The 144,179-nt window shown below is 29.1% G+C and overlaps 1 protein-coding gene, 1 long non-coding RNA gene and 1 pseudogene across 3 annotated transcripts; 2 read left to right on the forward strand and 1 right to left on the reverse strand.

Moving 5' to 3' along the window:
• Positions 1-17,571: 17,571 nt before the first annotated feature.
• Positions 17,572-18,546, reverse strand: LOC149515018 (uncharacterized). The gene is made up of 2 exons (XR_016327486.1): positions 18,411-18,546; positions 17,572-18,265 (listed from the first exon to the last, which is right to left on the reverse strand). It is a non-coding gene; the product is annotated as an uncharacterized LOC149515018 (long non-coding RNA).
• Positions 17,627-21,666, forward strand: LOC111293817 (protein HEADING DATE 3A-like). Its single transcript, XM_022886782.2, has 4 exons — positions 17,627-17,888; positions 18,005-18,066; positions 20,283-20,323; positions 21,229-21,666. Exons 1-4 carry the CDS (start codon positions 17,691-17,693, stop codon positions 21,453-21,455), a joined length of 528 nt encoding a protein of 175 aa, XP_022742517.2. The 5' UTR covers positions 17,627-17,690; the 3' UTR covers positions 21,456-21,666.
• Positions 21,667-22,786: 1,120 nt separating this feature from the next.
• LOC111294755 (chromatin assembly factor 1 subunit FAS1-like) lies at positions 22,787-116,979 on the forward strand (annotated as a pseudogene). The gene is made up of 13 exons (XR_016327281.1): positions 22,787-22,983; positions 105,468-105,971; positions 106,058-106,157; positions 107,635-107,656; positions 112,702-112,712; positions 113,437-113,551; positions 113,630-113,759; positions 113,967-114,320; positions 114,429-114,711; positions 114,761-114,890; positions 114,997-115,423; positions 115,625-116,426; positions 116,496-116,979. The product of XR_016327281.1 is annotated as a chromatin assembly factor 1 subunit FAS1-like (transcript).
• The last annotated feature ends 27,200 nt before the right edge of the window (positions 116,980-144,179 follow it).

The raw sequence follows: 144,179 nt of genomic DNA on the forward strand, positions 1-144,179 counted from the left end.
TACAATAAATGTCAAGTCTTTTTTACATAAATTCTAAGCATATATCTCTTAATTTTGTTATATAAAATCCAAGAGAGTTTTGGTAACCTAATATTTATATTGATAGATGACTTTTGATTTTTTCCCGTTCATATTCTTTAAAATTGTTATTTGTTAAAATTTTATTAAAATATTTTATTTTTTAACATGTTTTGACTTTAGATTTTCTTATAACTAATGATTTTTTTTATTTTTTATGAGATGATTATATAAGTGTAATTTATGTTTCTATTGTATTTTTTTTCAATCATAAGATTTATTTTTTATTGTGTTTGCATTTTCATAAATTTTTTAAATTTTATAATCATAATATATGATTTTTTATTTGGTATTTCAAGTTTCTTTTTTAGTCAATTGGTGTACTTTTTAATATTTTCATTTTTATTACTTTTTTCAAATATTTTGCAATAAATGCTAAGTCTTTTTTTTTTTTTTTTACACAATTCTAACGTATATCTCTTAATTTTATTATATAAAATCCAATAGACTATTGGTTGCCTAACATTTATATGGATTCATGATTTTTTTTTATTTTCTCCTATTCATGTTCTTTAAAATCGTTATTTGTTAAAATTTATTGAAACTTTTGATTTTTTTAACATTTATGTTTTTATTTTTACTTTTCTTATGACTTATGGGTTTTTTTTTTTTAGGCAAGATTATATAAGTGTATTTCATGTTTCTATTTTTTCCAATTATGAGATTTGTATTTTTATTGTGTTTGCATTTTTATAATTTTTAAAATGTGATTTTTTATTTGGTATTTCAAGTTTTTTTAGTCAATTGGTAGTTTTTTTTAGTTTTTGAATTTTTATTTTTTTTGTCATGATTATATTTTTTTCATTTCAAATTTGACTTTTAACCAGTTGAAATTGATATTGATAAATTAACTTTTGAAATAGATAATTAGAAGATAAAAATTTGTATTTGTTAATTGCAAGATATTTATAATTATAAAACTAGATAATGTGTGAACACAGAGATGTGTTAATTGATGAAATGTATGTAAATAAATTTATTTTTTTGTAATATTTTTTGGTTTTATTTTCATTTCTTTAATTTATTTTATCATTTTTGGTATTTCTAGAGACATAATATTCATATTGATCTTTGGAATCATAATGCTTATCGACTGAAGAATTACATTTATGAATGGTGTTGCTGCAAATAAACATGATTATAAATGTTGTGAATGATAGTATGATTCATTTTGTGATAATCAAAGAGATGCTTGATGAAAGAGAAAATATTTGATGACATGTTTTTTTGCTTCATAGCTTATGATTGTTTCGATGAGCATTCAACTAAATACTTATAGATTTTAAGTTTTTGTACTTTTCTTTAAAATAAATTTCTTATTTGATATTTTGCATTAGATATTATTTGTGTTGTTCTTCAAATGGATTTGTCTAATTGTTAAGCTCTTGGTGACAAGTTTGTAAATTAATTATTGTTACGCATATTTAAAATATTAGTTTTTGTTTTAATATTTTGTATATTGGCAATATTATAAGAATAATGATTTGTTTAAAATTTTTTAACTTTTTTATTATTATTTGAATTAAATATCATTTTATTTTTTTGAGTGGAAGGTCTATAAGAGTTAGTTCGTGGACAAGTTTCTTTTTGAATTTGAAGACAAGCAATTAGTTTTGGAAATCGGACCTTAAATTATTGTATTTACCTCTTTGATTGCTAAGAGTTTTCAAGATTAGTCAAAAAAATTATAAAATAAATTTTAAGTTGTTATAGTTATTTCTTTGACTGCTAATAGTTATTATATTTATGACATTTTAACTAAATATTGGCTCCCAATTTTTTTTCAATGTAGTTATGATTTGATTTATTTAAAATTATTATGATTTTGAATTAATAGTTTCTTTTGTTGATTTCATTTTAATTTTTCCTAAGCTCGTGGTAGATGTTTAAGTTAAATTTTGTTTTTCCTACGACAAATCTATTTACAAACTAAGTACTTATTCTTTAAAGATTTTTAATCTAAAAGTTAAAAGTATAATTTTTTTTGTTCTTCTAACATCAATATCTTAAATTATTAATCTTATTTATTTTAATCTTTTTAAAATTTTTCAATCTTTGATTTAAATTTTTTTATTGTTTTAATCTATTTTTTATTGTTTTAATCTCTTACGAAAATTAGCTATAAAGAATTCATTGATTTCTATAGAAAAAGTTTTAAAGAAATCTTAAAAGTGGATCCTTTATAAAAACCCCTATAGGTGAGAAAGTTTAAAAATCTTCAATTTATTTTTTAGTTAGTTTTAATAAAATTCATGTTTTAATTTTTTGTTTTAAAGATTTTTTAAAGTGATTTTAGGGTATCACCTTTTTATAGATGAAAAGGGGAGAAAGATTAAATATTTTAATTTATTTTTTGGTTCCTTATAAGATTCATGTTTTATTATTATTTTGATTTTAAAAATTTTTAGAGTGATTTTTGGGATTTTAATTTTAACAATTATGTTTATAAGTTTTGTGTAATGAAATTGAAAACGGTCTATTCATTTCAATAGATAAAAAAAGTGAAAAAAAATTAAATGTTTTATTTTTTTTTTGTTTCTTATAAAATTTAGTTGTAATCTCTCTAACTTTTTAGTCTTATTTATTTTCATCTTTTTAGCATTTTTAATCTTAAAGTTAAAAGTGTAATTTTTATGTAATCTCTTATTACTATTTGTTTTCTACTTAAAAACCTATTAATTACACATTCCTTTGTATGGATGAATAGGTAAAAAACGTTAAAGATCTTATATTATTTATTGGTTTCTTACAAATCCATGTGTTGTTATTTTGTATTAGTTTTTAAGTTTTTATATTTAATAAATTTTGATATAAATTACATTAGGTAAGCAAATTTATACATTAATTTAATTAGAAAAAAAAGTACACTTTAGCTCATATTTTATAGTTTACAATAATGTCTTATTTGACCCTTGAATTATTATATTTTTTTAATATGATACCTAAGCAAAAAAGTTTTTTAATTTGATACTTAAACTATAGTTTCATGTGTTAAATTACCTTAACCTTTAACATTATTAATAAAAAATGCTAATGTGACATAAACATTCAATAAGATGTTGATACATGTCAAAAAAATCAATCAACGTCACATCATCAATATCACATCAACGTAAAAAGAAATTTCAAAAAAATTTTCAAAAAAAAACTTATAAAAAATTCGAAATTTTTTTTTTTAAATTCCAAAAAAAGTCAAACAAATTTTGAAATTTTCTAAAAAATTTAAAAATTTTTGAAAAATAAAAATAAAAATAAAAATAAAAATTTTAAATAATTCTAAAAATCTAAAAAATTCATAAAATTTTTGAAAAATTCTAAAAAATTTTAAAAACAGTTAGGCACAACAATTTAACCTTAATTAAACAGTGATCAGCAAATTGAGAAACATAAGGAGGCTGGACAACAGCAAATCAATATCAAACAGAGGCCATTGAAAGGAAAAAAATTTTGGTAAAGTCTTGAAAGCACACAAAAAAAGGTTGAACATGGAAGCAATTGAAGCCGCAACACCAACCTCAAGTGATCCCAAACAAAAACTGAGTTTGGCATGCAAATTGAATCTCTAGTTAAAGTCAAAGTCGAAAGTTAGACCACTTTCATAAACCAATAATCGAGGATCAATTCAAAAAGAAGGCAGTGAGCAATCGACATTAATACAGAGTAAAAGTTAAATTAAAAAAACAGTAAAAGCAATCAAGATCAATAGGGGTGAAAACAGAACAAGCCCAGAATTAGAGTTAAGGCAACCAATAGAAGTAATTCCCAGTAAGAATACAAGATAAAGATTTTGGCAACAAAGATTTTTAAAAGGGTTTCGGTAAATTAGCAGGAAACAGGAATTCAACATAGTTATAATCCACAATTATTCCAAGAGGTCGGCAATTAAGGAACATAACAATTCTATGATCCAAGCATCATAAAGCAGCCAACCAGAAGTCAATTCAAACCTGAAATTGGAAACCAAAAAAATGGACCAAAACAACCCATATCGGACCTAACAACCATACACTACAAAATACAGAACTAAGTAGAAAACCTACCAAACCCATACCCAAAATTGAAACACATAATCGAAAGAACAAGTAATTCATCAGCAAACGAAAAAATCGAGAACTCATCAGCAAGGAACAAAAAGCAAAAATTGGCACACAAGCAGATAAATAGAAAAATTGAAGAAGAAAATAATATTGCAAGAAGTCTTCATAAGGTTTTTTTGTGTGGAATTTCTTGGGTTCAATTTGAACGGAAAAAGACCAGTGGTGGTAGTGCTGGTAGTAAACTACTAAGGATCTAGGTTTGTTCTGTCGATATTCTTGGCTAGGTTGGAAGAAGAGATGAACTAACAAAAGTTTAAGGGTTCAACTTCAAACAAGCGGTGGCATTTTAGAATTTTAAAAATTTTTTAGAAATTTTTTAGAAATTTTATAAATTTTAAATGTTTTTAGAAACTTTTAAATTTTTTTAAATTTATATTTTAAAACAATTTTAGAATTTTTTTTGAAATCTTTTAAATTTTTTTGGTTTTTTTTAGAATTTTAAAATTTTTTTTAGAATTTTAATTTTTTTTAGAATTTTTAGATTTTTTTTTTTTGCATTTTTCAAAATTTTTAAGAATTTTTTTGAAATTTTTAGAAATTTTTATAATTTTGAATTTTTTAAAATAATTTTTAGAATTTTTTAAAATTGTGTAGAATTTTTTTAGAAAATTTCAAAAAAAATTTAGAATTTTTTATTATTTTTAAAATTTTTATAGAATTTTTCAAAAATTTTTGGAATTTTTTAAAAAATCTTAGAATGTTTTTTAGATATTTTATAATTTTTTAAAATTTTTTAGAAAATTTTGAATATATTAAGATTTTTTAGAGAATTTTTAAAAATAATTTAAAATTTAAAATTTTTTTTATGCTGACGTGGTATTAATGATGTTGTTCTGATTGAATTTTTTGACACATGTCAACATTTTATTAGATGTTCATGCCACACCTGTATTTTTAATTAACGATATTAAGGATTGGTGCAATTTCATATATAAAAATGTAATTTAAGTACCAAATTAAAAAAATTTTTTTGTTTAGATATCATGTTAGAAAAAATACAACAATTCAGGGGTAAAATGGGACATCATCCCTTCTAAGTTTCATGTTGAAGCTATTGTTTGATATTATGTTATTCATCTTTCTTATTTTTTATAATGTAGTTGTGAATTTATTTTTGATTACTTTTTTATGTGTTTTTTGCTACTTTGTAAATTTATAGTAGTTTTAATTAATTCATGAAAAGAAAACAAAATTCTATCAAAATTGAAATTTTTAGTTTTTACACTTCTTGATAATAAATTTTATTTATTTGTAGTAATAATAAAATATAAAATTCATTCTTATTTTGGTAATTGTATCATTATTATTATCAATTTATTAAATTGTAATTATTGTTTTTTACCTTATTGAAGTTATTTGTTTATTGAATATATTAATTTTTTATTGATGGTTTGAGTAGTGTTATATGTCAAAGCTGCAAACGATTTGGCTTCTAACCATGTTATTTACAAGTCAATTTAGTTTTATATAGCAATTAGATATTAGTTTAATATGTTTTCTTACTTATTATTTAATAATTTCATTAAAAAAAAAAGTAGCGTGTACTTTTCTGAGCCATTTCTAAAATAAATATAAAGAGTATGTTATAAGTAACATTATATTAGAATATATATCATCTAAGATAATAGTTTTTTAATGTATTTTGTTAAATTTCATGTAACTATGAAAATGAGAAAAAGGATCCACTTATTATAATTTTTATTAAAGGTTTTAATTTAATCATTTATTTGATATAAAAAATGATTTAATTTTAAAAAGATGCAATGATCTTTCAATTTCATTGTGCAAACTTTTATAATGCCAAAAGAAAAGGTTTCATTATCATAATAATTTATGTTTAAAACTATTTATATTTAAAAAAATTAAATGAAATAGTTGACGTTGATTCAAATAAAAATATTCAAAAATGATAGCTTAAATAATAGGTATTACTCATGTAAATAACTCATATTTTTTATAGTCGATTTTTGTATTTTTCTAATTACAAAAAAAGTTGAGCACGAGTAATTTTGAATTAGTAATAAATAATATAACACTCAAAAATATTATTTCTTTTTTATTTTCTTTAAAGATTCTACAAAATAAATAGATTACATTTAAATAATGAGTTATAATTAAAATACATTTTGTTTTTATATATTTATGTAGCCTATTATTAAAAAATAAATATTTTATGAAAATTGAAGAAATAATAATATTTTATGATTCCCTAATAATTGCTCGTCATTTTTATTGAGTTTCACTAAACTTCTAATTTTTTTCATATAATAGCATTAAAATATTAATGAAAATAAATAAATATTATAATTGAAAAATCATTTTAGTAAATACTTCTAAAACGTTTCATTTCAAACTCTTTCATACATATTTACATCATTATTTGGTAACAATTAGGTAATTTTGAATAATGATTTTTTTATTTATCATTTTTAATTCAAATTTGATTAGTTTTTTAAAGTCTCTTTTCTTTATATTTTATTTTATCAAATAAAATAATACATATATTTTGATATTTAGTGTATTAATAACGATAAAAATTTTTTCATTGTTGATTGCAACTAAAATTAGTTTATTCAAATTCGAGAAAGAATGAGATTTAGTTGAAATCCTCATAATACTTTTCAAGTTTTTATTCATCAAATGGAAATAGAATATAATAAACTTTATACACAATAAATCTTATCACTATAGATTTTTTCAAATAGCATATTAAATTTTGACAAAATTGTGTAACATTTAATATTATTACTTATGGAATTTCAAGGAGTTTCAGCTCTTATATGTTGATAAAACATATAGTTCATTTATCATTATTTGCAATATCAAGAGATGCAATTTAATTAAGGCTTTATAAGATTTTATTTTTTCTCTAAGGTCTAAATAGTAAAATTAACTTTATTTTTATTAATTTTAAATTTATGATTTTTTTAATAATAACTTTTTCATTACATTAATTAGTAAAAATTTTTAATAAAATCCTTTTTTTTGTAATTTTTCTTAAAATTTCATTCTTTTCCTTTACAAAAATTAATTTTCGGAAAGTTTTATAACTGTCCAAAATACATTTTCGGTAAGTTATATAATTTTTTGGGAATCCATTTTTGATAAGTTATAAAATTTACTAGATATGGATATCTAAAAACTTGTAAAAAATGATAATTAAATAATTTCACTTACAAAAAATTTTGAAAGAAAAAAAAAAGAGAAGATAAAGAGAAAAAACAGGGGTATAATTAGAACCCATTAAAATTTTAAGTTAATAGAACCCCTTAAAATTTTAAGTTAATTCAATTTTCTATTATTTCATTGAGAATAATATTTTTTTAATATATATTAACTATTAAATTTTATTATTATCAAATGAATTATACATTTTAAATTTACTTAAAATTTGATATGCATGACCTACATGTATAGAGTATAAATTTTAACAACTGAATTACCAAAATATAAATAAAATAAAAATATGTGAAAACATGTGAAATTAATTTAATTTTAAACATGTCTAAGTGGATCTATTCTCATTTTAGGTTTGCATATTTCGTTATTTAATAATTTAAAAATAAAATTTTGAAAAAGAATATAAATCAACCTTCTTTGAAAAATTTCAGCCTTGTTTTCTCATATGCTTTATGCTTTGTTCTCGCTTTCGCTGGAAAGGACCAAAAAGAGAACGTTGCCTAATTCTCTTGTTTATATGTATATGTATATGTATATATATATGTATATGTATATGTGTATATACGTATTGTATATATATACACATATATACATACATATATACATATATATATATATGTTTATATAATTCATGGTTAACTTTTGCAGTGGAGAATTAAGAAATGAAAATGTTAAAAAATACTAAAAATGACCAATACTTTCTTCAAAAATTTGAAACATATTTTTATTTTATCCATTAAAACCGTTAAAATATTATTTTTATTTAATGAAACATTTATTTTGAATGAAAGACCCTTTAAAAATCTTTTATCTCTATCATGTCATCGTCTATATGTGGTAGTTGTCTTAGTCACACGGCAATGCATGAAAATTAATGTTGAATTGATGCTCACATGACATGCTAAATTAGTATTTAACTATTTATAAAGCTTTAATTTTATTTAGGGAGTATTTCACTTATAATTTTTTTATAATGCTACAATTAGTTAATCATAATAAAATATTATATAAGAGTTCACCACTTAAAAATGTGAGCTTCACATATTTCTTATAAACCCTACACAATACCAAATTATAATTGGTTAATTGTATTGTAATAATTATAAATGATATGCTCTTTTTATTTTGTGGCATATTGTCTTATAGATATGATGTGATTGAGATAATTGTCACCCAAATTTTAATAGTTTTATTCAAATAAGGATTTCATAATACTCTAAGGACTTAATTTAAGTATAATAAAATAATAAAGGTTTATCTAAAATATTTAAGAAAGTTTAGTATTTTAATAAAATTAAAAGCATCAATAGTCACGGGCGACAGGCATGCCATGTCAAATGGTGTCCAGTGTTAAGAATACAATATATGGTGCAATGAAGGTCTAAATCAGAATACAAATGAAATGAGGTTTGACTGGGCTAAAGTTTCCGACCAAAATGCTGCGTAAAGATGATTGGTAATGGAGCTTACAACAATCGAAATGTGATGGTAAGTTTACTCACAAAAACAAAGACGTTTGGAAAACGATGTATAAAGTAGGTTATTCTTCCACTACCAACCCAAAGAGCAAACCCTAAAAAGCATGGGCTGATGGGCATGGGCGTATCTATCAATGAAAACATCACTTAGCAGCCAGGTGAGGCTTACCGAATCACAAATGGAAAAGAAAGGCTGGCATTCAGCTTCAGGTAAAGTAAAAGCAAGCTTGGAAAACATTTTGTGGTGAAAATAGGGGCTGTAATTCCATGGAATCACAGCACTCGGCTGTGGCTTTGCCCTTTCCAAACTTATGACGAATCTGTCTTTGGAATCACCAATAGTACATCCAACAAAGCAATACCGGATATATCTCCGGTTTCCTTCGGCCAAAATTTCCGAATTTATGACGAATCTGTCCTTGGAGTCACCAATAGTACATCCAACAAAGCAATACCGGATAGATCTCCGGTTTCCTTCTGCCAGATTTTCATTTTCAAATTGTATGATTGTGGTCTACTTCACAACTCTTATTCATCATGAGTCATTATGTAAAAGCTCTTAATATTAATTAAATCTAGCATTCTTGAATATTGTCAATAACATCTTACATATATATAATAAGTTTTTGGCAATTAAACTAAACTTTACATTCACATTTACTTTTACAGTTGTTATTTACTTTATTTATTAATTAATATTTTATTAAAAGTTATCGTATCAATAGGGTTTTAATTACTTTTACAGATTTAGAATAAATTAATATTGTTGTTACATGTGTTATACAAGAACACTTGTTTTTTTGTATATATTTTTAAATAATAATATATATAAACAATTTTTAAATATAGTTTATAGTATATATAATTAATTGAAATTTTGTTATATTAATCTATAAATTATTAAGAAGTATTAGAATTAAGAATGCTACATTCTCAAATTTCTATGTGTAATATTTATTTTAATTGAGTTAATATTTAATTAATATATAGGAATAGTTGCAAAAAAAATTAATTTATAGGAATAAATGTGTGTATATTTTTTATTGGTGGATTATAGTAATTAGAAGCAAATCATTCTGTTATGAAAGTAATTCAATATAATTATAATTAAATCTGAAGATAAGTCTTACTGTTGATTAATAATTTTAATTAAAATTAATTAAAAGTGGAAATTTAGAAATAGTAGCAAAAAAAGTCTTTTGCCCGTCAAAGAAAAGTTTCACATAATCCATACATCCCTAGGTCATGTGCAATGCGTATCCATAGTGTTTTATTATTTTCTTGGTATAATCCATAGTGTTTTATTTATAAAAGGAAAACAATATCTTACATTACATAACAAAATAATCAATTTTTATTCATAAAGGATGGAGTTCAAACGAATACTAATCATCAATAATTTCTATGGCAAATTCCAGTTTCTGCATACCATCGGACAAAATTAAAAGAAAAATTCACATATTGAAAGCCAAAACCAAAGATTTTTATGCCTGATATTTCATTAACGGTAAAAATAAAGTTTCGTCCAATTTTTTTTTTTGTTTTGAAGGTAATAATGACTCTTCTACCATAATTACTTATATTTACGTATTTTTGTTCTTGTTGAATTTTAAGTAGATTAAGTTTTACTTAATTAAGTAGTGTTTATTCCAAACTAAAACTAAGAAAATAAAATTAATATAAATTACAACTCTATTAATTAATTAAAATTAAAATTTTAATGGAAATTAGAAATATAATTAACGGCAATGTCCTTTTTTGACCCTAAATCTAAAGTTTTACATATACATGTATATTATAGGTCATAGATCACATACTATTTGTTGTATATGACTTAGGTGAGGTTGAGTGAGACTTTGTGTTAATTCAAAGAATGCTTGTGAAATAATAAAAAAAAGCCATTGTGTGAGAGTCTTCGTTAAAATTATCAATTGAGATTGTCAATTAAAATTCAATTTGATAGATAAAATTAATTTTGTACTGTTATGAAATTTTCAATATTTTTACTTTTGTCGCGTCTCGTGATTAGAAAAAAAATGTTTTTTTAAATGTTATGATTCCAACAATTAGGGGCATTTCTTGCATGTCATTTTCTTTCAGCCTATTGCTAGGCTCATAATATATACAAAAGAGTACAACTGTACAAGCGCATTCATTCACTTGTGTTCGTACTGAGGTTTAATAAAAAATTATTTTATAATAATATATTTTTACTACTAAGCTTTTAAAGAGAATGAAAGAAGAGAGAGAAATTTCGACCAACTCTCAACTTATAATAAGATGTAAATATAACGCCCGAATAATTAAGATAGAGGACAAAAAAAAAAAAAGATAGAGGGCCCTGTAGAAGAAATGTACATCTAGCTAAAAAAAAAAAAGAGAAAATGTACATCTTATACAACATGTCAACTATTTTTTTAAGCGTCAAGAGATTCTTGGTAAATTAAATAAGTTTTTTTCTCTAAATAAAAAATTATTTGCTCCTTTAATGTAGTTTTTTCCACAAACTTGAGACCTATCACCAAAAAAAATTAATTAAAATTATTTTTTTAGTGCAAATGAGGCCGTAATTTAAGGAAAAAAATTGTAAATATTAAAATGTAAAATTTAAATCTACTAAATACAACTTAAAAATAGTTACATGAATCTACTAATTTAAATTTCAGATTTAATAAAAATCATATCTATAACTATTATATATGTCAAGAACATTGGAACCACAATTTAATATGAGCCATAATATAATTAAAGTGTTAGCACAAAAAAAAAGTACTAAATACAATGAGGTTGGTAATATAGTAGGAAATATATTTCAAAAGAAAATTATATATGTTAGATAATAGTTATAAGGTATGTATTCAAGGATTAATATTGAGCTCTAGATATAATTCATCAAGGTTAATTGATAACTTTATAAAATAGAGTTATTTAGACTTGTATTCAGTGTTTAAATGAAGGAATTTTGTTTAATTTTTTTTATGAAATAATGCTATTTTTACTCCTATTATGCTTAATTTGCTGTATATTAGGAAATTTTAAAAGCAAGATTAAATCTTGAAGAATCTTGAAATTTTTTGATCAATATGAGATGATTCTTATTACATTGGAATGAAACTTAGACTATTCTTGATGTATTCTTGTTAATCTTGGAAATTTTGGAAATCTTGTAATGAAAATGTGAAAATTATGTAAAATTTGTTTAATTGAACCTATGGGAGATAGAATTGTTCAATCTTGTTTAAAATTTCGAAAAAATCATGCAGAAATAAAAAAGAAAGCATGTTCGACTATGATTAATGTTAGATTTGCAATTTCAAGTTGAATGCAAATCCATGATAACTTATGTAGGGGTGTATATATGAGATTACTAATAAATGACATAGTAACAAGTCTTTTCTCATTGGCCAAGAAAGATGACTTAGATGTTTATGTGACATGATGATTTGACAATTTTGTTCAAATTGAAAAAGTCCAAAGTAGCCCTTAATTTTCTTACATTGACTTGAAAATCTTATCTCTAATGGGATTGCACTTATTCCTAGTTAGGATATGATTTGTATGGATATATAAAAACTTTTAAAGAATGGGTGGCATACACAATTTTTAAATTCAGAATTGATTTTCTTCTCTTCAAAAGGAATCTTACTTGAAGGCAAACTCCAAAAAATCTCCAATAAGGAACAAGATCTATTCCAAAGTGAAGAATACTTCTTAGAAAACTTTCAACTTTTTTATTTTCTAGAGACTTAGCCAAACCTACATCTTTCATTTCATTTCAGAGATTTAACTATTTAAGAACTCATCAAGAAAGAGTTTAAAAAAGAACATGCTGCTGAAAATTCAAAACTATTAAAACTGCTCAAAGTCAAGAAAAGAGGAGATTTACCATTTAAGAAAATAGCTCAAAGTTAAGATTTTAAAAGCTACTTGAAAGAGTTTAAAAGAGAACATGTTAGCAACTATCTTACAAAATACACCCAATATTTGGTCTGCATTCATTTATTTGAAGAGGAGTCAAACTTATCACATTAAAGATTTAGTTCAAGAATATTTCTTCATTCAAGAATTTAAGTAAGGCCAAACCACACTTCTTCAAGAGATAAAGTTAAAGACTGTTACACCTCTTTATAATACTCTTTAGGGTTTCTTATAATCTTTTTCTTATAAATAGCTAGCTTAGGTTGGAGGAAAAAGTATAGTTGGGATGATAGCCATCTTATAGCTTTATAAGGTTTTCTTTTATTATTTTTTTTTCTTTTAAGTTTTTTTTTAGTTTAAGGCTTGCGGTGACAGATTAACCATTGTTCTTTTAAGCTTTCTTATATTGTTTTTCTTAGTTTTATAATTCAATTAATTTTCTTTCAAGTTAATTTGATTTTCTGCAAATTTAATTTAAGTTTTTTAAGCAATTTAAATTTTGTTTTGATTTAATTTAAGGTTAAACTTTTTAATTTTTTGTTTTTTTTAATTTGTTATTTTAATTTAATCCAAGTTCAGTTCATATAATTTAAGTTTAATTCTGCTTTAGTTTGATTTAATATTTCTCAAATTAAATTTAGTTGCACAAGTAATAATTTCAAGTTATTAGATTAGATTTAATGTTTATACATGATTTAAAGTTTAATTTGCATAGGTTTTTTGTTAGTTGTGATTTAAATTTATTTACATTGTTTATTATTAGAACATGTTATATTAAGTTTAATTTGATGTTCCTAAAGTTTCATGAGTTAAATTAAGTTTGTTATGTTTAATTTTAGTTTTAGTTTTAATTGATTCAGTATCTTTACATGATAATTCGATTTCCTAGTTGTTGCACTAGATTTATTATTTAATTTAAAGAAATAGAGTTAATTCTTGTATTTTAGGTTGCAACTTAAATTCTATTTTATCTAAATTCTCTTTGCATATTGAAGCTTCAACTTTATTTATAATTTTGATTTACTTAAGTTACTGTTTAAGTTTAATTATTTTTTTTTGCATATTTCAATTTTAGCTTTAGGTTGTTAGCTTGTTTAATTAGATTTTTGCATAAATTAATTTTCTGTTTTAATTAGTTAAGTAGTTTAATTTAGTTCTTTCATATTAATTTCAATTTATCTAAATATAATTAGGATGTTATAATTTCAATATTTAGTATTAACTCTATTTATAACTCTCATAAAAATCATCTTTATTTACTATTTATATGATCTGTACGTAATTGTAGAATCTCAATTATTAATACATTTTAATATAAATGACTTAGGTGCCATTTTGCTAGTACCGCATAATATCTTGATGCGCCATTAAGTTTAAATTTGGACTTAGGTTTTTGTAATTATATTTCAAAGTAGGAGTTTCCCTATATTTTACGCCAAAAAAAGGAAAAGAAAAAGGGAAAGAGAATAAAAGGAGTACGAGTATATATAAGCCATGGAATCACAGAAAGGGAAGCTAAAAACCTAAAGAAGTAATGGATAACTTCTGAGTTTGTGGCTACAATAGAATCTGTCATTCTTGCTAGGGTGACAGACAGCTTCCTTTAATTATGAAGTCGATGCGTTTTCTCTTTATCTTTAAACGGAAAGAACGGATGGAGACATGTCATTCGGCATTTGGCCTTAAGAAGAGGCGGGTGTGACGTGAAGATCAGCATTGCTATCTTGCGTTGGGGCGTCGAATAAATTTATCGAAGAAAACAAAACAAAAAAGAGCAGATGCGGAGCACATTGTGCAAGGATGGAATACTGTGGACCGACTTCTGAATAAATTGCTCAATCAGAATTGTTATTATTGGACAGGTCCTAATTCACTTTACCGTTTGGGGGATCTATGTCACCTGTAATTTTTTTTTACTATAATTAATTAATCAAAATCAAGAATTATATTAGGATTTATCATTTAAAAATATGAATGCTACATAATTATTTTATAACCTTTATACAAAACTAAATTATGATTTATTAATTATTTTCCAATACATTACAAAAAAAAGTTCTATATTGATGCTAAAAAAATTGACAGTAAAACTTAAAAATCCATCGGTATAGCATAATAAATCTTATATTGATGGTCAAAATATCTATTCCGATGAATTTATAATCGTCAGTATATCTCTTTTCAGTATAAATCTATATTGATAGTTTTTAAGCTATCGAAATATATAATAGAGATATACTGATGGTTTTAGTCCGTCACTATATGGATAGCTATTGGTATAGCAACTATAGTGTTTTTTGTATTATACCTTTTGCCAATGGTTATTCTCATCAATATAGATTCATATGTTTTAATTTTTTCAATTTATACCGACAATGTCTCCATCAATATATCTTTTATCAACAGTCAATGCTTATCAGTATAGCTTTATGTGTTTTAACTTTCACCGATGGTCCATAATGACTATCAATATAGCCTGAAATATTTCAATAGCAAAACGCGTTAGTATAAATTTGAGATATCGGTAAAAACTTTTTTTTGAAATATATTTTCAATTATTAATATTAATTTATTTATAATCATAATATGATATGGTTTTATATAAAGTAAAAATACACAAAAAAGTAAAAATATTTAATAATATTTGAAATAAAACAATAACTAAATTGTTTTATAATCCACAAATTTAAAATAAGTCAAGAACTATCATCATTGTATCAAAAAAAAAATTAATATCTATGGTTGCATGCCTATAAACATGGTACTCAAAGTAAATAAATAACTCCCCAAAGTAAGATGATGCCATCCCAAGTTGGTCCAAATACTGTTTAATTAGTAAAACCCAATAAAAAATTCCATGTCAAATTAAGCTTTTACCAATCAATTATCATAGGAAATGTTTCTAAGGTCAAGTCAAGCATACTAGAAACTATAAACAAATGAATTGTTGACAAGATTTTGTCAACTACTATAAGCTCCCTCCACTTCACGAACCCAAGCAACTATTGAAGTTGTTGAATTCTTTAGAATTGTTTAAAGGTCTCTAACGAGCTGCTACCCACCATCTAGATAAAATGGATCTAAGATTTTGTTTATAAGCTGATTATCATTACCTACATACAGGAAAAATATATAATTTAATAACTGAATTCTAGGAAATATCTTTTAAACAATGCAATTTGCTATTTTGTTGTACCTGCACCAAGGTTATAAATATGTTGAGTCACTACTTGCAGAGATTTGGGTATTTTTTGTACAAATTATGTGAACCTCAAATATTCAATCGTTCTAAGCTATTATTTCTTCACAAAACATTTAATCATCAAAGCTAGCGCCAATAGAAGGACAAAAAAAATAGGCATACTCGATGACACAAAATTGAAATGCAAAAAATAAAAAATACCTTTGAGAAATGACGAAAGTCTTGATGCTTCAACTTTGATTCAGTTCTAAAACAAAATGGGTGCTGATAGGTTTAAGTTTGTAGAGTAGGTGAGAGATGGAGATAGTTGGTGGGAGATGTAAATTAGGCTATGAGTATTGATGGGTAGAAAGAGTTAGTGGGAGATGGAGATTAAGTATGTAAAGTCAACGGAAGGTGGAGGAAAAAAATAATTTAAATAGTTTAGGAATTATTTAAGGCGTTTTTGGCTAAAAATGTATTGAATAATCCTTTACAAAAAATTGAATGGGGTTGTTCAAGGCATTTATAGCCAAAAATGTCTTGAATAATCCTTTTCAATTTTTATAAAGAGACTATTCAATGTATTTTTTGCTAGAAAATACTTTGAATAATTTCTTATAAAAAATTGAATAGGATTATTAAAAGCATTTTCTGGCCAAAAATGCTTTGAATAATCCTAAAAAAAATGGGAGAAGATTATTAAAGACTTTTTTGACAGAAAATACCTTGAATAATCCCCTCTAGGAAGAGATTATTTTTAGTTTAAATAATACCTTTTAATTAGAAAAATATTATAGTAGCTTAATTGGTTAGAGCATATAGCTATTAACTATAAGGTTTAAGTTCAATTCATTTTTCTAGCGTTTTTTGGGTGAAAGCATTTTTTACCAAAAAAATACCTTAAATAATCTCCTCTAGGAAAGGATTATTCTTAGTTTGAATACCTCTTAATTATAAAAATACTAAAATAGCTTAATTGGTTAAAGCATACAACTATTAACCATAAAGTCGTAGGTTTGATATCTTATTTTAGCATTTTTTGAGTTTTTTAAAGATTATTAAAAGTGTTTTCTACAAAAAAACACCTTGAATAACTGAAAACGCTTTGAATAATCACATATTATTCTTAGTTTAAATAATAGCTTTTAATTATAAAAACATTGGAGTAGCTCCATCGGTTAGAGCATATAGCTATTAACCATAAAGTCATAGGTTTATTCCTCCCTCAAACATTTTTCAAGGTGTTTTCTAGCAAAAAATGTCTTAAATAATCTCCTTCAATTTTTTTCTCAAATAAAAGCCAATTTTTACATTAATAATCATCAGTATATAACATATTTATACTAATGGATAATCATATACCATCAGAAAAAATTTATTTATACTGACAGTTAAATAAAGTGTTAATATAAGTATAATATATTCTAACGGTATTAAAAAATATCAGTAAAAATCTTTTTTACTGATACAATTTAACCGTCAATATAATCAAGTGTCAGTATATAAAAAATTTTTTGTAGTGATAATTATAAGTGATATACTTCATTGTTTTTTTCCTTTAAAAATTAAGAGAAAAAAGAATATAACTAACATGTCTGTGGGTAAAATGTAGATTCTATTGATGTTACACAATATAAAAGTAGATATCACCCGTTCATATATAAATAACTCATGTGCCACTTGTTTTCAGCAAGCACAAGGTCACAACTCTTGTTGTGTTTATTATTATTGTTTATTGTTATTGTGAGTTTAAGCATGACTAGAGACAGAGATCCCCTTGTTGTTGGTAGAGTTATAGGGGATGTTTTGGACTCTTTTACAACGTCTGTTCCTCTCAGGGTGACCTTCGCTACTAAGGAAGTTAGCAATGGATGTGAGCTCAAACCATCTCAAGTTGTCAATCAGCCAAGGGTTGATGTTGGTGGGACTGATCTTAGGACCTTCTACACTGTGGTGAGTATCTTGTTACTCACCTTCCAATTCTTCTTCCTCCCTGCATCTTCTTGTTTATTTATATTATCGAGTAGGATTTTTGGTTTGCTGATCAGCCTCGTTCACATTCGCTGCAGGTTATGGTGGATCCTGATGCACCCAGCCCAAGTGACCCAAACCTGAGGGAATACTTGCATTGGTGAGTTGCATGTCACTCTCTCTTTCTCTCTCCGGCTTCTTCATCTCTATTCCTCTGCATGCTGTGTGTGTCTCTATCTGTCGCATACTCAAACAGGTACGCGAAGAGAAGCAGACAGTGAGGCGAACAGCCTAGCAAGCACTCCAAATGCTGAGTTTTGGTACTTGCGGTTGTTTGCTTTGTTTCCTCATCTTTCTCCCTGCACACACACAAAAACTCTTGACTTACATAGTTTTTGCGTAAGGAAATCTCTCTCTCTCTCTCTCTCTATATATATATATATATACATATATAGAGTATATTTACGCGACAAGTTTAGCATTATTAGAAGTAGAGTCACATACGCTTGTTCAATCACTTTAAAAAACAAATACTACTGAAACAAACTAGTTGAGAGGGAGGGATTTTCGCTCATAATTAACCAAATAAATCAGTGAAATCAGAAATATCTTATTCCACTCGTAGCACTACCCGAAACCGAAAGCTATTCTAGTTTAATACTGCCTCTCTCTTATTTGATATCATTTTTTTCTGTTCAGATTAATGATTGCGTTTACGATACTTTCCTGGCACAAAAAATATGCAGGACCATCAAAAGTATCTTGGCTATACTACTAGGTTATTGTTACACGAGTGAGTTCCTATACAATGACATATGGCACAATCAAACTTTTCCATGACCCTTTCTTTTCTTGTCTTTGTTTTTATTTCTCGGTCTTGGGATGGTTAACTCGTCATAGAATAATGATTAGATGAATACTTTTGAAATTTTTATAATGTTTTATTTTCATTTATGGTTTAAAATTTTATTTTTTATTCTTTTAAAATTGTTTTAAATCTATATAGCCGTTAATACTTCAGTAAACCTTTGATGACGTATGAACAAAATTTATCTTGTACTGATTAGGTGAACATACACATGATAAATTTCGTCTAAATTTTAATCATATATTATCATAAATAAATTTATTTTAAACTAAAAAACTGAATAAATAGATTTTTTTAAATCACGAAAGAAAATAAATTGTACGAAAAGATTGCAATGCAAAGGTAAAATTTACTCTAAATAATTACAAGGTAGTTGTGCACTCCATGTACGTTCCACAATAGGCCTAGATGGTGCCCCATCCTACTTTCGTTGAGGTGAAAGGGCAGAATTTGCCACATGCACCTAGTGGTCCTAGAAGAATGGTCTCTATCGCTTTCTCTTCTTGGCTAATTTTCATCTATAATTGCTTTGGAGTGCATATCTATCTTATTTCCTGAAGCAGTAACTTTTGTCTTTATTATATTTGAAGTAGCACGACTTAATCAAGTGAAAGAAGGGAGCGAGACAGAAGGATTTGGGGTGGCTATATTGCTCATAACGTATTAATCTAATATTGAACATAATTACATTCGCAATATTGGTGTTCGAAAGAGAAAAAAAAAATGTATGCAGCACACTAACTTTAAAAAAAAATAAAATAAATTAAAATTCATCGTGCACAAGAAATAATTTTAGAATTTATTTGGGTGATGGATTAATTCTAATAAAATTGAAAACATTAATAAAGGTGAATTTAATTATTATAGTAAAATTAAAATAAGAAGTAGAATATGTATTTGGGTTAAAAGCAGCGATGATAATGAAGTAAATTGTAATAAAAAATGATTATTAAAAATATTAAATTAAAAATTATAAAAAATAAAATATTTAAATATTTAATATTTATAAAGTTAATAAAAAATTAAAAATTATTATTTGTATGCATATCAAATAATAGTTTTATTAAGAAATAATTAAAAATTAGTAATTTTATCTTGTAAAAGAATAAATCATTTGAAAAATTTTAAATAGAAAGTTAAAAATAAAACTAATAAAAATGAATAAAACAAAACAAAATTTTAAAAATGAAACAGTAACCCAAACTAAAGAATGGTGCGATTTGCTGCTATTACCGCGCCTCACATGAGCTGCTTTTTAAATCCAAATAAATCAAGGAAATGATTCTTCTCGTATCATAAAGTTGGTTGTTTGTACTATGAGCGACCAGGTCACATGATTCAGCTCACATTTTCCAGTTTGACGCGACGTGATTGGTCATCCAATAGTATTTCTTTCTTAAAGATGTTGTAAAGAAAAAAAAGTGTTTTATTCCGTCATCAAAATTTTTTATTAATGCTCATCTGTAACGCATTACTACTAACCTTATCATCGAAATCAAACTTTTCAGGTTGGTAACTGATATTCCAGCAACTACGGAGGCAAGCTTTGGTGAGTATTTTCTTTGCAGACTTTATACTGCTATGCTATGCAATATATTTTGTTTTACTTTAAGATTCATCTGACCATGGCATGTCAGGGCTCTGGACCTTTTCTGATCCACGAATATTCAATTTCTCCTTAACTAAATTTACTGTCTAATTTTTTTTTTTATTTCTATCTGAAAGGTCTGAGCTTTTAAATTTTAAAATCAAAAGTAAACATGTTATCCTATCAAGCCATCCGATGTCTCTCTTCCCTTGCCTTCTTGCCTTCGCTATCTTCTCTCTTCTCTTCTTAAGCGTAGTACCAAAGCTCCGTCAAGTGAACATCGATGGAGAAAATGATGCAAAATCAGTTGCTGCCAACAAGGAGAATACCCTTTTCGTTGAGGCGGACAAAAGCTCCCTTCACCCGAGGCTTTCTTTGTTCCTTGTCCTCTTTCTTTCTCGAGCCCCAAATTGGCCCACTGAAACACTGTGGGAGTACCCATATTGTTTGCTAATTTTTGGTAAACATTACTCGGTCAAAAGCAAGGATGGGATAGCAAAAGCTACACGAATTTCCCAACTACGTAGTAAATGATTTGAAGTGACGTCCCATTAATTATTGTACCCAACTAGAGAAATTCACTTCGTGAAGCTTGTGGTGTTATCTATTTCATCCCTTTCATTTTTTAGTAATTATGATAAGATTGACATTTGAGAATTTAGAATCTCACCGAATTGAAGTTTTAAACCAAAAGAGATTGATTAGATGGTTGAAGACGCTAAGAAATTGATAGAGGGATCCTAATTCCTAAATACATTCCCTAAAAGTTATAATTTTACATCATTAAGAAATTAAAGAATACAAATTATGTTGTTCATACGTTGAGAATAGCTGAAATTAATGTGTAATAATATTGGGCTACGTAGGGCATGAAGTTGTGTGCTATGAGAGCCCTCGACCGACGGTTGGAATTCACCGCTTCGTTTTGGTTCTGTTTCGGCAACTGGGTAGGCAGACTGTGTACGCACCCGGGTGGCGCCAGAATTTCAACACCAGAGACTTTGCTGAGCTCTACAATCTTGGATCGCCGGTGGCTGCTGCTTATTTTAACTGCCAGAGGGAGAGTGGTTCCGGTGGCCGAAGGCGATATTGACTTCAACCGTTGCTAATATTGCACGGTTAAATGGATGAAGGATGAAATTAAAATGAATGAATGAATGAAGATCTAGCAAACCTACAAATATTTCCATTTCTCCTCCACTTTAGTTAGATATAGTGTGTGTATGGAGGAGCCTATTGTACTTTGGTACATTGAGTTATTAATAAAATACTTAAATGGAGCTATATATATTGATAAAGTATAACCTTTTTGAGTTAGACTTATGATTTTGCTAATAAAATACGTCAGTTATTAGTTCTTTCATCTTATGGGAGTGTGGTACAAAGGCTAAGAGGTGAATAAAGGTTTACTTTCTTTGGATTTCTTAAGTGACCCACTTCTTAGAGTGTCCATTTGGCTACAGAATGCCTTTTATCTTCAGATGAAAAAGATTTTGTTTTGGGCCAAAGATGAAAAAAGTTTGTTCGAATCAAAGTTGATTCTTGAAATCGTACGGTTAAACTCAAACCTGAGTTGTTGTCAACATTCAATAATTTCAGGTGTGAGTCATATAATCATCTGTCCAAAGAGTCATTTTCTAGTAATGTTTTTCCTCATTTGAGAAAAAAAATTTAAAAAAATAAAAATTGATTTAAAATTATAATATTCAATTTAATTTAAATTATTTTTTTATTTGATTTAGATTAAATTTATATATTAAATGTATATATTAAATTTAGATTAAAAAAATCGAATATAACTGAATTATATATTTTTATTAATTTTTATATGTAGTTTAAATATTTGTAAAGTAAAAATAATTATTTTATATCTAAATTTATTTAAATATATTAAAAATTATATTAAAATAATATATAAAAAAATTAAATTTCTAAAATTGATGAATCAAATTAAACTAATAAAATTTTATTAGATCAAATCAATATAAAAAAAATTAATTTAAATTCAAATTAAATTTGAATATTTTATAATACTATGCACTATAACAATCGAACTTAATTCTGAACTGAATTTTATTTAAACAGTTACTACCCTTAATTTTAACAGTGTTTGTTAACAAGATGCCACTGATTGTTAACAAGAGATGGTTACGGCGTATTTTCCAAAATCATGGTAATGTGATTGATGTGTTTATAACTCATAAGACAAGCTGGAGTGCCAAAAAACTAGTTTTTTTTTTGGTTCGTTGATGAAGTTGGGCCTAGGAAAGCGGCTGCCAGATTAAATTGTTCAGGTTGATTGATTTTCTTATTGCGGTAAATTTTGCAATGTTTAATGGCAAACAGAGTATTGGAGGAAAGTCAGAATGCAGGGAAAGCAATAGACGGTGAGGATAATAGGATCTTCAAGAATTGAAGTGAGAAATGGGAACCAAACTTGCCAACAAACAGGATGCGGGGAGAAAGAATGTTGCCAAGGAAAGTGGTGGTTTGCTTGATGTTAAAAAAACAATTCTTCAGACTTTGACGAGTAATAAAACGTTACCCAATGATTTAAAAGAGGGTAAACTTTCTGATATGGCACAACCTGACATGGATGATGAAGGCTTTAACAATGTCAGGTGGTGCTCTGGACTAATCTAGAGGTTCAGGCAGTCCACAGGTTAGAGAACTGTTGGTTAGGGCAGTGAGATGATACTGTTATAACGTTTAGATATGAGAATTTATTGCTAGACATTGACTTAAGAAATTACTATTAATTTTTTTTATCTAGGTACGATTGGCTACCTAAAGAATCTATCATTTTAAAGAACACCTAAGCTTAAGAGTCTCTAAAAGAATAGGTTCAGGTCTACTAACTAAAATAGGATTCGGGAGTTCGGTTAGTGTGAGTCAGGTTATAGCACTCTCACAACGCCCATCGAAAGATGGTACCAGCTTAACTTTTTGTTATCCAATAAACCTTAAAAATTTATCAAGTAATTAACTATTGAAAATTATTCTCAATTGACTCTAATACTTTTAGCAGAAATTTGAAAAAATTCTCTCACCTTAAGAGTATGCAAGGAGACTATTGTTTCACTTACAGATATTTTATTGTTGGATTATTTAACATTAAAGAAAATTCAAGAAAACAAAAAGGAAAAGAAATAAAACGAAAAAAAAGAAAAAAAAAGATTTAGCTTTAGGTATAAATATTTTTCTCTTAAAAAAAAACTCATTGCTTTCGTACAAAGAAAATTGATACTTTCAATTTTTCTCCAAAAAAAATTTTTTTAAAAAAAAATTATTTCAAAGAAAATTAATACTTTCAATTTTTTCTCAAAAATATTTTTTAGAAAAAACTTATTTTCAAGGAAAATTGATACTTTCAACTTTTTCTTAAAAATATTTTTTTTGGAATTTTATTTAAAGAAAATAAAAAATAAAAATAAAAACAGAATAAAATAAAATAAAATAAAAATACTAAATAATTCTAATCTAATAAATAAATAATAATAATAATAATAAAATAATAAAAAAATATGAAAAAAAAACCTTGGAACGGCTCGGCTTAGCGGCTCAACTTCGCTTGACTTGAGGAAGAAAACGGCTCGAAGACGCGGCTCGACTTTGCTTTGGAAACGGCTCGCACTCGGGTCACACGCGAGTCAAATGCGGGTTGACGCTTGGGTCAGGTCGCCCGATTTCAAAACACCTGGATCCTCAGTAGTAACACCAAAGCAACGTCATTTTCAACAGGTACAAAAGGCTATAACCTCTGTTTTTTATCAGATCTCTCATTCCCTCTCTCTCTCTCTTCCTTTCCTTTCCTCCTTCCTCTCTCTACTCGAATGAAGAATTTCTGTTGAATCTCGTCGGATTCTGGAGAATGTCATCAGAGTCTGAGTTTTTCGTCGAAAGTTTATCGAAAAGTTGATCGGTTTCTGGAAATAGTTGCCGAAAACTAGGTAGCTGGCCGAAAAATTAACCGAAATTTAAAAATTTTTAAAAAATTTTTAGAAAAAATTCACCTAAAATTCTCTAAAATTTCTAAAAAAATCCTGAAATTGCTTTTAACCCTTCTGAACGCCTTTTTTCTTTCTCTTTTAGCTCTCTTTCTATCAGTGTTTATTTTCTTTGTTAGTCTATTTTTTGTGTGTTTGTTCCAGCACCTATTTATAGGGATTGATCAAAAGAGTTTTTGATCAACCCTAATTTCTTTTGGGATTTGGATTCAATCTTTGAATCCAATCCCAACTCTGCTAGCCCTAAATTCACGTCAGAATTTCAGTTGCTCCTAATCCTAATTCCAATCGGGTAAGTAGAAAAAGAAAGAAAGAAAAGAAAAAAAATAAAATAAAGATAATAAATTAATTAATAGATAATAATAATAATAGATAAATAATAATAAAGTATATATATTAACAGATAAATAATAATATATTTTAATAAATAGTAATAATAAATAAATAAAATATAAAATATAAAATAAAATAAAATAAAATGAAATGGGCTTACCCATTTGGATCAGACCCAATTGATCCGGGCCTGGACCAAATTGGGTGTCTACAGCTGTCCCTCTTTGTACATTTTCTGTGAAATAATAATTGTGTAAAGACGTAGACACCCATTCAAGACTCAACTTGATATTTTTTTTTTTTGCTTTTTTTTCTTTTTTTTTTTTAAATTTTGATCAAAGCTCATCTAAGTAGAGGTTCAATGAAAGATACTCAACAACTTTGGAAGAATAAACGAAGGCTCCTCTAAGCAGAGGCTCAATGACTTTGGAAAAATAAATAACTCCTCTAAATAGAGGCTCGACAATTTCAAAAAAATAAACAAAGCTCCTCTAAACAGAGGGTCAACGACTTTTGAAAAGATAAACAAAGTTTCTCTAAACAGAGGCTTAACAACTTTTAAAAATAAAAGGCTCCTCTAATCAGAGGTTCAACGACTTTTGGAAAGTAAATTGCTCCTCTGAATAGAGGCTCAACAACTTTTGAAAAGTAAATTGCTCCTCTAATCAAAGGCATCACAACTTTGAAAAATATATTGCTCCTCTAAACAGAGGCATCACAACTTCGAAAAATAAATTGCTCATTGACAATCATGTCCAAAGGAGTTGAAAATCGTGTTTGAAGGAATTTCAAGAGATTATACCTAAAAGTCTTACAAATCAACCCTGATACCGAGAGATATCCTATTTCAAGGATTATAAACTTACCTGACAAGTTTTTTCTCAAATTTGAAAACGTCTTCACATCTGTCTTTTCTATGTGGGATGTTGGAATACCCCTGCTTCTTGAATTTATGCACTATATTTTCTTGAATGTAGTATAGACTATGCAATGCATGTGAAATTCAATGCATGCTATGCAAATGTTGGCTAATTGATTCCTATTCAATTATGGTACTTAAGTTTCTCAAGCTCTTTTCTTGGGCCCCAAACCCTTGATTCTTCAAAGACCAAATTATGCTGCTCTTCTAAGATCGAGTCAGTGTAGCTCTCAATCATCTCTTCCACTCAATTCTAACATTCTTCCTGTAAGAAATCTCTTTCCAAATTCAATGTCCTTATCAAGAACTAAACATCTCGATTCTACCTTTATCACTCTTTGACTTCTTCAATGTAATGTAAAAATCTTTCATGCCATTATTCATTTATCAATCATTATTTCAAACTCAAAAAGTAAGAATGCATTTGCACATTTATTCCATTATAGAGTATTAAAAAGAAAAAAATAAGAATGGTTAAGAAACAGTCAACAGAAAAGGTATACAAAGAGTGAAATAGAATATCTTTTATTAGCAAAATATTGGCAAACTTTGGCCAAGAAAGTATTACAAGGATAAGTATAGGGAGTCAAAGCCCAAAAATGAACAATCGGACAATCATGATAACACATCTCAAGGTTTTTCTAAAAACCTAACCATCTGATGCATTCAACAACTTAGAGCTCCTCTGAATTTGCTAGTTTTCATGCCAATAGATTTTTAAATTTGATGCTATATTCTCCTTATCTAAGCTACCTTTTTAGGTTTTCAACTTAGATAAACCCCCTATGACTCAAACCGTCCTTTTAGGATTTTCGCCTTAAGTCCTCCTTTTTCATTCATTTTTTTTTCTTTTTTTTATTTTTTTATTTTTTTATTTTTTTATTTTTTTATTTTTTCATTTCATTTTTCTCTTTTTTTTTCAAGCATAGTATTTCTTCACAGCATCAAAATTTATAGGGTGGGGTAAATCCTTTCCATCCATCTCAGTCAGTATCAGTGTTTCACCCGAGAAAGCTCGTTCACCACATACGACCCTTTCCCAATTCGGAGTCCATTTTCCTCTATTATCGTGTTGGGTTGGGATGATTCTCTTCAAGACCAACTTTTCTTCTTGAAAGCAACATGATCGAATCTTTTTGTCATGAGCCCTCATCATTCTTTTTTGATATAGCTGACCATGGTACAATACAGTCAATCTCTTTTCTTCTATGAAATTAAACTGTTCATAGCATTCTCGAATCCATTTAGCTTTTTTCAATCCAACTTCTTTTAGAACCTTCAAGGATAGGATCTCCACTTCCACTAGTAGTACAACTTCCATCCCATAAACCAAAAAAAATGGGGTTGCCCCAGTAGAGGTGAGCAATGATGTTCGATATGCATGCAGTGCAAATGGTAACTTATCGTACCAATCTTTATAAGTCTCAGTCATCTTCTCAAGAATTTTTTTTATGTTTTTATTGGCTACCTCATCTGCCCCATCCATTTTCGGATGGTATGGTGCTGAGTTATGATGCTTGATCTTGTATTGAGCACATATTTCTTGCATCATCTTACTATTTAAATTCTTGACATTGTCTGAAATAATTCTCTTCAAAAGTTTATATCTACAAATAATCTCTCTTTTTATGAACTTACAAATCATAGATCGTGTGACATTTACATATGATGCTGCCTTCACCTATTTTGTGAAGTAATCTATCATCATAAAAATAAATCTATGCCCATTAGAAGCCTTTGGGGTGATAGGACTAATGACATCCATGTCTCATATTGAGAATGGCCAAGGTGGTGCTATAACATGTAAAGTAAATGACGAAGCATGGATCTTATTAGCATATATATGACATTTATGACATTTACAAGCATAGTCAATACAATCACTCTCCATTTTCAACCAGTAGTATCTTACTCTCATGATCTGTCTCACCATCATATGTCTACTGACATGTGCCTCACATATTCCATCATGCATCTTTTCAATGATTTTCCTTGCTTCAGTCTTACTTACGCATCTTAGTAATACTTGATCATGACTTCTTTTGTACAGAACATTCCCATCCAGGAAAAAACTCATAGCTAATCTTCGGATGACCCTTTTATCATTTTCTGTCGCTTAAACTGGGTATTGCTAATCCTTAATATACTATAAGATATTATAATACCAAGGCTTTCCATCTTTTTCTTCTTCTACATTGAAGCAATGAGCTGGCATATTCTTAACATCTAGCCTAATGGACTGAATGTCAGTATTATCATTAATTCGAATCATTACGACCAGAGTAGCCAAGGCATCGATAATCAGATTCTCTTCTCGAGGTAAATGATCAAACTAGATATCTTCAAATTACTTTATCAACTCTAAAATATACTTATGATATGGAATGAGTTTTGAATCTCTCGTCTCCCATTCTCCTTTCAACTGATATATAACTAAAGTTAAGTCCCCAAATATTTTTAATGCTTTCACTCTTTTATCTATAGCAGCTTGTAAACCCATGACACATGCCTCATATTCAGCAATGTTATTTGTGCAATTAAAATTTAACCTTGCTATTATAAAACAATATTGTTCTTCTGGAGAGATCAGAATCGCCCCAATTCCATGTCTCAAGACAATGGTAGCTCCATCAAAATACATTATCCAACACTTTTCTTCATGCTTCCCTTTTTTCAGTTGGGGAATGGGCATTAAATCTTCATCAGGGAATTTCAACCTCATTGGTTCATATTCTTCAGTAGCACGATCTGCAAAGAATCCGCTATAGCACCTTTTTTTATTATCTTTTGGCTTACATATATAATATCATATTTCGATAGCATTATTTGCCATATAGCAATTCTTTCAGACAAAGAGGGCTTCTCGAAGATGTATTTAATTAGATCTAATTTTACTATGAGCCATGTGGTATGATAGAGCATATACTATCTAAGTTTTTTGGCAGTCCATGCTAATGCACAACATATTTTCTCTAATAAAGAATACTTGGATTCATATTCTGTGAACTTTTTACTCAGATAGTAAATAGCTTTCTCCTTTCAGCTAGACTTATCTTGTTGACCCAGCATACATCCCATTGAATTTTCACACACTATCAAGTATAGAATTAAAGATTTCCCTGGAACAGATGGCACTAACACTGGAGGGTTTGACAAGTATTGCTTAATTTTATCAAAAGCCACTTGACATTCTTTATTCTATTTTTTAGGATTATTCTTACGAAAAAGCTTAAATATGAGATCACATTTGTAGGTAAGCTGAGAGATAAATCGAGAAATGTAGTTCAATCTTTCCAGAAAACCTTAAACTTCCTTTGGTGTACTTGAAGGTGACAAATGTTGAATGACTCATATCTTATCTGGATCGACTTCAATTCCTCTTTTACTGACCACAAAGCCTAGTAACTTCTTTGACTTTACCCTAAAGGTGCACTTGACTGGGTTTAACTTGAGCTGGAACCTTCTCAATCTCTCAAATAACTTTTTAAGGCTAATTCCATGATCTTCATTCTCACAAGATTTTGCAATCATATCGTCTACATACACCTCAATCTCTTTATGCATCATGTTATGGAAGAGTGTTACCATGGCCCTTTGATATGTTACCCCAGTATTTTTTAACCCAAAAGGCATGACTTTGTAACAAAAAGTTCCTCACATGGTCATGAAAATGGTTTTTTCTATATCATCTATAGCCATTTTTATCTGATTATACCTTGAGAACCCATCCATAAAGGAGAAAATTGAATGTCTAATCGTGTTATCTACCAGTGTGTCGATATGAGGTAAAGAAAAGTTATCTTTTGGACAAGCCTTATTCAAATCACGATAGTATACACACATTCGTACCTTTCTATCTTTCTTAAAAATTGGTACTATATTGGCTACCCACTATGGATACTTAGCCATTTGTAGAAAACCTATATCAAACTATTTTTTCACCTCTTTTTTTATCTTTAATAGCAGTTCAGGCTTCATTCGCCTTAGTTTTTGTTGGACTGGCTTACATTCTAGTTTTAGGAGCAATTTGTGCTCTACTATCTCCGTGCTCAATCCAGGCATATTCTGGTAAGACCAAGCAAACACATCTATGAATTTCTGAAGTAGATCTACCAAACATTATCTATCTCTAAATGAAAGAAGTGCTAATTTTGACATCTTTCTTATTCTCTTCATCTCTCAGATTCACTAAGTCAACTATCTCCTGATGAGGTTTAATTAGCTTATTTTCTTATTCAATCAATCTCATTAGGTTCGGAGGCATAACATATTCTTCAGAATTCTCTTCATTGTCAAGTTCATCAGTGTTAATTGAATTCTCAAAACTAACCTCTTGAATGTTATCATAATTATCTTCATGTTCATTTAAAGACCTGAAATTGGATGAAATGGAATATGTTGACAAGATGTGTTTGGAAAAATGCCAATAATGAAGACACGAGAAAAAATGAATGAACATGCATTCTTCCTAATCTTTATTAGAATAATAAAAGATAAATGGCCCAAACAAGAAAGATCACCCCAATGCCTTGGGCAATAGCTATTGGGATGTTACAATTATATTGAATTAGTTTCAAAAGTCAAAGGCACTTCAATGGCACTCCAATTGTTCAGCTCATAATCTGACAAATAAAGACAGACCCACCCTTCTTATTTAAGCCCCACTTCATCTTCGATAGCATGAATGGTTAACTGGACAAAAGCTCTTTCCATACTTTTTCTTGTATTTGGGTACATAAATCCTTTAGGTTTGAAAGTCTCGTACAAGTGTGAAATAACCATTAGTTTTACTATTTTTCCTGCTAGCCTTCTCTTGATCTCCCATTCTGCTACTTCATAGCCTAGGCCTAGCCTTTCACTATTGTTTACCACTGTCAAAGGTTCCCTTATTCTTTGTAAGTTCTTACCCAGCCCTAATCCTAGATACCAGCCCTTATTGATGACTTGACTCATCACTATTCTTAAAAAATACTAATTTTTAAGTTCTTCACCTACAGAATTAACTAATTCAAAAGATTGATAGGAGTATTCTACTGCTTCTTCGACAGCCTCTACATACGAAGCATTCAATTGTTGGGTCACTAGCATGCTTTTCTCCCTAACTACCACTACCAATTGACCCTCTACATTGAACTTGATCTTCTGATGCAAGGTAGAGGGCACAACACTTGCCATGTGAATTTATAGCCTTCCCAATAGACAGCTGTAGGATGGAGAGATATCTATCACTTGAAACTTCACATTAAAAGTGTATGGCTTAATTTACAAAAGCATCTTGATATCCCTTAAAATTTTTTTTTTGGTCTCATTAAAAGCTCTCAGGATCATTTGACTGCCTTTCATGTGAGAGTAGTCAATGGGTAGCCTCGCCAAAGTTGACATAGGCATGACATTGATAGCGGAGCCATTATCAATAAGGACTTTGGCTATGATATGGCTTTTACACTTGACCGTGATATGCAAAGCCTTGGCATTTCCTTTTCTTTTTGAGGAAATTTCATCATCGTTGAATGAAATGTAATTTGGCATAACTAGATTTCCAATCAGGTACTTCACATATTTAATAGATACATTATATGACACGTATACTTGATTCAATACTTTCAGCAGGGTATTTCAATGTGGCTCCGAATTTAATAGCAGTGATAGTAATGAGATTCATGCTAGCATTTTGTTCAATTGTTCAACAACTGAATACTCATTATGTTTTATCAACTTCAAAAATTCACAAGCCTCTTTTTCTAACACCGTCTTCGAGCGATCTTTTTCAGGTTCTACTTCTATTTCATCTTTCTCTTTTCTTAGCTTTCTCTCTTCTAGTCTTCTCTAATATTTTTAGAGTGTAACACTTTTCACTTGGGGTAATGACTCTTACACCAGTTATATTAGAGGCATCGACTTTAGAGACATCCTTTTCTTACCTCTGAACTACTGTATCGTAAGCATATTTTTAGGGTACAGTTTTATCATTTTTATATAGGAAGAGAGTCAGAACTTTAAAAGTTATCAGCTTGGAAATGAGTTTGTCTATGATTGACTTTGGCTTGTTCTCACAATGAATTGTGATCGGTTTTGGAAACAGCTTTGTAGGCTTATCTGTCATGGACACTTCAACACTTTTAAGTCTTCTTTTTTTTTGTAGACCTCCTTTTGGTATGAATCCAAGAGTTTTTGTACCTCTTAGTGAAACTGCTCATAAGTTTCGATAAAGTGACCCATTACCTCATTATGATATTTACAACTAGTGCCGACTAGATATACTCCATGATAGCTATGTGGATTTACTGATTGTATCATGTTAGCTTTTCATAGAATATCAAATAGTTGATTAAGAGGTGTCTTAATGTCTGCCACTTCTTTCTTTAAATAGCACTCTTATTCTTCACTCAAAGCATTCATATTATGATTAGGTAATGGATTACCACTACCATTTGGTGTAGTCACCCCTCATGTATCAAAGCTAATCATTTCATCATTGATCAACCATTGCACTTTGTGTTTCAAAGTGATGTAATTTTCAGTGGAGTGACCAGCAATCCCATAGTGATAGTCACAATAGGCTGTGAGATCATACCACTTAGGGTAAGGTGGCTTGAGGGGCTCTAATTTACTAGGAGTAATTAGATGACTGTTGTAAAGCTCATGATATAATTCTGTATGGGTCATTGAGATTGAGTCAAATACAAGTTTTTCGTGAGTAGTTTGTTGCTCCCGTGAACCACCCATTGGGCTAGTTGGACGAGTTTGAGGTCTTGGGGTAGGCTGAATATTAGGACTGTATGTCGTATTCTGAGGTTGAAAGGAAGGTTGATATGTTTGGGGGTAAGATAACTGTACGAATGATTGGCATGGGTAAGGGGAAGTGTTATTTATAGCAAGATAATATGAAGGGTATCCTTGTGATGGGTAGGGTTGATAACCCCTAAATTACTGTCTATCAAAGCTCACAGCCTGAACTTCAGTCTCTTTCTTCTTTGAGACTCTTTTGTTGGATGCTTCACCTCCTTCCAACTTGTCATTCTTGATGGCACTTTCGATAATTTCTCTCGAAATTATCATATCAGTAAAATTTTTTATTACATTCCCTATCATCTTCTCATAATAGAGAGGTTTCAAAGTACTGACAAACAGCACTGTAATATCTTTTTCAGTCAGAAGAGGTTATACCTGAGAAGCTACATCTCTCTATTTTTGGGTATATTTTTTAAAAGACTCATTAGCCTTTTTTTTTAGGTTCTGTAAAGACAAATGATCAGGAGCCAGATCGATAATATATCGATATTGACTGATGAAGTCATGAGTCATATCGCTCAAAGAATGAATACAGGTTTTATCTAGCTAGACATACCACCTGGCAGCAGAGTTTGTAAGGCTATCTTGAAAAACATGCATTAATAATTTTTCATTATGGGCATAGGCTGTCATCTTCCGGTAATACATGGTGATATGAGTTTTGGGGCACTTCGTACCATCATATTTCTTAAATTCTGGTACTTTAAACTTTGGTGGAATGACTACATCCAGGACTAAGCACAGTCCAGCAACATCAATAGAATTGTAAAATCCAATCCTTTTTACAGCCCATAACCTTTGTTCAAGCATACTAATCTTTGGATCTTCTTGAGATTTCACCATTTTTGCTTTTTTTTCTCCTTATTTTTTAAGTCATCTAGATCAAGAATCGATTCTACTGCCTTTTTAGTAAAGAGAAGATTTACATAGCTATCGTAATATCCTGAATAGAGGCTGATGGTATCTCGAGATATGTAAGATATACGAAGTGTTATGGTGAAACCTTTTGTGTAGATTGAGCTTGAAGTGGACCAAAACCTAAATGATACAAAGGGTCAGCCACTTCTTGTGATGGGGGGCCTTGTTGGCTTGTATTTTCTTCTATTCTTTTTCCCTTGTTCAACTTATTGAAAGCATCTAGAATCTTACTCAACTCATTCTCAATCTTCTCCTATGCTTTCTCTAATTTTTCAAATCTATGAGAATTTTCTTGCTCTATTTGTCTGGTTCTGGCTCTTGTGTTATATTGATGGACAGGGTTCTCGTTAGATGAAGCTATCATTAAACCTTGAATATCATATCTTAGAATTAGCAAATTTATATAACTATCTCATGGTTACTTTGTTAAGTGTAATGAGTGAGAATGCAATGAATGAAAATGCATGTATTCAAAGAACATTTACTTTAAGACGATATTTAACTAAAAGATTTCATTTATTCTAAAAAAATTTTATTTACATTGAGTTTATCATCTTAGAATTATAATCATAAAATTGTTTGATATGTTCATACTGGGCCTTAGCTTCTTCGATGAAGTTTAATAAACGCTGCCCATGCTCTTTTACTGGGGTCACCACTTGTTTCAATACATCTATCTCTTCCACCATCTCTCTTACCTTACATACCCCTTTACAAATTTGGATCATTAGGTGCTCAATGTATTTCTGTCTTTCTAAGCTTTCTCTTTTACCACACCGACTTGGTATGATAACTCTCTATGCTCTCTAACCAATACAACAATATAGTCTTCTCGTTCATTCAATTTTTGTCTCAACCTGTTTAGATAACTATTTAACATGTTATTCTCTGTCTGTACGTGGGTACTTTCTTATTCCAATTCAGCATATTCTTGCTTCAATCTTACACTCTTTTCAGTCAGCTCAACAATGGTTAGCTCTTTGGCCTTTTCTCTCACACATAACGTTTTATGTTCTTGGTGTAGCTCTGCTAAGTCTTCAACAGCTGTATCACATTCTCTAGCAATCTTGCAAACTCTGGCTTCATGACTTTCAGCGTTATTTTTCTACTGATCTTTTTCTTTTTAAAGCTTTTGGATTTCTTGCTTTAACTTATCCTTTTCAGACTCAAACTCTTTTTTCATAAGGTTTAATTCTGATGGGGTCTCTTCAAACTTTTCTCTTGTTGGCGGTTGAAAGCTTTCATAAGTGAATACCATTTTTTGTCTTCATTTTGCTCTCCAAAACAAATACCCTAGAGTGACTTTATCAGTAAACGGTCTAGGACTCATTCTTTGGAATTTTTTTATGCTTTGATCATTTCAATCATCATCTGAAATGCTTTTGGCTCACTGTAAGAGAAATCTAACTGATGAAGCCATGCGTCATAGGAATGAATTGTTCTGCCCTAAACTATCTTCTCACTAGGAGTGGTGCATAATTTGTTACTCCCCATAACCCTAAAAGTGGGACCACTGTATTATCCCCACAATGATACAACATAGGTTCACGATTCATCCACGGGATCAACCATCTTACTTCGGCACTGGTCAATTTTTGTAGGAAAGTTATTCATTCCTTTTTGGACTTTTGTTTTGACCACCCACTTTCACAAAATTCTTTGATCGGAGCTCGATTATGGACATAAAGCTTCGAGAAAGCACATTTTCTCCATTCGAAATGACTTTTCATCTATAAGTATAATAACTACATGCAGCCTATAAAGTGCCCTCTATTCTGACGATAGTAACTCAAAGATCTGATAGTCTTTGCTAATATTGCCATTGAAGGGTTATAGCCATTGATCGCACTCTCGAAGAAATCAACCACCGCTATCTCAATATAACCCAAAACCTTTGGAAATATCACCATTCTATATATAGCTAAGGCAAATACATCTAACCCAAGTTCTTCGTTGACATGTTGCACTAGAAACTCATGAAAGAACTTTCAAAGTAGGCAAACCTATTCTTGTTTCTTCTTTGTATGAGAATCCACAACTTTTTTGTTTATCCCCATGAGTCGAGCCAAACCCTTATGAAATCTTGACTTGTATTTTTTGACATATATCTTATCAGAGACCTTGGGGTGCAAACCCAATATTTTTCGATGGTCAATGTCATATCAGCTTCATTAAAGATGAAACACTTGTATGCAAGATCCTAGAATTGGGCTGCAGTTTTGATTAGTTGATCGTTGATAACTACTACGAAAAGGTATGCTATATGCTCGTGTCTCTGGCAAAACTGCTCTTGTCTTGACAGACTCATCTTCTTCCATATATCAACCAAATCCTTCAGATTATTTTGTTTGAAGAGGATAGATATTTTTTGAGACAAGGTAGAATCATGTCTGATTGGTAAGTAATCCCCCATCTTCAGTTGAATCTTTTCTGACTGGACCCTTACTTCATTGGTGACTCACAAGGTGCTAATATAGATAAAGAACAAACTAGTTGTTCTATGGAGTACATGAAAAATTTTTTGTTGAAGACCATCTTTCAAGCAAATGTTCTTTATGCAACTTTATGATATGAGCATGAACCAATGTAAAAGAATGAGAGAAAACATTAGTATGCCTAGAAGAAAAGAATAAATAAATAACTAAGTAAATTAAAACATCACACAGAATAAGAGGAATAAACCCTATACTTTTGGTTAATTCTAAAAGGAAAGAATGATGGCTCTATCTATAGGTTAGGCACTCTTAAGGTTCACTATATGTGATTTGAGGTTAAAGTCTAAAGGTTCCCAAATTGCTCCTTACATCATTGTCCGTCACAGACTAGTAAGGCACCCCAATCCTCACCCATTTATAAATTACAAGCAAAAAATGTTCAATTTGAGTGGGAGTATTTCGCTAGCCACTGCGGAGGCATTAAACCTCATGAAAGCAATAGGTACTTTACTTTCTACTAGAGGGACGGAGCTCGGGTATAGAGCTTATATTATGTATATGCATATGAAAGACATAATTAATAAAGTAAATAAACATGAATGAATTAAAAAAATCTATACAAAAGGTTTAATTTTATTAGGCTTTTGGATAACACAAATTTATTTGCTGGCCTGACTCTCAAACATCTCCAGTGGAGTCGCCAAGCTGTCATAACATCTAGATCCGGGGATCTATCGCTAGACATTGACTTAAGGAGTCGCCACCAATCTTTTTTATTTAGGTGCGATTGGCCACATAAGGAATATATCATTTTAAAGAACACCTAAGCTTAAGAGTCCCTAAAAGAATAGCTTCAAGTCTACTAACCAAAACAGGATTCGAAAGTTCGATTACGTGTGAGGAAGGTTATAACACCCTCACAACGCCCATTGAAAGATGGTACCAACTTAATTTTTGTGTTATCCAATATGCCTTAAAAATTTACCAAGTAATTAACTATTGAAAATTATTTTCAATTGACTCTAATACTTTTAGCAGAAAATTAAGAAAATTCCCTCACCTCAAGAGAATGCAAGGAGACTATTGTTTCACTTGCAGAGGCTCTATCGTCGAATTATTTAACATTAAAGAAAAATCAAGAAAACAAAAAGGAAAAGAAATTATTCAGCTTTAGGTATAAATCTTTTTCTTTTCAGAAAAACTCATTGCTTTCGTATAAGAAAAATTGATACTTTCAATTTTTCCCAAAAAAAACCTTTTTTAAAAAAAATTATTTTCAAAGAAAATTGATACTTTCAACTTTTCCTCAAAAATATTTTTTAGAAAACTTATTTTCAAGGAAAATTGATACTTTCAACTTTTCTTCAAAAATATTTTTTAGAAAAAACATATTTTCAAGGAAAATTGATATTTTTCAACTTTTCCTTAAAAATATATTTTTTTGGAATTTTATTTAAAGAAAATAAAAAATAAAATGAAAATAAAAATAAAAATAAAGATAAAATTAAAATTAAAAAAATACTAAATATTTCTAATTTAATCAGTAAATAATAATAATAATAATAATAATAAAATAATAAAAATAAAAAAATAAATGAAAAAAAACCTTGGAACGACTTGGCTTGGCTTGAGAAAGAAAACGGCTCGGAGACGCGACTCGGCTCGACTTAAAAAATGACTCACACTCGGATCACACGCTGGTCAAACGCAGGTTGGCACTCGAGTCGAGTCGCCCGATTTCAAAACACGCGAATCCTTTGGTAATAGTAATGCCAAAATGACGTCGTTTTCAACAGGTATAAAAGGCTATAACCTCTATTTTTCAGCAGATCTCTCCTTTCCTCTCTCTCTTTTCCCTTTTTTTCCTACTATCTCTCTACCTGAACGAAGAACTCATGTTGAATCTCGTCGGATTCTGGAAAATGTCGTCAAAATCTGGGTTTTTCGTCGAAAGTTCATCGAAAAATTGGTCAATTTCTAGAAATAGTTGTCGAAAACTAGGTAGCTGGTCGAAAAATTGAACCGATTCTGAAAAATTCACCAAAACATTTAAACTTTGCTGAAAAATTCAACCGAAATCTGAAAATTTTTCAAAAATTTCCAGAAACAATTCGCCTAAAATTCTTCAAAATTTTTAGAAAAATCTTGAAATTGCTTCTGACCCTTCTGAATGCTTTTTTTCTTTCTCTTTTTGCTCTCTCTCTGTCAGTGTTTATTTTCTTTGTCATTCTATTTTTTGTGTGTTTATTCCAGCACTTATTTATAGGAATTGATCAAAAGAGTTTCTGATCAATCCCAATTCTATCTGAGATTTGGATTCAATTTTTGAATCAAATCCTAACTCTGCTAGCCCCAAATTCACTCAGAATTTTAGTTGCTCCTAATCCCAATTCCAATCAGGTAAGCAGAAAAAGAAAGAAAGAAAGAAAAGAAAAAAAAATAAAGATAATATATTAATTAATAAATAATAATAATAGATAAATAATAGTAAAGTATATATATTAATAGATAAATAATAATAAAAATATATATTAATAAATAATAATAATAAATAAATACAAAAAATACAAAAAATAAAAATACAAAATAAAAAATAAAATAAAATAAAATAAAATGAAATGGGCTTACCCATTTAGACCAGGCCCAATTAATCCGGGCCTGAACCAAATTGGGTGTCTATAGATACTATGAAACTAATAGGTTGATGGAGAATTTTAGAATGATTGGAGTGTTTGATATTTCTATTAAAAAAATCTCTAGAAGGCAGTTCCCATTTTGAATTTGAAGATATGGGAACAATGGGCACCATGAAAAGTCTTGGCTGGTCATGGTTGAAAGATTGATTTATTAACATATAGGCATGGTCAGACCAAATCTAAATGAAATATCAAGTCATGTAGACATCAAATTTGTCTGACCTTGAGCAAATTTGCTAATAAGATAATATTATTATTAAATATAATAATATAAAAAATATATAAAAAAGAAAAGAATAAAAAAAAAGACAAACAAAAAATACAAGAAAAGAAAAAAACAAAGCAAGGGGTGCTTGGTGCCATGCACGGCATTACTAGCACCATCCCCTGCTAGGCCCTGTGCCACCTACCCAGGCATAGGGCCAAAGCCAGATAAAACAGAAAAAACATTAAGGGGTAGAGAGGCTGGTGCTTGGGTGCCGTACACAACACCCCTCATTTTGCCAAATCTTGTGTCACCTGTCCAAGCACAGGGCTATAATGGGAGCTCTATAAATAGAACTCTTGGCTGACCCCAAAAAAGATAGAGAGGAAGGGGAGGGGATCCTGCAAAAAAAAAAGTTTTTAGAATAAAAAAAAAATCTTCCTGGCAAAGAAAAACCATTCAAACAAAAATCACAATCCTCATCGAATCGGCGATGAACCCAACGTCAAGCAAAACCTAAGTAAACAAAAAAAGAAAATAGTTAGTTTTAATTAAAAAAAATTAGGAGACTTTAAACCTCGATCTACGTCGATCGGGGCTGTTTTCGATGAAACGAAGGTCGGATCCGATGAAAGGGGGTTGAGGGAAAGGTTTTGGTGTTTTTTGGGTATTCTTGACAATCGATTGATGACCACCAATGGCTACTGGAGCTACGGACGGTGATCGACCAATCGGTCTAGAGAAAGGGGGTCTGAGAGTGTAGAGAGAGAAAGGGAGAAAAAAATGAGAGAAGAAAAAAATTTTAGCTTTTATAAAAGGTTGAGATTCAAAACGACGTCATTTAAGGAAATGGCTGAAACGACGTCGTTTTAATGGAGAAGAGGATCCATGCATGGACCCGGATCCAACCCAAGATCCACCTAAATCGACCCATCGACTCGACCTCCTTAGGCCCAGGCTTGACCAGTCCAACTGAACCAAAATCGACCGCTGAACCCGATTCGAACCGAACCCGAACCGCTGAACTTGAGCAGGATCGACCCAAACTGTTGAACACGACCAGATTGCCGGACTAACTTTGATCGGTTCTGTTTAGGTAAAAAAAATTTATTTTTATTTATTTTTAATTTTTTTATTTTTTTAAATATTATTTTTGTTACTTTAAATTTTATTATTAATATTTTGCATGTTAAAATGTTTAAAATTGCTATAATAAATTTTTGTTGTTTTATAATATTATTAAAATTTTTATAATTATGTTATTTTTAAAAATAAACTTAATAGTAATACATAATTAAAAAAAGTATGAAAAAAAAATTTTTATCCGATGATGAAATTCAAAGATATTTCGAGTAGTGATACTTATAAAATCTCTAAGTGAAGATTTTTAAAAACTATCAGTGTATTGGAGTATTTATAAAAAATTTTTAATACAATAAATTTTTTTTGTTATAAAATAGTAAATAATAATTAATAAATTAAGAATAAGTAATAAAAAATGAGAAAAAAAATTTATCCGATAATGAGATTCTAAAAGTATTTCGAGTAGAGATGCTTTAAGAAATCTCTAGGTGAGAAGATTTTTTTAAATATTACCAGCGTATTAGAATATTTATAGAAAATTTTCAATATAATAAAAATTCTTTTTTTTTATTTTTTAAATAAATATAATAAATATTAATAAAAATTAATAAAATTTCTAAATAATAACAATAAAATGTGTGCGCTAACGTATTATCATTTACATCGCATGCACAACATAAATTTTTTACGAGAAGTAAATTTGAGCCTCCGAGGATGAGATTCTAAGGTATTCCAAGAAGTGATGCCTAAGAAATTTTTAGGTGAGAAATAGTTCTTTAAATGTTACCAACATATTGGAACATTTTAAGAATTATTTTAATAAAAATGTTTTAATTTATTTTTCTCGAATAAAATTTGAATAATAAACTTTTTTTTAAATAATTTCCAATAAATGAAAAAATCAAAGAAATTATTTTTCAAACATCGAAAATAAGACTGTTTTTATTAAAATCATAGGACAACATGTTAGTTAAGTGGTATCATTTTTAAACAGACACTATGGGGGTGTTAATCCTTCCTTACACCTAACCGACTCCCGAACCCAGACGATTTCGCAGACCATTAAAATTATTTTTTTAATAAATTTTAATTAATTTTAAAATCTTATTAAAAGGATAAATTTGAATAGATGGCCAATCGCACCTAGCCAAAAAAGATTAGTGGCGACTCTGTTTTTCATTCTTTTATTTTCGTTTCCAAATTCGTCGGGAGGCCCTAAAACTGTTACGACAGCTTGGCGACTCCACTAGGGATGCCATTTATTTTAGAGAGTCAGGCCAAAATTAACTACGTGTTATCATTAAATTTTGATTTAAACATTCTTAATCGGTTCCTTAGATTTTTATTTTTCACTTTCTATAAAAAAAATTAAAAACAAAAAGAAAATTCACACATGTTTCTTTTACTATGTTTCTGATGCTTTATTTTTCTTGTATATATTATTTTTAATAAATTAAAAAATATACACACACACACAATGACACGATGTATTTCATGCATGAGCTTTATACCCGGACTTCATCTTTTATAGGAGAAAGTAAAGTACCTATACCCTCGTGAGGTGATAACCTCCGTAATGGCAAGCGAAATACTTTCACTCAAATTAAACTCTTTTCGTTTGTAGCCTATAATGGATGAGGGTCGGGGTGCCTTACTAGTCCTGCACGGATGATAGTGAGAAACAATTTGGAAACCTTTAGATGCGTATCAACCCAAACCAAGCATATAATATGTTGTAAGAAGCTAATCTAAGGTAGAGTTTCGCCCACCTTTTTCTAGAAATTACCAAAGTATGAAGGAATAAAAGTTGTGTGTAACAAAAAATACAAACAAACAATAAGAAAATCACAAAGCAAAAAAAAAGGCTTTTCAATTTCGAACCACATCCTCACACTAACTCAATTTTTTTTGCTTTTCCCATAAATCATATCATACAATTCTTCATGAAAATATTTGTTCTGAGACATTTTTCTCTCAAAAAGTCTTCATGGATCCTTGCTCAAATCTCATGTAACAAAAGTTGTATGGAATTAATGAGAATTTTTAATGCTGAAATTTATCAAAGTGCAAATATATCTCACTTGCATTCATGCACACCATTTTTATTTTTCAAAAAATAATAAAATATAAAATAAAATTTTCAACACATGGCATTCTGATTTTTTAAAATAATTTTTTTTTTGGTAATAAAGGTTCAAGAATAGCTTGCCCACCAAAAAATTTTGACTCAACCTACTCACCATTCATACAACACTAGAGTTCAAACAAGAATCATGGAACAAAAATAGGCTAGTCAATATGAGAGGATAGAAAAGGTTTAGGAAAAGCTAAAAGGGGATATTAGTAAGATAATGGACATGCTCAAGAATCTTGATAAAGAAAAAGTGGTGGAAGGAAATCGTAACTTCTAAGAGCAATCACTAGATATGGTAGATCCTACATACCCTCTAAGGTTTGAACCCCGACCAACTTGACCTTCTCAAAGAGTCGGAATTCAAATTTTTACCCTCAGAGGATATGCCAATCCTTATCTAGGAATGACATCCACACCTATTCTAAGACAATTCTAAAATTTTGTTAATCCTGTTATGCTGAAAAAAGCATCTGAGTCAATCTTGGTTCCTGATTTGGATGATCCTAAAGAAAAAGAAAAGCTAGGGATAAAGATACCTGAGAAAGTAAAAGATACCGGTGCCTAGAAAAAGATGAAGCTATTGGAAAAAAGGCTTAGAGCAATAAAAAGAATGAATTTTTATGGCTTTACAGATGTAACTGAGCTTTGTTTTGTCCCTGACGTGATCATTTCACCTAAATTTAAGGTCTATAAATTTGAAAAATATAATGGCATGAAATATCTAATGACTCACATCATGATGTATTATCGTAAGATTGTGGCACATGCTCATGACGAGAAGTTTTTGATGCATGTATTTCAGGATAGCCTTACGGGATCTGTAGCCATATGGTATGTTCAACTAGATAGGACTCGTATTCATTCCTGATAAAAGCTCTCAAGGGCATTCATTACACAATATCGACATGTCATGGATTTAGCTCCAGATCATTTATCTTTACAGAACATGAAAAAGAAGGCAATCAAAAGCTTTAAAAAGTATGCACAGAGATTGAGAGATATGGCTGCACAAGTTTAACCTCCCCTCATTAAGAAAGAGACAACTGTCTTGTTTGTGAACACCCTAAAAGCATCGTACTATGAGAGATTGATAGGCACTGCCATTAAAAGCTTTACAGATATGGTGATATCTAGTAAAATTATTAAAAATATCATAAAGAATGGCAAGCTCAATGCAGGAGAGATAAGCAAAGCAAAAAAAGATGAAGCCTAAAAAAAAAGAGAATAAATCCCAAGTAGCGAACTATATGGGGGAACAGTTTAAAAGTTTTATTCTATACCTTACACCAGTGTATCAAACCCATTACCGTCCCATAAATAATGTTACATCCATCCCTTATCCTTGTCAACTGTATCAACTACTACAACAATTAGTTTATTCATCCTATTTGCAGCCATCTTTTTAGACACCCAACTATTCATATAACCATTTCGATGCATCTATTAGATTAGAACAAAGATCCAATCCAAGTAGTGGTCTGAAAGTCTCAAAAAATACAAAAAAAGAACCACTTTTGACCCTATTCCCATATCTTACATATAATTGTTACCCCAACTTAACCAGAATCGATTTTTGGAACTTGTGCCTCTAGAACCCCTTCAACCCTCTTACCTAAAATGGTACAATCCTAATGCAAAATGTGATTACCATAATGGAAAGCAGGGTCACTCAACAAAGAACTGTCCTGCACTAAAATACAAGGTTAGAGATCTCATTAAAGTTAGGAAAATAGAATTGGAAACTAACAGTGATCATCGTGTTGTTGAAAACTCTTTACCTTGATATATTAAAAAAGAGGTGAACCAAGGGTGTTAAAGCATTTATATGAATAATTTTGATGCGATGGACAAATGAGGAATTGGAGAATGATTCTATGATTTTCCTTTAAAAATGATGGATACTTTATTTAGTGTTGCAAATAGGTAGATTGATTCAAAATAAAAAATGTCCCCCTTTTATTTTCTTTTTTACTTCTGTATTAGACATGTGTATGAACTTCATGACTTGTATGAAAGTTGAATTTGAATGCTAAGAGCCTTATTTTTCTCTTTTTGTCTCAAGTTTTTTTTAAAAAAATTTTTCTCTTTATAACAAAAAGTCTTAAAAAATTTTGGTGGTTATTATTATGAATCTACCCGAATAAAATATTCCCATGTCCTTTTCATGTCCCAAAATCATTTGAAAAAAAAACTTTAATGCTCTAAAGGATACAAGTTTAAACTTTGTGATGCCTCTCTCAGAACAACAAACATTGAAATGATCAATTTAAAAAAAAAAAACTTTTGAGTTCATTGAAAATCAGGCAAATATGATGCTCTTTTATCTAGATGTTGATGATTTGATAGGTGTCAAGACTATACTTCAAACAAAAACTCATCTAGATAGCCATGAATACCCAAACACATCATTTTTTTTAGCTAGGGGCATACTGATAGAAGAACATTATTTTTAGTTGCCTTAAGATTACCTAGTTTAGGGCACTAGGTAATTTCATGATTGGGACCCAAATAAACCCTTTCAACATGATTTTTATTGTCGCATAAAACTTATTGCGTTGTTGACTTATCAAGATGGGACAAAGATTGGTTGTGATGTGAACTATGAAAATAAGAAAAAAAAATAAAAATATATTGATGGTTACATCATGCGCTCTAGATATTCAAATGATCCTAAAAAGGAAAAGAAAAAAGATAAGTGATAAAAACAAAATTTTGATTTTTCAAGGAATCACTCTTTAGTACAAGTGACCAGATTTGAAATGACAAATGACCATCTTTCCTTATCTTTTCACAAATAAGAAATTATCCATTTGCTACCTGTTTGAGCCTAGTGAATTCTTTCTAAATGAACCTTGATCAATGATTACCCTTTACATTAGGAAAAAAATACAAAGAAATATTTATTTGATGAAGTCATGAAATAATGCCTTAAGTTACAGGGGCAAATGTTAAACAAATTGAGTTTAGAAGCTTAGAAGTTTTGAACATATTCTAGCAAATGTTAAAATATGTAAGATAGAACAAAAGTGAAAACACAAAAAAAAAAGAGAAAAAAGAGATGATTGGATGTTACGACTGAAGAAATAAAAGGGATAAATGTCCAAAAAAAATCCTGCAAAATGATCCTTGGTCTGATCACCTTCAAAAATATGTTTTGGGCCTGTTTATCCATTCTTTTAGAACCTCGAACCCTAGCCTATGTTACATACCTTGAAAAGTCCATTTCGATCAAACATGGATGCTTGAATTGAAGAGTTTATTTCTTGTAGAATCCTTTATGAGCAACTTTGCTTTTGTCCATTTATAAGAATACTTGAGTGCATGATGAAATCAAAAAATAAAAGCAACAAAAAAAAAAGAAAAAAGAGAAAAATGAAATAATGAAGCTCTATGGTGAAAATTTAAAAATGGGCAGTCTAAAGCGAGAATGAGATTGCAACGTAAAAACTCATTGCAACAAATGATCGAGATGTGTGTAAGGGTTATCATAGAAAATCTTGGCCTTGCCCAATATGATCTTAAATTAACCATAGCTGGTCTTGGCATCTATTAAAATACCAGATTATGATACTAAAAAGGGTGTCAAATCTGATTTAACCACAAAAGACCTCTCAAAAGAATTTGTTGTTGAGCCTAAATAAAAATTCAATTTTCCCATACAAACCTTAGTTTGACAATTGATCATCCCAGCCTTTTGAAAATATAGAATTGCCATATGAATAATAATGATCACCTTTTTTTTAAAGACTTAAGAGTCACATTGTTTCATAAAGGTTGACTAAGGTAATTTTTTAAAGAATTTTATCATTAAAATAAAATGTTTTTAGGGAAGAAAAATAAAATTTTGAAAAAAAATTTAAGGAAAATAAAGGGCATATAGGAATACAAAAGTATGTTTAATCAGTTAAGTTTTACCACCATTCGATAGCTCATTTTCTTTAATTCCCTTTTATCAAGTTTGAATTAGTCATATGCATGTTTGATTTGAAGATAAAAAAATGGAAAGAAAAGTCGATAAATCCAAATTGTGAAGAAAGAAAGCAAAATTAATGAAAAATGAACAGCAAAGAAAAGATTTGGAATTGAGATGGAAGATTTAGGATTTAATGAAAGAGAACTTTGAAGAAAAGAAGATTTTGGACAGTAGCATATCTTGACCTTTTTTAAAAAAAAAAAATTAAGCATTTAAACCTTTTGACATTGCATTTGCATCATTAGCTTGTCATTGATTGATAAAGCATGTGTGTATTGGTATTTTTTTGAAAAGATATTTGCATTTCATGTTTAGCATTTTAAGAAAAGACATTTGTACTTCATGTGCAACATTTTAGAAAAAGATATTTGTATTTGCATCCTTATTTTAAGAGAAAATATTTGCATCATAATGGTGTTCACCAATTTAGAAAGCATTAATGAAGAAAAAAAGGGGCGGTAAAAACATACTCAAAAGATCAAGATGAGATGGCACAAGGTGAAAGCTTTAAGCCCAATCTAGTTAGCAAAAAAGTTGTTAACCCAGTGAAATCGACATCAGTCAAGGAAAATATTGCGATAAATTATTTTCAGAGTTCTCTATGGTGATATCCGAGTATTAAAGTACGAGTTGCATTTTCTTAGTGGTGATATCCAAGACATTTTCAAAATCACTATTCGAGTTTAAAGTTTGGATTTGCACTTGTATTTTCTTGGTGGTGAAATCCAAGACATTTTCAAAATCACTAGGTGATGATATTCGAGTATTAAAAAAGTCATTTGCATTTTCTCAATGGTGATATTCGAGTATTAAGATTTGAATTGATCTTTTTACTAGTAATATTCGAGTGTCGAGATTTGAATTACATTTTTTCGATGGTGATATCCGAGTATTAAGATTTGAATTACATCTTATTGGTGGTGATATCCGAGTTTAAATTTTAAATTTGCATTTGCATTCTCTTGGTGGTGATATCCGAGTATTAAAGCTTGAATTGCATTTTCTCAATGATGATATTCGAGTTTCCTTCGATGGCAATATCTGAAGTCATTTGCATCTTTTCGGTGGTGATATCCAAGTTTTAAATTTTAAATTTTAAATTTGCATTTGCATTTTCTTGGTGGTGATATTCGAGTATTAAAGCTTGAATTACATTTTCTCGATGGTGATATTTGAGTTTCTTTCAGTGACAATATTCAATGTCATTTGCATCTTTTTTATGGTGATATCTGAGTTTAAAGTTTGAATTTACATTTGAATTCTCTCGGTGATGATATCCAAGTATTAAAGCTTGAATTACATTTTTTCGATGGTGATATCCGAGTATTAATATTTGAATTACATCTTGTCAGTGGTGATATCCAAGTTTAAATTTTGAATTTGCATTTGCATTTACTTGGTAGTGATATCCGGGTATTAAAGCAGGAATTTCATTTTTTCGATGGTGATATTCGAGTTTCCTTCGGTGGTAATATTCGAAGTCATTTGCATATTCTCGGCAGTGATATCCGAGATTAAAGTTTGAATTTACATTTATATTCTCTCGATGGTGATAGTTGAGTTTTCTTTGGTAACGATATCTGAAGTCATTTGTATATTTTCGGTGGTGATATCCGAGTTTAAAGTTTAAATTTGTATTTGCATTCTCTCGGTGGTGATATCCGAGTATTAAAGCTTGAATTACATTTTCTTAATGGTGATATTCGAGTTTTTTTTTGTGGCGATATCTAAAAATATTTGCATCTTCTCGGTGGTGATATCCGAGTTTAAAGTTTAAATTTGCATTTACATTTTTTCGATGGTGATATCCGAGTATTAAAGCTTGAATTGCATTTTCTCAATGGTGATATTCGAACTTCCTTCGGTGGTAATATCTGAAGTCATTTGCATTTTCTCGGTGGTGATATCCGAGATTATTTATCCTTAGATGGTGATATTTGAAGTTATTTTTTTAATGGTTTAATTTAAAGTTGTTGAGCCTCTACTACTTTTTTCAAGATAAGATTTTAAAGTTATTGAGCCTCTACTATAGAAACTATTTTCCAGATGAGAATTTTAAAGTTGTTAAGCCTCTGCTGAGAAGAGCTTTTTTCAAGATAAGATTTTAAAGTTTTTGAGCCTCTGCTGAGAGAAGCTATTTTTCATATGACAATTTTTATAATTGTTGAGTCTTTGCTAAGAAGAACCTTTTTCATATGAGAATTTTCAAAAGTTATTGAGCCTCGAGTAAGAGAAGCATTTCGATTTGATAAAAAAAGCTTTTTGATTTGTTTAAGTATATAAAAAAAAAACTTTCCCAAACAAAATTGATGTTTTTGTCTTTGTATTATTCCTGATTCTCAGCAATATGCAAAGAGGGACAGCTGTAGACATCAAATTTATCCAACCTTGATAAAATTTGCTAATAAGATAATATTATTATTAAATACAATAATAATACAAAAAATACAAAAAAAAGTTAAGACAAACAAAAAATACAAGAAAAGAAAAAAACAAAGTAGGGGTGTCGGTGTCGTGCACGGCACCACCCCCTTCTAGGCCCCGTGCCACCTACCCAGGCACAGGGCTAAAGCCAGATAAAACAAAAGAAAAAAAAAAAAAGCAGAGAGGCTGGTGTACGGCACCCCCTTCTGCCAAACCCTGTGCCACTTGCCCAGGCACAAGGCCACGGTAGGAGCTCTATAAATAAAACTCCTGGCCGACCCCAAAAAAGATAGAGAGGAAGTGGATGGGATCCTGCAAAAAAAAAAAAAGAAAAAAAAAGTTTCCAAAATAAAAAAAAATCTTCCTGCCAAAGAAAAATCATTTAAACAAAAATCACAGTCCTCGTCGAAATCGACGAGGAACCCAGCGCCAAGCAAAACCTGTAAAAACAAAAAAAAGTTAGTTTTAGTTAAAAAAAGAGGGAGACCGAAACTTTAAACCCCAATCTATGTCGATCGAGGCTATTTTCGATAAAAAGGAGGTCAGATCTGGCGAGAGGGGATTGAGGAGAAAGTTTTGATGTTTTTTGGGTATTTTTGGTGACCACCGACGGCGGCTGGAGCGATGGTTAGTGATCGATCGATCGGTCTAGAGAGAGGGGGTCTGAGAGTGTAGAGAGAGAAAAAGAGAAGAAAATTTTTTTTAGCTTTTATAGAAGGCTGAGATTCAAAATGACGTTGTTTAAGGAAAGGGTTGAAACGACGTCGTTTTGCTGGAGGAGAGGATCCGCGTATGGACCCGAATCTAACCCGAGATTTGCACAAATCGACCTATCGACCCGACTCCCCTTAGGCCTAAGTCGACCGATCCAACTGAACCGGAATCGAATCGCTGAACCCAAGTCGGACCAACCCAAACCGCTGAACGCTACCAGAGCGCCGGTCTGGTTCAGGTAAAATAATTTTTTTTTATTTTTTTTATTTTTTTTGATTTTTTTAAAATATTATTTTTGTTACTTTAAATTTTATTATTAATATTTATGCATGTTAAAATATTTAAAATTGCTATAATAAATTTTTGTTGTTTTATAATATTGTTAAAATTTTATAATTATGTTATTTTTAAAAATAAACTTAATAATAATACATAATTTAAAAAAACTTATGAAAAGAAAATTTTTATCCGAAGATGAGATTCAAAGATACTCCGAATAGAGATACCTATGAAATCTCTAAGTGAGAAGATTTTTTTAAAATACTACCAGTGTATTGGAGTATTTATAAAAAATTTTCAATACAATAAAAAATTTTTTTGTTATAAAATAGTACATAATAATTAATTAATAAATTAAGAATAAGTAATAAAAAATGAGGAAAAAAAATTTTATCAGATAATGGGATTCTAAAAGTATTCTGAGTAGAGATACTTTAAGAAATCTCTAGGTGAGAAGACTTTTTAAATATTACTAATGTATTGAAATATTTATAGAAAATCTTCAATATAATAAATTTTTTTAAAATAAAGATAATAATAAAAATTAATAAAATTTCTAAATAATAAAAATAAAATGTGTGCGTTAACGTGTTATCATTTGCATTGTATACACGGCATAAATTTTTTACAAAAAGTAAATTTGGGCCTCCGAGGATGAGATTCTAAGGTATTTCAAGAAGTGATGCCTAAGAAATCTTTAAGTGAAAAAAGTTCTTTAAATGTTACCAACGTATTATAACATTTTAAAAATTATTTCAATGAAAAGGTTCTAATTTATTTTTCTCGAATAAAATTTAAATAATAAACCTTTTTTTAAATAATAATTTCTAATAAATGAAAAAATCAAAGAAATTATTTTTCAAACACCGAAAATAAGATTGTTTTTATTAAAATCATAGGATAATACATTAGTTAAGTGGTATCATTTTTAAATGGGCACTGTAAGGGTGCTAATCCTTCTCCACACGTAATCAACTCCCGAACACAGATTGTTTCGTAGACCATAAAATTATTTTTTAATAAATTTTAATTAATTTTAAAATCTTATTAAAAGGATAAATTTTAATAGGTGACCAATCGCACCTAACCAAAAAAGATTGGTGACAACTCTATTTTTCGTTATTTTATTTTCGATTTCAAATTCATTGAAGAGCCCCAAAACCATTACAATAAGTCACATGGATAACTTGTTTTGCTTTTCCTTTACATGCTTAGAATTACTCCACTTTTAGGACTTGCAAATCTTCAGAAGGAGTTATTGAGCTTGGATGAAAAAAGTCTTATTAAAGTTCCGTTGGTTTTATAAAAAATAATTTTTGAAAATTGATTTGTAAAAAATATTTATATTTTCTGAATTAAAAGAGATTTTTTGTTATTTGGACGAGTGAATGAAAAATATTTTTCATTATTTGGTCGTTTTCTAGAAAATTTATTTTTTTCGAATAATATTAATATAACTATTAAAATATATTAGAATTATTTATTATTAAAATTATTAATATTAAAAAATAATTATATTTTAATAATAATATTTAATATTAAAATATTATATTAATATAAAAAATACTTAAAATAAAACTATTTATTATTCTTTATATTATTTATTAATATATGATTTATTAATATAATATAATATTATTTATTATATATTAGTATAATATTTATTTATAATAATATTTATTAATATAATATTTATTAATATAATTAATATTATTTATAAATAAAATTATATTCACAAGTATTGATAAATAGTTTTACTTATAAATAATACTTTTTCGAAAAATATCTTTTTTTTTCTAAATTCGTAAGATAATTTTTTGAAAAATTAGTCTTATTTTCGATTAATCAACAAGTTATTTTTCGTTGAACAATCAATTTTTTATCAAACAAATATTTAAAAATATAAAAATTTAAAAACAATTTTTTTTTTTTACGAAACAAATAGAACCTATATTTGAAGATTTTAGTATAAGTGGTGCTGATAATGATTGATCAATTAGATAAAAATGATGAGAATATTGCACTAAAGTGCAATAGGAAGGTCTGTCAAGTTAGAGTGACTGAAGTGGGCACGAATTTGTCTCTGTATTTCATTGTTGTTGTAAGAATTATAAAGCTAATATTGTTAACAGTAAAACTGGTTATAAGACGGATGATAGCTCTTGTGGGAATTGTGCTGGTGGGGAAAATGAACAGTGTAATAGCTCAAGGAGGGAAAGGTCAAGGATGATACATTGAATGATATAGTTGGCGGACTGGTGGCAGAGTCTATGGCAGACTATTTGTCGGTTTAATTTGAAAACATTGACCAAAATCGACTGTGTTAGTTAAATAAGGTCAAGTCATTCAATTTATGTGGGCATTTCGGTTAGCTAATCGGTTTAAGTGATTTGAGTGGTTATGTTAGATTTTAGCACCCGAATCAATCAAGAAAACTAAATTAAAATAGTTAAATAAAATAAAATATTATTAATATTTCTTAATTTACCAATTTTTTTTACTAAAAATCCTAACCCTAAATGTTTACCATTATTCTCAAAACTTCGTTTCACACCCCCTGTATTCAAGCTCTCTCTAGCTCTCCTCAATCTTCACAAACCTATCAGGCTTTTACCTTTCGCAGTCAACACCCACCAACCACCGGTCTCCTTCGCCGTCAATGATCATAACCAACCCACCTTATAATTTTATAGAATAAAGTTATTTAGATTTGTTTTCAGTATTTAAATGAATTATTTTTGTTTTGTTCTTGATTAAAGAAGATATTTTTTACTCTTAATATGTTTAATTTGATGATGTGTAAGTAATTTTGAAAAATTCTTGACAAATTCTACCTTAAATTGAAAAAGATCAATTCACCATTAGTTTTTTTACTTGCGAATTTTTGATTTCTTGCAAATTTTTAAATTTTATGAATCTTTAAGTTTTTATGAATTTTTGAAATTTTGTGAATCTTTGAATCTTACAATTTTTGAAATCTTGTGAATCTTCGAATCTTGCGAATTAAAAAATCTTAGAAATTTTCAATTTTTGTAAATATGAAAATCTTGCAAATCTTCAATTATTATAAATTTTTTTGAGACTTTGTGAATCTTTAAAATCTTGCGAAACTTTGAATTTAATTGTGAATATTTGAATTTTCAATTGTGAACCTTTGAATTTCAAATTATGAATTTTTATTTCAGTTGAGAATTTTTTAGTTTCTATTTTGGGTCACACTTAGACATAATGGATGTTTATATCTTTACACAATTTCTGTTTCACATAAAATATGCAAATAAAGGCAGCAATAGATACCCTGTTTTGTTTGGTACGGTGCTTTTGAGTTTCAAGTTTTGTTTTCCAATTTTTGGTTATTGTTATTGGGCCATACCATTTTGGACCTTAACTATCTTTATCATGATTGGGTTTTAGGTCATAGTCAAAAAGCCTAAAAATTTATTGTGCATCTCTTTTCTTCATTCAATTTTCATTTGAAAAAAAAAATGAAAGAAAGTTAAATAAGATTACAACAATTTTTGAAAATTCGATTGAGATTGGGAGCAAATTCTCTTGGATGGATTACAATAGAATTGAATCATAAAGATAAGAGATCACTTTGAATTAAGATTTTTCTTTCCAATTTAAACTCTTTTGTGAGTTAAATTGTTGGCCTTCATAAACTACAATTCACAAAAACAAAGAGGCAGCATCACATAGCTTACTATCACACTAGAAGGCTTAATCCAATAACAACCTCCTCATTTTTGCATAAGCACCAATGCACCATTGCCGTAGGCACCACCAATCCTCTTTTGCCTTTTTTTCCATTAACTAGTCTTTAAGACAACATCTACCACTATTATTGAGACTAATTGAATTGCATCTAATCGATTATGTTGCCATCTTTAATAGTTGAATCTAGCCTCTACCGAGACACCAACAATCCAGCAACCATTGACAACAAAATTATTAACCAAAATTGAATGAGTCTAACAATAGCGTTCAATTGCAAGCTTCACTAGCCATCTCCACATTAACACCCAGTTACCATTACTAGTGCCCCCATCATCATACACCAACCATTCAATTTAGTCCGTACCCAAATCACAACCACATACCCAACAATCCTACTAGACCAGTCACAAACTCTAATCTCCATTAGAAACTTAAAGCCACAAAAGCTATGTTCAAAAATAAAAAATAGCACATTCATTCAAATAGCCACATAGAAAAATCGTTATACATAAAAATAAAAATAAAAAAAATTTCAGCAAAATCCACAATAAACCTACCAAAAAAGGTTTTCCCACTTTTACATGGATTCTTAATTTGACTAGGATATCCCACTTTGAATTGGATTTCTTACCTTGACTAAAAAATTTACTTGGTGAAGTTGACTTTGGAAAGATTTTCTTAGGATGACTAGGGAATTTTAGGTTGACTTGGTATTCTTACCTAGAGTAGGATTGCACAAGGTAGAAGAATATATAAAGGTATAAGTGGCAAACTAAAAAAATATGTATGAAGCCCAAGTTGTAAAATAAGCCTAAGATGGTTTCTAAGTAAGTCCGATCCCAAAAGTGGTCCAAATAAAGCCTAAAATGCTATTAAGGTCAAGTATGGTGGGTTGTTACTAATAATGGGTGACCCAAAGCCCTTTTATTTAAGAAGTCCTAATCCTAGTCCTATAAGTGCTTAAGAGATGTAAAGTCTAATCCTAGTTAAAGATTGAAGGTTGCCAAATGTTTAAAAGTAGTTACAACATATTAGTTTTTCTTGAAAAGCCCTAACAGCACACCATTCTTCTATTTTAAGAGATCTAAAGTTCAAGAAGAGTTAAGCAGTTGAAATTTTCAAGACTTTAAGTTGCTAAAAGATTTAAGTCGTATTAAGACTCTTGCCAAACGAAGGTTCTAAATAGCTTAAAGTTGAGATTTTGAGAGCTATTTAAGAGAGTTTAAAAGAAAATCAACTTTTTCTCTCTTAAAGAAGTGGTCGAACCTCTCAAGTATTCTTTATAGGGTTTATGACGAGAAAAAATCATGGTTGAAGTGATACCCCATCCTATAGCTTTATAGGGTTTTGTTTTATTGTTTCTTATTCTATTAAGTTCTTTTTAGTTTTAAGGCTTGGGTGACAGATCGATCGTTATTGTTATGATTTTGGGATCGCCAGACGTAAAAGAGTTTTAAAATCGAAGTAAATGGGTGAGTCACCACCAATCTTCGTTAGGGTGTGATTGGCCACCCAAAAGTTTATCTTTTTAATAAAACTATAAAAACTGGTTTAAAGTTTATCAAAAAGATAAATTTAGGTCTACAAAAAATCAGGTTGGGTCTGGGAGTCGGTTACGTGTGGGAAAAGATTAGGACCCCCACAACGCCCATAAATTGGTACCATTTAATTACGCATTATTTTCGGTGTTAGATAAAAATGGTTTTAATTTGAAATTTAACAATAATTCCCTTTATTTGAAAAAAATAAAATTTTGCTAAAATTTTTATTTAAAAATATTGAGAAAATCTTTAAGTTAAAGAATTATCTTAAAATTCTTCAACATATAGGCATAATTTAAAATAACTCTTTTCGCTTAAGATTTAACACAACAATCCTTAAAATGAAATAACACTCTTTATAGAAAATTATTGGTGACTCTCTAACATCTAGGTAGAGTACCAAAAATTATTTCTTTCGAAATGTTCTTTTTATTTTATTTTATAATATCATAAATTTTTTTTAAATGTATTATTCTTTTTTTATTATAAAATATTTTATCACCAAGTAGTAAATAAAAATTAAAGATAGAATAGTGCAAATAAATACTGATAATAACATGCTAACGTATGTATGCCAATGAATGTTATGTAGGATGAGATGCAATTTAAAAGTTGGATTCTTAGGTATAATGAGGCCACCCCGACTCTCCAACATCTAGGAAGAGCTTTAGTGCAACTGTTTATATTTAAGATCTCAATTTACTGTTATACTTTTTATTTATTAATCTTATTGTTAATGCGAATTAAGAAATCGTGTGAAAAGACTTAACGAAATAAAGTTTCCTAAATATCCCGTCATCTAGGCGGCATTCAGGAATAAATTACTTCAAATGAGATTTTCACACGTGTCTTTTAGGATTTACAAGATGTTTGGGTAAGGGCTTAAATAAAGGTTTTAAAGGTTAGAGTTTCAAGATTTTGATGATTTGGATTTTAAGGATTTGGATTTAAGTTTTGAAGGTTTTAGGGTTTAGTTTTAAGGTATGGAAGGTTTAGGGTTTTCATTTTAGAGTTTGAAGATTTTAGGGTTTTGGTTTTAAAATTTGAGGTTTGGGGTTTTGATTTAAGGGTTTGGATTTTAGGGGTTTCGGATTTTAGGGGTTTTAGATTTTAGGGGTTTGGATTTTAGGGATTTTGGATTTTAAGGGTTTTAGACTTTAGGATTTTGGACTTTAAGATTTTGGATTTTAGGGGTTTTAGAAACCTAGGATTTTGAAAATTAAGAATTAGTGTTTAAGATTTCGTTTTTAAGAAAATACGAACATTTCTAAAAATCCTCAACATCTAGGCGGATTTTCGAAGCAAATTCGATTTTAATGATTTTTGAAAATTAGTTAAAAATTTCTTATATTTTTTTACGAAAATTTATTAATAATAATTCCCCAACATCTAGGTGAAATTATTTTATTTAGAAAAAAATTTTTTATTCCCTCCAACATCTAGGCAGGAAAAATAATAATAATAATTATTTTTGAGTATTTTTAATAATATTTTTAATTATTACTTGTTTTCAATTTTATTATTATTAAAACAATTAAACACTTATTCTAACAAATTTAGAAATTTATCATGCAAGAAAAAAATAAAAAAATACTCAAAATAACAAAAATAATAATATAAAAAAAAAATAAAATAATAAAAAAAATTTTTTATCTGAACCTGACCGGTCAACGATCCGGTCAACAGTGATTCGGTTGAACCGAAAAAGGTTCGATTCAGCAGTGGTTCGGTTGAGCTGACTAAGGCACGGTTCAGGTCGATCCAAGGAGTGATTCGATCCAGTCTGATTAAAACAATTTAGAGTCGCTGAGAAGTTGGGTTAGCGGGTCGGTTGCGCGAACCTCGGGTAGGGTCTGGGTCAACACGGGGATCCTCTTTGGCCTAAACGATGTCGTTTTGGACATTTATCGAAACAACGTCGTTTTGGTTTTCACCGTTTATATAAAAGGTTTAAATTTTTTTTGGTTATTTTTCCTTTTTTAAAAAAAAAAGCCTATTTTTTTCCTTCTTCTTCAGTCGAACGTAATGCGGGCCAACCACTGTCACAATCGTTCACCGATCAGCGATCACCTTCGTCGGTGATCAAAAAATTCTCAAAAAATACCAAAATGTTCCTCTCAGCCTCCTGAGTTCAGATCTAAGGTCCTTTTCACCAAAAAGAGTCCTCACTTCCTTAGATCTGCTTTCAAAGTTTCGGTGAGACTTTTTTTTTGTTTATATTCTGACTCTTTTTTTTTTAATGAAACTGATCCTTTTTTTTTCTTCCTAGAGGAAGCTCGACGCTGGGTTCCTCCCTATAGGGAGGACTGTTTGATTTTTTAATTTTTTTTGGCCCTTTGGCAGCGTCTCTTTCTCTCCGTTTTTCTCTTTTTTCTTTGGTTTGGCTAGGAGCTCTATTTATAGAGCTCCGACCGTGCGTGTTTGAGGGAAGGGCATGGTAGTAGTGGTGTCAGGCATAGTGGCAGTGGTGCCAGGCATGGTGACAGTGGTGAGGGATGGGTGTAGGGCATGGTGGGGGATGGGTGTAGGGCACCACTGCCATCATCGATTTTTTTTGTTTTTTATTTTTTTTGTATTTTATATTATTTTTGATATTTTTTGTGTATTTCATATTTTGTATTTAATAATATTATTATTTTTATTTTTTTGGAATAAAATTGATGTCCACAGCTGCCCCTCTTTGCACATTACTGATAATCAGTAATAGGGCAAAGACAAAGACAACAATTTTGTCCGAAATCCAAATAGATTTTTTTTTCTTCTTTTTTTTTTTACAGGTCAAGTCAAGTGATAAAGAAAATGACATTGTGTGTTGAAAAATAAAAAATCGATTAAGGCAACACCGAAAGTCGAATAATAAAGAAAGTGATCGGGACGACACAACAAGTTAAGGAATAACAAGATTAGGATTGAACTTGGATTGAATCACAAGTCAAAAACGAAGAGACTGGGATTAAACCATAAGGAAGAAAAATACTAAAGATCAGGATTAAATCATGAATCAGAGAATAAAAAGACCGAGATTAAATCACGAATAAAAAAATGACGTTAACTTAGATTGAATCGCAAGTAAAAAAAAAAAAGATCAAGAATAAATCACTAGTCAGAGGTTAACAAAAAAAATCGAGATTAAACTACGATTTTAAATTAAAGAGATCGAGATTGAACTGTAAATTAGAGAATAAAGAGATCGAGATTAAACCGCGAGTCAGAAAATGACGTTAACTTGGATTGAATCACAAGTCAAAAAATAAGAAGAATCAAGAATAAACCACGAGTCAGGGGTTAACAACAACAATTGAGATTAAACTACGATTTTAAATTAAAAAGATCAGGATTGAACTGTGAATCAGAAAATAAAAAGATCGAGATTAAACCACGAGTCAAAGATTAACAACGACTGGGACTAAACCTCAAGTTAGAAAAATAAGGAATTTATCGGGAGAACATCGCGAATCGAATTTATGCCCAAAGGTCTTAGAAATCATGCCTGGAGGTCTTAAGAATCATGCCCGAAGGTCTTATAGAATCAACTGGGATAACACCGCCAGTAAAAAATAATGAATCGATCGGGATAATACAGTGAATCAAAATTATGTTCGGAGATCTGACAGAATCATGCTCGGAGGTCTTACAAAGTCGACTGGATAACACCACAAGTCGAAAGATAAAGAATCGATCGGGATAACACCACGAATCAAAATTATGTCCGAAGGTCTTAGAAATCATGTCCGAAGGTCTTACAGAATCATGCCTGGAGGTTTTGAAAGTTGTGCCTTGAGGTCTTAGAGATTATGTCTGGAGTTCTTACAAATCTCAAAATCTTTGAATGCTTATCATAATCAGAGACAATGAAACTTTAAAAATTTAAAAATCTTTTATTTAAACGTCTTGAAAGTTATGCGCAGAGGCTTTAGAGATTATGCCCGACGGTCTTAAAAGTTATGCTTGGAGGTCTTAGAGATTATGCCCGGAGGTCTTACAAATTTTAAAATCTTTGAATGCTCCTCATAATCAGAGGCAATGAAACTTTAAAATTTTGAAAATCTTTTTAAACATGCATTTCGCCTGATCAGAAATTTTTGAAACTCTAAAGATCTTTTCTGATGAAGGTTCCCTCTAAACAAAGGCTTTGAAATCTTGATTGAAATTGGTTCCTCTTAAACAGAGGCTTTGAAATCTTAATTGAAAACGGTTCATCTTAAATAGAGACTTTAAAGTTTTAAAAACATGCCTTTTTTTTTTTTTTTTTAATACTTGCAAAGTTTATAAATGCAAACATGATACAAATATCTATTCTCATCAAATGATGCTAATGGAAATATCAATGCAAATGTCAGTGCCAACATAAGAATGCAAATGCTTGATACATTTGACTTTTTCACAATGCAAATAACAATGTCTTTTTTATGTAAATGCCTCTACAAATACCTTTTCTTAGGATGTAGATGCCATGATGCAAATGTAAATTCTTCTTATGGTGTGAATGCAAATGTCTTATACAAATGCCAATGCAAGTGATGCAAATACGAATGTCTTTCTTGTGATGCAGATGCAAGCGATGCAAATGCAAAGACTTTTCTTGCCCTCCTTTTTTTTGAAAAATTTTTGTTTAAATTTTCATTGTTTCATTTTTACCAAAAAAAATAATCTCAGTATTATGTACAAAATACTCAAATAATCTCTGAAAATTTTAAAAATGATCAAAAATTACGCCACATAAAGTATCTTGCAATTGAATGAAAAAATTTAAAACTCAAGACTTTTGAATCTCTTGAAAATTAATGATTACTATTTGGAAGGCTTATGGGTGAGGTAATTGACAATTTAATTTTTTTCACTGGTGGTATATCTCATGTAAAGCTCGGTAAGGGTTGCAAGGATTTCTCTTGAGCTCACAAAAGAGATAATTTTTTAAAACACTTATTTTATTGAAAACGTGATACTCTAATGTGAGTCAAAACTAGCCATTACTTTTCAAACAAGATTTTAGAAGAATATAAGGCTGGCCCCTTTTTTTTTTAAAGAAAGTCTTTAATGGGTGCTAGTCCTTCAAAAGGCTTTGTATCGAGACTTTTTATTTCAAATAGAACTTTGGAACTCTGAAATTCATTATGAGGCCTAAAAAATAACTTTAGCTCTAATCTGCCCTTTTGGAGTTTTCACCTTAGAGCTATTTTTTTTTATCAATGAAGAATTCAACAAGTATATACAAATTCAAGGATATTGCTCTTCAATCCAAGTATCCACATTTGATCAAAATGGGCTTTTCAGGGTGTGTAATGTAGGTTAAGGTTAACGGTTCTGAAAGAAATGATACATAGGTTTAAAATATGTTATTCGAGGTGATTAGGCCAAGGATCCTAATGAGCATTCTCTGACTTTCTTCTTTTGCCCCTCATTTTTTTAAACATTTGGCTTTAATTTCAACAACTTTACTCACACCTTTTTTTTTTCCTTGAATTCTCATTTTTAAGGTACATATTTTTTTATTTGATTTTTTTTTCGAATTCTAATTGAAGCTTCAGATTCTTATCTCTATGGTTTCTTTGTTTTGCCTTAGAAATACTTAACTTCATCTTTGGTTGTTTACTTTCTTGAATCTTAAAATTTCAATTAAAACCTTGTTCACTTTTTACCTCAGACTTTCACCTCCGAAGGGCATGTTAGATGCTTTCAATTATCAGATACTTTTGTATCCTAATTTTGCCCCCAATGTAGAAAATGATCTTTGGCTAAAGTTTATTTTAAAACAAAAAATTTAATAGGCTTAAATGGATAGCAAATGGATAATTTTTATGTATGAGAAGGATAGAGAAAGATGGCCATTCATCATTTCAAACATGATCACTTGGCTAGAAGAGCAAATCATTGAAGATGTCCCTTTTGTTTTTTTTTTCTCTTTTTCTTTTTTTTTTTACTTTTTATTTTTATTTTTTTATGCCTCATCCTTTTTTACTCAAGGTTGTAATGACGATCAAGTCGTATAGGATCGATTGCATAGTTCAAAAAGGCTCTTTAGGCTTTAAAAGTTTTTTGGCATTTTTTTGGTGAAAGGAAGAGAAAAAGGTATAAAGGTATGAAATAAATTATCTTAGGCAGAAATGGATTCTTTTTTTTTTTCTCAATGTGCCTTAAGACAAAGGTTATTTAAGAAAAAGGCTCAAGCATTTTTGTATCCATGGTCATAGCAAAATTTTGACACTCATTGAATTATCAATTGAAAATTTAAAAGAGTATCTAATTTTTAAAATTCAAAACAAACTTTCAAAATTAATTATTTTATACTTTGCCCAAGAAAAGATTATCAACCCTTTAAAATCTGAACTTAAACTCACATTCCCTTAAAGGTTATGATTGATGAGTCCAATCATTTAAGTGATAAGAGTCATGAAAGTATTTGAAAAAGTGTGGAAGTATTTGATGAGCTTTTCCTAATAGTAATATCATTTCTCTTAAGAATCTTTCCATCTTTATTGCAAAACAAAACTTATTTTTCTCTTTTTTTTTTTTGTTTTTGAAAGTTACTTATGTGAGACTTTTATTCAAACAAATGCATAAAGAGAAAATTTCATGAAAAAGATCCAAAGTATTCAATTTTTCCAAAATAAGTTAGATAACTTCTAGAGATATAATGCACATATCATACATATACAGTAAAAAAAAAATCATCCTATCCTGATTTTTAAAACTCAAAACCTTCATCTTCATCTCAACTTCTCACATTTGACAATTGAATGGAGTCAACAACTTCTATTGTTCTATTACCTCCGGAGTCAGAATACCATTCTTGTTAAGATCTTCAACCTTTTCTTTCAACTGCCTATATTTTTCAGTTGAATGGTAATTGTCCCCATATGGTAATCACACTTGTCATTAGGATTATAACTCTTTGCTGATAGATTTGGTGTTATTTTCAGAGGCACAGGAGTGAGATATCGATATTCTATTAGCAAAGGTAAAAGGTGAGAAATAAGGATGGGTAATTTTTCTTGATCATTCCTTGGTCTTTTTCGATTCTTTGTTGGTTGGGTGGTGGGTTCAAATGTAGGAACAAGATCATGAATGACCATTTGAGGATAGGAATTTATTGAAAAGCTCAAATGCTGGCTTGGTTGGCAAAGATATGAGTTTTGAGAGATATGGCTTATAACAGGGTGATGAGGTTGATAAACAGGGTAAGGATCATACAGGATAAAGCTATTAGGTAGATGCCCCTCCATTGTGATTGCTTGTACCTTTTTTTTATTCTTTTCTAATGTAATTTCCTTTTCAACATCTGTCACATCTTTTAACTTAATCCTGTCACTCTTGATTATATTTTTTATAATTTCATCAAAAATTACCATGTTCAAAATTTTTTTGGAGATATTCCCAATCATTCTTTCATAATAGGGAGTGTCCAAAGAATTGACAAACAGAACAGTAATTTCTCTAACAAGAGTGGTTGTACTTGAGCTGCTATGTCTCTCCATTTATGTGTATATTCTTTGAATATTTCAATTAATCTTTTCTTCATGTTTTACAAGGACAACCTATCTAGCACCATATCTTCAACATGCTTGTATTGTGCTAGAAAAACCTTAGTCAATTCATTCTAAGAGCAAATCTTACTTTGATCTAACTGAGCATAACATCTTGCTGCAGGTTCAGTGAGACTATCTTGAAAGAAATAGATCAATAATTTATCATCATGAGTGTAGCCTGTCATCTTTCGACAGTACATGATAATGTGTGTTAAAGGACATTTCATTCCATTATACTTTTTGAAACCTAAGGCTTTGAATTTTGATGAAATAACAAGATCAAGTACTAGACTAAGTTCACTCACACCAACATTCTCATACACATCATGGCTTTTAATTACTTTCAATCTCTCTTTTAACAGATCAGATTTATCTTTCATCACTATATTTTCTGATAGATCTGGCACCATTTTCAATTTTTTTAATTCTTTATGATCATCCACATTAGGCATAGTAGTGAAGTCGTGAGGAGTATGCCTAGGATTGACATTTTTCTGAACTGATGGTAACTTGGCAAAATGGCCAATATAAGGTTGATGAGTTGTTGGAAGTGCTTGTGACACATGAGGATTTTGAACATATGTGAACCCAGATGGATACAATGGTGTCTCGACAGCTATTTTCTCCCTTGTCCTGTGCGTTTCAACAACTCACTTTCCTTTTGTCAATTCCACTATCATCTGTTTTAATTCTGCTAGTTGTCTGTTCATGTTTTGTTGCATTCTCGTAACTGTTTCACTGATCTCTTCTTGGGCCTTTTTTACTCTATCCATTCGATTGGCATCTTCATTTTCTATGATTTTGGTACTAACTCAAGTGCCATAAGCGTCCAGACTCAACTGACCTTGTTTTCTATAATAGCTATCCTTGCACCTTTTATTAATTATCAGAAGTCAGAAATGCACAACATGAATTTTATTATAAAAAATCTTTTGGCTTTGAAGGTTTAACAAAAGCATATTCACAATCATCATCTTTTATTTTTAACTAGCATGAAAAACAATAAATTTAAACAGATTATGCATGATGTGCAAGCTAAATTTTATTATTATTAAGAGGGGAGAAACTCGAGTTCCATCATATATTTTGGCTGGGTTATCTAAAGATATTCTTTTTTCTTCAAAAGTTCGATGAAAGTATATTCACAATTGTCACTCTTTTTCACTGGCTCCAATTATTAAAGGTGGACAGAGGCATCAATTCATAGAAAATCTAGGTTAAAAGAAGTTTTTATTCATTCCAAAAGTATCAATTTTACATATCATAAACCATTCTAGGGCTGAGGCTAAAAAGTGCCAGACCTACTCCTACTTCTATTTGTCTTACCTAAAAAATAGTTGACTATGATTACTAGAGAGGACAACTCTTTGCTTAAAAAGTTTTTTATTCATCATCCTGACTAACTTTACTATTACCTGCAGCACTGCCTACCATTTCGACATGGATCAAAAAAGGATTCTCGTGAATAACTGACTTCATAATGGCATCAAAACTCATATATTTGACTTTCATCAATCCCTGTACCCTATGTTTCAAAGTTGTGCAGTCTTTTAGAGAATGGCCCATAACACCAAAATGATATTCACATTGGGCATTTGGGTCATACCATTTGGAGAAAGGTGGTTTGCGAGGTTCAACAGGGATGAGGGCAATGAGGTAGTTCCCTATGAGCAGCGGGTATAACTCTGTGTAAGACATGGGTATTGGATCAATAAAAACTTTTTCTTTGGTATTACCAGATTTTTTATGTCCTATGGTTAATTTGTTTTGCTGAAAATGTGTTGGTATAGTTGGTCTCGAGGTGAATTGAAAAACTCTGGATTAAAGATTGGGCTGATAAAGTGCTAATTGGATAGCATGCTGAACAAGCAATTATGAAATATGAAATGGGGGACGTGAATTCAAGTGTAAAAATTTTGAAGGTTGCATGACACTTAGGGGCTTAATTCTAGGTGTTTGGAAAGGAGATTGGAAGTAGTCATAAGGAGGATTTAGGTACGGGTTAGGATTTGAGATAGTTGGTGATGGTTGTTTAAAGCCAGGTGACTCTTTATTGGAAATCAAACTCTTAAGCTCAGTCATTTGCATGGCTAGTTCACCCATTCCTCTCTTGAGTTTGCCCAAACTTTGATCACTGTTCAAATCACCCAACGCCTTAGTTTGTTTTGAAAAAGTGCTAGGACTAACAGGAGTCGATTGATCTTGACTTGATGGAATCGAAAGTGACAACGATCCTTGAGGAGGAACAAACTCAACTCCACCACTACCTTTAACCATTTCTATTAATTGAGCCATTTGTCGTTTCATCTCTTGAAGCTCAAGCCATAATTCCTCTTGATTCAACTCCAAAGCACTAATCCTTACTTTTAATTGATCTCCCATTTTTGCCATTCTAATTTCTACCAAGACAGACATTTTATTTCGGGACTTAGACCAAAAATTCTAGACTATTACCCTTATTGAATGAATATCACAAAAACAAAGACACACAAAGTATGTTTATGAATACATGAATACACGCGTATGGTAGGCATGTATCATTTATCAACAAGTGTATAACATGAGATGCATGCACTGTCCATTGATGTGGATGGAATGGAATGCTCATATTATCCTATCATGATGCGCATGGGATGTGATATATGTATTATTTCATCATGATGCATGAAATGCAAAAGATGTAGTAAAATACAAAATTTTTTGTTTTGAGAAGGAAAAATGAAATAAATAAGGCTTGAAAATTTGTCTTTATTTGGCCAATAAACAAAGAATTTAAAAAAAATCCTTAATCTTTGAAAATGTTCTTTTGCCTCTTTTTTTTGTTTTTTTTAATGATTGACGTAAAATAAATATCACATATTTAAATATAATGCACACAATCAAAGACTATATATACAATAAAAATAAAATAAAATACCTTAAGAATTCAAAACAAACAAGTAAGAGAAATAATATAATAACCATACAACAAAATAATATAATGTATAATATCCTAATTTTTGGTAATTTTCTAAAAAGGTGGCATGGCTCTATCCTAAGCACGCTTCCTATGGCTCACGATATGCTGGGTTAGGATTTATATGTCTAAAGGTTCCCAGACTATTCCTCACATCATCACCTATTATAGACTAGTAAGGTTCCCCGATCCTCGCCCATTATGGGTTGTTAATGGAAAGGGTTCAATCTAAGTGGAAGTGTTTTGCTAGCAAATACGGAGGTTATCACCTCACGAGAACATAGCTACTTCACTTCCTCCTAAAAAGGGTAGAGTCCGGGTATAGAGCTCATGCATGTAAGCGAATATACAAAGTGTGTGTAAAGCAATGTATTAATCCAAATAAATAAATCAAAAGAACGAAATCAAAATAACAATTAACATGCAATTTATTTTGTTTATTAACTTGTATATATATATATATTTTTTAAAAATTAAAACAAAGGGAATTAAACTAAATATTAAATAAAATCAATTAAATCCAACCATTGCTAATAGCGCATAATTAAAATTTTGGCCTGACTCTCACCTCTCCCTAGCGGAGTCACCAAGCTGTCGTTACGATTTTGAGACCACCAAACGTAAAAGAGCTTTAAAATCAAAGTAAGTGGGTGAGTCACCACCAATCTTTGTTAGGGTGTGATTAGCCATCCAAAAGTTTATCTTTTTAATAAAACTAAAAAAACGGGTTTAAAGTTTACCAAAAAGATAAATTTAGGTCTACCAAAAACCAGGTTAGGTTCGAGAGTCGATTACGTGTGGGGAAGGATTGGCACCTCCACAACGCCCATAAATTGGTACCATTTAATTACGCGTTATTTTTCGATGTTAGATAAAAATGGTTTTAATTTGAAATTTAACAATAATTCCCTTCATTTGAAAAAATAAAATTTTGTTAAAATTTTTATTTAAAAATATTGAGAAAATCTTTAAGTTAAAGAATTATTTTAAAATTCTTCAACATCTAGGCAGAATTTAAAATAACTTTTTTCGCTTAAAATTTAACACAACAATCCTTAAAATAAAATAACAATCTTTATAGAAAATTGTTGGTGACTCTCCAACATCTAGGCAGGGTACCAAAAATTATATTTTTTCGAAATGTTATTTTTATTTTATTTCATAATATCACAAAATTTTTTTTTAAAATGTATTATTCCTTTTTTGATTATAAAATATTTTATCACCAAATAGTAAATAAAAATTAAAGATAGAATAGTGCAAATAAATACTGATAATAACATACTAACGTATGTATGCCAATGAATGTTATGTAGGATGAGATGCAATTTAAAAGTTAGATTCTTAAGTATAATGAGGCCACCTCGACTCTCCAACATTTAGGCAGAGCCTAGGTGCGACTGTTTATATTTAAGATCTCAATTTACTGTTATACTTTTTATTTATTAATCTTATTGTTAATGCGAATTAAGAAATCATGTGAAAAGACTTAATGAAATAAAGTTTCCTAAATATCCCGTCATCTATGCGACATTCGGGAACAAATTACTTCAAATGAGATTTTCACAGGTGTCTTATAGGATTTACAAGATGTTTGGGCAAGGGCTTGAATAAAGGTTTTAAAGGTTAGAGTTTCAAGATTTTGAAGATTTGGATTTTAAGGATTTGGATTTAAGTTTTGAGGGTTTTAGGGTTTAGTTTTAAAGTATGGAAGGTTTATGGTTTTGATTTTAGAGTTTGAAGATTTTAAGGTTTCGGTTTTAAAATTTGAGGTTTGGGATTTTGATTTAAGGGTTTGGATTTTAAGGGTTTGGATTTTAGGGGTTTCGAATTTTAGGGGTTTTGGATTTTAAGGGTTTGGATTTTAGGGATTTTGGATTTTAGGGTTTTTGGACTTTAGGATTTTGGACTTTAAGATTTTGGATTTTAGGGGTTTTAGAAACCTAGGATTTTGAAAATTAAGGATTAGTGTTTAAGGTTTCGTTTTTAAGAAAATACGAACATCTAGGCAGATTTTCGAAGTAAGTTCGATTTTAATGATTTTTGAAAATTAATTAAAAATTTCTTTTTTTTTACAAAAATTTATTAATAATAATACCCCAACATCTAGGCGAAGTTATTTTATTTAGAAAAATATTTTTTATTCCCTCCAACATCTAGGTAGGAAAAATAATAATAATTATTATTTTTGAGTATTTTTAATAATATTTTTAATTATTACTTGTTTTCAATTTTATTATTATTAAGACAATTAAACATTTATTCTAACAAATTTAAAAATTTATCATGTAAGAATAAAAAATTAAAAAAAATCAAAATAACAAAAATAATAATATAAAAAAATTAGAAAATTCAAAAAAAAAAATTTTTTTACCTAAATCGGACAGGTCAACGGTCCAATCAACAGGGTTCGGTTGGATTGAAAAAGGTTTGGTTCAACGGTGGTTCGATTGAGCCGACTGAGGCACGGTTCAGGCTGGTCCAGGGAGTGGTTCGGTCTAGTCTAATCAAACCGGTTCAGAACCGCTGAGAAGTTGAGTTAACAGGTCGGTTGTGGGGACCCTATGTCAGGTCTGGGTCAACGCGCAGATCCTTTTTGGCTTAAACAACGTCGTTTTGGGCGTTTATCGAAACGACGTTGTTTTGGTTCTCACAATTTATATAAAAGGTTCAAATTTTTTTTTCGATTATTTTTTCTTTCTTCTAAAAAAACCTTATTTTTTCCTTCTTCTTCAGCCAAACGCAGTGCCAGTCGACCGTCGTCACCACCACCGTATCCATCATTCGTCAGTCATCGGTCGCCATCACTGTCATTCGTCGGTCACCGGTCGTCGTCACTGATGGTGGAAAAATTCTCAAAAAACATCAAAATGTTCCTTTCGACCTCTTGAGTTCAGATCCAAGGTCCTTTTCACCAAAAAGAGTCTCCACTTCCTTAGATCTGCTATTAAAGTTTTGGTGAGACCTTTTTTTTTATTTGTATTCCGACTCTTTTTTTTAATGAAACTGACCCTTTTTTTTTCTTCGTGTAGGAAGCTTGGTGCTAGGTTCCTCCCTACGGGGAGGACTATTTTATTTTTTAATTTTTTTTGCCCTTTGGCAGCGTCTCCTTCTCTCCGTTTCTCTCTTTTTCTTTTGGTTTGGCTAGGAGCTCTATTTATAGAGCTCCAGTTGTGCATGTTTGAGGGAAGGGCATGTTGGCAGCGGTGAGGGATGGGTGTAGGGCATGGTGGCAGTGGTGCCGAGGATGGCACCACTGCCATCCTCGATTTTTTCTGTTTTCTATTCTTTTTTTTTTTTTGTGTTTTGTATTATTTTTGGTAATTTTTTGTGTATTTCATATTTTGTATTTAATAATATTATTTTTTTATTTTTTTTGGGACAAAATTGATGTCCACAGCCATTATTCTTTTAAACTTTCTTACTTTGTTTTCCTAAGTTTTCAATCCAATTAAGTGTCTTTCATGTTAATTTAAATTTATGCAAGTTTAATTTAAGTTTTCAAGCACTTTAAATTTTGTTTTGATTTAATTTAAGTTCAAGCTCTTTAATTTTCTATTCTTGCTATTTTAATTTAAGTCAAGTTCATGCAATTTGAGGTTGATTTAGTTTTGCTCTAATTTGATTTAAGGTTTCTCAAGTTAAATTTAGTTGCACAAATTATGACTTCAAGTTATTAGATTAGGTTTAATATTTATACATGATTTAAAGTTTAATTTGCTTAAGTTCAATTCTGTTAGTTGTGATTTAAATTTATTTACATTGTTTATGATTCAAGCATGCTAGATTAGGTTTAATTTGTTGTTCTTAAGGTTTCATGAGTTAAATTGAGTTTGTTAAGTTTAATTTCAGTTTCAATTTTAGTTAATTTAGTATCTTTATATGATAATTCGATTTCTTAAGTTGCTGCATTAGATTTATTAGTTAGATTAAAGAATATAAAATTATTCCTTACTTTTAGGTTGCAACTTAAATTCGATATTATCTAAATTCTATTTGCATGTTTAAGTTTCAACTTTATTTACAATTTTGGTCTAAGTTACTGTTTAAGTTTAATTCTTTATTTTTGCAAATGTAAATTTCAATTTTAGGTTATTAGCTTGTTTAATTTAGTTTTTGCATATTAGTTTCAATTTGTCTAAATATAAATAAGGTATTATAATTTTAGTTCTTAATATTAACTCTATTTACAATTTCTATGAGAACGATACTCTAATCATCCTATAGTGCTTACGATCCATGCAATTGTGGTATCAGTCACTACTAGGCCATAATACCATAGCTCAACCAACCTTTTATCCTTCTTTTTTGAATTTTGCCAATTGAAACTCAACAACCAAGTTCGAAATGACCGCCAATGGATGATGATTCTATTTTCTTCCTCCATGACTCCACTAGAAGTTTGACACCAATGAACGTTGCTCACCATCAATGAAAGGTCAATTAAGGTTTTGTACTTCATTATGGACAAGAAATGGGTTTTTTCTCTTTATTTAATTGATGATGATATTTGTTTACTGATAGATTTTTTCCCTCACAATAACAAGAAATGGGCTTTTGTACTTCACTGTGAAAAAAAAAAAAAGGTAGACTTTTTACCATATTTGCTAATAGCTTTCATGGTCCGTAGGATATCAATCTTATAACTTAGTCACTATGTTTTCAAACTTATAGCTCAAACTCTTAAACTGGATCATATGGGTTTCAATGTCAAAATTCAATCACTATACTTTTATATTAGGGCTAGCTCGATAATTACATCTAAAGAATTATGAAATGAGGATACATTAGGTTTGGATAGGTAATCAAATTAAGTTGTCTTTGATATAGAACTATAGAAGGCAGGATTTTGTTTTTTACTATTTATTGTTAGATGGAGCTACATCATGTTTTAGAATGAAATGGTCCTATCAAGTTTAAAATTTTAATTATTTGAATTATTGTTAAATATATAATTCTATAATTCTATGTCACATAGGTTCTTGTACAAAATTTTCTCATGCTAATGGTAACTCTTTTTTATCAAAATTACTTTTAAGCTCAAGAGGTTCAGGAAGATATGGGTCATTAGATACTTGAAAATTTAATCAAAATGCCATTAAAAAAGGTGTGGTTGAGATGATTATTATAGATGGGTTACCATTTAGATTTGTGGGAGGGAAAAGATTTAGGCCTTACAAGTCCTAGATTTTCTATTCCATCATGATGGACTATTGTTAGGGATTGTTATCAACTTTATATAAATGAAAACTCACCTAAGGTAATTCTTGAAATCTTTTTCTATAAGAGTATCTCTTACCATTGACACAGATCTTATTGCAAATAATCAATTATATATGTCTTACAACTTATTTTGTTGACAATGATTGGAAAGTTAACAAAATGATATTAAACTTTTATTTCGTTTTCAGTCATGAATGTGAGGCCATCGATAGGGCAACTAAAAAATATTCGAGTGATTAGAGGATTAATAAAGTTTTTATTATTGCAATTGATAATGCTAGTTCTAATGATGTTGCAATCTTATATTTTAGGAAAAAAATTTAACAATATAAGAAGTAGTATTATAAGAGGCAAATAGATTCATTAAGATACGTTACTCATAACATTAACCTTATTATGAGTGATGGGTTAAAGGAAATAATTAATTTCATTACTTGTGTAAAGGGGTGGTTAGATATGTGAGACAAATATGCTCTAGGTTAGCTAAGTTTAAAGAGTGTGTTATCATTGAGCATATTAAAAGTAAAAGTTTGTTGTGTTTGAATGTTAGCATTTGGTGGAATGCCATTTACTTGATGTTGGAATAAGTTCAAAAGTTTGAAAGAGTTTTTTACAGCATTTGATGATGTTAATCCTTATTATAGAAGTGAGCTCTTGTTGGGAGATAGGGTATCCAATCAGAATGCTTGGCAAGTGTTAAGAGATTATGTTTTTTCTTGCAAAAAGTTTACAACCTTATAGATAGAATTTTAGGTTTTTCATATGTCACCTCTAACACTTTTTTTAAAGATATTTGTGGTGCTTATGTTATTTTACAAGATTGGCAATTGAATGTTGATATCGAGTTGAATGTAATGGCTAAGAGAATGAAAGATAAGTATGAAAAGTATTAAGGGAATGTGGAAAAAATGAATATATTGTTTTATATTACTTCTATTCATGATTTTAGAAAAAAAAACCTGCTTTTGTTGAGTTTTGTTTTATGAAAATGTATTCTTATAATCAAACTTCAGTGATGATTAAAAAAATTACAAGAAGTAATAAGTGAGTTATTTGATAAATACAAAATCCTATTGCAACCTCTATCTATACAAGTTAACAAAAGTAGCCAAGCGAGTCAAATTACAAAATCCACTGATGAACTTGGAATTAGGAACCTATATGACTTATAAGTTGTTTGGTCGAGTTTATGAGTTATTGATTTGAATATGGTACAAAATAGAATAGGTAGAGTTGGATAAATATTGAATAAGGTACCTAATGCTATTAAAAAGGGGTATGTTGCGTGCTTCTGAATATATACAAATCATGACAAATAATAAAGTATGAATAGAGTATCATTCTCACAAGGGTTGTAAATAAACCTAGCATTAAGTACTAAAATTATAACACCTTAACTATATTCAGACTAATTGAAAATTATGTAATTTACTAAACCAATATGCTAGATCAAAATTAGCAATTAAAATAGCAATTTAATTAAATATAAATTATTCAAAAATGACAAATAAATTATGCAATAACTAAAAACAGTTTTTAAACATAAGACAATAAATTAACTATAATGCATTTAACATAAAATAGTCCTAAAACTATATGCAATAAATTAAATAGAAGCATAATTATGAAATTAAACAATGTAGTAGCTAAAAACTAAATGCAGTAAAATTTTAAAAGACCAAAAACAAAAAGTAAACCCTAAACTAATGCAAAAAACCAAAACAAAAATATGTAGTACCTAAAACAACCTCTAAACTATGTTAAAACCTAATTGTAAACATGTTGTAAATAGATTCCTAACTTGAAACTAAAATCTAAGAATTAAATAAACTAGAATGCTAAAATTTTAACCAAAAACTGAAACTAAAAAGAACTTAGTTTCAAGTCAAAGGACTAGTCATTCAACTGACACATAAAAACATTAATAATTCAATAAAATAAAGTTGTTTAGACATTTTTTTAGTGCTTAAATGAATGAATTTTGCGTAGTTCTTAGTGAAATAAGATTCTTTTACTGCTAATGTGCTTAATTTAATAATGTGTAGGTAATTTTGAAGAAAAGAGAAAATCTTACTAAATTCTGAAAAATTCTTGACAAATTCCACCTTAAATTAGAAAAGATCAACTTGCCATTAGTTTTTCTACTTAAAAATGGTCTTTCCATTTTAACTTGGATTCTTAATTTGATTAGGATATCCCACTTTGACTTGAAATTCCTACCTTGACAAGAAGATCTTAGTGAAGTTGACTTGGGGAATGCTTTCATAGTTGACTAAGAAATCCTATGTTAACTTAGTATTCCTACTTAGCGTAGAATTGCATGAGGTAGAAAGGTATGAGTAGCACACTAAAAAAGATATATGAAGCCTAAAGTTACAAATCCAATCCAAGATTGTGTCTGAGGCAAGCCTAATCCAAAAGTAGGTTTAAATAGAGCCTAAAATACCACTAGAATAGGTTTGTTGAAAAATGGGCCATTCAGTTCTATGTTTATTCAAAAAGTCCTAATCCAAGTTGGTGTATTGGTTTCTAAAAGGTTGACTTTTAGGAATTACAACCTATTATTTTCTCTTAGAAAAAAACCTTAGCCACACCTACATGTATTCTTTAAAGGAAAATTCTTCTATGACTCTTAAAGAAGCATGAAACAAGTCTATCACTTAGAAGAGAGATGGTTAAACCTATTTTTTGGCATTCTATAAAGTCACATCAAATTCATTTCATCTTTTTAAATGCTAACAAGAAGACATGTAAAGAGATTTGATTCACACTAGTAAGATCTATACAAATCAACACTTAATTTTTTCAAGAATTTGTTTGCATACATTAAATAGAACCAAATCATATTAGTACAATAAAGATTCAAGTCAAAAAGACTTTTTCATTCAAGAATCCAAGCTTGGCTAAACAACATAATGATCATATCAAAGCCAACAGCCCCTCGTACTTATCTATTTAGGGTTTCTTATACTTTAATTCTATAAATAGCTAGTCAAGTTAGAGAAAAAAAGGCATGGTTAGGGTGGCATCCCAATCTTTAATTACTTAGCCCTTTTTTATTGTTCTTTTGTTCTTTTAAGCTTGTTTTCCTTCATGGCTGGGAGATTATTAGCTTTCTTGCTTTTTTTTTAAAAAAATTTTATTGTTCTTAAGCTTTTTTTTTTATACAGCAATTTAAGATTGTTCAAGTTTCTTTTAATTTTCAAAGCAATTTAAGTTTTAGTTTTCAAGTTTAAGTTTTTATTCTTACTTTTTCAATTCAAATTAATTTAAGTTTATGCAATTCATTGCTATTTCTCTTTGTCATAACATATAGATCCGTGGACCTACTACTAAACATAGATTAGAAGGAATCGCCACCAATCTTTTTTGTTTATGTGTGATTGGTCACCTGATTAAATTTGATTTACGAAAACAGATGTTAGGTTCAAAATCGATTATGCATGAAGAATATTGTAGCACCCCCACAACGTTCATCCAAAGGATGGTGCCAGTTTGATTTCAAATTATCCAAGCCTTGATCATTTTCATGATTACCTAATAATTTAATATTGAAAATTAGTCTTAAAATTGTCCCAATAGTTTGGCAGCAATTTCAGATAATTTTTTTAGCTCAGAAGTATTCATAGATACTAGTATCCTATTTTGAAAAAGCTTCATTATTGGATTTATTAAAGTATTTTATTCAGTAAAGTCTTCCAATAGTTTGGTAGGATTTAATTTGAAGCAATCTTCCAATAGTTTAGAAGATGAAAATTATTTATTTATTTATTTATTTTAAAAAAATGATTTACGAAATTTTCTAATAGTTTGGTGGATTCCACAAAAACTTAAACCCATAAAAACTCTTTAATAGTTTGGGTGAAATTCATGAATTTATTTGTAAGGATTTTTATTTGAAAAATTTATTGAAAAGATTTTATAAATATTTTTGAAAACTTTATTTGAAAAGATTCTTTTTTATTTTTTTATTTTCATTTGAAAATATTATTATTTTTTTACTTTAAGAATTAAAAATAGCATAAATAACATTTAAAAAAAACCAAAAAAGTAATAAAAAATTAAATGGGTTAAAAATAAAATAAAATAAAATAAAATGGAAAAGAGAAAACCAACGATCAAGTTAAGTCCGAAAGCGGGTCGACAAGCGGGTCATTGAGTCAGCACGCGGATCTTGGGTTGTCCAAAATGACATCGTTCCAGACTGCTATATAAGCCACATACCATGCTTCAATCCTCAGAAACCTTCTGCCTCTTCTCTCTCTAAGCTAGAAACCCTCTCTCTTCTCTCTAAGAAACTTGTCCGAAGATTTAAACAGAATCTGAAAATTTTGCCAAATTCTAAGAATCTCATCAAAATCTCATCGGATTCTGAAAATTTTGTCAAAATTTGGAATTCTTAACCGGATTCTAGGAAACTTATCGGAATCCCACCAGAAACTTCAAACTTTACAAAAAAAATGATAAAAAAAATTCAAACTTTCATCAAAAAATTCATCCTAACCTAGAAAAACCCATAAATTTCCTAGAAAATCCTAGAAACTCCTTAAACCTCCTCAAAAAGCTTTAAATCTTTTTTCAATACCTTCTACAACCTTAAATCTACCTCTCGAAACCTAGAATCATACCCAAAACTATGAATCAAACCTTAAATTTCAACTTCAAAATTTCAGAAACCCTTGCTGCTAGAATTTTTTCAAATCATTTTTTTCTCAAAATTTCTCTTTATATCTGTCTTCTGATTTTCAATCCAATTTATAGATAGTCTTAGGATGATTTTTAGGAAATGGATGGAATCAATCCAAGCTTGAATCTTGGGATTAATTCTATTTGAGCGTAATCTTAGGTCATTGATTTAGTTCTGGTTGATTTTGCATTAAAGACATTAACCATGGGATCTTGATTTAGATCCTAATTTTCTCATTCACGAGCAAATTCGAAAGAAAAGAAAAAAAGAAGGAAAAAAAGTAAACGTAAATAAATAATAATAATAATAATAACCATAGTATATAATATATAATAATAATAATAACTATAGTATATAAAATAATCTATAATATATAATAATAATAATAACTATAGTGTATAATATAATATATAATAATACTATAGCATACTAATAAAAGTAATAATATTAGCATCTAATTGATCATAATTTATCTCGGACACAGATGGGTATTTATGGCTGCCTTTTTTTGCACATCATTGTTAAACATAGATTATGCAAAGACTTAGACACCTACTCTATTCAAGTCAAATCAATGAGTAAAATAGATCAGGGATGAATCTGGAGTCGAAAGTAAAATTATTTGACCTAAGCCGAGATTGAGTGATTAGGACGATGCCGTGAGTTTGAAAGTGATCTGACTTAAATCGAGATCGGATAACTAGGATAATGTCATGAGTCGAAAGGTAACCAAGACTGAATCAAGATCATAGATAAAAGATCGAACTAATGCCGCGAGTCTGAAGATGACCTGACCTGAGCCAAGATCACATGGCTGAGACGTTACCGTAAGCTGAAGGTGATCAAGACTGAGTCGAGGTCATAAAGATAATCTGACCTAAGTTGAAATCAAATGATTGGGATGATAGTACGAGTCTGAAAGTGGCCAGATCAAGTCAAGGTCGTAGGTAAATGACTAGACTGATGCCGTGAGTTTGAAGATGATCTGACTTGAGTTGAGATCAGATGACTGAGATGATACCACGAGTCTGAAGGTGACCAAGATCTAGTCGAGGTCATAGGTAAATGACTAGACTGATTCCGTAAGTCTGAAAATGATTAGACTTGATTCAAGATCAAATGACTGGGACAATATTGCGAGTTTAAAGGCTACCATGATCGAGTTAAGGTCATAGGTAAATGATCGGATTAATTTGCAAGTCTGAAGATGATCTGATTTGAGTCAAGATCAGATGACTAGAATGATGTCACGAGTCTGAAGGTGACTAAGACAGGGTCATGATCATAGGTAAATGATCAGACTGATGCACAAGTCTGAAGATAATCTGACCTGAGTCAATATTATATGACTGAGATAATGCCACAAGTCAGCAATGAAGCAATCAAAATCAAGTCAAGGTCGAAGATGAATGATCGAAATGATGCTTTGGGTCAAAAAATAAAGTTCAAAATTTCTCTCTAAATCTAAAGATTCACAATTTGGATATTCAAAATTTTGTGATGTTCCATAACAAAAGTTGAAAAATCCAAATATTCCAAGTTTAACAAAATCGTAAAGATTTAATATTTGTAAAAAATTTTAGAATCGTAAGAATGAAAGATTTGAAAGATTCTACGATTTGTAGAGGTTCTAGATTCATAAAGATACAAGGTTCACAAGGACTTTTAGATTCGCAAGAAAGATAGATTCGTAAGATTTTAAGTTTCACAAAGGCTTTAGATTCGTAAAGATGCAAGGTTCATAAGGACTTTTAAATTCGTAAGATTTCAAGTTTCACAAAAGTTTTAGATTCGCAAAGATACAAGGTTCACAAGGATTTTCAGATTCTTAAGATTTTAAGTTTCGCAAAGGTTCTAGATTTGCAAAGATTTCAAATTCACAAGAAAGAAAGATTCGTAAGATTTCAAGTTTCGCAAAGGTTTCATAATAGAATTAAAATAGTCAGAAAGATAAAGTGACCAAGATCGAGTCAAGGTCAAAAATGAATGACCGAAACAATGTCATAAATTAAGAAAATGATCTAGCCTGAGTCGAGATCGAATACCAAGACAATATCGCAAGTATGAAACATAAAGTGACTAGGACCGAGTCGAGGTTAAAGATAAATGATCGGGATTATACCACGAGTCAAGAAAATGATCTTACCTGAGCTAAGATCGAATGACCGGGATGATGTTGTGAGTCTAAAAATTATCTAGACTGAACCGAGATCAAAAGTGAATAATGAATGATGCATGTCATATCTAGGATGCAAATGTAAACACAATATATCAATGCCATGTAATTTTAATTGTGGTAGCAAAGTTTTGAAGACTCTACCAGTTTTTCTTGGGTTTTCAGTATTAATAGTCTCAGAGCAAATTTTGTTAATTGATCTATGTCATTCTTCTCATCTGGTCACAATTCGCAAGCCATGTTAACCAATCTATTAATGAATTGGGTCATCTTACTTGTCTCATCATAAATTATTTTCTCATGCGTCTTTCACTTATCTCATATTGAATTTTTTTAAAAAAATGGAAAACTCTTTATGAAACATGCCATTAATTTATTTGACATCATTCAAATCAGTGACAAACATGATACATTTCTTTGGTTCATTCAAAGAATGTTCATTTAGTGAAAGATAAAAAGAATGAGTTTTTATTGTTAAAAAAATAAAAGATAGGGTCAAGAACAACTCAATGGTGAATAAAGGTAAAATATCAAGATTTATTCAAATAAGACATCATCATCCAAAATAATGATTGCTCAGACAATTTTTGAACTAAACTCAGGATCATCTTTCAAAAACACATTCCATTAATGTCTTCAATCTTTGAGTTAATTATCATCCTCATTCTAAGGACTTTCACATGAAGCTATTTTTTTCAAGTTTTTATTTTCACTTAAATCGCCTTTTCGGATTTTCAATTTAAGTCTTTTTTTCCCCTTTTATCTTTTTTTTATTTTTTTTTTGTTATTATTTTTTTTCTTTTTTTATCTTTTTGTCTTTCTTTTTTGCTTTTTGCTTTTTTTTTTCCTTTTTTCTTTGTATACCTTTTTCTCATTTTTTTCTCTCTTTTATTGACAACTTGATCAAAGCTTCACACAATTCATGATTCTCCAATCAAGTATTCACATTTGATCAAAATAGACTTTTAAGGGACATAACATAGGCTATGGTAAAGGGTGTCAAAGAAAAGGATAAAACAAGCCCAAATTGTATTTGAAGGGTAATTAAACCAAGGATCATTTCTTCATGTAAGGCACTTTGACATTTTACCCCATCAATGTTTTTTTTTTACTTTTTTTTGGTAGAACACATTGGCATTTTGCCCCATGAATTTTTTTTTTCTTTTTAGTGGGGCATATTGGCATTTTACCGATCAATTTTTTTATTTTTTTATTTGTCAGAAAAACTTAATCACAAAAGGGCTTTGCCCCTAAGTATGAATAAATTTATCAAACTTTACCCCTAGTGTAGGGGTGATCATTGGTTAGAATTCTTTAAAAAAAAATTTAAAAGGCTCAAACATGGTAGCAAAAGATGATTTTTTCTCTCTTTTTTTTTGGAATGATAAAAAAAAAATGTCCGTTTCTCATATCAAACATGAATACTCTCAACGAAGAACATTCATTGACTAGAAACAGACTTGTGAACAATTGTAAGAATCATGTATTGCATCACTTTTAAAATTCTTCTCCTGATTTATCTTTTTATTCAACAATCCTCATAAATCAATAATTTTCATCTATCAATCAAATTATCATGAATATTATTTTCAAAATCGAATCCTAAATTATCATCATGACTGTTTAAACTTTCATTATTTGAAATTAAAAAAATGTGTATGAAAAAAATTATGAGATGGTAAAAATAAATGATGGATATTCACACAAAAAAATGTCATGAAAATGCATCATATTTTTCACTTTTATTAAAATGATAAAAAATAAAATGAAATTCAAATACATAAAAGAAGATTCATATTCTCAAAAAATTTAAGATGATAGGCAGTTTCAATTATTTTTTTAAAATTATGCCCCTGGATGATTGGGCGATGAGTTACCACTGACATTATATGCCATGTTTCCACTAGCATCAAAATTTATCAGCCCTTCTTTAATCAAATTTTACACCGTACATTTTAAAGGGATACAATTTTTAGTAGAGTGGCCTGCCACCTTAAAATGATAATCATAGTAGGCAGTGAGGTCATACCATTTAGCATAAAGAGTTTCAAGTTGTTTTATAGGAATAGGGGCAATTAAGTGGTTTTTGTAAAGCTCTTAGTATAGTTTGGTATAACTCATAGGGATAGGGTTAAATGTAGGCTTTTTTTTATTCCGTGATTCTTGTACAGCACTCATTGGAGTAGTGGGATGAATGAAGGGCTTAAGAGGGGATGGATAAGAGGATCATAGAATTGACTGGTGAAGTATATCAGAAACATGACTTATAGGAGAATGATACATGGGATAGATTGATTGAGAGTATTTTTTGGATTGCTGCCTATCAACACTTACAACTCGAGTCTTACTTTTCTTTTTCTTTGATATCTTTTTAGTAGAAACTTTTTTTCTTTCAATTTGTCGTTCTTGATTGCATTTTCAATAATCTCCCTTAAAATCATCATATTGATAAAATTTTTAGTCGTATTCCCTATCATCTTTTCATAATAAAGCGACTTTAGAGTGTTTACAAATAGCACTATTGTTTCTTTCTCTGTTATGGGAGGTTGGACCAAAGCGGTAACATTTTATCACTTTTGAGTATATTCTTTGAAAGACTCAGATACTTTTTTCTTCATACCTTATAACGAAAGGTGATTAGGAGCCATGTGTATGATGTGATAGTACTGATTGATGAAGGATCGAGTCAAATCCTTTCATGACTTAATGCGAGTCTTATCCAACTGAACATACCACCTTGTAGCATACCCAGTTAAGCTATCTTGAGACACATGCATTAGTAATTTCTTATTGCTAGCATGTGCTACCATCTTTCAATAGTACATTGTGATATGCGTAATGAGGCACTTGGTACCATCATACTTTTCAAATTCTGGTACCTTAAATTTCGGAAAAATCATAACATTTGAAACTAGGCAAAGGTTAGCAGCATCATGGATCCATAGAAATCAATGCCTTTCATAGCCTGTAATCTTTTCTCAATCATGCTCATGACTTGATTAGTCTTTGAATCTTTCGAAGGTGTAGTCGTATGCAATTTCATTTCTTCATTAGTCTCATCATTTTGATGGGCTCATTTGTCTTTTCAACGAAAACAACATTGGTATAGCTCTGAACATTCCCTTGATTAGGTGTGTAAGGCATTATATAATTCAAGAATATGGTCTGCTATGGCTAAAAACTTGAAGTGGTTTGGGTTTGATGCGGACCAAAACCTAGTGGGTATGGTGATTCGATAACTTTATGTGAACCATCTTCTTCCACCTCTTTTCCTTTGTTTATCTTTTTAAGAGCATCTAGAATCTCATTTAATTTTTTTTAAGTATCTCCTGTACCATTTTTAACTTTTCAAATCGGTCTGTATTGTCTTGCTCCATCTTCTTGGCTTGGCCCGAGTGTAGTACTGGTGTTTAGCTATCCTCGAACCTTAATTTCCCATAATTATGGTGTAAATTTAGAATAATCTTTATGAACCTATCAGATTATGCATGTGGATAAATGCAGTGATATATGAATGTATGCATACACAATAAAAAAAAAAAGGTTAGCAACATAATATATAATCTACATGTATGTTTATGAATATGGACAAGAAAAAAAGAAGACAAGAAAGTCAGTTAGTCACCTCAATCAAAAAAATAAAGCATAAACACTATAAAGCAATTAAAATAACAACATGACCTTAAATTTTGGGTTAACTATAAAGGGTGGAAGGACATGGCTCTATCTATGGTTAGGGTCTTAAACCTAACTATATACAGTTTGGATTACTTTTAAAAGGTTCTTAAATTATTTCTTACATCATTATCCATTATAGACTAATAAGGCATCCCGATCCTCACCCATCATAGGCTACAAGCGAAAATGATTTAATTTGAGTGAGAGTGTTTCATATGCCTATGCAAAGACATGAAATTTCACAAGAGCATAGGTACTTCACTCCCTTCTAAAGGTAAAGCCCGGATAGAGAGCTTATGTTATGCATATGCAAATGAATGATAGGTATATATACAATAAATAGATAATTAAGCAAATATAAATAATGAATAAAAGAAAGACAAATGAATAATTAAGCAAGTATACATAATGAAAAGGAAAATAAATAATAAAGCAAAAATGAGCAATAAAAGGGAATAAAATAATTTCAAATTTATTAAGAGAAGCTTGGATAATAAGAAATTATGTACTGGCTTGACTCTCAATGTCCCTAATGGAGTCGTCAAACTGTTATAATATATAGATCCGTGGACCTACCGCTAGACATAGATTAGAAAAATACGCTACCAATCTTTTTTTTATGTGTGATTGGTTAGCTGATTGAATCTGATCTGCGAAAACAGATGTTAGGGTCGAGAATTGGTTAGGCATGGGAAAAGGTTATAGCACCCCCCACAACACTCATCTAAAGGATGGTGTCAGTTTGATTTCAAATTATCAAAGCCTTAATCTTTTTCATGATTTACCAAATAATTTAATATTTAAAATTAGTCTTAAAATTATCCCAATAGTTTGGTAGTAATTTAAGATAATTTTCTTACCTCAGGAGTATTCATAGAGACTAGTGTCCCATTTTGAAGAGGCTCCATCATCAAATTTATTAAAGTATTTTATTTAGTAAAATCTCATAATAGTTTGGTAGCACTTAATTTGAAGTAATCATCTAATAGTTTAAAAGATGAAAATTATTTTTTAAAATTGATTTACGAAATTTCTTAATAGTTTGGTGGATTCCATAAAAACTTAAACCCATGAAAACTCTCCAATAGTTTGTGTGAAATTCATGAATTTATTTTGCAAAGATTTTTTGTTGAAAAAGATTTTTTGTTTTTTCATTTTTTTATTGAAAAGATTTTATAAATATTTTTGAAAACTTTATTTGAAAAGATTCTTTTTTTATTTTTTTATTTTTATTTGAAAAGGTTATTATTTTTTTACTTTCAAAATTAAAAAAGGCAGAAATAACATTTTAAAAAAAAACCAAAAAAGTAATAAAAAATAAAATGGGTTAAAAACAAAATAAAATCAAAAAATAAAAATAAACGAAAAAAAGAAAAACTTGCAATCGGTCGGGCAAAACATAGGTCAGCGTGTTGGTCATCGGATAAAAACACAGATCATGGGTTGTCCAAAATGACATTATTTCAAGCTGCTATATAACCATCTACCACGTTTCAATCCTCAAAAACCTTCTGCCTCTCCTCTCTCTAAACTAGAAACCCTCTATCTTCTCTCTAAAAAACTTGTCTGAAGATTCAAACATAATTTGAAAATTTTGCTGGATTCTGGGAATCTCATTGAAATCTCGTTGGATTCTGAAAATTTTACCAGAATCTAAAAATCTTAATTGGATTCTAGAAAACTTATTGAAATCCCACTGAAAACTTCAAACTTCATCGAAAAAATCATCAAAAAATTCAAACCTTCATCGAAAAATTCATCCCAACATAGAAAAATCCAAAAATTTCTCAAGAAATCCCAAAAACTCCTCAAACCTTTTTAGAAAGCTTTAAATCTTTCCCAAAACCTTTTACAACCTTAAATCTGCTTCTCGAAACCTAGAATCACACCCAAAACTATAAATCAAACCCTAAATCCCAATTTCAAAATTTCATAAACCCTTATGCCAGAATTTTTTTGGACCCATTTTTCCTTAAAATTTCTCTCTGTGTCTGTCATCTAATTTTCAATCCAATTTATAAATAGTCTTAGGATGATTTTTAGGAAACAGATGGAATCAATCCAGGCTTGAATCTTGGGATTAATTCTGTCCAAGCATAATCCTGGTTCCTTGATTCAATTCTGGTTGATTTTGCATTAAAGGCATTAACCATGGGATCCTGATTCAAATCTTGATTTTCTCATTCACGAGCAAATTCAAAAAAAATGAAAGAAAAGAAGGAAAAAAATAAATGTAAATAAATAATAATAATAATAATGATAACCATAGTATATAATATATAATATATAATATATAATAATAAAAATAATAATAACTATAGTATATAATATATAATATATGTATAATAATAATAACAATAATAACTATAGTATATAATATAAAATAATAATAATAACTATAGTGTATAATATAATAAATAATAATACTATAGTATACTAATAAAATTAATAATATCCCCAGCTAATTGATTACAATTCGTCTCGGATACAAATAGGTGTCTACACTCTTTGGTTAAATGCTTGCATGTTTCAATTGATCAATTCTAGTTCAGTTTACATTTTAATGGTTTAGTATTGATTTAAATTATTGTTATCTGAGTTAGTTAAAATTGATTTGGTTAAAGTGCATGTTCTTAGGTCTAATTAAATTTGATTAATGTTTAATTGAGTTACCTTATTCAAACTACTTGCTATGGTAAGTTTAAATTTAGTAATTCTTATATGTTAATTAGTTTAATTAGATTCTATTTTTAAAGTTCTAAGGTTAATCTAGTTTAGTTAATTTTAATTTATAGTAATTGCATGTTTTAAGATTTAAGTAAGTTTAATTTGCTTCTGCTTGATTACAAATTCAATTTATTGCTCTTGTTTATGTTATTGCATACACACCTTAGTTAAATTGCATGATTTTAGGTTTAGTTGATTTAAGTTAATTTCAATTCTAAATTAATTCATCTTATTTGATTTGGTTCTTGTTAATTTGTTATGTTTGCATGTTTAATTTTTTACTTAGTTTGCTGCATTAGTTAATTCATAAGTTTTAGTTAAAGTATATAGTTTCCATAATTAGGGTTCTATTTAGAGTTTATACATGTTTAAATTGATTTTGTATGCTTAGTTTTTAATTTTAACTTGCTAGTAATTTTAGTTTTAGCTTAATTTAAGTTGTTTGCATAATTTGCTTGTTGTTTACATTAGTTTAGGTTTAAATTCATATCAATTCATTGTTATTGCATGTTTATAAGTTTAATTGTGTTAGTCAATTTCTGTTTTGATTATTTATTAAGTAATTGCTTCCTTATTCTTATTTCTTCAAATATAAGAAATATAAGCCAATTTTATTACTTGAATTACTCTTTTTTAATTTTTGTGAGAATGATATTTACTTACTATTTGTAAGATTTGTGTGCTTGCCAAATCTCAATAAAACATTTCCACAAACATTTAAGTGAGATATGAAATGAAGATTTATTACAGGTCATGTTCAATGAATTTGTTCTCTAACAAGCACTTACATATTATCGTCAATATCTCCATATTTTAATCTATGAAGTCAGTTATTTATTCATAAGTGAAGAGTCTTAACATGTATCAGCCTTTCAGCATTATTGATCCCTATCTTAATAATACATTGATTAGGAATAATTTGATGTACATGATTGATGCATAGTGATCTCATGCAATTACTCTTTACAATTCCTTTACAAGGCCATTATGTTTCATGGGCTTCATCTAATTAGCATGTTGATAAACATTTTATCCTCATGCTAATGATGAATAAAAACCTTTTAATCACTAGAAATTGATAATTCTATAATTTTATAGAATTATCATAGTGCTCCATGATATATTTTTGCTTGGTTTTTAAAAAATTCATGAAAATACACTCCTAGTTAGTTAAATTTCTCATATGTAGGTAATTTTAGCAAAACAAAGGAAAAACAAGTAAATGTGAATGATTTAAAGTAATTTCGATCAATTTGGAAGCAAAACGAGCTTGTTGGTTGAATCTTGATTTGTTTAGATGAGTAACCGAATTAAAAGGTGTTTGAGCTTAATTAAGCTAACTAAAGATGCACCGAAGCATGATTCTAAGTGTTTAAAACATGTTAGTAAGTGATCAAGTTTTTTAAGGACTTCATTAAGATAAAACAATAATGAAAATAGTGGAAGAAAATTGTTTACAAGCTCAAAGGAAAATATGCAGTTGAGGTGTAGTTTTGATAATTCTATTTTTTTTAGAATTATCATAAGATTTTTATGCTAAATTATAAAACTTTTGTACTTGATTTTTGCTTGATTAAATTCATTTTCTACCTAAATGAGCTAAATGTCCTAATTGTAGAAAATGGAATATTGAGGTGAATTAAATTGAAAATACAGTTAAACTCAAGGTGAAGTTGTTGGATTAAAGATCTAATTTGGAAGCCATTGGACATAAGAAGCTAGCTTAAGACTTAAAGAAACTAAGGTAGCAAGTGGCATTTTTTGTAGGCTATTTTTGGAGTGGATTCATGTAAGATTTGAAGTTGTTAAATGGGCTAAATTGAAGCTAAACTTAAGCCAAATTTGATGATATTTAAAAGCTCATTTTATAGGTTAAAATTGGAAGCAAAAGCTAGAGCAAGTACCAAAGGCAATCACAGTTTTATAGGGTTGGGCAGTGTGCATTTTATTTGACTTTAAGAATTATATATTTTGATTCTATTTGAATTAGTTGGTTGTGCATGAGCTGCATAGGAAGAAAAAAAGATTAAATCTAGACCTTTAAGAAACTTCAAAGAAGTGAAAAAATTGCTAAGACCATAAACCAATGCAAAATCACTGTCTTAAAAAGTCTAAGTCAAATCATGCTAGAGTGAGCTGTATGGGAATGCATTTTTTGCCAAGGTTGGGAAGTCCTGATTTTGGAGGAATTATAAGGCCAATTCTATAAAGATGACTTGAAATTTTTCTCTTCTCCCATTGGATAGCAAGAGTAAACAAGGATTATCACACAAGAACCAATGACTTTATACAAAGAGGGAACAAACATTTGACTGCCAATTAATACCCAATGCTGACAAATTTCTTCTATTGTGTAGCTTTTGATGTGTTAAAAATGCTTTTAGTTACAAAAATCAGAGGGCATGTGAACACATAAATAAAGAATGAGTTTGAATAGAAGTGGCACAAAAAAAAAGGCAATATACATGAAAAGGGGGTTGTAATGCATGATCATTCTCAATGTTGCCAGCTTTGACAAAGTTGCAACTTAGGAACTTGAAAATCTTAAAAAATTAGTCTTTGTTGAGCTTAAGTGGCTGCTAACACACCTTACACAGGGCTAATTAAGACTTTCTCATTGGACCATGCATGGAAGCTCATATGATGGAGAAATGACATGGACAATAAAACATTAGTATTTTTGTTTTTTCACCTCCAGAATAGTCCATGTTTGAACAAAGACATTAAGGGCTAAGTTGTATTATTAAAGGTCATTGATTAGCTAAAAATTATCCTTGCTTTAACCTTTAAATAGAATATTATAGGGCACAAAGGAATAGGCCACCTTTTGTAATTTTTTTTGTTCTTTTTTCACTGCCTTAAGTGTGGCTCAACAAATAGCAACTATTGCTAGTCTTGTTAAGCTGTTTTAGGCTCCATTTTAGCTTTGTTTTCTTATTTTTAAATAGTCTTGTTCATATTTTTAATTTACTTTTATTGTATTAAACCATTACTTTTTAAAATTTTAAGCTTTAAGTTTTAGTTTCCTTTAAAGTTTAAGCAAATTTCAATTTTTGTTCTAGTCCATTTTTAGTTCAATTTTGCTTTGATTTTTTACCATTTTTATGTTGTTTGAGCTTGGATTTGGCTTGAGGATGAAAGCCTAAGTTGACATTGAGTTTGAAAAATCATCTAACTGAGTCTAAATGGTTTGACTCTATTTTAGTTCATTTTTGTACTGTTTTCAACCAAGAATTTCATGATGTTGTGTTCAGTTTTTAGGAATGCTTACCTATGCATTTTTTATTTGATTTTAATCTATTTTCAAGATATGTCTTTAGATTTAGTATATCATACACGTACATTAAGTTATGTTAGCATTTAGGTCGAAAAGTTCATGTTGTTTTTCAATTTTCATAATGTATTTTCAACATTATTTTTGTCCTTGTTCTGTTTAATTTTTAAGGGCTGTTTTCTATAAGTCTATTTTGAGTTCGTGATGTTTGTTTTAATGTTTCCTTGCATCTCATGTTATTTTTTCTTTCATTTTAGCTCATAGACACATTTTAGTATTAATTTTTCTTTTTGTGTAAAAAAGATGTTTCATTTCTGTCTAGGCTATTTTATAAATGTTAAATATACATTTTCAAGTTGTTTGTAGTTTTGTTTAATTGGTTTTCATGTCATTTATACTTAGATCTCATGTTTAAGTCAATTTCTTTATGTGTATTTTAGCTTATTTACATAACTCTCTCTTTTTTTATGTTTTGGTTTAACTACATTGTTTAGAATGTGTTTTAATTCTATTTTAAATGTTTAAATCTGGTATTTTGATTCAGTTGCATATTTAAATCTTGTTTATATAATGCCTTACATGTTAGGTAAGTGTTGGTGTTTATTTAGGATAGTTTACTAAGTATTAAATAATTTTTTCTTGTTTATTTTCATAAGTTGCATTTTTCCTTTTTCATGGCTTTTTAAGTTATGTTTTCAGCCCTTAATCTTGTTAATTTTAGTCTTTAAATCATGCCTTGTTTTTATGAATATATTTAGAAGTATGTTTGCCCGCTAGTTCATGTATGCTAATATTTCATGCTTAGTTGTTAAATTCTCTACTATATGTAGTTGTTTGTGTGATTAGTTGCTTTGTATTCTAAGTCATTTTGTTTAATGCCATTTAGGTTCATGTTAGTTTTAGTTTGCATGAAATGTATAGGTTAGACTTTATTTATAGTTAATTTAGCACTCAGTTAAGTGAGTTTTAATTATTGTTAATTTTAATTCGTATGTTATTTTAGATTTATAATTTCATACATTTATGTTATACCATAGGCCAAATACCATCTAACTCATTTTAGGATTTTAATTTCAAGTCATTTACATTTATGTTTTTGCATCTACATGCCATTTAAGGTTTAGGTTACCATTTAGGGTAAATTGCATTTTTATTTATTTTAGTTCCATTTAACTTCATATTGTACCTATTTAGTTATTACATTTTACTTTTATAATTTTTATACTTGTATTAGAGCCTCATTGTTTAGGTTTAAAAAACTTTCTTTTTTTAGTAACTTTTTATTTTAGGTAACTTTCTATTTTTAGTAAGTTTTAGGGTTAATTTAGAAATTTTAATAATTTGTTAATAATTAAGGTTCAATTTCATTTGATATAAATTTTAAGTTTAATTAATTGATAATGTAGGTTTAATTTAATTAATTTAGTTCAATCAAACAAAAAGTTTTCATAAACCAAATATACCCCCAATGTCTAATTTCAAGTCATTTACATTTATGTTTTTGCATCTACATGCCATTTAAGGTTTAGGTTACCATTTAGGGTAAATTGCATTTTTATTTATTTTAGTTCCATTTAACTTCATATTGTACCTATTTAGTTATTACATTTTACTTTTATAATTTTTATACTTGTATTAGAGCCTCATTGTTTAGGTTTAAAAAACTTTCTTTTTTTAGTAACTTTTTATTTTAGGTAACTTTTTATTTTTAGTAAGTTTTAGGGTTAATTTAGAAATTTTAATAATTTGTTAATAATTAAGGTTCAATTTCATTTGATATAAATTTTAAGTTTAATTAATTGATAATGTAGGTTTAATTTAATTAATTTAGTTCAATCAAACAAAAAGTTTTCATAAACCAAATATATCCTCAATGTCTAATTTCAGTAATTCACCTTAGGTTAGAAACGCAATCCCTAAAGAATGATAACTTGGAATACTTCCAATCTATATTATTTGTGTGGCTTGTACATTTATGATACTTCTACATGATCAGCATCAAATTTATATGAGTTAAATGGGAGCTAGAATTGGGATTAATTTAACAAAGGAATTACCAGCTGACTTGACCTTTTCTTGAACTCTTATTGGCTTAGATTTGAGCAAAAGGATCATAACATTTGGAGCCAAATTGAAGAAGCAAAGAGATCAATGATGTGATGGTTATATGTGCAGTTATTGCAAGTTATAAATGGGAGTTAAATTGGAGTAATTTTGGTGAATAAATTAGATGCTGAGTTAATCATTTTTTGACTTTTTATTATATGATTAAAAAACACTTGGATCATTACCACTTAAAGCTTAAAGTCCCCTATGAAATGAAAAAACTACTGCTATCAAGAGAAGAGTTGAAACTTATGGTTTGTAACTGTTTTTACTAACTTGGAGGTTGAGTTGGCATAATGAAGCATTCTTATTGGTCCAAACTCATCATTGATTGTTTATAGGTACCCCATTTAGTTTTCATTTAAAGGGGGAGCTAAGCATAGAGCTGAGTAGAGACTAGAATTTAACTTAGAAGTAGAAAAAGTGTAGAGTAGATTTGTTTTCCTACATTTTCTTTCTTGCCAAACAACTTTTGCACTTACATTTTTTCTTGAATTTTTAGCAATTTAAAGTTTTTTTTAGCTGTTTATTACATTTACTTTGTTGTTACTTGAATTTACATTCAATTGCATTGTGAATTTCTTTTAATTGAGCTTGTTATTTTAGTTTTTTTATTTTTGTTTTATTTTATTTTATTTTCTTTTCTTTTTTTCCAAGTAGTTATTTTCTTACAGTTTCTCTTTAAATTCTTGCATTTAAATGCTTTCAATTACATGTTTTACTTGTTTTTTAGGTCTAGGATCATTTACTTGAATCAATTCTCTTTCAATTCTGCTTGTAATGTCAGAATTTTTTTAATTCTATTTTTTTCAATTCTAGTTTTAGTTTCATGCTTTGTTTTGATTCAAATCCTTTACATTTTGCATTTAATTCTTGTTGACCTTTCAATTACATATTAATACTTTAGTTCTCTAGGTTTTCACACTTAATTTTGGAGCCAAACATTATTGATTTTGGAGGAAACATAAGTTATAGAAGTGAAAACCAGCATATGTTTTTACACATAAGATTTTTTCAATTTCTTGGATGATTCAATGTTGTTTAGAGCTTATTGATGAAGGTTAGTACTGCTTTTAGGTAATGGCAATGTCTATGAAGTAATCTCTGGCTTGAATCAAGTTTAGATTCATTTCTTTTTCCTTTAATCTTTAGTTCAATACATGTTTGTATAAATTCTTGTTTTAAATTTCAATGTTACTTTGCAAGCTATTTTTAGTTTTGATTGTTGTTATTGTTGTTTTTTCATTTCATTGTTCATTTCCCTTTAAATGTCAATTACATTATTCTAAAGTTTCACGTTCAATTACTTGATTTCATGCTTTAATTTTGTTATTTATACTTTGCACTTTAATTTTATCTTTATGTCTAGTTAAATCTAATTTTAGTTATTTTAATTCTATTATTGTGATTTTGCCTTTTTCTTGTATTGCTTGTTTAATGTGTTACTTGCAATTGTTAATTAATAGGTAAAATGTTAATTTGATGGAATCAAATATAGTTAAAAGGTCCAATATTTTATTAATATTAGGATTAACTCAACCTAACAAGGATGATACTCACTCATTATTTTATTATTTGATACAATTCATGCACTTACAAATATCAATATCAAGTTTTTAAGGTCATTGTTGGGGATTGACTACTTAATCTAAATACTAATATCAATACTATTCATGCTCGACAATAGTTTGGTTCACCCTTTTTTCTTTTATTAAATTTTTTGGTTTTTTTTACTTAGAGTTTTTATGGCCAGTGTATGCATAAAGTGATTTAGTGCAGTTTAGTTGTATGTTCATTAGCTAATTGTTGGCTCTACTATTTTAGAGTTGTATGTTAATCATATAGTGTATTAAATTGCTTTAAAGTTATTAAGTTTGGACAATATTGAAATGCTTCAAAGTTGCTATAATAGTTTATTAAGTTTTGTATGATTAACATTGTTGAATGTAAAACACAAAATAGAACTAAAAAATTTGAGGAAACCAACCATAATCGATCTATTTAAGTCAATTTGATTACTTTCAATTGCCATTCTATTATTCAATCTATCCAATTTTTCTATGGATGAAGTTGCCTTTCAAATTTTTACAATCAAATTAATCGAACTAACCATATGTTTTGCCGTAGCATATACCAATGAATTATATTTTGAGATTTGATAACAGAGATTGCATGTTCGAGGGTGATACTTTTGAGGCTATTGGTCTAATGAAAAATGGCTTGAGCGATAAAATGTTGGCATGTTTGCTTGGGTAAAAATTATCTTAAGATATGCGTGTAACACGTATGAAGGATGTTATAAATAATGCAATGGTGTCTACTTGTAGGATATTACCTAGAAAGATTTTACAAATTATGTTGAAAAGTCTAATAACCTTATGAGGCCAACGAAAAGTTATGTGATAAGTTTAAAAAATTTTATAGATGTTAACCCAACATGTAATTAGCTTAAAAAGTTTTATAGATGTTAACCCAATTAATAACCACACCCAAATTGATGAATTAATGCTTAGAATATATGGGGTTAATAAAGAAAGCAATGTCTAATTCTATTTAAATAAAGATCTAGTTAAGAACTACTTTACATTCAAAAAGTAATGTTAGAAAGTAATGGACTTGAAGAAGAAAGTAGTGCCAAGTTTTGCTTTAATTTAATTAGGTGTTATGAACAACAAATAAGGCATGAGACAAAATCTAAAAGAAAGTGTAAGGGAAATAGAAGCCTACCAAAAATTGGTAAGGTTATTTTTCTAAAACTATTTTATAAAAGGAAGACTTGAGGAAAGAAATGAATAAAGATTTGTAAATTTGTAAGTAAAAAGCAAAGAGATAGCTTGTGAACAATTTGCTATCAAATAAGGATTTTTTAAATAAAAAAAGAGTGCTAGGTGTTGAAGAAGCAAAGTCAACTTGAGAAATAGGAAAGATGCTTAGAATGATTGCAAGCTATAAGAATGATGTTGTGATCTATAACCTGAAGAGTTGGAAGCAATGGATCAACAATTGGAGTGATTTTCAAGTATTGGTTATATGTTAAAGATTTTGTTGTTTCATTTAGGTGGTTTTTTTTTTTTATTCTTAAGAGCGATGTGATACTATGAGTATATTATTGTTAAATATAAAGGAGATGAGTATGTCAATTATACGCGGTGTGTTAAAAAATATAGTAACTTGCATATGGTTACTATGATATTAATTCAGGAAATTAAATTAAAAAAAGTTTCAAATGGGTTGATTCAATGTATCTAGCTTTATTGGAACATTGATTAGTGTTTGTTCATGACATATGGGAAATTGGGTAGGTTATTAATTATTTCGGATTAAAAAAGACTTCGAAGGCTATGTCTATTATTAGGGTTAACTTTGATTATGTTATTTGTAATGTGTATACTTCATGCAATATTGAGGCAAAGAAGAATTTGTGGGCTGAGATCATTGATTGACGATTACATAAATTTGGTGAGATAATTAGTGTGTAATGGGTGATTTTAATACTATTAAGTTTCAAGTGGAAAGGATAGAGTGTGTTAGTAATGAAATTGGGATTGATAACTTTAATAAGTTTATAAACTCCAATGAGCTTATTGATATCCTACAAAATGAGAAGAATTTTACTTAGTTTGCTACAAGTAATAAAAAAGTCAACTAGATAGGTTTCTAGTGTTATCAAAATAGATCAACAAGTTCTATGCAAAAAAGTTCAAAGAGATTGATATTTGATTAGGTGAAATAAGTGATTGAGGGGCTTAAGGGCATTTAATTTTTTGAATTGCTGTATGATGAAAAAAGATTTTCTTGAAGAAATTAAGATAGAATGGAATAAAATGAAGATTACTCGAAGAGTTAGATACTACTTAATTAAAAAGATGGTTAATTTAAAATTATTTTTAAAGAATTAGAATAGTTGGGTCTTTGGTAATATTGATGAAAATATTGTGATATTGAAAGAAAATATTGACAACTTCAATAATATTGCTAATAACAAGGACTTGATGGTGAGTGAAATGGAAGAAATTAAAAAAATTGTGTAGAAACTATATAATGCTTTAAGATGTAAGGAATCTCTCTGGAGAAAAAAGTTAAGAGCATTTGGTTGAAAGAAGGTGATAAAATTACTTGTTTCTTTCACTATAAAGCTAAGGTAAGAAACATTTTAAAGTAGTGAGATTGGATTGAAAGGTAAATTTATTTATTCCGTTTAAAATGTTGTCTTCACAAGAGACTAAATGGTTGGAATATCATTTATTATGGATAAAATTAAAAAAGCTATGTAGAGTTGTGATGTGCCTAAGACATGTAGACCAAACAAGTTTATTTTTTATTTTTATAAAAAAGGATGGCATATTATAAAGAAGGATGTGAACTTGTGGAGAAATTTACTATTTTTACATATTAGAAAAATGTATAAATTCATCGTATATTATCTTAATCCCTAAAGTTGATAATCTAGTGGTCTTAACTGATTATGACCTATTTTTTAATAAATTCTCTATATAAGATATTAGAGACAATTTTGTCAAGAATGCTTAAAATGGTGATGTCTAAGCTTATAAGCAATTGCAATGTAGTTTTGTTGTTGGAAGAAAAATCCCAGTTGGTGTAATTTTAGTAAATGAGGTGATTGATTCCTTAAAAAAGAAAAATGTGTGTGGGAAAGGAAAAATTGTACCATAGTTGAATTTTTTGAAAAAGCCTAATATTCAGTGTCTTAAAAATTGTTAGATCAAGTGATGGAGCTCATAGGGATTGGGGTTGTTTGTATTTCAATAGTGTGGGTGACAATTATGATGAATAGATCACCAATAAATCAATTTCACATGGAGCAAAGGCTGTGACAATAAAATCCATTTTCTCCATTTCTTTTTCATCCTTTTTAGTGAAGCTTTACACTTGCCATTGGTTAAAGCTAAAAATTAAATTTTATTCAAAAGTATTCTATTTTCTTTTACTGTTTCTTTTATATCTCACTTACAGTTTGCAAATGATACCATTCTTTCCTTGTAAGTTGATGATGAAAAAGTGGTAAATGCAAAAAAGATTATATAATATTTTTAATTGGTTTCTCGCTTGAAATTGAATAATGCAAAATCTTCTCTAGTTTTTGTTAGGTGATGAACCATTTGGTTGAATAGATGGCTCGAGTTTTTGACTATACAAAGGAAATTATACTTTTTAAATACTATTGTATTCTTGTTGGCGCTAGTCCTAATAGGTTGCCTATGTGTAAACCTATTATTAAAAGGTCGTGCATTAATTACCCCTATGGAAAAGAAGGTTTCTATCTTATAGAGGTAAACTCTTATCAACTTGGTTCTTTCTTGTCTTCTAATTTATTACATGTCTATCTTAAAGCTCTTAAATGAGTGATTTGGAAGGTTGATAAGATTAGGAAAAGATTCTGTAGGGTGTGAATGATGCACAAAAAAAAAAAAAGGGGGTTCAGGTGAAATGGTCAAAAGTCTACTATCCAAAGAAGATTGGTGGCTTTGGTATTTTTACCCTTCATATTGAAAACCATGCTTTTCGTGCTAAATGATGGTAGAGATTGCTAGTAAACATGATTCATTATGGAGAAGAGTGGTAATTTCTAAATATAGGGAACATGTTTAGAAATGGATACTTTTGAATTTGAAATTAAGAAAAGTGTTTTTTATGTGGAGAAAGGTGTTTAGTTTTTCGGCATTGGTGGTGAAGAATTTTATTTGGGGTTAAGTTATATAGATGGATGGTTAGGAAAGGGGTGTGATGTGTTGTTATAGTTTGATAAAAGATATAAACCCAAAACTATTTGTACTTATTTTTTATAAATTTACTAAGATGATTAACTATTAAAAAATTAATAATTTTTTGCATTAAAATTAGTTGAAAATTTTCAAGAGATCTTTATTTAAATGGGAGGTGGTCATGTTTAAGGAGTTGTACTCTATGCTTAATAGAATCCATTTCACACCTTTATAAGAGATAGAATTGTTTAGCAAGAGAATGTATTAGGTACATTCTTGGTTAAAAAGATTTCATCTTTTATGAATTCTTTTTCCAACTCTCATAAAACCTTTGATTTTGCAAATTATGGGTGATTAAAATTCTTCTAAAAGTACAATTCTTTTTATGGCTTATGGTGTTAAATGGGCTTCCCATTAAATCTTTTCTGGTGAGGAAAGGCCTTTCTATTTTGATTTTTAAAACTTATATCCTTGGTTTAATATGGTGAGGAAAATTACTTATCATGTTATGTTTAATTATGTTTGGGTCAGGCTATTTTGGTGTTAGTTTCTTAAGTGGTGGAATTTGAAATGTTGTCAATCATAAACATGACGGGATTTATGTTAAACTACTTTCATTGCATGTTTTGGTATTCTCAAATCATGATTTTTTGCTTCAATTTTTGCATCTATTTGGTCCATTTGGTAGGCAATGAATGAAATTGATGTACCCCAAAGATGGTTGGATGTTTTTAGATGAGTTTTGGTTTAGACAATAAAAAAAAGAAAGAAATACGCAAAACTAAAATCCTTTTAATTGATAAGTTGACATACGACAAACAAAAGAACACTAGCTTTATTTGTCAGACTCTTAGAAAAGGAAGAAAAAAAATGATAAGAATCAGGATAATTCGTAACGAAACAAAGATATTGTTTTTAGAAGAATTGAAGAAGAATGCAAGAATGCAATTCTTATTAATATTCTTAATAAGGATGTGTGGATAATTATATTACTATGGCATACTTATAATGCCTACTATACCCTAGAATATAAAATATACTCTTTATTAAGGAAAAAGAAAAATATAGGAATGTAAGATATTTCTAATTAATAAGATCTTTTACCAGATTTGGTCAAAAATAAACTTTTTAAAACTAAAATAGGAAAGATTACAAGTAATAAAACTAATAATCTTTCTAGCTTAGCCATAAATCTTTAAACTTTCATTCTTCTAGCTTAAATCTTCAAGCTTTCAATCTCCTTCACATAACAACTATATATGAAGCCTATTACACACAAAACCTATAAGTGAAGTCCATTACATGTAAAAAGGCCCATTTAGCATAAAATACTTATAGAAGCCTAATTATGTGAAAAATACCTTCATAAGTGAGCTAAGTTATTGTTTTAGGCTTATTTTCCTTAAAAAGGTTCATGTGAGTTGTATTATGCCTTAACAACAAAACAAGCATTATTTGTAGCTTCTTGACCCTATAACGAGTAATTGGGCCAAGAGTAGGTATAATAGGATCTCAATCCAGCCCATCATCACCTTGATTTATATCAACTTTTACTAAGTCGTCATGGGTCTTATCATTTTTCCTCGGTTAAAATTGATTTGTCCTTAAATCCAATTCCTCATTATCTTTCAAATATGGTGACAAGTCACTCACATTGAAAGCAATAGAATCATTATATTCATCAGGCAAATTAATCTTGTATGCTTTATCATTTACCTTGACAATCATTTTAAAAAGATCATCAACTCTAGGCATGAGCTTTGACTTTCTTTTGTTTGTAAATCTTTTTTTGTGCAAATGGATCTAAACTAAATCATATGGGTTGAGTTAGACTTGTCTTTTTCTTTTGTTGGCAAGCTTCTCACAAACGAGATTTTTCTTCTTAATTTGTTACCAAACACTTTCATGCATTTTTTTCATCATCTTAACCTTTTTCTTACCATCCAACATACCCTTTAATCAATTGGTGACTATTTGGCAACACTATGCACAAGTCAATTTAAAGCAAATTCAACAAATGCTAAGCATTCATCCTAATTTAAGTTCTTGTTAACCATAACTCTAAGTAATAAAGAAAGAATGCGATTTACTACTTTTGTTTGCCCATCAGTTTGTGGATGACAAGCCATACTAAAGAATAATCTTATACCAAGTTTTTTCCACAATGTTTTCTAAAAATAACTTAAGAATTTGACATCATGATTAGACATTATACTTTTGGGCACTTCATACAATCTAACAATCTTTCGAACAAATAAATCAGCAACATGAGAAACATCATTAGTTTTGTGACAAGGCACAAAATTAAACATATTTGAAAATCGATCAACAACAACTAAAACTAAATCTTTACCTTTTTGTGTCCTAAGCAAACTAAGTACAAAACCAACGCTAACATCCACCTATAGCTGGTTTAGAATTGGCAATGGCATGTACAGCTCATGTGCATAGTCTTTGCTTTTGCCTTTCTTACAATTCACACACCTTGAAACAACACGTTGAATATCTCGTTTTATTCTTAGCCTATGAAAATGTTCTTTGACCATCTTCAATGTCTTCTTTTCATTAAAATGGCCATCAAATCCACCTTTATATTTTCTTTTAATAATAACTCCCTAATAGAACCACATGCAAGACACAACTTTCCAAACTTGAAAAGATAATCATCATGGCGATATAAATCATTAGTAGTAACTTTCTCACAAGTTAAGTAAATAAAAGCAAAATATGCATCATCTAAATACTGACCTTTAAGTAGTTCAAATCCTATCAATTTAGTATTAAACAAAGAAATCAAGGCATATCTTCTTGAAAGTGCATCTACCATAACATTGAAATTTCTTTTATTGTACTTATAACATAGGAAAAAGTCTATAAAAATTCCACCCATTTGGCATGTTTTTTATTCAACATATTCTACACCTTCAAGTGCTTCAAGGATTCATAGTTGGTGTGAATCACAAACTCTTTTAGCAACAAATAATGCTGCCATGTCTCAAAATCATGAATTAGTGCATAAAACTAATTGTCATAAATAAAATAGTTTAGGCTTGCTCTACTAAGCTTCTCACTGAAAAAAATAATCGACCTCCTCTCTTACATAAACACAGCCCCAATGCCCACTTTTGAAGCATCACATTTTATCTCAAAGGTCTTTTTAAAATCAAGAAGAGCTAGTATAAGAGTAAAACACAATTTCTCATTGATTAAATCACAACTTCATTAGGTAGCTCACTTCATTAAAATACAACCCTTTTTTTTTTAATTTAATCAAAAAAGCCATTATGGTGCTAAAGTTTTTTACAAATTGCCTATAGAATGATGCTTACTTATGGAAATTTCTCATCTTTAAAACATTGGTTGGAATTAGCCATTTTTGGATTGCTTTCATTTTTTTCTTATCAACTTCAACTTGTGTTGTGAAAAAAGATAACCAAGAAACATTACTTGGTTTTGGAAAAAGTGACACCTCTTAAATTACCAAATAACCTTTCTTATTGTAACACCTCAAAAACTTTCCTGAGTCACATATTTTTTTTCAAGCTCTTACAATACACCAAAAAATCATTAAAATAAACAATAACAATTTTACAAGTAAACTTATGCAATACATGGTTCATTAGTCGCATGAATGTGCTTAGTGCATTGGATAAGCCTAATGGCATAATGATCCACTCATAAAGTCCATGCTTTATCTTAAAGGTTGTCTTACACTCATGTAGTCTTTTTTTTTTATTATTTTGATATTGGTGGTAACCACTATTTAAATCCTCCTTGGAAAACACATATGATCCATGTAACACATCAATCATGTCATCTAATTGTGGAATAGGATAATGGTATTTGATTATAATTTTGTTGATGGATTAACTGTCAATACACATTCTCATAGTTTTATCTTTCTTTGGCACTAAGAAAGTTAACACTGAACATGGGCTCATTAATTCACACACATAGCCCCTTTCTAATAGCTTATTCACCTATCTTGGTAATTCTTTAGCCTTTTTAGGATTATTTCCATAGACTGGTCTATTAAGCAAAGCAACCCTAAAGACAAGAGCTAATTTTATGCTCAATCCCTCTAAGCGACAACAACGCCTTTGATAATTCTTTTAGAAAAAGATCCATAAATTCTTCCAAAATCACCTCAATTTGTGGTGGTATAGGATAGTCCTCCCTTTAGGTTACCTCTTCAATGAACATTAACCAAAATCAAACTTGAATTGGATAAAGCTTACTCCACTTCTTTCTTACTTGCAAGCAAGCTTTTATTTTTCCTTTTCTCCAAACAAAAAAAGCTTTTATTTTTGCATTTATTATGGGCTAAAAAGTGCTAACACGATATTTTTCCCATCTTTTGTGAAAAAATAAGTGTTTTTGAAGCCATCATACATAATCATTCCATCAAATTAACATATTCTTCCTAATAACAAATGACTAGAACTCATTGGCACCACATCGTGCAATATTTCATTTTGTATGACTTCTTAATTGAGAATAGCACCAAAACCTATTTTATGATCCACACTTCATCATTGTCATTTAGCCACTGTAGTTTGTATGGATGGGGATGTTTTGTTGTTGCAAAGTGAAGTTTTTCACCAAACTAACACTATTAGAAAATGTTGCTTTAACAACAATTAATATCATTGTAAAATGATAATTTATCATTGCTAAAATCTTTCACAATGAAAAAAAGTCATTGTGCATACCTTACTTTTTAAAAGTATATGCAATGATTTTTATCATATTGAAAGTCGTTGTAAAAAATGTTTATTGAAATGACTTTTTCTTGTTAGTAAATAAAATATGTTTAAGTAACAACTTAATATGATTATCAAAACTTTCTTTCAATAACCACATATTTGGTTACCAAAAATTTTACGTAACAAAATTATTTTGGTTGTTTAATAATTTTTTGCAATGTAATACTTTTTGTTATAAATTATCTTAGACAATAATTATTTTATCATTTCAATAAGTAATTTCATAACAACAATAATTGTTGTAAAAAAATTTTACAAAACCACAATTTTATCATTTAAATTTTTTTTTTTTTGCAATGACATAAGAAAATTTAATAACCATTATTATTGTTATAAATAATCTTTTCACAATGAAATTTTTGTTGTTACAAATGATAAACAAATTAATAACAATTTTATTAACATTAGAAACAACAAATATTATTATCCAAAATTATTGCACAACATTGTCTCATTGTGAAAATTATTTATTTTTTCATATCAACTTTTATAAAAATCAACAACAATCTTTATTATTGTAAAAAATCTTTGCCTACTAAATTTTTTTATGTTGTCATTGTCAATACATTTGTTTTAAAATCTGTTAAAACAATTAAATTCTTAAACAAGTAAAGAATGTAATAAAATATATTAGAATAATTAAAATTCCTAAACAAATAAAAAAATTCTGATCATAATCTAAGTTTTAACTTACAACTCTATTGAGTTGGTTTCATAATTGATAGTGTAGTAAATCCATATATTTGCTCATTTGGAAGGTGTAGCAAATCCTTAAACCTTTCTCCTAAGCACTACACAGTTTCTTAATTCATTATCTGCTTCCATTTTCTTCTTGAAAGAAAAAAAAAAAAAAAAACTAAAAGAAGCATCATCATGTTATGAAGTAGCGAACAACAGAAAGAGAAAAAAAAAAAAGAACCCATCTTCATTTGCTAACTTCTTTTGTCTTAGACAATTCATTTTCTTGACTTTAACTTGTTATTCAAATTCTAATAAATAAATTTAAATGAGATTTTATGTATAAAATTTATTTATAATTAAAATTTACCATAATATAAAGGCCATTATGTCATTAGAGATTTTTTGTTTCCATAGGTTTGTAAAAAATATTGTAGAGACAAATAGACAATGGTCATTTAAATGTAGTTTATCATTTTTTGGCATCTAAAGCTTTGAAAGTTGAGTTGATCAACATTTTGTTGTAGGAAAAATAACTAATAAAATGTAGCACATAGACTTAAAACACACAGTAGCATTCAAATGGCCATGATTCCAGCATTGGAACAATACTAAAATGCTTTTATTGCTTAAGACCAAAAGTAAGATGTCTGAAACAAAATGTGGATGTAGGTATCCTGGATTATAAATACCTAAATTACAAGCCTATACGTTGCTCCATTAGGTCTCAAACCATTTTTTCTCAACTATTGAAACACATAGGTCACTTAATTAAAAAAAATATTCGACTATTTCTATCACAACTATTGTTACAAATAAAAAAGCTGTCACAAGTTTGGCCACAATTTTCATAAAAATTATTTAATTTGCCAACAAAACTATCACCAATTTATAAATCTATTACAACTTCAGTCACAACTATCTTCTATAAATTTTAATATGTATATTTTAATTAATTACATAAAAATAAAATAAAGTACAAAGCCAAATAAATGATTTTCTATGTCATTGATTAAAAAAAGATAAAAAATTGTATTACAATATTTTACAAGATAAATTACATTTGCGATACCTAAACTATGGATTGCAAATCTATTTGGTCCCTAAAGTTTCAAAAGTAACTTGTTAATCCCTAAACTGTCAACTTTGTAATGAAATGGTCATTCCGTCAATTTTTCATTAACTTTGAGTTTAATTGCCAATTAGGTAACACTATTGTTTGATGATGTGTATATAATTGCTTTGTTGAAATCTTTTATTTTAATCATAATTTTTGAAAAATCTATTTTCCATTTTAAAAAATATATTTACTAGTAAATCATATTATAAAAAATAAATACTAATATTTTTTAAAATTATAAATTAACTAATTACATTTTTGGGATTTTTAATTTAATCTTAATTTTATAATGTTAGCACAAATATAAAAGCCAATTAGGGGATAAATTTGATTGTTTAAATTTTAAACAAATTTGAAACTATGGAAGTGAATAAAGTAATTTCAATCAAAGTAATATGCAAGTAAATTAAATGAAGTATAGGAAAAGAGAAGCAAATATATCAATGTAGAAAAGTTCGACTTCTTCAACAAGATTTTTAAATCATCTCCCTTAGCCTTTCTAGCGAAGCCCAATCCAGTAATAGCAAATGCTCTTACAAATTACCTTTTATATGTTAATGTATAACCTTTATAATCCTTTTATTTTGAAGGATAAAATCTCAACGTCTAGCCAATCTTTAAAACAACTACTCCAGAGGATGCCTCACTCATTGATTAAGAAAATCTTCTACAAACTAGTGAAACCTCTAATAAGCAAGTTTTTGTTAAGTTTAAGTACAAAGATTAAAAGATAATACAATAGAAAGTTCCTAAATGAACATAAAGAATCAAGCTTTAACACTTGTAATGGCCCTGGAATAAAAAAATCAACTTTTGCATATTTGGAAGGATATCTCTTACTATTAAATGTGTTAGAGGCCTTCTTTTATGTTGTAATATGTTTTTTATTTGTTGTGGATATTAGGAGTGAAAATAGCTGTTGGATTCTTCAAATTTTGTCTCGATTTGAACTTGTATGCATAAGGGAATGAATACTTCTATTTTAAAATTCAAAATTTTGATTATTACAATCCAAGAGATCAATCATTTTAAGGGAGTGATCGATTCTTTTTATTATGGGGATTGATCCTTTCACCTAGAAATTCAAAAGAAGTATTCTATTAATTAAATGGTCGATTCTATGTTTGAACCTTTTGCTAAGTGATTGATCTTTTCATATGAAAAATCAACCTTTTCAGCTAAATTTCAAGAAGAGTATTTTGTTAACAAAAGATTGATCTTGGGATCAATCTTCTTGTAAAAACCAAAGAAGGATCAATCCTTTATTCTTATTTTTGAAAAAATTAACCTTTTTATTAAGAAAAAAAGGGTTATATTTTTAAAAAATGTTCTAACAAAATTATTCATTTTTAATTTTAAATGTTTGAGAAAAATTAGTTCTATAATATTTAGTAAATTTTTAAAAGAATAATTCAAAATAATTTAAGGAAAAATTACTAAATGTTATCTAGAAATCTTTTAATTTAGCTTAATATTTTTTATATAAAAATTTAGATTAATTCAAAACTAACATATAAAAATCTATTTGCTATTTAACAAAGAAAATATATATTTTACTAATAATCATATTAATAATAAAAAATAAATACTAAAAATAAAATAATATTATCAATTAAATTAGTTAATTTATTGTGTAAATAAAAAAATAAATAATTATTTACTAATAAAAGAAAAACTAATTTAATTTATTTTTGAGTTATAATATTTTATAAAATATATTTGCAAGATAAAATATTTTAATTTTTTCTTTTTTTTCTTTAATTACTTTTATTTTATTTTTATTATCTTAATTTTCTTTTCTATTCATTTTTTTTTCTTTTTCTTTTTCTTTTTTCTTTTACTACTGTCAACCTCATTAATCTAGGCTAGCTAGCACCAATAAGGGCCAAAACTACTATTGTTGAAGTTCGATAGACTACTAAAGCCATATTGGATCCTATAACTATTGATCCGATAAAAATGAAAGATCGAATTTCACTAATTTGATCTTTTTTTTTGTGTATATTGCTTACTTTAGAAGTCGGTTTAAGTCTAATTGACTATTATACTATTGGTTGGCCAAATTGAACCCTTCTACCAACAAAGGAGTGACAGAAGAAAAAATAAAAGAGAAAAAGAAAAAAAATGGATAAAAGAGAGAATAAAATTTCACATAATATATTTTTTCAACAATTTAGTTGATACATGTTAATCACTTATTAGACACAAGGTTAATAGTTGTTCTTAATGACTAATTTAAAGAAAACATTGACAAAAAAACTATTTTGTTATTATATTAAAAATATAAGAACTAATAAGTTATTTTTAAAAATATAAGGACTAAAATGATATTTAATCCATCATTTAAGAATTACAGGTGTAATTTACCCTTTTTTATAAAATGTTACATTTATATGATTTATAAAAATCTAAGCATGAACAAGTGCACTTTTTAATAAAAAATAATAAAATATGATAAAATTGCAGATTTTTTGGAAAGAATTGAAAATTTTATATAATTGCAGGTAAATTAAAACGAGATGCTAATGATTTAGTCGTTTTTCACTTATCCAAATACTTTATGATTCATTTAGATGATCGAAATTTCTATCGATTATCCAAATAAAGCTTTAAATTCCGTTCAAGATCACATTTAACCATTAACCGGGTGCGAATGGCCCATTTGCACGGTTGGCCAAGTGTTCGATTAAAGCTTGTGTGATGCGAATGGGCCATTTAGACTGCACTAAACCTATGATTAGAGATCCAACTACATTAGAAATGGTGAGTTGTTATTGAAGTGAAACCTGTGATCGTGGTTAAGAGTCCAAATGCTTTTGGCAACGGTACATCTTAATTGGAGTTTAGTGAACCTGGACCTCCAAAAATTTTAGAAAACTCTTATTATGCATAATTATCTATTTTTATATTAAATAAATGTAAATTGTTGTCAAATTTAAATTGTTAATTTTATTTTTTTGTTTGCAACTTAATTTAATGCATCTTAAATTGAAAGAAATTGAAATCATATTAATATTTCTCAAACTTTTAAACATAATAAATTTATAACAGCCATGTAAACTTAAAATAATTTATTTGTGCATTTTTATATTAATGTTTTTAATGATTATTTTATCTTTTTTGTCACGTCTATCTTCATCGTGTATTTCTGTTTCATGTGGAACAGGTTATCTCATCAACAATTCAATTTTAGTGTTACTCAAAAACGCCTTACCATACTTACCAAACCAGTGCCTACGGCTACGTTGAAAAAGGTCGAGCAAATATGGGTGGTAAGAAAATTTCCTTATTCAAAAGTGAACGTGAGAATTGAAAATTATGTGTAAATTATAAGAGAGTTTTTGATAAATTATTTGTTGATATATTTAATTTTTGATTATTTATTAAATTTAATAAATAAATTTAAATAATATTTTTATATTCATTTAAAAGAATTGAAATGAATAAAAATTTATTCAGATGTTTACATGGGTGAACAAAATCATTTAAAATTTGTTTATTTGTTATTTATTTATTATTTGTTTATAATGATATTAATAAAATTATATTTTTATTATTTATTTTAATTTTATTTTAAAATTTATTTATATTTATTTAAATTCATATATATTCGTTTATTATTTAATTAAATTTATTTGATTATAATTTATTTATTATTTATGAATATATTTATTTATATATTTATTTATATATATTCATGAACATATTTATTTATATATGTACATGAATATTTTTACTTAATATTTATAAATAAATTTATTTAATTTAATTAAATCAAATATAAATATTTTATTATTTAAATAAATAAAATAATTTCCTTACTAAACGTGATCCAAACTCAGAATATTTAAAAAAAATAAATTATAAATATATGTTTACTCATTCATATTTAATTCGTCTACTGTATGTTGGGAAACGAAAGGAAGGCACTCAATGGGAAATTGATCCGACCCGAGAAGACAGTTACCATTGTTTTCAATTCAAAATGAAACGTGTCTGGGCCAAGAATTTTGACTCCCCGACTCCCAAAATGTTGAGGCGCAATGTATTATTAAACTTCGTTGGAGCCAAAAGCTTGGCGGGAAAAAATAAGTAGCCACATTTTATTTATTGAAGACTTCATACCCACTGTTTATTTATTTATTTTAATTTAATTTTTTTCCGCTGCATCTGCGTAAAAACTTTCATCACTTCTCGCCATTTCATTTCTTTTGTTTTTTTTTTTTTTAATATAAAAAACTCGTAAAAATCAAATAGCAAATTTGGAGTCCGAAATTCTTAAGTATATCTTTAAGGATTTGGTGCTTCTTGGTTACGATAGCGGATTCAGTGCCGGTGATGGACGTGGATGATGATATGAAAGTCCCCTAAATAGACCGTCAAGATCAACCCAAGAAGACCCTGAAGCGAAAGAGAGCATCATGTGTTTCGGAGACCTTGAGCGGTGAACAAAGAGAGGCCCAGATCAAGGGATTGAAGCAAGAAATGGAGGGGCTTTTCGGGTATTACAAAGAAATGGAGCAGAAATCGGGTTTTGGAATAGGGTCCGATATGGGGCTTGTTAGTTCGGTTGTTCATTGAATTCAGTGGTTGCGGTTCTGATGGAGGAGAGTGATTTAACGCTGCAGAGATTGTTAGAGGCAATTTATGAAAGGATCCAGGACATAATGGGAAATGTGAGTTTGGTCACGGTGAAAAACGCGGCATTATTTGTAGGGCAGAGAGTGAAATATGGATTAGGCAATGAACATGCTGATATTTTGGAGGATGATTCTCGCTCTTCTCTTCGGTGTTGGGAGGTGATTTTTTCTTTATTTATCTTTCTCTCTTTTTGGATTTTTGTTGCTTTTATAGTATTTAACTTGATTACATGCTTATCTGATAGACCAGAGATGCAAAGTTGATACCAAAATCTGTGCCTGCCACATTAAAAATTCGGCGCACTTGTAGGAAGAAGATTAATGAGAGGATTGTTTCTGTTTCTGGTAAGAGGAAATTTATCTGATTACAAGGTTGAATCTGTTTTGATATGCCCTTGATTTCTTTGCTATTAAATTCTCTTGATTCGTTTCATTCTTGTTTCATTAGTGAAGTGAATACTGTGGTTTCAGTGGAATAGATGTGTCAGCCTTTATCACTGTCTTAACTATTTGTTTGGTTCTGTGTGTGTGTGTGTGTGTGTGTTTTCTCTCGTAATTTAGATTTGCTTCATCAAGCATCTCTTGATTTTCACTCTATTCTCATATGGAAAATGAGGTTATTCTGTTGCTAGTGACAATTATTTTAGAGGACAAGTTTTGAAGAATCCAGTCAACTGAAGGTCCCTTTTCACCCATCTAGTTACAAACGCCTTCTGAAATAGGATTTCAGATATGCTCATGCCTTATGGAGTGCAATTAATGATGTTTAGAAGTTTCGTCTTATATCAATCCTTATTAAAAATATTTAACTTTCCTGAATATCATCTCCATTGAAACTCTGAGTTCACTTACTTTGTGGAGTTTTAACGGTTTAATATTAATGTTGCATATGAAATTCTGAGTATTATACTTTTGACAGAGTAACATCTTCCATCAACTTTGCATCTGTACCATCATTTTCATTTGGACTTTTGGGAGGTTTAAAGAGGAATTCCTCTTCAGAGACAGTAACAACATGTAACACTGGTCATATGAGTTCAAGATTTACAGTTTTTGATTTTCAAACACTTTTTTATATAAGCAGTCCATATTCAAAGAAGCAGCCCATATTCGAAAGTACTGATACCTCAACTGCTGAATGACTATTTTGACATCTTTATAATCTTTTCTCCATATATAGTGTTACAGTTTTGGTGTTCAGTAAGAACTAACTATAATAGTTTCAGAATTTGAAGCCACTGTTATGGTGAATGCTTATTTGATTTATTCATTAGAGTGCCCATCCAAAGGATAGCTAGTACATAGTAATATCCAGGAAGGTGTTCAAGGCCACATATCCGTGACAAGAGAAGTGGATGATTATTTCATGGCTTAAACTGTCAAAAAGGTTGATGTTTGATATTGGGCTTTACTTTTTGTGTCTATATTTTATAACTAAAGCAATAGACCTTTGGATTTTTCTGTTTTTGTCTCTCTCTCCAGGCTTTTGTGTACTTCCAATGTTCTAACATTGTGTGCAAGGCTTTTGTGTTCTAACAAGCTTACCTAAGTTAATCAGGAAAAAAGAATTCTTACAGTATCTTGTGTCTATTAACATTTTTTATGCCCTGTTGGCCATCTTTCCTGCAAATTTACATGTGCTTTGCTTTCAACTAAGGAATATGTTGTTGAAGTGATTTTCATATTGATAAGAAAAAAGAATTGATTTAATGTTTAATTCTTTGGCATTTGTTCTTACATAGAATATGATGAGCAACTTTTCAATTGTAATACCTTAATTTTATGCTTGAAGTAGGTTACTGATTTTTGTGGCTCATTTCAGCAATGATAACTCTATTACAAAAGTCAGAGAATGATCAAAACCAAGGATTCAAATAGTAGTTTAAAAGCGGAATAACAGCCGCAAAATAGCGGTAGTGCCATCACCCGTTATTGGACAAAATACGGTTGAGAAATTCATTCATGACAAAAACGGAGTGTAACGACCGTAAATAATGGCATAATGAAGAATAGCGGCAATAACAGATCGTTATTGTCGTTATTTCGTTTTCTTACTCACGGATCTAATAATTTGAGAAAAAAAACAAAATTTCAAGTTTTCAACTTTGCAAAATAAAGCAATAAACTTGTAAAAATAAAAGTAAAAGCAAAAACAAAAAATAAAACTGAAACTGAAACTTTCATATTTGTAGCATCAAAATTATTTTGAGGACAAGCTAGAAAACAGATGAATTATTTCAAGTTTCAATCATTCAATCGACATTTCAGCATTCAAATTCAAATTAGCATCAAGTTTTCAATTAATATTCAAGATTAAATAAAGTAAGAAAAGAAAGTTAAATTTTATTTTTTTTTGCAAAATTTTTGTAAAATGATATTTGTTGTAAGAGTTGAGAGTTGAAAGAGAGAAACGAGGTGTATTGGATAAGTGATAATGATGAAAAGATGCGAGAGAAAATGAAAAAAAAAAAAAAAAAAAAAAAAGAAATTTTTGAAAAGCAAAGCTTCGGAGCATGAAAAAGATGAACAAGAGAAAGCAAACTGGTTTTAAATGGTTCTATTGTTTTGATACAATTAAATAAATTAAAGGACATTAAGGTAAGTACTTAGGGAGAGATTGGGTGGGGTGGGGAGTGATTAGGTGTGGTGGGGTGTAAGAGGGGTGGGAAGGGATTGGGTGTGGTGGAGTGTTGGGAGGTGGGAGTTGAATTTTTTATTTAATTTTGTAATTAATTTTTAAAATTTTTTAGATAAAATTTAATTAGAGGTTTTGAAAATTTATAATTAAAAAAATAAGAGATTGATAATTTAATATAATATATATAAAGATTTTAAATAAAAAATTTTAATAATTTTTTATGTATAAGTTAAATAAAAAATAATTAAAATTAAATATTATATTTTGATTGTGTTATATATTAATTTATAATTTTGTATCTGAATTTTAATATTTTTTTGTTGTTTTAATATTTATATTGTTGTCAATTTTTTTTATATTAGATTAATTTTTGTTATTTTTGTGTAATTATTAAAGATTGTATTTATTATATAATTATTGAAAATTATTTGTGATAAAAAAATTTATACCAATTAGTGTATAAAAAAGATTAAGTTATTTAATAAATTTAGTATTTTATGATCTATTACTCTTACTAAGATTAAAAACTAAAAAATAAAAAATATGGGTTTGAAAATTTTATTAAAATATAAGTTTGAAAATTTTTAATTTTTGAAATTTTTTTGGATAAAATCTAATTAGAGGGATTGGAAGTTTATAATTAAAAAAAAATTAAGGGATTAATAATTTAATATGATATATATAGAGATTTTAGATGAAAATTTTTGATAAATTTTTTTGTATAAGTTAGACAAAAATTAATTAAAATTAAATATTATATTTTGATTATGTTATATATTAATTTATAATTTTTATATGAAATTTAATAAATTTTTTTGTTGTTTTGATATTTATATTGTTGTTAATTCTTTTGATATTAGATTAATTCTTGTTATTTTTGTGTAATTATTGAAGATTATATTTATTATATAATTATTGAAAGTTATTTGTGATAAAAAAATTTATATCTATTAGTGTATTAAAAAGATTAAGTTATTTAATAATATTCTTAAGATTAAAAACTAAAAATTAAAAAATTTAGTGTAAAATCAATTTTTAATGAGGTAATAAGTAATATTAATATTTCTAAATATAAGTTTGTTTTATTTTTATACAAAATAGTAAGTATATCATCACGTGAAGAGTTCCCTAGTAAAGGAGTAGAGGGCACGTCAATATAGGTTGGCATTTTGAAACACCTGTGCCAAATGCAAAAGGAAATGTTTCATGTAAACTTTGTGGTAAAATTATAAAAGGAGGAATAACACGTTTTAAAGAGCACATTGCTCATAAAACTGACAATGTTACATCATGCCCCAATGTTACAGGTATGTTATATTTTAATAATTCCTTTGAAAATATTATTGTTAATTTTTTAATAAAAATTATAAAATTACATAAGCATGTGTAACTAATTTTTTTCTTTTTTTTAACTATATTATTAATAGATATAGTAAGAGAAAGTATGATGAAACTCCTTCAAGATAGCAAATAAAAAAAGTTGATAACAAAAAGAGAAAAATTGAATTTTTATCACAGTTAAAAAGGGAAGATGATTATGAAGGATTTATTGATGAAGACATCGCTACTAGACAAGCCTACGAGATAGTATCCAATCACAACATGAGTGGCACAAAAGACAAGAATTCAAACAAAGAACTAGTGGTTGGAGTAACATGTATGAAGAAGGACGAAGCTTTCATGGCATAGTTGCTGAATATTTTGAAGAAAGAACAAGGAAATCAACTCCAAATGAGTCTGAATTTTCATTAAGGGGAGCTATACCTGAATTGGTTAGAAGTAAAAGTTCAAGGCAACCAAAAGTAAGTGATTCAATTTTAAAGACATTAAGAAGAAAGATGGGTGAATCAATATCAAAATTTTTTATATATGATCGACTTTCTTTTCAGTTAGCAAATTCTCTATGGTTGCATAATTTGATTTCTGTGACAGCAGAAGTTGGCTAACATGTAAAACTTTCAACACCTTATGAGGTTTCAGATGTGTATTTAGAGTATGAGTATCAATAAGTTCATGAATGGGTTAATGGATTAAAAGCTCATTGGAATGAATTGAGTGTCACTTTGATGTATGATGGTGGACCAATAGTTTGAATCAAATGTATATTTTTAATTTTTTTGTTTACTGTAGTAAAGGGACCATTTTTTGAAAATCTGTAGATGTCTCAAGTGTTTGTAGTAGAGATGCAAACTTTTACTATAGATTATTAGATGAAGTTGTGAAAGAAATTGAAAAAAAATACATTGTTCAAATAGTTACTGATAACGAGGTAGCATTTAAGGCCATAGAAAAAAGACTAATGGAGAAGAGAAAACATTTGTATTGGACAGTATGTTCAGCTCATTGTTTGGACTTGTGCCTTGAAGATATTGGGAAGAAAAAAAAATGTGACAAAGGTTTTGGATGATGCAAATAAAGTGACTTGTTTTATATACAATCACATTTGGATTGTTAATTTGATGAAAAAATATACACAAGGGAAGCAAATACTTCGTCCTACTCTTACTCGATTTGCCATTCATTTCATACAGTTAGAAGAAATAATGAGAGAAAAGTAAGGTTTGAGAGAGATGTTCAATTCAAAGGTTAGTACTTAATAATTAGTACAACTATTTAAATTTAGCATCTTTTTATGATATCATTATTTAAAATATTAATTTAAAATATATTACTCTAAAAATTTATTGATGAATATATAAGAATTTAAAGATTCAAAATGGGGACAACAAAAATCAAGACCTGTTTATGAAGCCAAAAAAATCATTTTGAAAAAATATTTTTGAAAAAAAGCAGGCGATATAATAAAAGTTTATGAGCCTTTGATAAAAGTATTGCGCCTTGTGGATGGTGATGAAAAACCAACAATGGGCTTTATTTACGAGGTTGTGGATAGAGCTAAACAAGTAATTCCGCAAAATTATCGTTATTCTGTTGAATATGAAAAGATTATTGATAATAGATGGAGTTTCATGCACTTTGACATGCATTCAACTAGTAAGTAAACCAAGAATATAGATGGTATTTAAAAAATATGTTTATTTTTTTATACTTAAATTGTTTATATATTTATTTTTATTACTTTAATATAATATTGTTATAAATTATGTTTAAGTTACTATCTAAATCCACAATCTCAATTTGGAGTGAAACATTCTGCAAATGTATTTAAAGAAACATTAGAAAGTATAAAAGCAGTTATTGAAAGATTAGAACCTTTGATAGATACTCAAATCAGAATGATTAATCAGGTTAGTATTTAATACTATTTTATAACTTTAACATTTATTTTATGTATTAAAAATTAAATTATTTTTTATTTATTCATTTATTATTGTATTTTCAATCGATGTGATTATTATTATTTCGAGACAAGCATGAAACATTTGGTACTTCACAGGCATAAAGAGCTTGGAAGCAAATGAATCCAAGTAAATAGTAAATTAAATAATTATAATTTATTTATATTATTTAATTGTATAGTACATTCAAATTTAATTTAAATAATTTTATACAATTGAGTGGTAGATGATATATGGCACTTGTGTTCTTGAATTACAAAAACTAGCAATCAAAGTGCGTAGTCAAACAACATTTGCATCAAATTGTAAACGTAATTGGAGCACATTTAGCTATATTCACACCAAAGCAAGAAACAGATTGAAGTTTGAAAGACTTCAGAAACTTGTATATACTTATTATAACATGAGATTGAGGATAAGATATCAGAAAAGAATGAGCATTGATGAGATAAATAATAGTTTTAATCTTATTAGCCTTGACCATATTTTTGAAGATGATGATTCACTAACAAAATGGTTGCAAAAGAAAGAAAATCCTCTGTTAGATGGTCAAAACTTTGATTGATTGCCCACAGATAATTCTGATAATGAAATGAATGTGGAACAATCACGCCAATATCAAGAAAGGAATGTGTCTCATTTAAGTTCAAGTTTAACACCAAGTTAGAGTGATGATGGTGGTAGTTTAAGTCTAGATGGTGATGGTGATGGTGATGGTGATGGTGATGGTGATGGTGCGAATTTTGGTGATAATTGGATGTAAATCAACCTTACAACCTACTTGGAGGATAATTTGGGCTTGCTGCTACTGGTGGACTTTTCATTAATATGGCAGAACACGGAGTAAATCCATTTATTGAAACTAGTGAGGGTCAAAGTGCACGTACAGCTCGATCAAAAGGAAAAGCCAAGAAGCACCACTATGATATTTTTAAAGGTTCTTCATCTTCAGGTGGGAGACCAAATTCTAGTAACTTTGAGTATAGTGAATCATCTGCTAGTGCTCAAAGACATTACTATCCATCGGAACAACTTAATTTTCAACCTTTTCATGGTTATCCACCTCAAATGTATCATTTACCACAAATATATCCCCCACCACAAATGTATCATCCTCAAATATATCTTTCACGTCAAATGTATCAAGAACAAAGGCTTTAGGGATGTAGATAGAGTCAACATGGCTCTCAAAGTGAAGATAGAGACTTTGATCCTCCTTGTCATTCTACCATATGATAAAATTTGAAATATATATCAATAACTGTAGTTGATGGAATTTGAAATTATTATATTTTTAAGTTTGTAATTTTATTAAATATAGATGCTTGGTATTTAACATATTATGTTTTGTTAATATTTGATTTGTCTACAATTAATATTGAATATAAACTTGGCCAAGAAAAATTGTGGATAAACCAAATATGAATGCTTTTTATAATTTAAATAAAATTGTGAATAATTTTTTTAAAAAATAAAAAACATAGTGTCATAAACTATTTTTAAAATAATTGAATAAAAGTTTTTATAATTATAATTATAATTATTACATTTTATAATAAATTGTGCAAAAAAAAAAAAAATCACGACCACAATGATCGCAGTGATCACAATGATCTTCGTTATATCTGAAAACGCGATAAACATTACGCGACCGAAAACGTGACCGCGACCGTTATTTAAATCTCTGATCAGAACTACAAACATGATTTCATGAAAGCATCTAAAAAGCTTGTAAAAGTATTAAGTGAGGCAGGCATTCGCATGTTAATTAGTAACATGCCACAGAAGAGTGGAGCTGAGATGTATGTATTTACAACGGTTCTACAAGTTTTGTGCTTGAATTATTTTCTTTACAGTAAAAATTTTACCTGTTGACATAGGACTGAGAAAGAAGCAAAGCGAGAAGAAAAATTGTTAATAAAGCAATTGAAGAGAAATAAAAGAGAAATTGAGAAGTAGAAAAAGAACGTGGACTGTCAACTCCAAAAGGAAAAGTTGCAAAATGTATGTGTCAATTTTCAAAGTTTGCCATGTGCAGAACTGATTATTATCAATATTTTTATTTTTAGTTTTGTGGACTGTGCTATTGAAATGTGTAAATCTGAATTATTCCCAGGACAGTGATTAGTGGGCTTAACAAATTACCTATATGTTTTTTACAGTTGATGACCTTTTTACTTCTCAGATGCTCATGAACATAGTTTATTTCAAGAAAAGGAGAGAAAGTGGTTCCAGGAGGAAGCAGAAAAGGATGAAAGGTATTGTGAAAGAGAGGAGGCTGAGATGAAGAAGCAGCTGTGAAAACAGAGAGGAAGCTGATAGATATCAACGGCGGCATGAGAAGGAAGAGGCAGAATTGAAAAAGAAACTTTCGATACAAAAGTAAGCTTCAGTTATGGAACGCTTTCTCAAAAAATGTAAATCATCACCATGCTAGATTGAGGAATTGACTAAGCCAACCACTTATTCTCCATCCACCAAAAGGAGTGAAAAGGTGCCTGAAGCAATTACTCTCTCAATGGACGGTGTTCTTTCATCCAAAGAAGAAACTAATACTGATGATCTCCAGAAGTGGTTTTATCTCCAGAAGTGGTTTTCTTTGTTTTCTTTGACTTGTATGATTTTATAGGCTTTGGTTTTATATATTTCAAGTTCACATACTAGTGTTGTACTTTTCAGGTTGCACTTATCTTCTTGGCATCACTTAGGTCATTCTCTTCATTCAAATCAACAAAAGTGTTGGGGCATGCGTAGGAAACCTAAGATTGAATTGTTTAAGGAACTTAAGTTGACTGTTCTTTGTGAAGTTGTTGCTTTGATGCCGCCTTGCTTTCAGTTTCATAATTAAATTGATAATTTGTGTTTTTTCTGTATCTTCAGTAATGTTGTGGGACCTTGCTGCCCATGGAGGAAGGACCCAGATTTGGAATATTATGTTGATAGCGATGCAGAATGGGAGGAGGTACAGTAAGCTTAGATGCAAACCTCGAAATAACATTCTCATTTCACAGGAGGAGTTTGGTGAAAGCTTCTCTGATTGTGATAAAGACAAAGAAGAGGAAAGTATGCTCTAAAGCTGACAATGAAGATGAAAGTGAAGATGGATTTTTTGTACCAGATGGATATCTCTCAGAAAATGAGGTAAAAGCTAACTTCGAAGATATTCTATCTTGTTACTAAACTTCTGAACTGAAAAAGAATTGTCTAGTAATACTCAAAAATCACTGGCTCAAAGTGCTTATTTGAGGCTTGTGTGCAAGGGTTGCAAGTGGACAGGATGGAAACTGATGTTCCAGTTGGGGAGACCCAAAGTTCCCTTATTATTGAGCAAGGCGGGCAGAATGAGGAGTTTGGTGTATTGCTTTGGCAGCAGAAGTATCTAAAGAATTTAACTGAGCATGCTCTTCGAAAAAAATCAACTGTTGATTATATTAAATTTACTGCATGAAAAGGACTCTCTGTTAATAACTGAAGATCTTAATGGTTCTTCTAAATTGGAGCAGACATGCTTGTGAGCTTTGAGCATTCAGGCATGTCCTGGTGGCCCACCTGTAGAGATACCAGTAGGTAGCATGGTACATGACAATCAAGAAGCTTGTTTGTCTGGTGGGAAGGCTGGTGCAACACCAGTCTTATCTGTGGCACCAACTCCGGACTCAGATTTGCCTCTAATTGTAAGTTGGACATCCAATCAGAGTTTAATGTGAATATTATGCTTGGGAATATATTTTCTCTGCTATTCTTTAATCTTATCATAAAGTAACAGTAAGGTGATCTTATGACATGTTAGGAGCTTGGGATTTTAACTTTTCTGTCAAAAATGCTAGTGCTAAACTGCAGTGATTTTCTGCTAACGATGATCTTGCTGGTTTTAGGTATCTACAATTCAGTCATGCTCCCATGGTATCAATAGGTTAGTAGAGTCTTTGCAAGAAAAGTTTCCTTTAATTTTAAAGTCTCAATTAAAAAACAAAGTTCGTGAGATATCAGAATTCTCTGATGATAGTTGGCAGGTTAGTGACTCGTTTCCTGATTTTAGATCTGGCTCTCCGCTAGTGGCATCTCTTTCTTTTTTTTTTTCCTTTTGGGTGCTTTCGTGGATGACATAATTGTTGCTCCCCTTTTTGGGAACATTATAATACCTTGCTTGGTTTAAGTGGTTGAGTCAACCTCTAATATCAAGAAGAATGGATGCGATAGAGTAGGGAAATGTAAAATTAATTGTTTGATACTGGAAACTCATTTTCATGAATTTGTTAGCTGAATGAAGGTCTTTTTGTTTTGCATATCTTTCAGTTAATTTTCTTTCTTCCGGCCTTCTCAACTGTTTGCAAAGTTTCTGATTAATTTTGATTCTTCGAAGTTCAAGGTGGCTGATCCTTGTCAAGGGAGATATAAATTAGGTTAATTTAAAATTTGGACTTGGATTTCCAAACAAAGCTGGTGTTTACATAAATTTGATGCATGCCTTTATAAGTTGAGCAGCAGCCATCATGCCTTGTGAATGCCTTCTGATATAACACTGCACTTAATCAAACACTTCCATGCTCAATGCAGTAAATGACCATGTCGGGTCTGCTCAGTTGTCACAAACTATATATTCTACTGATATGGGGTGATCTTTTCTGCAGGTAAAGAGAGAAATCTTACTGAAGCTTGGCATGTCAATTTCACCAGGTATATAAACATCTAGTTTAATTGTTATTTTCCCTTGACTGAAACATTTTTTGTTAACCCAACTGACAGAGAATGGTGGTGGACAAACCTAAAGTATCGCTTCATTTTTCTTGAAAAGGTGCTTGCCTCCTTTGGATAAGAGTATCAGCCCCATCGAAACCTCTCCTCAGCAATTATCGAAACCAGGTTCTGCCACCCAGGAGCAACAGGGTTGAACGTACAACCATACATAACCTTACTCTTTTGCTGTTTATTTCTTCTCTTACCCCATTTTGCTCGAAACTTATGGTATGAATTTGCAAGTCATCTTGATGGAAGCTCAATGTAGTAAAATTTTGTTAAGATGATAGAGTCAGTTAGGCTGGGTATCTGGAACTTTGGTCCGTCACGTGTATGAAGTTTTTGATGGTGCATGATACAGGAGAGGCTTCCTTTCAGATCTTGGAGACCTAACTGCATCTCTTTTGTTCTAAATACATCTGAAATGTCTCCAGGAAGTTGGAAGCTTCCTTTTATCAAAAGTCGTCATAATTCATGAAACAGCTTTTTCTGCTAGCTGGTTTCCATTAATGCCTTGAATGAATTTACAATACCTATAATTTAACCTGGAGGGACCCATGAACCAAACTACTACTAACAAAGTATCCTTTGCATATGAAGGCAATGGATGAAACCCGGCACTAATATCCTCTAGTAGCGGCTCAATCTCCAGCCAAACTTAGGTCAAGCAACAACTGCAGCAAGTGGTGATCGATTGTTCATGTGGAAAAATTTTTTTTCTTCCCCTCGACCTATTTTATTTATTTATATTTTTGCAAAGGAGTTTTAAAATATTAAACAAAGAAGCTTGAAAGCTTACAAAAACAAAAAACTTTCATAACTCTAGTTATTTTATTTTTGTTAAAGAGGTAACATATCTGTAATCTATATCTATGAATCTATAAATACAATAAAAGATGCCCTCAGCTCAGAATTGATGACCATGTTATCTATGTCATAAAAATAATTATAAGGATAATTTTGGAAAGAGGAAATCCTGGGAAAGGGGAAAGGTTTGGATTAAAAAAAAAAGAATCGAGAAAAAATAAAGTAGTGCAGAAGGAAAGAAACGGAGAACAATTAGGAGATTAACATTGTATAAAGGGCTAAATGAATGCATGTATTAATGTTTGTCATATTATGATGTATGGGTGAATGTATATGTTAATGATGTTGTATTAAAGTCTGACATAAAGCAACTAAATACTAAATAAAAGACCAAACAAAAATTTTCAATTTTTCATAAGGTTGATATAAATGAAGCTCAAAAAATCTATTCATATATCATAATTAGGATTATATTTTAATAATGAGTATACATGGCCTTAATCTAAGGTTGACTTTTTATATTTTACTCATGTGGTTTGGTTTTACAATTTAAAGGTTTTTAAACATTTCCTCACATTTTTGTGTAAGACAGACTAGTAAGGTGTTACAATCCTTATCATCATAGGCTATAAGCAAAAAAAGTTTAATTTGAGTAAAAGTATTTCGTTAGCTCATATAGAGACATGAAATCTCACGAAAGCACAAATATTTTACTCCTTCTTAAAGGATGAAATTTGCGTGTAAAGTTCATATTATGCACATTAATGACATAATAACAAATGTTTGAAAAATAAATAAATAAAGAAAAAAATCTTTTTAAGTAAAAAAAAAAATTTATTAGGCTTAGATAACACAAATTCATTTATTGGTCCGACTCTCGATTGTTCTCAGTGGAATCGCTAAATCGTTATAACGTAAAAGTCCACGAATTTATCGTTAGACACAACTTTAAGATTCATCACAAATCTTTTTTATTTACGTGCGACTTAATTGAATATATTTTTTAAAAAAAAGAAGTCATAAATTTGACTTAGATATTTTTTAGTTTATGAAACCAAAATTGGATTAAAAAATAAGGTTACATGCAGAGATTATAGTATTCCTACAATACCCACCCAGAAGATAGTACCAATTGATTTTATATTATCCAAAAACTTAAAAAATATTACCAAATAATTTAATATTAAAAATTATTTTTAAATTATTCTAATATGTTAGTTATTCTAGAACATTTTTTATCTTAAGAGTATTTAAAGAGACTATTTGTTATACTTAAAGAGGTTCAATCATCAGATTTATTAATATTTTTTAAAGCTTTATTTATGAGAAATATAAATTTTGTGAGAATCTTAATAATGAATTTTTTTTTTAATTCTCCAAAATGTTAGTAAAATTTAGAAAAAAAAATTTCACTTAGGAATTTACAAATAAATTGCTATTTGCAACATTCTTAGTAATTCTATTATCGAAAATTCAAAATTAATTTTCATATTTCAAAAAACATCTTTCAATATGTTGATAATATTTTGTTTAAAAAAATATTTTTCAATATGTCGGTAAGATTTCATAAAAATTATTATTTTAAACATATAATTTTTAAAAATTAATAAGACTTCTAATATGTTGATAAAATCTTATTTTTAGACATTTTAAAAATTACAAAACCCTTCAATATATTGCTAAAGTTTTTTATTTTTGTCTTTTTTCAAAACTCTTTTCATATCTTGAATCCTTTTAATATATTGTTAATATTTTATTTTATTATTCAAAATTATTTTCAAAACCGTACAATATGCTAATAAGGTTTTATTTCTGAAAGTTAATATTTTTTCAAATTTCAATTTTTATTTACAAGATCCCGGTGTAGTTTGATAGGTTTTCATAAATTTTAATTTTAATTTTTTTACAAAAACATATTTAATCTAAACAAATAAATGAATAAAATAAAGAATAAATGTAAAAATATATTTGACTTTGAGTAATGGCTTGGAATATGGCTAAACTCGATGGCTCGACTCAACCCAGCTTTTATCTCATTAAGAACTAGCTCGACTTAAATCTACGACTTGGCCTGATATTTAGCAAAACTATGTTGTTTTAATGGCATTATATAAGGGTGAAAAATCATTTTTTTCTTTCTTTTCTTTTTTCTCTCTCCTCATTATCTCACTCGAAAGCTTTTCTCTCCTTTGAGATTTTTGGCTATCATTGCCAATCATGGTGCTACTGTCGATCGTCGCACTTCACTGTAGGTCGAAGTTCGTTCAAGTCAAAAATTTCACTATCGCTTTCTCTCAGCCTCATTGTCTTAGATCAAGACTTGGATTTTCGAAAATCGTCCTTCAATGACATAGATCTGAAGTTGAAGCCGTAGCCATTCTTCTACCATTTTAGCCTTTTTTTGGTCTTTTAATTTGGCTAAAATTTTAATATGTTTCTCTCCTCCGATGCTCTTCACATTGGTGGGTTCCAATATCCAACAATGAACAGTTCTTTTAAAAAAAGCTCAAGTTCCATCAAAATGCTTAGTTTGTGTTCTTGAACTTTTCAATTTCTACTTTACTCCTACTACTTTTTTCAACAATGAATAATTCTTTTAGAAAAGTGCCATGCTTTAAAAGAAACATTTTTGATCAATTAGAACATAGAATTTATATCTAACTTTTTAGATGTCCAAAAACATATATTTATCTAACTAAGCTTTAAACTTTTTTAGATGACGCGTACTTTACATAAGTCATGGTTTTTGCCAAATCTTTTAGTTATGACATGTGTGGCATCTTGTCATTCCATATCTTATATGTTATTATGTCAATAGATTTGGAAACTTTGTTTGGCGGCTTAAGTTTCTTTAAATAAAGGTTTTGTTCAGCATTACCCTAGATTATTAAGGTTTGCATAAGACAACTTCTATTCCAAATAGAATTACTATGTTGTCAATATCCAAATGTAAAGGAATTGAACCTTTACTTATTCTTCTATTTTGGGTTTTGACCTAAAAAATTAAATCCAACTTAATTTATCTCAATTTTAATCTGTCACATCATGTTCTATTGTGTGTGAGCCATTAAATTCCATAACATGTTGGCAATAAATATAAACATTGTAATTTTTTCACTATATTTCGGATTAGATTAATCAAAATTGTTTTGGCTTCATTATTGATCCTCAAATTAATTAATCTCATATTTATATATCATGGTCAATACTACCCAAGTTGTCATGACCTTCAATTGCTAAAGAATTTGAATGGGGTTTGACATAACTATCTATGCTTGGTCTTATAGAACCTTTAATCACTTAATATCTCACTCCATAGCTTTAACATAAAGCATGCAATTAAATTTATTATTTGCATTGTACAAGATAGCTTTCAAGTAAGATATCACAACATGATATTTCTAAAATTACTCTTGAGATGAATCATCAATTGATCCCAAAACTGTCAAAGCATCCTCCTGTATCATTTTCTTCCCACTTTTAAACAATACAATAAGTTTCTTACGACCCCATCCATATATGGAGTTAAGATATTTGGGGTACAATTTTCACTAAAATTAAAGACATCTAAAGCAGCATGGGCCCATACATGAGGATTTTGAAAGTCATCCTTGGCTTCAACTAATGTAGGCAACATTTTGTGATGATATTGAATATGCAATTTTGGGTCAAGTCCATAGATAATTGCTCAATGGCAAGAATATTTACCCATCAAATACGAGTGTCATAACATATAAGTTTGTGAACTTATCGTTAGATACAGCTATAAAAATCAGTACTAATCTTTTTTATTTAGGTACGATTGTTCACCAAATTGAATTATCTTCTTTTAAAGAGAAGTCTCAAGTTTGACTCGGATATCTTTTAAAAAGGTAAATTTTAATCTACAAATCAAATTTGGGTTTGGGAGTACGGTTACGTTTAAGGAAAGTTGTAATACCTTTACAACACCCATATTAAAAATGGTACCAATAGATTTCGTGTTATTCAAATGCTTAAAAAATCTTATAAAATAATTTAATATTCGAAATTATCCTTAAATTATTTCAATATGTTAGTACTAATTTTAGAACATTCTCTCACCTTAAGAGTATTCAAAGAGATTATTTGTTATACTTGAAAAGGCTTTACCGTTAAATTCATTAATATTTTAAAAAGACTTTATTTATGAGAAATATAAATTTTATGAAAATCTTGGTATTGAAATCTTTTATAAATTCTCTAATATATTGGTAAAATTTAAAAAAAAATTCTTATCTAGGAATTTGCAAAGAAATTACTATTTACAACAATCTTAGTAATTCCATCATTGGATATTCAAAATCAATTTTCATATTTCAGAAAATAATCTTTTAATATGTTGATAAGTTTTTCTATCTAAAAAAAGTATCATTTAATTTGCTAGTAGGATTTCATGAAAATTATTTTTTTCAAAAATATAGTATTTTTTAAAATGAATAAGATTTTTTAATATGTTGGTAAAATCCTATTTTTAGACATTTTAAAAATACAAAAGCCCTCCAAGAAGTTGGTTAGAGTTTTATTTTTGCCTTTTGTCAAAAAAATTTTCAAAGTTTGAAATCTTCCAATATATTAGTAAGATTTTATTTTATTATTCAAAATTATTTTCATGACCTTCCAATATATTGGTAAGATTTTATTTCCTAAAGTCAATATTTTTTCAAATTTTAATTTTAAATTACAAGATATTCATATTCATATTCATCAATTTTTATTTTATTTTTTTAAAATTTAATCTTAACAAGTAAATGAATAGAATAAAGAATAAATGTGAAAATACATCAAAATTTGACTCGGTCAATGGTTCAGGTTAACTTGGCTTTTATCTCATTAAGAACTAGCTCAGCTTGACTCGAGGGCTTGGCTTAGCATTTAACAAAACTATGTACTTTTAATAGCAATATATAAGGGCAAAAAATCATATTTTTTCTTTTTTTTCTTCTTTCTCTCTTTTCATTATCTCATTCCAGAACTTCTCTCTTTTTTAAGATTTTAGACCATCATTACTTGTCATGGGGTCACTGCCAGTTGAAGTTTCAAAATTTCACCGTCACTTCCTCTCAACCTTCTCATGTCGAATTTAGGCTTGAATTTTTGAAAATCGTATTCCAATTACCTATATCTAAAGTTAAAGTTGGAACCTTTCCTCTACCATATCAACCTCTTATTGCTGTTCAATTTGACTAAAATTTTAGTATGTTTCTTTCATCTCAATACTTTTTATACTTATGGGTTTTAAACTTTAAGAATCTTATTGATCATTGTTGATCACCACAAATGCCATTGTTGTTGTCGCTATTTCTATCACCAATATTTTTTTTTCTTCTTTGCCATTTTCTCTTCTCTAGGAACTATTGGAACTTTCTCAAAAATCCCAAACCTAAGACCCTTGATTTTATTACATTTTTGGTTTCTTATTGCTTTGTGTTTTGAAAGTTATTGATTTGCAGATGATGTTTGCTTTCTATGTAATTATGGTTTCAATAAATGTTGGTTACCAAGGATTTCTAGCTACTGATTTTTGGTTAGGTTGTGTTATAGGATTGCTATTGTTGGTGATTATTTTTTATGCTTGATGGATGGCCTGGCAATTTTTTATAGTGATAGATTGTTAAAGGCTTAGGTATTGGCGCTCTTTGTTTGGTGATTGTATCCTAAAAAGTAGACTATTTGGTGGTGCAATGATAGCTTAAGGGTTGGTTTGGTACTCGTGATGGTTATGGCTCGATGGAGGCCAGATTCAACTATTAAAGGTAGCAACAAAATCGATTAGGTGAAATTTAATTAGTTTCAACAACAATGGTAAATGGTGGTTGTTGGATTAAACGTTCTAGTATGGTAGTAGGCTTTATGATGCTTGGAATATATATATATATATATATATATATATCTGTGAATTTATTTTTGCCTGTGTGTGTATGTGTCCCCTTTATTGTGTGCTGCTTAAATAAGGAATAAGTTTTCATAGAATCCAAGATAAAAAATGGGATTCGGTTCAATTGGATTTTCCATGCATTATCTCTTTTAATTTCAAATTTAATCCCAACAACCTTATTTTTTTAGTTCAAATCCGAATTCAAACATCATAATTTATCATTTTATTTATACCTTTTCCTTTATTTTTATTTTTTGAAAAATATAATAAAAGCAAAACAAATAATAATAAAAAAACCAATTACAAAATGGTAAATGGGCCTAATTTGGGTTTAAAATCCAAATTAAGCATAAAACTCAAATGGTAAATCCAAAACCAAACAGGCTAACTTAAAATCCAATTAGAACCTTACATTATGTTTGGATAAATATTAATAAATAAAAAGAAAGGAAAAAAAGTTTGCAGACACCCTATTTGATCTGAGTCTACCTTAATTAGGTCCAAACCAATTGGGCCTAAACCTATCTAGGCCTAGTTTTATCATTTTATTTTATTATTTTATTTATTTTATGATTATATTTTATTTATTTTTTTATCATTATCTTTATATGTTGATTTTCATTTAATTATTTTTGCTATTAGTTTTTATAATTTGTATTCAACTTTGATTTGTATTAATTTATATTTATCTTTTGAATAGTATTTGGTTAGGAATTTTAAATAAAAAAAGATAATTGTGATTGGACAATAATTGAAAAAAAAAAAGGGATTTTCTTGATGATAATGTTTTAATTCGATGATAAGATCGTTTTGGGAGAGATTAGGATTTGATTCTAATTATGACACTATCTTATAAAAACTAATGAGTAGATACAACGAAGGGGGGAGAAACAACAACAATTTCTAGTGCACACAAATTCAAGCCAAAACCAATCCTACAACTATCGCCTACTGTCACATACACAAGCACTATACTCATAATTGGTAGTTTGTAACAACAAAAGGAAAGGCTGGCATTTGTTTTTGGGATGTGGATTTTCTAGTCTTGGTTGGTGATTGAAAGAGGAAGAAAAAAAACCAAACAGAAGGGTGAGGTAAGGAAGCCTTTTTAGGTGTTTTGTGATAAAAAACCAAGAAAGCAACAGCGATAAAAAATAGTGATGCTCGTAACCCACACCATTATAGGCAACAATGGCCTAGCTCGGTAAAAGTTTTAATATGGTAAAAAGGGGGACGGTACTACTATCTTGTTTTGTAAAGGATAAAATAAAAAGATGAGAGAAGGGTTTCATTTTGGCATGCAACTTTTGACTCATGTATTTAACCTATAAACATGGCTAAATTCCAAATCGGTTTGGGCGAGCTTTATTCTAAAGGACCACCTACTTTGGATTGTTGCAACTTTAGTATTTATTTCTAATACCCATTCCTTTTACTTGTTTTGTAGTTTTTTTTTTATTATTCACTTACCTATCTTATCATTCATATTTTGTAGACAACGTCTAACTAATTGAATGTAAAATAAATATGTATGGATAATACAGTTTAATTTACTTTAAATAATTAAAACATTGTTTGTATCTTGTAGTTTGATAATTTTTAATATAATTTTAGGAATAAATAGAACTAGGAGAAGCACAAGAAGTTTTTTTAAATTGTTTGATGAGAGATTTTTCTAAATTTAACTAAAATGGAGGAAAATTTTAAATAAAATTTTAATAGCAATAATTAATATTTATTTTCAAATTACAAAAAAATAATTTAATAAAATTTTTTAAAATGAATTAACAATTATTCCAATGATGAGATTCCTAAAATTTTCAAATGGTAAAATTTTTAAAAAAATCTCTAAGTGAGAAATTTCTCTAAATTTAATGCAAATTATGGAATAATTTAGACGAAATTTTGATAAAAGTAATTGTATTCTTTTCCTAAAAAAATCATAAAATTTTGTTTGAAAATATATTGTCTAAGGATGAAATATCAAGAAAAATAACAAGTGGTTAAATTTTTATGAGATTTCAAAATTTTTTTCTTAAATTCAACTCAAATAGTGAAAGAATTTGGATGAAACTTAAAAAAAATTGTTATATTATTTTCTTTTTAAGAAAAATGATGAATAAATAGAAATTGAATTTTAAGAAAGATATTTCTAAATTAGGCCTAAATGGTAGAAATTTTAAAATTGAAATTTGTAAAATTAAAGAATAAATTTCGATGATAAAATTCTTAATAATCATAAATGGAGGATTATCTAAGAAATTTTTAGGTGAAAAAATGTTTTTAGTTTTGGCTCAAATAGTGGAAAAATTAGATATATTTTTAATAAAATAAAAATTTAACAAAAAAAATAAATGATTAAGTTTTTTCGATGATGAAACCTCTTCAAGAAAATAAATGAGATTCTTGAATATTCTTGAGGTGATGAATATTTTTAAGAATTTAGCTAGATTGATGGAGAATCTTAAAAGATATTTTCAATATTAAATTTAAAACCATTAGAACTATCAACCTTTAAGATAATTTAAAATTAAATGGTACTGTCTTTTAGGATGGGTATTGTAGGGATGCTATAACATTTCTTACATATAACCGAACTTCTGAACCTAGTTCTGTTAAAAAGATCAAAACTTATTTTTTAGGGACCCTTAGTCAAGTTTAAGAGCTTCTTAAAAAGATAAATTCATTAGATGACAATCACACTTTAACAAAAGATTAATGACGACTTCTTAAGTTATGTCTAGCTATAAGTCTATGAAACTATATGCTATGACAAATGTAAAAGAAGATAAGGTTTTTTAAAGGAAAGAAAACGATATATGTACCCTTGCTTAGATAGTTAAAATTAATAAAAAAAAAGAGCTTGTTACTTGTAAGGAAATAGGGAGGGAGGATTGAAAAAAAAATTGAAAAAAAAATTTTAGAATAAAAAAAAGTGTTATGTCAAAAAGATACCCTATAAAAATAAAAATAAAAAAGCAAAAAATCCAGAAAAACACAGTCCTCCCCAAAAAAAAAGGAACCCAACGCCAAAAGCTTTCCTGTAAAAAAAAAATCAGCCAGTTGTTCAAAAAAAAAAAATGGATCGAACCTTTGAAGGTCGAACTAGGGCTTTCCAGTGAGATTCGAGCAAAACTAGGCCCAGATCTGTGTTTAGGGAGTCAAGAAGAATTTTTAGGATTTTTTCGATCGCTGGATATAGCGGTCAATGAACGGTGACCGACGGTCAGAGCAGTGGACGGCCATCATCTAGCAGGCTCTAGAGAGAGAGGGTCTGAGAGTGTAGAGAGAGAGAGGGAAAAGAGAAAATGAGAGAAAATTTTTTTTGACTTTTATAGAAAGCGTCGAAACCAAAACGATATCGTTTCAATAATACCCAAAACGATGCTGTTTTGAGCCCTGAGGATCTGCGTGTCAACTCGTGACCCGATCCGGGGTTCACGCACCAGACCTGAAGACCCGCTTCTCTTTTAACCTCTAACCGATCCAGCTGAACTGACCTAGAATGAACTGTCAGACCGAACCACATGTTGACCGGACCGTTGATCGATCCGGTTCAGGTAAAAAAAATTTTAAAATTTTTTTTTAGATTTTTTATATATTATTTTTGTTATTTTAATTATTATTCTTAATATTTATACATGTTAAAATGTTAAAATTTACCAAAATAAATTTTTATTGTTTTATAAAATAATTAATAAAAGTAAATGATGAAAAATATAATAAAATTTTTTGATAATTTTGAATAAACCTTTATAAAATAATTCATAAAAAATGTTATAATTAAATAAAAATAATACAAAATTGATAAAAAAATGTACTAAAAGGAAATTTTTATCCGACGATGAGATTTAAAGGTACTCCGAGTAGTGATACCTATGAAATCTCTAGGTAAGAAGATTTTTTTTTAATACTACCAGTGTATTGGAGTATTTATAAAAAAATTTTCAATATAATAAAGATTTTCTTTTCTATTAATAAAAATAAAATTAACTAATTTATAAAAAAAATAAAATAAAATAGTATAAATGAGAAAAAAAAATTTTATCTAATGATGGGACTCTAAAAGTATTTCGAGTAGTGATACTTTACGAAATCTTTAGGTGAGAAGATTTTTTAAATATTACCAGTACATTGAAATATTTATATAAAAACTTCAATATAATAAAAATTCCTTTTTCTTCAAGATTTAAATTTAAAAAAATTAAATAAAACAATTAATAAAAATTTTTAAAAAGAGAATAAAATGTGTGCATCAACATGATAACATTTTACATTGCATGCATTACATAATTTTTTTCGAAAAGTAAATTTGAACCTCCAAAGATAAGATGCTAACGTATTCCAAGAAGTGATGTCTAAAAAATCTTTAGGTGAGAGATAGTTCTTTTAATGTTACCAACGTACTGGAACATTTTAAAAGTTATTTCAATAAAAGGGTTTTAATTTATTTTTTTTGAATAAAATTTAAACAATAAAAAAATTTTTCCAATAAATAAAAAAAATCAAAAAATTTATTTTTCAAACACCAAAAATAAGACTATTTTTATTAAAATCATAGGATAACACGTAATTAAGTGGTACCATTTCTAAACGGGTGTTGTGGGGGTGCTAATCCTTCCCCACACGTAATCGACTCTCGAACCCAGACTGTTTCTTAGACCATAGAATTATCTTTTTAATAAATTTTAATTAATTTTATTAAAAGGATAAATTTTAATATGTGGCCAATTGCACCTAGTCAAAAAAGATTGGTGGCGATTCCGTTATATTTTTATTTTGTTTCCAAATTCGTCGGACGGACACAAAAATCGTTACGATAGCTTGACGACTGCACTAAGGACCCCTTTTGTTTTCAAGAGTCAGGCCAAAATTTACCACGTGTTATCCTTAAATTTTGATTTAAATAGTCTTAATCAGTTTCTTAGATTTTTATTTTTCACTTTCCAAAAAAAAAAGCAAAAACAAAAACAAAAAATTCACACATGTTTATTTTATTATGCCTCTTATGTTTTATTATTAGTATTTTTTTTATGTTACTCTCAATAAATTTGGATATATTTGCACACACAATAACATGATACATCTCATGTATGAGCTCTATACCCGAGCTCTGTTCTTTATAAGAGGGAGTAAAGTACTTATGCCCTCGTGAGGTGATAACCTTCGCAATGGCAAGCGAAATACTTCCACTCAAATTAAACCATTTTCATTCATAGCCTGTAATGGGTAAAAATCGGGGTGCCTCACTAGTCTAGCGTGGATAATAGTGAAAAACAATTTGAAAACTTTTGGACATGTATTAATCCAAACCCTACATGTAATAAGCCTAGGAAACCAGCCTTAGGTAGAGCCTCTTCCACCATTTTGTAGGAAATACCTAAGAATAAAAGTTATGTAATATAAAACAAAAAAAAATCTCAAAACTCAAAAAAATATTTTTTCTCAAATCGCATCCTCACACTAATTCTATTTTATTTTATTTTATTTTATTTTATTTTGCATTAATCATATTATATAGTTTTGCATCGAGATTTTTGCTCTAGGACATATTTCTCTCAAGAAGTTTTCATGGATCCCATAAAACTATAGATTTGCTCATTCTCAGTCAATGTCTCATATGAGCCATATAATAAAGTACATGTTTGATTGAAAGAGGCTTAACAAAATAATGGAGATTGCTTGCCTATTGGCTATATGTTTGAGTTACCTGAGAATGTGCATTTGGATCTCACACAGAATGATTTAGAAGACTTACCCGTCATTTGGGATCAGTTAAATGAAGAAGAGAAAAAAAGCTTTTGCAAAAAGTATGGGCAGATTGCATCTCTTATTTCAATAGTTATCGATGAATAGCTGGTTAGGGTAGCTATACAGTTTTGGGATCCATTTTATAGATGCTTCACTTTCAATCAAGAAGATTTGGTGCCAACTATTGAAGAGTAGTCGATTTTACTTGGAATAGAACTATAGTGTCTAGATAAAATGTTTACCCAAAAGCCAAAATCAGGTTATCGTAAAAGGTTGGCCAAGCTTATGGGGGTTAAAGTGAAAACCATTGATTCCTTCATGAAGCCTAAAAGTGAATATCTCAACATTCGTTTGGACTTTTTCTGAAGTTTCATTCAAGAACATTTAAATAATGACCAAGGCATGGTTGTGTTTGCTTTATCATTGTATGGCATGGTGATCTTTCCAAAGACTTTAGGTTACATTGAGATAATTGTGGTAGATTTTTTTGAACAAATTGAAACCCAAGTAATTAATCATGCACCAACAGTTTTGGCAAAAACCATCCGATTATTGAATTTTTTTTACGAAATGGAAGGGGACGGTTCATAGGATGTGCACCGTTATTATATATGTGGGTTAAAAGTTATTTCAAGTGCGAGAAGAGTGCATTCTCAAAGTCGTATCTACGAAACAAAGTACCAATTTAAGAGTTCTGTAAAAACCAATGGCCAACATTGAAGACCAAAGAATAGTGGGTCTTTTTCTTATGAAGGCTTACCGGTAATGAAATTGAATAGATGGCGTCTTGGATGCCTCGAGTGTCTTTTTTGTATCGTGAAGGAAATGAGTCGTGGATATTGCTATTAGGGCTATGGGGCATTGTAAGTTATGCTCCGTTAATGGTGCTTAGGCAATTTGGTGCAAAGTAATTTGTACCTGCCACTCATGGCTTGCCCAAGTAAAATTCATTTACGGAGAATCGAATCCACCAAAAATCTTAAAACAGTTGATTCAAGCATGAAAGAAAACATGAAGAATGAGATTAGGGCCTTTCATCGACAAAGTCACACCTGATTATCAGATTTGAAAAGTAAGGTGACTTAGAGACATAGTACTCTCTCTTGATGATAGCTCACACCAATCAACTAATCTTTTAACAAAAGTGTAATTATCAAAAATTGAGCTTGTGAAGAAAGAATTAGAAGTTGAAAAAAAAGAAATAAGAAGAAAAAATTTAAAACTTCGTGAGAAGGTAGGACAATTGAAATATGAAGCAAAAATATAAGGAAGTAGATTGACAAAGATCATAAAAAAATGAGACGTGGCCAATAATAATTTGAAATATCTGTATTAAGAAAATAAGAGTTGTGAGTTAAATTCAAAATTGAAAAAGTTACTAAGTCTTACCTTAGTCGACAACGTGAAATAGATGAGCTCCGAGAGAAAATGAACCAATGGAAAAGCAAAGCTTAAGAAAAGTAAGAGGAGACCATAAAAAATTTTCAAGAATGTCAGAATTAGAAAGGGTTATACTCTACAACCTCAGCAAGATTGGTGAAATGCCAAAAAAAAAATTGAAAGCCATGCTTGCAAAAGAGAGAAGAAAACACTTTGAAAAATAAAAAAGAATCATTTCACTGAATGATCTGAGCATTGAAGTTACAACTACAAGATCACAATAGCCATATTTTAGCAATAATAGATAAGTGGCATAAAAGGGAAAAAGATTGGATCTTTACATGTGATTCAGAAAAAGATGCTCGCATGAGATGGAAAATAAAAAGCTTAGGAAGGCAACAATACATAAAGCATCTGACTAATCAAGTTTGCAAGGCAGTAAAAAAGGCGTGGAAGATGGTTGAAAAGGTAGAAGCATTAAGACAAGAAGTAAATCCCATAGGAGAATATGGACAGTATCTAGTAAACTTTCTAGACGAGCTAAAGAACCATTATGAGCAAGTCAAATGCTTCTATGGATATAATTCTAGGATGATAAATCTTATGTAATCAAAGTTGTATAGAATTAATGAAAATTTTTGGTGTTGAAATTTATCTAAGAGCAAATATTTCCCACCTACATTCATGCATCATTTGCATCATTTTTGTTCAAAAAAAATAAAACTTTTCGACACATGGCATTTTAATTTTTAAAAATTTATGGTAATAAAAGTTCAAGAATAGCTCACCCTTCAAAAATTTTGACTCAACCCACTCGTCATTCATATAACATCAGGATTCAAACAAGAATCATGGAGCAAGAATAGGCTAGTCGATTTGAGAGAATCGAGAAAGCTCAAGAAGAACTAAGAAAAGATCTCCGTACAATAATAGATATACTCAGAAAACTTGACAAAAGAAAAACAATGAAAGAAAATCTCAACTTTCAAAAGCAATCGCCAGATATGGTAGATCCTATTTACCCTCAAGGGTTTGAGCCACGATAGGTCCAACATTCTCAAGGAACTAGAGTACAAATTCTTATTCCCGATGGATATCCCAATCATTTTTCAGGAATGACATCCACACTTGCTCCAAGACAATTCTAAAATTTTATGAATCCTGTTATAATGAAAAAACCACCTGAGCCAATCTCGATCCCTGACTTGGATGATCCCTGACAATTTAGGATAGTTTTACAAGATTTATAGCTAGATGGTATGTCCAACTAGATAGAACTCATATTCATTCCTGGTAAGAGCTCACAAGGACATTTCTTACACAATATTGGCATGTCACAGATCTGGTTCTAGACCATCTATCTTTAAAAAATATGAAAAAAAAGGTAGCAAAAAGTTTTAAAGAGTATGCACAGAGATTGAGAGATGTGGCTACACAAGTTTAACCTCTTCTCACTGAGAAAAAGATAACTGTTTTATTTGTGAACACTCTGAAAGTACCATACTATGAGAAAATGATAGGCAATGCAACCAAAAACTTTACAGATATGGTGATATCGGGTGAGATTATTGAAAATGCTATAAAGAATGACAAGCTTGATGCAGGAGAAACGAGTAGAGCAAAGAAATGTAGAGTTCTAAAAAAAAAGAGAATGAAGCTCAAGTGATGAATTATGTAGGACAACAGTTCAGAGGTTTCACGCCCTACCCTCCACCAGTATACCAAACCCATTACCCTTTTATAAATAATATTACGTTCACTCCTCATCCATATCAGCCATACCAGTCATCACCACAATCAGCTTATCCACCTCATTTTCAGTCATTTTTTTGAACACCCACCTATTCCTACAACCGTTCTGCTACACCTACCATACTAGAATGAAGACCTAATAATGCTCCAAGAGCCCTAAAAAATACCCAAGAAAAACTCACTTTCGACCCCATTCTCATGACATACACAGATTTGTATTCCCAACTTATTAAAAAATATTTACTTGCTCATATTATTGTTGAATCTTTAAAACTTTTATTTCCTAAATAGTATGACCCCAATGCGCATTGTGATTATCATTATGGAAATCCAAGTAATTCTACTGAGAACTGTACTGATTTAAAGTGTAAAGTACAAGGGTTAATCAATAAAAGGGTATTACACTTTGATACCAACCAACAAGAGACTCCAAATGTTAATGGGAACCCTTTATCAAACCATACTAGACCATCAATAAATACTTTAACTTATGGGCAAAGAAGCCACATGAAGAAAAAAATAGATGAAGTTAAGACTTCGATGGTTAAGGTGTTTGAAGTCTTGGTTAAAGCTGACATATTAAAGTCAATAGAACTTCAGAATTGCTCTGAAGTGATTAACTCAATTGAGAGCTGAATTATCATAGAGGTGCTTTACGGTATTCTATCAAAAATTATCACCAATTCCATCAAGAAGTGCATAAATTAATGGATATGGGTCGGATAGAGTTTTACAAAAAAAAAGAGTTGATAAAAGCTGAAGTGTCTACCATTGATTCAAAAAATAAGTTTATGTGTAGATCGATCACTATTTATTATGATAAGAAGCCGACACTGAAGCTAGAAAAGTTCGTCTCCTGACCAATGGTGACAATTAAAATTTTTGGCTCTTTTTATATTAGAATAATAAAATAGTATCATGAAAGTATGATTATAATATTGTAGTCAATCCAGATACTACGAACATAACGGGTGTAGGAGGTATAACTCGAAGTGAGAGATGTCATACTCTAGAAGCTTTAGAGAAAGCCAAGAAAAAAAAGCAAAGATAAGAGAAGAAGAGAAAAGTCAAAATAATCCTGTCACAGCCTCAAAAAAAGAATATCAAAAATCGATCTTTGAGAGCAAAGCTTACGAATTTCTAAAGTTAATAAAACATAGCGAATATAACATAGTAGAATAGCTTAACAAGATGCCACCTAGAATTTTGTTATTATCATTATTGCTAAGCTTAGAGTCACACCATAATGCTATACTGAAAGTGCTCAATCAAGCATATATGTCTCATAATGTATCTGTTAAGTACGTAGAATAGCTTATAAGTAATCTGACAATTTCAAACTATATCTCTTTCAGTGATGAAGAGATTTCTCTTGAAGGTCATGAAAATACCAAGGTTCTTTACATTACTATTAAATGTAAGAGTCATATAATGGCTAAAGTTTTAATTGATAATGGCTCATCTATCAATGTTATGCCTATAACTACTTTGGTAAAACTCTCTGTTGATGGATCTTATATGAAGTCTAGTCATATGATAGTGAGAGCCTTTGATGAAACCCAAAGAGAGGTGCTGAAAGACATAAAAATATCATTACAGATTAGCCCGTGCACTTTCAACATGAAATTCCAAGTTATGGATATTTCTTCTTTATATAGTTACTTGTTAGGTAGGTCATAGATTCATATGACGAGTGCAGTTCCATCTTCATTGCATCAAAAAATGAAATTCATTATTCATGAAAAATTGACATGTGTGATAAAAAAATAAGATTTACTAGTTACCTAACCGATAAATACTCCTTATATAGAAGCAGCAGATGAAGCCTTAGAATGTTCATATAAATATTTCAAGATAGCTAACGTAATATATATGACTGAAAGATTTAAACTATATTCGTCACCCCTACCTACGACTACTAAAATAGTCATTAAGCAGTTTACCAAGATGGGATGGCAACCTGAAACTAGACTAGAGAGCCTTTGATGAAACCCAAAGAGAGGTGCTGAGAGACATAAAAATATCATTACAGATTAGCCCGTGCACTTTCAACGTGAAATTCCAAGTTATGGATATTTTTTCTTTATACAGTTACTTGTTAGGTAGGTCATGGATTCATATGACGAGTGCAGTTTCATCTTCATTGCATCAAAAAGTGAAATTCATTATTCATGGAAAATTGACATATGTGATAAGAAAATAAGATTTATTAGTTACCTAACCGATAAATACTCCTTATATAAAAGTAGCAGATGAAGCCTTAGAATGCTCATATAAATCTTTCAAGATAGCTAACGTAATATATGTGACTGAAATATCTAAACTATATTCGCCACCCCTGCCTACGACTACTAAAATAGTCATTAAGCAATTCACCAGGATGGGATGGCAACCTGAAACTAGACTAGAGAAGAAATTGTAATGAATCATAAAGCCACCAGTAGTATATGATAAGAAAGACAGATTTGACTTAGGGTATAAGCCAACAAGAGGGGATAGAATAAAAATGATGAATGAAAAGAAAGATAAGAGAATGGCTAATATTAAAAAATATGAGCCAGATCAGAGCCCATGATCATTCCATACATCTATGATTTTTTTCATTCAAGAGGATATATTTATCCAGATCTGCCTACAGCCCTAATGCAGAATACATAGAAGAGTTTTTTGAGCTAGTCATTCAAATGGTAGATGACAAAAAAAAGAAGAGGCGAGTTGAAGAGCTATTTGTGCACCATTGTCCTTTAGATTTTGAGCTAAATAACTGAAGAGTCATAGAGCTGCCTGTTATCTTTAAAACTTTTGAAAAGTAATGTATTGTGAAACTTTAAATCCTTAATTGCTTTTATGAGCATTGGGTGATCTTTTATGGTATCTTTGTGTTTGTCATTTTAATAAAAGACTTAGAAAATGTATCTGTATTTCTTTTATTATTTTTATCTTCATTTTTCTTTTCATTTTCTATTTTCATCATTTTCTTGTCATTCTATTTTCGTGTGCCAATATTCTTTTCATCTTATCCTTTGTAGGGCTCGAATAATGAACACAAAGATAATCATAGCAATAATCTCATATTTGATTTCAAAAACTTAATTCATGTTGATGAACTTAATAATGAGAAAGATTCGAATAATTACACACTGTTTCTTGATTTGTTAAAATTAATAGAACATGAAGATAAACCAATTGAACCCCACCAAAAAATTATCAAATTAGTGAATTTGGGGAACGATGCAAATAGAAGAGAGGTCAAAGTTGATACATCCCTTTTACTAGCTGAAAAATAAAAGCTAGAAGAGCTACTCTGAGAATATGTAGATGTGTTCACGTGATCTTACCAGGATATGTCAAAACTCAGCACTAATATTATAGAACATAAGTTACCTTTGAAATCGAAATGCAAGTCAGTATAGCAAAAGTTAAGATGCATGAAACTGAAGAGGCTACTGAAAATTATAGAAAAAGTGAAGAAGCAATTTGATGCGAGATTTTTGGAGATGGTAAAATCTCCTGAATAGGTAGCCAACATAATGCCAGTTCCCAAGAAAGATGAAAAAGTGAGAATATGTGTCAACTATCAAAATCTGAATAGGGTGAGTCCTAAGGATAATTTTTCTTTGTCCCATATCGATACCTTAATGGATAATACTACTAGGCATTCTATATTTTTTTTATGGATGGCTTTTCAGGCTATAATCAGATCAATATGGCTCAAGATAATATGGAGAAAACTACATTTATGACTATATAGAGGACATTCTATTACAAAGTCTTACCTTTTAGGTTGAAAAATGCTGGTGCTACTTATCAAAGAGCAATGGTGACTCTCTTTCATGATATGATACATAAAGAAATAAAAGTATATGTGGATGATATGATCGTAAAATCTCATGAAAGAGAGGATCATGTAGTCAATCTCAAAAAGCTGTTTGACAGGTTGAGAAAATTTCAGCCAAAGTTGAATCTTGCTAAATGTACATTTGATGCTAAATCAAGAAAACTATTGGGCTTTATGGTTAGTAAAAGAGGTATCGAAATTGATACAGATAAGATACAGGCTATCCAGAACTTATCTCTTCCTCATACCCCAAAAGAAGTGTGAGGTTTTCTAAGGAGATTGAACTATATTGCTCGTTTCATCTCTCAACTCACCTACAAGTGCGATTTTATTTTCAAGCTTCTTAGAAAACATAATCCAGAAGAATAGAATGATGAATGGTAAGAAGCTTTTGATAAGATTAAAGAATACTCGTGAAATCCACTTGTGTTGGTGCCCTCAATCTTGAGGAAACATTTGATTTTGTACTTAACAGTGCATGAAAATTCAATGAGATGTATGTTGGGGCAAAGAGATGAAACTGACAAGAAAGAACGAGCAATTTACTACTTGAGTAAAAAAATCACTGATTATGAATATTAGTATTCATCATTAGAGAAGATGTGTTGTGCATTGGCCTGGACAGCTCGAAAACTCTGACAATACATGCTTTATCATACTATTTGGCTCATAGCAAAGTTGGATCCTACTAAATATATTTTTGAGAAACCTTCATTGACAGGGAGAATAGCATTATGGCAAGTTATACTTTCAGAATACGACATTATTTATGTGACTCAAAAGGCTATTAAAAAGAGTGCAACAGCCGAATTCCTTGTTGATCGTGCAGTTATAGATTATGAGCCAATGAAATTAGATTTTTCTGATGAAGATGTGATGGCCATGGAAAAAAATGAACTTGTTGAAAAGTCTTAGATAATATATTTTGATGGAGTTGCTAATGCTTTGGGTCATGGTATTGAGATAATTTTAATCTCTCCCAATGAACATTATTATCCAATCACAGCTAGGTTGAATTTCAATTCCACAAACAATGTGGCTAAATACGAGGCTTGTGTTATGGGTTTATAAGCAGCAATTAAAAAAAAGATTAAAGTGTTGGATGTAGTTAGAGATTCAGCTCTAGTCATTTATCAGTTGTGAGGAGAATGGGAAACGAAATATTCCAAGTTGATACGGTACCATAAATACATCTCTGAGTTGGTTAAACAATTTCAAGAAGTTTAATTTGAGCATTTGCCTAGAGAGGAGAACCAAATTACTGATGCACTGGCTACTCTAGCTGCAATGATTAAAATAGATATGAATACTGAGATCTAACCTATAAAGTTAGATGTGAATAATGTACCAACATATTGTTTAGACGTTAAAGAAGAAGTTGATAGGAAGCCATGGTATCATGACATTATGCAATACATTAAAAGCTAGCAATACCTAAAACATGCAACAAAAAATAATAAAAAGACTATCAAAAGATTAGCTATGAGTTTCTTTCCTGGATGAAGATGTTCTCTATAAAAAGGGTCAAGATCAAGTGCTCTTAAGATATGTGAGTGCAGCTGAAACAAAGAGGATTATTGAAGAAATGCATGATAAAGTTTGTGAGGCACATATAAATGGTCATATGATGGCTAGATAAATCATAAGAGCTGGTTATTATTGATTGACAATGAAGAATGATTGTATTAAGTGTGCTAGAAGATGTCATAAGTGTCAAATCTATGTTGACAAGATTCACACTTTACCATCAGCATTACACATTCTAGCTCCTTTATGGCTATTTTCTATGTGAAGCATGGATGTCATTGGTCTCATCATTCCAAAAGCTTCGAATGGACATAGATTCATCTTTGTAATGATTGATTACTTTACGAAGTGGGTAGAAGCTGCATCATATGCTAGTGTGACCCAATCTATGGTATGCAAGTTTATAAAAAAAGAGATAATATATAGATATAGGCTTTCAGAGATAATTATTTTTAATAATATCAAAAATTTAAATAGTAAAATGATGAATGAAGTATGCATTCAATTTAAGATCCATCATCGTAATTCAGCACTATATCATCCAAAGATGAATGGGCAGTAGAGGCTGCGAATAAGAATATCAAAAAAATCTTGAAAAAAATGACTAATACTTACAAAGATTGGCATGAGAAGTTATCTTTTGCTTTGTATGCTTATAAAACATCAGTCCGAACATCTACTGAAGCCATCCCGTTCTCTTTGGTATATGGAATGAAAGCTGCGCTACCGATTGAAGTGAAAATTCCCTCGCTGAGAGTCCTGATGAAGGTAAAGTTAGAAGAAGTAGAATGGGTTCAGAATCGCTATGAGTAATTGAATCTCATTGAAAATAAAAGACATGGTCAATTATATCAAAAGAGGATGATGAAAGACATGACAAGAAAAGTCATCCTCGTTGCTTTAAGGAAGGTGACTTAGTGCTAAAAAGGATCATTCCAAATCAACATGACAATCGAGGAAAATGGGCACCAAATTGAGATGGCCTGTACGTGGTGAAAAAGGTCTTTTTCGATGGAACATTAATTTTGGTAGAAATGGATGGAGGTGATTTACCTACTCTAATAAATTCAGATGTTGTAAAGAAATATTTTGCTTAAAAAAAAGAAAAAAAGAAAAATAATGACTTATCTAAGCTAAAAACCTGAAAAGGTGCTTGGATGCGAATAAGAAGCATCATCCCACAACACATAGGCAAGTGTAGTTTGACGAACTTTGAAGAATCAAAGAAGTCATCTGATTTAGTTTTAGAAAATGAATTTGAAAATATTTTATTCATGATTATTTTATGATCATTATTTGGGCACATTTATTTCAACTCAAACACTTTGTCATGCTCTTATTATCAATCTAATGAAATATGCTATCTTTCATTTGAATATAACGCTTATCCATTCCTTTATCCTGATTTGATATTTTGGTTCACCGTACAAATGAATGAGAGAAATGTGTGATTGCATTTTGTTTGTCTTGAACTTAAAATGATGAAAAGAAAAACAATCACAAAAGATCTCAGCATTACTTTTTTTAAAAATTAACAAAGGTAAATAAAAAAGAATGAGAAAAGCATGACAAGACATTGATGTTGCAAACTTTTGAAGAAGAAAAGTATTGTTAAGAAAGAACACAATGGTCAGATATTAAGAACAGATTTGTCATATGGCAATTGTTGAGAATTCTAATAAAAAAATAAAAGCAAGAGATTTTGAAAACTTTTTTACTACAATGAATAATTTTGATTACATTTAGAGCACCTAGTACATGCATCTATGAGCAGTTATAATAAAGACAGAGACTTTTCATTTCCTAATGAAAAATAAGATTTTGATATTCGGATGAAGATAATAATCAAACAAAAAATTTCAAAAGAGAGAAATTTACGTATTCAAACATGATAACTCAATTTCGAGAATAGATAAAATTTTAAAATTGTTGAGTCTCTACTTAGAGGAACTTTTTCAAGATGAGATTTTTAAAGTTGTTGAGCCTCTACTTAAATGAGCTTTTTTCAATATGAGATTTTTAAAATTGTTGAGCCTTTATGAGAGGAGCTTTTTTCAAGATAAGATTTTAAAGTTGTTGTTGAGCCTCTGCTTAGAGGAGTTTTTTCAAGATTGAGATTTTAAAGTTGTTGAGCCTCTGCTTAAAGGAACTTTTCTAAGATGAGATTTTTAAAGTTGTTGAGCTTCTACTGAGATGAGCTTTTTTTAAGATGAGATTTTAAAGTTGTTGAGCCTCTGCTTAGAGAAACTTTTTCAAAATGAGATTTTTAAAGTTATTGAGCTTCTGTTTAGAGGAGCTTTTTCAAGATTAAATTTTAAAGTTGTTGAGCATCTACTGAGAAGAGTTTTTTTCAAAATAAGATTTTAAAGTTGTTGAGCCTCTACTTAGATGAACTTTTTTATAATGAGATTTTTAAAGTTGTTGAGCCTCTGCTTAAAGGAGCTTTTTTAAAATAAGATTTTTAAAGTTGTTGAGCCTCTATTGAGAGAAGTTTTTCCAAGATAAGATTTTTAAAGTTGTTAAACCTCTCCTTAGAAGAGCTTTTTTAAAATGAATTTTTTTAAATTGTTAAGCCTCTACTCAAAAAGCCTTTTAAAATTTCAAAAATGTTATTAAACTCTTGGAGCCTTAAAAAAAATTTGTTTTTGCTCAATGTCTCTTCTTTCAAAACAAAATAGTTGTTTATTTGTCTTTATCTTATTCCTGATTCTCAGAAATAGGCAAAGAGGAGTAGCTATAAGCACCATTTTTTTAAATTTTTTTATTATCATTATTTTTTTATTATTATTATTTTTTTCTTTTTTTTTCTTTTTTTCTTTCTTTTTCCTTCTTCTTCTTCCTTATCTGATTCAAGTTAACTAAGGTATGAGTGCATTAAATGCTCCATCACCAAAGTTTAAAACGCCAAAAGTCGCTACCACTGGCAACCGCCTGACACGCTACCTAACTTGGCAATATGGATTTTAGGTTGAAAAAAATGGGATTCGAATCCAAAAAAATCTGGGATTTGAATCTTAGAAAGCTCTATAAATAAAAGTTGTTACCTGCAAGGAAATATGGAGGGAGGATCGAAAAAAATTGTAAAAAAAAAGTGTTCTGTCACAAAGATACCTTGCAAAAATAAAAATAAAAAAGTAAAAAATCTAAAAAAGCACAATCTTCCCTAAAAATGGAGGAACCTAACGCCAAAAGCTTTCTTACAAAAAAAAAATCAGCATAGCTATTCAAAAATAAAGAGGTTTGATCGAACCTTTGAAGTTTGATCTAGGGTGTTCCAGTGAGATTCAAGCAAAACTAGGCCCAAATCTGTGTTTAGGGAGTCGAAGAGAATTTTTTAAGATTTTTTTAACCGCTAGATATGGTGGTCGGTGAACGAAGACCGACGATCAGAGCGATAGATGGCCACTGTCCGGCAAGCTCTAGAAAGAGAGGGTCTAAGAGTGTAGAGAGAGAAAGAGAGAAGAGAAAATGAAAGAATTTTTTTTTTTTTACTTTTATAAAAAGTGTCAAAACCAAAACCACGTTGTTTCAATAATGCCCAAAACGACGTCATTTTGAGCCCTAAGGATTCGCATGTCAACCCGTGACCTGATCCGGGGTCCGTGCACCCGACCTAGAGACCCGTTTTTCCTTCACCTTTTGACTAGTCCAACTGAACCAACCCAAAGCGAACCGAACTAGACCGAATCGCACGTTGACCAGACCATTGACCAGTCCGATTCAAGTAAAAAAAAATTTAAAAATTTTTTTTAGATTTTTTATATATTATTTTTGTTATTTTAATTATTATTCTTAATATTTATGCATGTTAAAATGTTAAAATTTATCAGAATAAATTTTTATAGTTTTATAATAATAATTAATAAAGGTAAATGATGAAAAATATAATAAAAATTTTTGATAATTTTGAATAAACCTTTATAAAATAATTGGTAAAAAAATGTTATAATTAAATAAAAATAATGCAAAATTAATAAAAAATGTAAGAAAAAATTTTTTTATCCAACGATGAGATTCAAAGGTACTCCGAGTAATGATACCTACAAAATCTCTAAGTGAGAATTTTTTTTTAATACTACCAATGTATTGGAGTATTTATAAAAAAATTTTCAATATAATAAAGATTTTCTTTTCTATTAATAAAAATAAAATTAACTAATTTATAAAAAAAATAAAATAAAGTAGTATAAATGAGAAAAAAAAAATTTATCTAATGATGGGACTCTAAAAATATTATGAGTTGTGATGCTTTATGAAATCTCTATGTGAGAAGATTTTTGAAATATTACTAGTGTATTTGAATTTTTATATAAAAACTTCAATATAATAAAAAAAAAATTTCTTCAAGATTTAAATTTTAAAAAATTAAATAATTAAATAACACAATTAATAAAATTTTCTAAAAAGAGAATAAAATGTGTGCATCAACATGATAACATTTTACATTGCATGTATGACATAATTTTTTACGAAAAGTAAATTTGAACCTCCGAAGATGAGATGCTAAGGTATTTCAAGAAGCGATGCCTTTTAATGTTACCAACGTACTGAAACATTTTAAGAGTTATTTCAATAAAAGGGCTGTAATTTATGTTTTTTCGAATAAAATTTGAATAATAAAAAAAATATTTCCAATAAATAAAAAAATAAAAAAATATATTTTTCAAACACAAAAAATAAGACTATTTTTTATTAAAATCATAAGATAACACGTAATTAGGTGGTACCATTTCTAAACAGGCGCTGTGAGGGTGCTAATCATTTCTCACACGTAACCGACTTCTAAACCCAGACTGTTTCGTAGACCATAAAATTATCTTTTTAATAAATTTTAATTAATTTTATTAAAAGGATAAATTTTAATAGGTGGCCAATCGCACTTAGCCAAAAAAGATTGGTGGTGACTCTGTTATATTTTTATTTTGTTTTCAAATTTATAGGACGAATAGAAAATCGTTACGACAGAGATTATTGAGATAAACAACATAATCAATAATCAATATAAAATTTAAATACTTATAGGATTGCAAATGTTTGTGTGCTTGATTCATTGATTGAGAATAAAATTTCAAAGCAAAAATCATATGTTATCCACAGCATAAATTCTTTACTTTGAATGTAAGGACTTGTTTAAGAGTTTCTTTCTCTTTGTCAATCTCTGCCTCTTTTTTTCTTTTATGCGTTTGAATTCTTTGAAAGTTTTATGTCTTTTTCAAAACCAACACAAACATAAATAAAACATTTTGAACCTTTTTTTAAAATATTATATTGAATTAAAATTAAAAAAAAAAAAAAAACTCAAATTTTTAGTATTTTTAAAATTTTTAATTTTATAATTTAAAAATATAATGATTAAAATTGAATTAATTTGATAGAAAAAAAAAAGAGTTAATAAGGACTTATCATTTTGGGACGAAGGAAGAATAAAATTTTTTTAGAAAAAGGAAGGATAATTTATCATGTATATTATATAATAAATTATTTTTATGTTACATAATTTCTTATTTTAGATAAGGAGATTAAAATTGAAGATGGCAACGAAGTAGATATTCGTTATTTTTTAGGTATTTGTAATCGAATCCATTTAATTTTCATGATATCCGAATTCATTTAATTATCCTTTTAAATTTAGTATCACTATCTGAATCTATATACAATTAAATAAGTATTTTCCATTAAATATTCGAATATATTAAATTACCTGTTTACTTAAATTTTTTGTCAAAATATAAAATAAATAAGAATTATATTTAAAATTTTAGTTCATTCTTAATTAATAATAAGTAAAGATTGTTTGCTAAGGTTCGAATCTTTTCACAAGAATAAAATTTTACATATTTTGCATATATAATGGAAACGGATTTGATTATTGATAGTATCTCTTAAAAGATTTAAATGAATTTAAATATTGGATAATCAAAAAGAACTATCCAAAATCTATTCAAATTTATCACGATAATAAATCTATTATCCGAATTTATTAATTATATATTTATAAAAATTTAAATTTAATATAATCGAATCAAATAATGTTGAACATTTATTTATTTATTTATTATTTATTGTCATCTCTAATTAAAATTCACTTATAAATGAAAAATTTTGTAGAATATTAGTGAATCAAATATTTCAATATATCGAGGTGAAATAATCAGTTAAATAAAATTTAAAAATTAACAACATGAACTTAAATGTAGGTATTAAAATTGGCAATAAAATCAAAAATTTCTTTAAATATTAATTATTTAAAGAGAATGTGTCTCAATTTGGACGAGAAGAAGAAAAAAATGTACATCCATAACAAGATGGAGATTTTTTCTCACTTTTTTTAATTGAAAAAAAAAAAGGGAATAATTATTGAATTCCTTAATAATTTAAATTAGAAAAAGAATTGTGATTTTAGAGAGCAAAAAATGAAGAGAAAACAAAAAGGAAGAGAGAGCGAAGAGCGGAGAGCATGAAACAGGATCGAGTATCCATTTGGAATATATTTTCTTCGTAATTCCCACCAGCTTACATGATGCTCCTTCTAAGCTTTCACATTTCAATCCCTTGCATCTACTCTTCACGTACCTCTCTTGCTGACGTCAAACACAACAGCATTTTTCGACAGTTACGTCCCTCCCTACTACTTTCATCCCCTTTTTTCGTCCGTATTTACATTTGAAGGGCTGCCCTTCAAACACGCTGTCACCAGGGTTGGCATCGGATCGAGTTCGGAACGGATTTTGCTCGCCCGAAT

This window comes from Durio zibethinus, chromosome 14 (assembly GCF_047325235.1).
Source record: "Durio zibethinus cultivar Kanyao isolate XHJ-2024 chromosome 14, ASM4732523v1, whole genome shotgun sequence".
Taxonomy (NCBI): Eukaryota; Viridiplantae; Streptophyta; class Magnoliopsida; order Malvales; family Malvaceae; genus Durio; species Durio zibethinus.

What these genes read in the sequence shown, in the direction of transcription:
- LOC111293817 (XM_022886782.2), top strand. Translation starts at nt 17,691, where the DNA reads ATGACTAGAGACAGAGATCCCCTTGTTGTTGGTAGAGTTATAGGGGAT. An exon ending in TTAGGACCTTCTACACTGTG is followed by an intron (nt 17,889 to 18,004) that starts GTGAGTATCTTG and finishes CATTCGCTGCAG; the next exon opens with GTTATGGTGGATCCTGATGC. An exon ending in AACTACGGAGGCAAGCTTTG is followed by an intron (nt 20,324 to 21,228) that starts GTGAGTATTTTC and finishes TGGGCTACGTAG; the next exon opens with GGCATGAAGTTGTGTGCTAT.